Source organism: Simochromis diagramma, unplaced genomic scaffold (genome assembly GCF_900408965.1).
Source record: "Simochromis diagramma unplaced genomic scaffold, fSimDia1.1 OVJJ01000746.1, whole genome shotgun sequence".
NCBI lineage: Eukaryota > Metazoa > Chordata > Actinopteri > Cichliformes > Cichlidae > Simochromis > Simochromis diagramma.
Window position 1 is genome coordinate 676 of NW_024386757.1, and position 123,775 is coordinate 124,450.

Sequence of the window (123,775 nt, forward strand, 5' to 3'; positions counted from 1 at the left end):
ACGACTGCAGACCTGCTGATGGTTCCAACACCATCATTAAGTTTGCAGATGACACCACGGTGATTGGCCTCATCAGTGACAACGATGAGGCCGCCTACAGGGAGGAGGTGGATCGTCTGGCTGAGTGGTGCGACAGAAACAACCTGCTGCTTAACACCGAGAAGACCAAGGAGCTCATCGTGGACTACAGGAGGAATGCTGACCCACATCCACCCATCCACATTAAGGGGACGGCTGTGGAGCGTGTGAGCAGCTTCAAGTTCCTGGGAGTCCACATCTCCGAGGATCTCACCTGGACGACCAACTGCTCCAAGCTGGTCAAGAAGGCTCACCAGCGCCTCTTCTTCTTGAGGACTCTGAGGAAGAACCACCTGTCCTCAGACATCCTGGTGAACTTCTATCGTTGCACCATCGAGAGCATCCTGACCAACTGTATAACAGTCTGGTATGGGAACTGCTCTGCCTCGGACCGGAAGGCGTTGCAGAGGGTCGTGAAAACTGCCCAGCGCATCGCCGGAGCACCACTTCCTGCCATAAAAGACATCTACAGGAAGCGGTGTCTGAAAAGGGCTGGGAAAATCATCAAAGACCCCAGTCACCCATCACATGGACTCTTCACCCTCCTGCCCTCTGGGAGGCGCCACAGGAGCCTCCGGACTAAGACCACCAGGTACCGGAACAGCTTCTTCCCCACAGCTGTCAGACTCCTGAACTCTGCCTCCTGACATCTGACCCACGTTAAACTCATGGACTGAACATACACACACCCACAATGGACAACTGTACCCTCAAACACACAATAATAACATGGACTGAACCACCACTCACAACCACTAACACTTTATATAGCCTCTGTAGAAACTATCTACACCCTCACTTATCTTAACTGCACTACTGTATAGCTTTGTGTAAATAATCATTCTGTACATTCGATAATCTTTAATCCTACAACTGTTTACAACTTGCATAGTTCCCATTTCTGTATAGCTGTATATCTCAGATTCTGTAAAGTTATTTATTTCATATTCTGTATAGTTTTTCATATTTATATCCTGTTCATAGCCTGTACATAGCTTGTACTCACTACAGCCTGTACATACTTATAGTTATAGAATATTCACAACATACTTCATACCGTGTACATTATAACATACCATAATAGACCCATTTCTGTAATATACTCACATATCTATATTATTGCTAATATATATTGTAATATATCTATATCACTAAAGCACTTCTGGATGGATGCAAACTGCATTTCGTTGCCCTGTACCTGTGCATGTGCAATGACAATAAAGTTGAATTCTAATTCTATTCTATTCTAAGTTTCTGAGAGTTAACAGCTTGTGTGATAGGTGGCTCACAAAAAAAACAGCTTTAAGCACAACTTAATAGTGGTCGTAGTAAGAAAATCTCAGTTTCAACTGTGAAGAGAAGACCTCGAGCTGCAGGCAAAGTGGCTTGCCTGGACCATGAAACAACACCAATGGACTACTGAAGACTGGAAGAAGATATCATGGAGTGATGAATCAAGTTTTGAAATTTCTGGTTCATCACGCATAATCTTTGTACGCCTTCGAGCAGGTAAAAGGATGGTTCTACAGTGTGTGACATCAACTGTCAAACATGGAGGAGGAAGTGTGATGGTCTGGGGCTGTTTGCTGGATCCCGGGATGACTTTTTCCAATAATAGTGTAAAGGCTTTTTCTATATTTCTTTTTTTTTCTGTTTTCTCAAAACAAAGTACAAAAAGTATACAGTTAAAATAGACAGTGGACAATGCTGAGTCATGTGATAACTCCACCCTTAAAAAAGAGTAGGTTTTACATGTCACAGTTTCTGATACTGTGAGAAACTGCTCATCAAGGCTTATTCCCAATTACATTTCAAGAGCAAGATCTATTTTGGGGACTGTGCGTGTGTGATCTTATTAGTTGTTTTTATTTTTGCTGGAGAGTGTTGGAGAAAGTTTCTCTGAAAACATCTTTTAGGAAATAGTCAACAAATTGAGAAAGTGATAAATTGGTGGATCTCTACTATAAACCATAATGACAAGAAATAGATGTAATTTATTGTAGCAGTAATGCAAACTGGTCTTCACACAGAATTAAAGAATTTAAGAGCCAATCAATCAAAACTTGGTTTCCCAAGCATTGACCTTATCTATGTCATGTCTATCTGTCAGTGCTGCATATAATCAATTAGCCACAACAAGAAAAAACAAAAGAGGTTAATGACATTAATCGGTTCTTTGCAATACTCTGCTAGGAAAATTCGACCCAGAGAGGTCTTATTGTACAAGACACTGAATCCATGGATCTGCTAAGTGCTAAACGCCCAGGACACTATACAGTACTTTTGGACTTGAGGATCTCATAGGTGATTAGACAGCACAAGGTTTCAGTGTTGTGGCTGATTAGTGTATGTCTCTTCCTGTAAATCTACAATGGGGGAAGTAAGTTATCTGATCCAGTGCTGAATGTGGTTCAGTGCTGACTGTTTCCACAGTCTCTGTTTCCACCTCTGTGCTTCATTGTGGCGATGGAGTTCTTTGGGTCATATTAAGCATTTCTCTTCCTCTAAATACAGTGTTGATGTTCATGCCAACAGAGCTCGGCTTTAGTTTGATGTGACCACAGCACGTTCTCCCAAGCCTTCTCTTAATCATTCTAATGTTCACTGAAAAACTTAAATTTGGCCTGTTTATTTCTTGATCCAAGGTGACCTTGTGGTTCCTACAAGATGATTCAAAAGATTGTAACATGTTATCAAAGATGTTCTTGGTGACTGTGGACCCAGCTGGTTTCAGATCATTACCAAGCGTCTTTTGTGTAGTTTTGAGCTGATCCACCACATTTCTCAAGATTATTCTCACCCCATGAACAAGATGTTGCATGGAGCTCCAGACCAGTGGTGATTGATGGTTATTTCGTATGTCTTCCATTGTACCAACAGTTGTCATATTTTAACAGAGCTTGTTGCTGATGGTCTTCTAGCCCATTCCAGCCTCGTACAGCTCTACAGTCTTGCTTTGAAAATGATTGTGTGAGCAGGTGTGTTTTATACCCATATACAAGTTGCAATCAAGAGTAGCTGAAATAGATTAATTGATTATAATTTGTGTGCCACATGGAGACAGCCAACCTTTGGAGCCACAGTTTCTTGTAAAATTCAAATTCAAATTTATTTGTCACGTACACAGTCATACACAGTACGATATGTAGTGAAATGCTTGGACAACTGCTCGTGACCTAAAGAAAACAAAAAAGGAAAAGGCTATGAATAAGATAGGAAATAAATATGAAAAATTAAAAAGGGTAAATTTAACTAGGAAGGAATAAAATATAAATTAAGGTTAAAAATGAAATAACTGTACAACAAAATACACAATATAGAACTATATAAGAATGTATGAAGAAATATAAATAAATATATACACAATAACAGCAGCTGTACAAGTATTAACTGGAAATGAAGAATGTAGTGACCAGTGTTGTGCAATCCACATTATGTCTTGTGCAGTGCAAATATGCTTAAAGTGATTTAAGTGATGAAGTGAAAACAATGTCCAGAATGTCCAGTGTGTGTGTAAGAACTATATGTGTGGGTCAGTACTGTGTGGTGGTGTGATTGAGAGACCATATCGCCTGCGGGAAGAAGCTCCTCCTCAGTCTCTCTCTGTGTAGGAGATCAAATACTTATTTCACTCTACTATATGCAAACCAATACTTTTTTCTGGATTTTTAGTTGATATTCTCTCTCTCGCTGTCAAAATGAAACCACCATAAAAATGAGACACTGTTCATTTCTTAGTAAGTGAAGGAAAATACAGAGGTATGCTATTTTCCTTCTCCAGTGTTGTGTTCCTGCTTTTTCAAAACAATGCTTTTTTTTTCTGCCTGCTTCCCCCCCCCAACATAATTTCCTTATAGATTATTAAAGTGTTCTGACTCTGAGTCTGATCCCTGCATAGCTTGATTTGTTCACTCTGTCCTCTGACATCTGACTTGGATGTGGTAATAAATTTCTTCAGTGTAGCATTTGTAATGTAAATTACAGGATCTAGTGGAGTTATTATCACACAAGGGTCAAATGCTAAGGACCTAATAAAACGATTCATAGCCTGCCTGTCAGAATTTTGTGGAGTCACTTGGTTAAGTCTCCCCAACCACGCCACTTTACTCTGCACTCTTTACTTTGCTCAGGCCATATGTTTAAAAAAAAGAAAAAGGACAAAAAAAACAGATTTGGTAATACTTTTCATTTTAAACTCTGCCTGCTTTACATCGTTTTACCGGGTGACACTATGATACTATATTGCTTCCCTAACTACAAATGTAGTTATAATGGAAAAAGGATTTTTCAAATAATATTATATAATTGTACTTCTAACCTCTGTGCTCTACATCAAACTAAAATATGTCAAATTACCATCCATCCATCTTCTTCCGCTTATCTGGACCGGGTCTTGGGGCCAGCAGCCTAAGCAGAGAAACCTAGTGTCCCTCTTCCCAGCCATCTCCTCCAGCTTGTCCGGGGGAACACCAAGGCGTTCCCAGGCCAGCCGAGAGATATAATCCCTCCTGCGTGTCCTGGGTCTGCCCCGGGGCCTCCTCCCAGTGGGACATGCCTGGAATACCTCACCCAGGAGCCGCCCTGGAGGCACCCTTATCAGATCCCCAAACCCCCTCAACGATCTCCTTTCGATGTGGAGGAGCAGTGCCTCTACTCAGAGCCCCTCATGGATGGCTAAACTTCTGACCCTATCTCTAAGGGAGAGACAAGCCACCCTTCGGAGGAAGACCATTTCTGCCGCTTGTATCCACAGTCTCGTTCCTTCGTTCACTACCCACAGCTTGTAACAATAGGTGAGGGTAGGGAAGAGGATCGACCGGTAATTTGAGCGCTTTTACACTCAGCTCTCTCCTCTTCACCACGATGGACCGGTACAGCATCTGCCTTACTGCAGCCGCAGGACCAATACATCTATCAATATCCTGCTCCCTTCTCATGTCACTTGTGAAAAAGACTCTGAGATACTTAAACTCCTCCACTTGGGGCTGGAACTTGTCCCTGACCCAGAGCTTGCACTCCGCCCACTTCCGGCTGAGGACAATGGCCTCAGATTTGGAGGTGCTGATTCTCATTCCCATCGCTTCAAACTCTTCCCCGAATAGTTCCAGTGCGAGCTGGTGGCCATCACCTGATGAAGCCAAGTCCTGGTGGCACGTGCACTTATGGACACTTATGTTTGAACACGATGTTCGTTATGGACAGACTGTGGTAAATTGCTTTAGGTCATAAAGCCACAAAGCCACATAGTGTGTGACTGCCTGATGTGTTATGTGATATGTAATAACATGAAAGTTGTCAGACTTCATTTCTGAAGGTGTGATTTAAGTTTTAGATGAACAGTTTGACTGAATAATTTTGTCTGATGTTTTTTATTTTAACTTGTTTTGTGTTTGTTTTTGTTGTTGTTGTTTTTTTTGTCAAAAAGTCTTTCAAAAAATATTCAGCTAAACAGCTAAATGTTTGGATCTGACATTTGCAATTGTATACAATAAATGGATGCAGTTTTCACTTTATTATGTAGTGCTATAAATTGAATTGAACCAAACTGAATTGAAAGTAGAAATGTTAGCCACTTGCACAACCTGTGCTTCCTAACAAGACAATGATACATTTCATTGCCAACTATTGTCATGATTGACTTCTGCTCTCAGGCAATCATATACTGCAGGCTTGGTCAGAACCATTTGTTTGCTTGGGAACAGGTTGGGTATTCTAACCCAGATTTTTACCTGTTCCTCATCCTACACAATATAGCTTTGGTGCTGTAAGTAAACGTTGCAGCATGTAAGGAGGAAAGTGACAGGCCACCACGCATTCTTCGCTCATTTAAAATTTAGTATGCAGATGTCACATCTCCACCAAGTGGCATTTGTGTATCATACACACTTGGATGAAATTCTAACGGAGCAGATTGCATGGCTTTTAGGGTGTCCTATCTTCTCCAAGAGTCCATTTTATCTAGAAATTCCTTAGTTGTCGCGTATGTCACCTTCTTCTGAAGCTGAATGAGTAAACCTGCTTAAACATCATCAGCGTCAGGAATCAAAAAATAATCATTATAATAATCAATCTATGTAGACTGTGAAATGTGTGCTTCTTCTCTAACCTCTTTTTTTTTTTTTTTTTGTCCTGGTCTCTCCTCTCCCTCAGTGCTATGACTCAGCCTGGACAGCAACTCCTACCCACATAGAGGTCACTTTACCTCTCTTTCTATCTGCTTTGGTCCAGAGGATGCTGGGAATGTGTCGCGGGCGCCGGAAGTTCCTGGTGGCCTCCCTCGCCCTGCTCTTCATCCCAGCACTTACGTGGCTTTACCTGTCAGTCGGGAGCTTTCAAGGTAAGGACAATAAGTATTGGCACAGTTGTTTGCAACTTTTATGGCTTTAAATTATTTAGGTTTCTGTGGGGGTTTTTTGACCATTTTTGAAACAGTCTAACAATAATGAAATCACTAATTAGAAATGAATACATAAACACATAAAACAAGAACAAGAAGAGCCTATAGAGTTCTTCTTGGAAAAGCAAACTGTGTTTGGTACATTATCACATTCAGATCATAATTCTGATTGCAAAAGCTACCAGACAGGACAGGATTTAAAAAAAACAATTCTAAAATCAAGTGATGCAAGACTGGGAAACTTTCTCCTGTTCTAACTGTTTTAAAATTAAAAAATTCATGATAAAAGTTTTTTTTTAACATTTTATTTTTGACTTTATTCTTTTCTAAATTTAACACATCGTTAAGTTTTTAAATATTACAGATAAATATTAACTATTTTGAAATATATGGTTGAGCTGATTAAATGTTAACAAAATGCTGGACTGGTTCTCATATACTCCTTTTCTAATCTGAGCATTTAAATTGCTTTTATACGACTTGCCTCATTCGCCCATTTATACAAGCAGTGTTTCTATATTTTTTCTATCGAACAGTCACACACATTTAATGCATCAGAGGGCAACTCTAGGTTAGTGTCTTGCCCAAGGATATTTGGCATGAAGACTGGAGCAGCCAGGGATCAAACCACCAACCTGCTCTACCCCCTGAGCTACAGCCATCCATAGTAAAGATAAAAGTTTAGGTTGCTGGGATTAAAATAAGGAACAGTACTGTCATACTTTTCAGTGCATGTCATGCCTTAATATTAAAGCCCGAGGCTTGTCCCAGAAAGTGTGAAGATACAAATTTCCTGTAGACAAAGTGACCTTTCTCTCCCAACTTTCTTCCTGAGGTGGTATGTTAATGAATTACTGAGGCCTGTCTAAAGTTGATTACTTCCTCCAGACAATAATGTCCAAAAGTTCTTGGAGCCATTTTAATCACTTTGACTCACAGGATTGAAATGCTGCAGTAGTGCCATTATTAATTATGATTAAATTGGCAATTTTGACTTGGGGTCACAGTCACTGGAGAGCGTATATGTGTATACACTCCCATAATGGAATAGTCACCAAGGTCTGCAAAGTAATTATTAGATTTGGCAATAATTCCTGGGAGTGTGATAAGCTGTGACAGGGCCTGGCTGCAGGTTAAGCCTGGATGTGTGAGACAGGACCGATGTGCTACTACTGGCTCAAATTCAGTTTTACATTTTGACTCTATCACTACCTCTCAGTTCAGTTCATTTTATTTGTTTTATTGGCTTGATCATATTCATAATATTGCCAAAGCAATGCGTTTATACATTTTGAAACTATGATCCTTGGACTGATCCCATTTGAACTGGTTTGTGAACAAAGCATGAATCCAGCAGTTATGTGGCTCTTTAAAATGTCTTACATACATCATGTTTTACATACATCAATGTTTATTTGTAAAGACACTTTTATGGAGGTTGGTACAATTCTTCACAGATGACTCTTAAGCTGATAAGCAAAATGTAATAAGACAAAACAAGTAGTGGTAAGCAATTTAAAAGGAAAATGTAACACGCCATAGAAATAAAGTAAACTGTAAAGAAGCCCCCAAAAAGTTTTTAAAATAAATAGACTTCTAATCAATTTTTAAAGGTTTTTAAGCAAATCTGAGACCAGAAGTTTTGGTCTAAGCTGAAATCCTAAACTGACTAATGTTTGTAATTCAATTTTATTAGGTTTAAATTTCTTTTTTACTATAGATTTAATTTGTTGTTATTCTAAAAATCTAATCTTGTTAATCACATACTGTATATCTATTTTGTGAGATGGAATAAATATATATAATAATAATAATATATAATATAATAAATATATGTTCCAAGTAGGGGTGCAACGATACACAAAATTCACGGTTCGGTTCGGTTCGGTTCGATACTTTGGTGTCACGGTTCGATATTTTTTCGATACAAAATGTTCATGCCTTTTTAATTTGTCATTTATTAAATTTTCACGGCACATTCCGCACCACATCTCTGTGCGTTCATCATTTGTTTGAAGCCAGCTCACCTCCTGCAACTACTTTTCCGAGAATACGTGCTTCTTTTGCGGTTCGGACTCCTTCTGACATTTCTTTGGAGGTGGAGGAACATCACAGTAATTGCTTAAAGGAGCTTCTTCGACATCTTTAAGAGTTCTAAACAAATGTCTGTCCTCCTCCTGAAAATCTTATGTACGCAAACACGCGTTGCAACTTCTTATCTTGTGCGCGTTTTTTATTTTGACAGCGAATGCGCACCTGCGGACCACTTATGTGCAGCCCTGGTTATTTAGCTCATCATATTGCAGCCACAGAAATTCTTTTGTCGATGAAACCATAAAGCTGCACTTTCTTTTTGCCTTGTAGTCTGATTTGTCATAACTTCTCCGTTTTGTGGTAAGCTTTTCTTTGGCTGTCACTTCTTCACCCTGACCTGTCTTATTTGGCTCAGCAGAACTAAAATATAGATCCTGCTGCTTTTACACACGCACTCACATAACGCTCAGCGATTCTCTGCGCGATCAACCTCTCACATGTTTAAGCTTGCTGCGGGAGATTTCACTTGTCATGTTTGCATAGTAAGCTAACGATTGATAAGACGATGTCAGAGGAATTGGTGCGCAAATTATCATCACTCACCAATCAGTGCTGTCGCTCTCTATACACAGTTCGTGCGATTGCAAAGTGAAAGCAAAAAACAAGCGCAAATTCAAACGCGATTTCAATATGTCACATATTGACAGTGGCTCACCGATGCCAATGACGTAATTACCCAGCTACATTTCCGAAAGAATGCAAAAGCATTGACATATATTTTTCCTTCCTACGATAGGCTGACGGGCAGGGCAGAGATAGATTTTGGTAGCCCGACTGGAAAAATCGCTAGCCCCAGGACGTCGGGCTAGCGATTTTGCGAGCCCTGTATCTGATTGAGGAATCACTCATCTTTGGAAAAGAGAGTTTATTACAGAGAAATGGCTCTTTCCAAAATAAAAGCTATACTATACGCTTCTTCTGGGCTATATTCTCAGCAGCATATTAATAATAATAATAATAATAATAATAATAATACATTTTATTTGAGGGCGCCTTTCAGAAACCCAAGGTCACCTTACAAAAACACAATTAATAAAAGGAACAATAGTCATAAAATACATAAAATAAGTTAAAATTACAAAACAGAGCGTGACAACAGATAAAATCAGCATTAAAGCGAATAAGCCAGTTTAAACAGATGTGTTTTGAGCTGTGTCTTAAATACGGAGAGGGAGTCAATATTTCTTAGTGCAGGAGGAAGAGAGTTCCAGAGCCGAGGAGCAGAGCGACTGAAAGCTCTGTTCCCCATTAAACATATCAGGTCCCCATAAGGAGAATCATGTGCTAACGGCTGTCTAAATGACTCGGCTAAAGTTTGTAGCATGCGTGCTTGTTGTTTGTCGGCATAAATGTGCAGTCATATTCGTTGTGTTCCCACTAGTGCTGTCAGCGTAAATCTCGTTGAAATGACGTTAACGCCACAACACGGCAAATCTCCGTTAACGAGCTACCGCGGATCGCCCGTGCATGGGGCTGGACGGCCAACACGTTAACGAGCTAACTGCGCTAACACACTAGCTCCCACCCATGTAATTGAGCATTGCGTGGCACATCCAACATACTGTTTTACTTTAGTCCATGACGCGCTTACCTTCAGGGTCATACGTCACATGAAAACCAAAATAGTTCCAAACGCCAGATCTGAATGAGGGTGGGGGAGGTTCAGTTTGCCATGTTGCAAGGAGAGCTTAACTTCTGTCTGGCTAGCTTGCCCTGCACTCAGTGAATCTGCGTTCGACTACTCCGCCTAGGCTGCACTGTCGAGCGCAGATCCACTGAGCGCTCAACACAGACAGCATCGTCAGAAGGAAAGTTGATAAAATAAATTAAAAATTTTGTATTGTTCGATACATATGCGTACCGAACCGAAAGCACTGTATCGAACGGTTCAATATCGATACGAGTATCGTTGCACCCCTAGTTCCAAGTATTTCATTCCTTTACAATTCCATTCTGGGAAGTTAATCATATTAGAAGTCGAATGCCTTTTATTGTGACTATACAGATGTACAATGAGATAAAGAGGATCTCCTACTCAGTGCAGACATGTGGGGAAAGGGGAGGGGGGCAGTTTCTGCAGCACTACATATGAACAGTATTCAAAAATATAAAATGTATAAATATACAAATTGGGGGAAAAAATATTAAGACAGGGGTGTCAAAAATGCAGCCCATGGGCCACATCTGGCACGCGATACAATGTGGCCTGTGAGAACATTTCATATGTCAGTTATTAATTAATAAACTATATACAAAGTGCCCTTGACTGGCAGAGATGCAGTAATGTCTTCATGTAGCACAGAGCCATGGCTCAATGTCTGATTTCTAAATGAGTCTCACAGGTCTGAATGTGCACTTAAAACCATTTATAATTTGATCTGCTGCTCACTGGCCTCCTGAGAATGCAGACTTCAACATTGTTGAAGCAGTGTGGGATCATCTTGACAGAGAATGGAAGAAAAGACAGAAACATCCAAAGAAGAGCTTTAAAAGAAGCCTGGAGAACTATTTGTGACCGACATTGTAATTTAACCTGAAAAACTTTGTTATTTGTTGTTTCCACTGTAGAGGATGTGGAAAAGGGTGCAGCTATTGCACTATCTATTGTGCATTAGATGGAGGAGTTGTACAGGGAGATGGCCACAGCGAGGAATGATTTCCTGTGTTGTTCAGTGGTGCATTATGGGTAATCTCAGTCTCTCACTGAACATGCTCCTGTGACTGGCCACCAGGTAATGGAGTAGGTGGGAGGTATTGTCCAGCATTGTCCTTGTCTTGGACAACATCCGCCTCTCCGACACCACCTTAAGGGAGCTCCATCCCCACAGCATTACTGATCTTGAGGTTCAGTGTATTGAGTCTTTTGGCGTCTGGGAGCCTCAACCAGCTGCTCCAGCGAGCAACAGCATAGAGAATGGTACTGGCCACACAGACTCATAAAAAATCCTCAGAAATGAAAGAAAGTTTTCCAACAAAGTTCAGGTTGTGCTGAAGAATGAAGATGGTCGTACCACTCCTAAATCAAGCCTAAAACTGCACTATGCAGCACAGCACTATATGTTTCTGTTGTACCATTCCAGATTAATAAGATATGTCCATGGTGGAGCCATGGGTATGAGCCATGGATAGGAATAAATAATAGCTGTAGCTCTAGCCTTATACACTTGACGCACCTCTTTTTGGACAAGCTACTTACCTGCTTCAATTTAGATTTGTTTTTGTGCAATGACGTTTCATATCAGTGGTTTCTCTGTATAGAAAAACCCACACTGACCAGCCCCTAGTGTTCAACTTCATTATATATTGGGCACTGACACTGATGTTCTTAATCATGTTAAATCAGTTTCTCCCTGTTATAATTCCACAGTGAAGCCCCTCCCTCTTTCTCCATTGGAAGCCCTGTCATCCACCCCGGTGGGCGGAGCCGGTGAACGACAGGCCTTAGAGTTGCGGGTTCGGGTGGTGGAGGAAGAGAACCGGGCGCTGCGCCGAGAACTTAGCCGTCCACCTAGGAGCCCATCTGCACAGCTTCCGAGCAATACTCACCGTGGCAACCAAAGCCGAACACATTCAGAGGAAGGCACAGGTGACAATGAGAGCCAGAAAGCTGTTACAGTGGGTAATAGCTCAGACTGTGTCCGACACCCAGTGGTGGATAAGTGCGAGGTGAGATATGTTTAATTTTGTCCTAGCAGGTTCCACAAGCAGGTTTTCTAATACTACAGTGTTCCACCCACAATAGACCATTCAAAGTTTCTGCTCCGTAATGCAGTATGACCTTGGAAGATGTTTCCACATACCGCAGCACTATTAGCATAGTATGACTGCCTTCTACAGGATGCCTTTAGGCATATTTTAGCCTACTCTTCTAGTTAATTGCTGGCCTCCTCAACGAGATATGACTCTGTGACGTGGCTTGGTAATGTAAGTTTTAATATATCCATGTTGTGATTGACACAGTATCAGTGTCCTGCCATGAATCATAACGCACTGTGATCCACAGATTCAAGAGCCCTCAAATCAGTTATGCTGAATCACATCAATATCCTTTGTATGTGACAGAAGCCAATTGGGTGAGGGGTCTTTTGCCCGCCTATTCTGGTTTTGCCCCACTCTTAACCGCATTCTGGTCTGCAGTGTTTCAGTGGTTTTCTGGATCATTTTTCTGTAACATTGCTCCAAATCAAAACCTGGCAATATTTAGATGCTCCTCAGAGTCACATCAGCTGGCGCTCTATGTTCAGATGGCTGTGCACCTTGGGATGGAGGTGGCAAATAAACTCATCCTACTGACTTGGAAGTCAGCTACCCAACCAAGTTTTGAACACTGGCTCAACGAGATGTCTGTTCTACAACTGAAAAAGCTTCAACTAAATACAGTTGGTACTAGAGACAAATTTGGGAGGATGTGGTGGCCTTTATTGGCTGAGTGTAACATCAATCTGCGCTTATAAGAGCACTTTATGTCAACTCGTTTTATGTCAGCTTTTTCTGTAGAGCGATTTGCTAATTCATTTGTTTATCCGAGGGTTCCTACTGTGACTATAACCTCTGTTTCTGTACCTTTTCTTCTTGTTGAACTTTCTCATGGTCTGGCAGCCGACATATTTGTCTGTTTCTTGTTTGAACTGTTTTTAATTAATTTTTTTATTTATATTCTCTACTAAACTGCTAAATAAGATATTGCTAAAAATTAGGCTTCAAATCATCAAAGCTCACCTCAATGACAAGAAGAGGACTTTCAGAATGGGCAACAGAGGTGAGAATGGTTCAGGCACTACTGAAAGACAAGGTCATAGAGGGTAAGGACGACTCCAGGAGAAAGTGGAGTGGAAACTCCAGCAGAATAGCATGGGAGAGGCGTGACATGGCATGAATCACCTAATTCAGGCCATCCAACAGCAGAGGAGCTGGGGACAATGAGGACAGAGCCAACGAGCTGAATGTGTTCTTCAACAGATTCAACACTGCAGTGAATGCTCACTCCCCTACTGACTTACCTGTAGTCAGCCTGCGATCCACAGCCACGCCACTCTCTCTACACATTGCACCATAGCTTCCTGTAAAAGTCCTGACACCCCTCCCCCAGGTATTACTTTCACTCTCAGCCAGGTTCAGAGACAAATGAGAAGACTCCCCTTAGACAAGTCTGTTGGACCAGACGGGGTGAGTCCTCGTGTCCTCAAGGCCTGTGCCCCCCAGTTTTGTGGAGTCTTTCATAAATGAGTCAGAGTCGGCAGAGGGTCCCGGTGCTGTGGAAGACATCATTCCGGTACCACAGACGCCATGTCCCAGTGGCCCCCAGGGTTACAGACCTTTGGCTCTGACATCCCAAATCATGAAGACCCTGGAAAGACTCGTCTTTGACCAGCTCGACCTACTGTCAGGCCACATCAGGATCCCCTCAGTTCGCTTACCAGCTCCTCCTTGGAGCTGAGGACATCATCATCTGTTCAGTCTTGTCTACACCCACCTGGACCAGCCAGTGAGCACTGTGAAGGTCATGTTTTTCGACTTTTCCAGTCCATTCAGAACTATCAGACCAACCCTCTTGGGTGATAAGCTGATAGCGATGCAGGTGGATGCCTCTTTTGTGTCCAGGATTGTTAATTACCTAAATGAATGACCACAATATGTGCGTCTTCAACATTTGTGTATGGCAAGGTGATCAGCAACACAGGGACACCACAAAGGACCAATTGTGGATGTTAGCAGGACCAGGAAAACTGCGACTCTGTTTCAGTCCATGCAGTTGATGTGAACATTGTGTAGGACTATAAATACCTCGGTGTACAGATTGATAATAAACTGGATTGGATTAAAGAGACCACTACACTCTGCAGGAAGGGCCAGAGTCGTTTCTATTTTCTGGGGCAGCTAGTCTTTTAACATTTCTCAGACAATGCTTATTTCTCTGTACAACTCCTCCATCTAATGCACTGTACAGTTTAATAGTTACACCCTTAATATTTACTAGTGCTGTCAGCGTTGATCTCGTTAAAATGACGTTAACACAATAACTGCATTAACACGGCAACTCTCCTTTAGTGAGTTAACGCGGATCACCCTGTGCGTGGGGCTGCACGGCATCAACGCGTTAACAACGCTAACGGTAACGTCATTTTAACGAGGTTAATGCTGACAGCACAAATATTTACACATCCTCTACAGTGAAAATAAAGTTTTTAAGTTTAGAGTACAATTTAATCTCTGTAATATTCTGTATATTTATAATTGACCTATTTATATATAGACAAGATCTATTTGTTATATTTTGCAACTCTGTAATATGATGTATTATTTAATTTAGTTCAGTTACTGTCCTTATTGTCTGGGAGCAACCATAACCATACAATTTCCTTAGGGATTAATAATGTATGCTGATTCTGATTGATTCTGATTCTAATTTTACTTATATAGCACCAAATCACAGCAGCAGTTGTTTCAATGGGCTTTTTATTGCCATGTAAAGACCTTCCCAGGAGTGGCCAGCCAACCAAAATTACCCCACTCATCCAAGAGACGACTTATCCAAGAGGTCGCAAAAGAGCCAGAACAACATTGACAGAACTGCAGGCCTCAATTGCCTCAATTAAGGTCAATGTTCATGACTCCACCATAAAAAAGAGACTGGACAAAAATGGCCTGCATGGCAAAGTTCCAACATGAAACCCACTGCTGAGCAAAAGGAGCATAAAGGCTCATCTAAGTTTTGCCAGAGAACATCTTGATGAACCCCAAGATTCTTGTGAAAATATAGACTGATGAGACAAAAATTGAACTTTTTGGAAGGTGTGTCTCCCATTACATCTGGCGTAAAAGTGATACAGCATTTCAGAAAAGGAGTGTCATAGCAACAGTAAAATATGGTGGTGGTAGTGTGAAGGTCTGAGGCTGTTTTGCTTTTGCAGAGCCTGGAAGACTTGCTGTGGTAAATGGAACCATGAATTCTGCCGTCTACCAAAATATCATAAAGGAGAACTTCCAGCCATCTGTTCAACTATATGTTGTGAAGTCAACATATATTTGAGAATTATTAGAATATCTGCTCTAAATGTATAAAGATATTATCATATGCGTATATAGTATAGTATCATAAAAGTATTATCAAATCTATTTCCTCAATCTTCTCATTAAAAATTCATTAGATTTTACAAAGCTTCATCTTACAGTTGAGTTTTATACACGTCTAAGAACTTTTGTTTGACAGTTACTATAATTGCCCTTTGAATTGAGGTGGAATGAGTTAATGAATGCTCCAACACACAATCAGTGTTGTCTTTTTCTTTTACTAAGCCAATTCACAGTTATACTTTGTTCCTTGTGCTGTGCACATCTCTCCTTCTTAATTGCTTTGTCATTTTCTCCTCAGACCATCCATGTGGCCATTGTATGTGCAGGTTACAACGCAAGTCGAGATGTGGTGACGCTGGTTAAATCTGTCCTCTTCCACAGGTACAGCAAATCTTTTCTCCTTCTCTTAAAATAACAGACTTGGTGGAGTATAATTCTTTTTTTCTTTTTCTTTTTGTGTACTCATATATACACACTGATTAGTTTATAATAATGTTTTCCAACAAATTGTTGTATTCTGATAGAGTAAGAATGAATCAAATGAATTATGAAAAAAAAACATAGGAGCAGGCATCTGCAACCAGTGTGAACAAAAAAATAAGTAAAGCAAAGCTTTGGTTGTATTAAAATTTCTTGCACTGTATATCAACCAACAACAATAACCAAAATAGTGTGCGCGCACAAATACCAAAGTAAGACCCGGGCCTTTTAGTTATCAGTGTTATCCAGTTCAGGCCTGTCGGGTGATCTCAGCAGTTTATTGGTGTGAAATCAGTCTAACGATTGATGTACGGTTTGCACAGTTTGTTCTAACCCTAACCCAACTCAGGCAATCAGACTGCAAGATATGGGCTGTGGCACGACATCCATTGCAATGGAAGATCATTCTCCTTCTGTGGATTTCCAGAAGGTCTAATATTCGAAGTTCTCTGGGGACTTTGAGTCCTTTGATCTCCAAATCAAAAACTCTGACCTAAGAGCGAGGTCAGAGTTACTTCAAGTTACTTTAATGTATTGTACAAATGGCAAGTTCAAAATGTTTCTACATTTCACCAGTCATGAAACCAGAGTTAGTTTTGTTCTCCTAAAGTTATGCAAGTCACTTTGCATCGGAAATGGCTGTGACTTCACCACTTGAGAGAATAGCCCCTGGTGAGCTTTCAAAACTTTGCTCTGTTGTAAATCATCAGTAAAAGCTAAGCTCAAGCCTTGGAATAAATATTGCACAATAGATATCAGTGGGTTTCCCAAGTGGGTGTACTGCAGTCTTTCTGGTTGAAGTCTGCTTCTGACTGAATGCCTAATAGTGTCCATTTTTTTAACCTTCCACACTTTGCTGTGAATCTTTGTTGTTAATGGCCTTAGGGTCAATGGCAGAGTCTTCTCCACTTCGGAGAACGTCTCCCTAGAAAGTGGACATGTCTGCTAAGTCACTTTCATTTTCGGGAGCATCAGCAGTCAAGTGTTTTTCACTCTACAGTGGTCTCTGGATTATCATGAAACAAGTTTTTTCTGATCACTGTGTCATCAACACCTAAGCAGTCTTCAGTTAAACTTGGCTGCACTATCTCACTATCAGCTCTATCAGAGCATGATTTAGGAACCTCATATATTGTGGTGAATTGGGTGGTTTCTTTGGGAAGCCTCTCATGAAGCCAGATGGTATCCTCCTCTGTCTCAGAAGGCTCAGTCTCATTATACTATTTAGCTGATAACCGGCTTGTGTTTGAATTTTGTCGTAACAGGCTTCTCCCCAGTTGGTGTGATGAAGCCACACGGGAGTAAGAGATCTTGATGAACAGTTCGCCAAGAAGCTTCTTTGTTCTAAGTTTTTATGGTGTAAATTGGGAGATCTCTATCTTGTTTTACCGCAACATAAACATCTGACTCCCACTCAGCAAGTTTATGTTTCCCTCTCAGGCAGACAGCATGCACTAAAACAGACAATCTGGTTTGACAACCACACATTAATTCATAAGATGAGAATCCTGTTACATCATTCTTTGTACAATTGTACGGATGGACCGACAGTTTCGAATAGCTATGCCACTGTGATTTGCCTTTGTTTTCCAATGTGCCAAGCATGTTCAGCAAAGTCCTATTAAAACACTCCACAGTGTTTCCACTGGTAGGGTGGTAGCGTGTAGTATGTATTTTGTGAACACCCATGATTTTGCAAAGTTCTTTGATGATGTGTGATTCAAAGTCAGGCCCTTGGTTACTGTGCAAATGTTCAAGAATCCCATAGCGGACAATGAAATTACCCCACAGACAATTGGCTGTTTGAGCTTTCTGGTTTGGTGTTGGGATGGCAATGGCTTACTTAATAAACTGGTCTGTAAGTACAAAAATGTCTTTAATATTACTCAGGCTCACCTATCATGCTCAAAGGAGCAGCGCTTTCAGGAAGGAATTTTCTCAGAACACAGTGTTAACAGGTTTTAACCTTTTCTCTCAAAATCTTTCCCTCAACATCTGCTTGGCCAGTAAAATCTTGTTCTCACCGAGGTTGAGAGTATGTACAATACGTAAGCGGCCCATATCATCATGGAGACTCTGGAGGACTGCATCTCGAAACTGTTCCGTGTGTCAGGTTACTGAATCAACAACTTGATGTGTCTGGTACAGTATTTGATTGTGTAGCTCAAGAAGACTGAATTGTCTAATTAGCAAGGGGATATCAGGCAGTTGCTTTCTAAAGTTGGGTTAAACCTTGTTCCCAGTCTCAAGTTGAGCTATGGTTTCCCTCAAACATGGGTCAGCTTGTTGATTGGCTCTTAGCTGCTTTACTGGCATGTGGGGAATAACTAGTAAATCATCACACTGATCTTCATTTACAAACTCATCTGGTATAGCAGCTACAGACAAGGCTGAGTGTACTAGGGTGAACGCACACTCCACGTCTGTGTTTTCACTTGGATTACAGCCAAGGAGATGCTTCTCACAGATAGCTGGTACCACATCTGGGCCAAGGGTGATTCCTTGACCAGACAGATCTGTTTCAGTGAACCACTGTTCACTGAATGTACGTTCCTGCTCTTTTTTTGTGAAACAGTGTCATTGAGCAGTTTTCGATGTGGTCACATTGAAAGACCATCTGCATCAGAATTTAGCTTTCCAGCTCTGCACTGAAGCTAAAAGTTAAACATAGAAAGTGCTGCTAGCCAACGATAGCTCACTGCATATATTAAAGGACTACTGTCACTGAACTGGCTACCATAAAGGTAATCACAAAGTTTTTTCGTAACTGCCCACTTTCGGGCTAAAAACTCTAATTTGTGGGCATGGTAATGAGACTCACGCTTACACAAAACCCTGCTAGCATATGCTGTGACTCTTATCTGACCCTCCTGCTCCTGATACAAGGCAGTACCAAGTCCCATAGTGATAGGATCGGTATTGATTTAATTTCAATTCAATTTTATTTATACAGCGCCAAATCACCAACAACAGTCACCTCAAGATCCTTTGTATTTTAAGGTAGACCCTACAATAATACATACAGAGAAAAACCCAACAATCATATGACCCCCTATGAGCAAGCACTTTGGCGACAGTGGGAAGGAAAAACTCCCTTTTAACAGGAAGAAACCCCCAGCAGAACTAGGGAGGGATGGCCAGCCAGATTTTAAGTCGAGGACAGAGAACCACTGGGACTCACTCAGCGTGGAGACGGTCTCCTCCAAATTCGGGAGCGCGTAAGCATCTTTCACTGTCTGCAAATTGAGCTTCCTGTAATCAACACAGAGACACGTGTTCCCATTCTTTTTCCTCACCACCACTATGGGCGAAGAGAATGGTGACGTGGACTCCCTGATTACACCTGGCTGTTTAAGTTCTTGCAAATGCTTTTGGACAGCTTTACTGTGCTTAAATGGAATCTCATCAGACAGCTTACGCAGTGTTTTACCTAATCTCCCAAAGTCAAGTCATCTAGTACCACTAATGCAAGTGTGAGAACGTCAACCTCAGCACCCAAAAAGTCCTTGGGTAATACAACATTAATCTCAATGTAGCCTAGATAATGCATAGATTGGCCATTGGCTTCTTTAACCTCCAAAAGCTCAAGGATTGCTCTGATCTCATGTTGTGGCATGTTCTGATTGTAAAAAGACTCGGGAACTGTGGTAACCTGGGAGCCTGTATCCATTATGCAGCTATCACAATTGCCCTCCATTTGAACCTGTGCTGTAGTTTTTACCCCTATCAAACCTTTGGGTAATTTGAAATGACCTTGCTCAGCATGCAATGTTAATATCACACACTTCTTAGCGGTCACTTTAGGCTTCTTATCAGTCGTACGTGTTTGACCCGTTGCATTTCCCATCTGTCTCACGACAGAGAATGTCTTCAGTTTAATGAAGGTGTGTTCCTTTGCTGGCGTTCCCATAACTGCTGACAATTCTTAGTTCCTTCTTTTTTGCAGCTACCAAGGCATGAGTTGAATCTGACTCACACGTGGCCACAATGTGACCATCCTCCCCACAATGAAAACACTACCACAGTTTTGGCTTTAAAGTAGAGGTACTGTGTAAGAGGGCCCTGGTTTGGTCTTTGCATGGTCAGGTTTTTTTAGTTTCATCTTTCTGTATCTGTTCTTTCTTAGAAGCTGTGGTTTTCATTTGTTCCATGAGGGAAATCAATTGGCTTTTCAGGTCAGCTTTTTCAAATTTTTTTAACCTGCTGATGTCGCTTGATGCAGATTCAGCCTGTATTTCACTTGCTGAACATTCTGTCTATGGGAGACAACCTTCAGTTTTGTAGTACAGAGGTGCAGTTTTATTCAACTACTTTCTGTTTCTTGCCTATGTTCTGCAGTACGCAGCAGCCACAAAAGCTCAGCAAGTGATGGGGGTTCTTGATTCTTAAGTTCTAGCTGCAGAACAGCAAGCAAGTCATGGTCTCAACAGCCACTGTAAAACTGTTTCAGGAAGTGTTTGTTGACCTGTTGTGGCTGTATACCTCCCCTATATACAATGCGGTCAATGCCACCTGCAAGCGATGCAAGTAAGCCATAATAATCTTGCTACATGTTCATGAACCTCACCAACAGTTCCTCCCCATCCTCAGCTGTGCCAAATGCAGAGTCTAACAACTGCAGGTAGGTAGTTGGTGGCACGTTGGGTCCAAAATGTCAAACTACATCTGAAGCTGGAATAAGAAGGCTCTTGAGATTTTTATGAGTCTTCTCCAAGTCAGAAACAGAAGTGTCCATCATTAGATCAACATGACCGTTCTGCCTAATTGTGTTTTATATAAATGACTGGCTACATACTTGGTACGTCAAAGGCGGAGGAGAAGACAACTCATTGGGCTCCCCTTCACTAAAGAAGTGAAAACATGATGGATCCTCCTCCTGAGCAGACAGTTGCCTGAGCAGTCATCCTGTTGGATTGTTCTGACTGTGTAGGGAATCCTGGTGAATCAAAATGTGGAACAGCATCTAGGACACTGATCAACAGATCCACTCTGACCTTGTGACAAGCTGACCTGCAGATTTAAACAAAATGACTTAATTTTGGTATTTCTTCCCTCTATTGTCACCTTGTAATTCATTATTGAATATGCTATTAATTCCCTGTGAAACAAGCTTAAAGATGTGTGCCATTTCATTCTTTATATTTACTGTTCTGCCGCTTAATTTCTGCCGCTAGATGTTTTAGCAAATGAATTTTTTGCTACCAGTGAATCTCTTGCCTAAATGATGGAGAGCCTTGTAGAAGAGCCTGTCTGTGTGACTGATGCTGTCACTCCTGAGAGATGGCCTTTTTATGCTGCACTCTGTCACATAGTGGAGGTTCTTATCATTGTCTTCTGTTCAGCAGCAACTGTATATGTCCTGTCTTAATAATACAACCTCAGCAGAAAAATAATGTCATCAGTTTCAAAATGAGCCTATTTTGTCTTTGCTATTTTCTGACACGTAAGCTAAGATAAATTGACTGGTTGTTATATCAAGTGTGACAAGCACTCAAAGCGCTTTGTACAACATGCCTCATTCACCCACTCATAGAAGCACTTTTGTTTTTTACTACACATAAGTGCTTTCTGTCACACTCTGATGAATGCATCAGAGGAATAACCCAAGTATACTTTGGCATGCAGACTGGAGCAGCCATGGATCAAATCATCAACCTTCTGAAAAGTAGAAGGTAATCCACCCTGCATTACAATGGTGTATGCTAATATTAAGACAAATACAAAAAGTTGAGGTCAGCGTGGAGGAAATCTCTATGACCTAGCAGCTCAGGCTTCAGACTGCTCGAAGCACTCAGTTTCAGAGAGTTTTTCCTACTCTTGGCTCTGTCTGATGTCAGTGAGAGCGAATATATTTCTGTGTGGTCATCTCAGTCACACATCTGTGACTGTGAGCCACTCTTATGTTTTTTAAGGCTAAAGTGGCCTGTTCCAGACAGATAACCTCAAGGGCTGCACCAGGGAAAAAGTAAATACTGTTGCCATAGTAACATGACGTTGTTACAGGTCTACAAAAAAAAGCTTTCTAAGCAAGAGGTTTGGCTGAACAATTTTTGAAAAATGATTGTGGACAATGTATGCCCATTCAACAGTTGTTACTTTTAACTATGACTACCATACCTTCCCTACATATCTATTTTCTAATTAGTTACCATTTCCAAAAGTGTTACAAGTAATGAGGTGTGATCAAAAGATTCTGAGAACAGATCTATAAAATCAAAAGCCTTATCTGATGTAAATATGGCCACTGTGACACTGAAGGTCAAGGAAGTTATAGAAGGCCAAAGGTGATGGCTGGTTGAGTCAGTGAGTGAGCATTGTCTTGGTGCAGGTTTGAGCCTGCACAAGATGGGACTCTTTTACGCACCACGGTTCTGATGTTTCGGCTAAATTTTCTCTGTCATTGTTGAATATCTTAAAAGAGCACGATGAGGGTCTTGATCTTACTTTGGAAACTGTAGTCTCTTGCACTGAAAACTGCTCTACCACACTTGAGCTTTCATCTCCAGTGAGGGTCTCTCACAGAAAAGTTGGGGCAGTTTAAAAGAGAAGTGGATGTAAACTTAAACTTCTAAAAATGTACAGTAGACTGGCACACCACACAGCAGAAGCACTCAGTCGGGTATATTAAATAAACAGATATATTAGATATGTTAAAGCACAGTCGTATAGGACATTGTGAGGCTGACAGCCAATGGTCTGACTGTTTGGGCACCGAGAGGGGAAAAGGTGCCCCAGTTGCACACACACGCCATCTGTTGTAGTTTAGGATAATCCTTCACTCTGAGCAGATATGAGCACAGTGGATCTTAGTGTCTTTCACCAAATCCACAAGAAAACACCGTTGCATCATGTGGATGAAATTGTCATGGGTCACTACAGCCTAATAGTTTTTATAATCAGATGTACGTGACACTTTATTTTTAGCACAATTCTAATCGTCCCATCAAAACCTTGTTGCTGTTTATCCAAAGGATGTGAAGGTCTTTTCAATGTGCACTGCTGTGTTGACAGCTTTTCTGATTTTCTGGGTTCTGATACATTCTGACAGCTCCCAGCCTTCAGTGCTTATTGAGCCAGTGCAGCTGACACATTGATACACAAAGTCAATCAGCATAAGACACCCCCGGGTGCTCACATCCTCAGCTTAGTGTCACTTTCCTGTGACCTGATTCGGAAGTCCTGAACACCTATTTTATACCCCCATCCCTCACACCCCTTCCCTGAGCTGAAATGAGATGTAAGATTATCATCTCTCCATCAGTGTGCCATGTCTGTCTCTTGCAGCCTTAGGGTTTAACACATGCATTTATTAATGCTGAAGCTGAAACAACTGGACTTGTTTTCTTGTTTTGGAGTTCTCAAGCATATCACATAGTCTTATTGACCAGGAAAAGTACAGTTTATACAGGGAGTGCAGAATTATTAGGCAAATGAGTATTTTGTCCACATCATCCTCTTCATGCATGTTGTCTTACTCCAAGCTGTATAGGCGGAGGTGGAGTACTGGTTTGGGCTGGTATCATCAAAGATGAGCTTGTGGGGCCTTTTCGGGTTGAGGATGGAGTCAAGCTCAACTCCCAGTCCTACTGCCAGTTTCTGGAAGACACCTTCTTCAAGCAGTGGTACAGGAAGAAGTCTGCATCCTTCAAGAAAAACATGATTTTCATGCAGGACAATGCTCCATCACACGCGTCCAAGTACTCCACAGCGTGGCTGGCAAGAAAGGGTATAAAAGAAGAAAAACTAATGACATGGCCACCTTGTTCACCTGATCTGAACCCCATTGAGAACCTGTGGTCCATCATCAAATGTGAGATTTACAAGGAGGGAAAACAGTACACCTCTCTGAACAGTGTCTGGGAGGCTGTGGTTGCTGCTGCACGCAATGTTGATGGTGAACAGATCAAAACACTGACAGAATCCATGGATGGCAGGCTTTTGAGTGTCCTTGCAAAGAAAGGTGGCTATATTGGTCGCTGATTTGTTGTTGTTTTGTTTTTGAATGTCAGAAATGTATATTTGTGAATGTGGAGATGTTATATTGGTTTCACTGGTAAAAATAAATAATTGAAATGGGTATATATTTGTTTTTTGTTAAGTTGCCTAATAATTATGCACAGTAATAGTCACCTGCACACACAGATATCCCCCTAAAATAGCTAAAACTAAAAACAAACTAAAAACTACTTCCAAAAACATTCAGCTTTGATATTAATGAGTTTTTTGGGTTCATTGAGAACATGGTTGTTGTTCAATAATAAAATTATTCCTCAAAAATACAACTTGCCTAATAATTCTGCACTCCCTGTATTTATGTGCTAAACAAGAAAAGATTGGGTTCTAAGACAACAGGAAAGATGAGTGCATTTTGAAATGGATATGAAAACAGTTTCCATTCCTGTACCTGTACGTCTTGTGCCTTATTAAACTCAGTCTCTCACAAACATTGCTAAAATGGTTATTCTTCTAGCGGACAGCTCATGTAAATAAACGCAATGAAAAAATGTGACCATGAGCCTATTGCCCACTTGTGGCATTAATAGATCAAAAGTTTCCTAAAAATGTTGGTGGATGTAGGACACAAGAAGGAAATAATGCTGTTTTCTGCTGTTAACTTATCTGCTTTCACAAGCTGGTGACTATTCACATTTTTGTTGGCTGCTCATTTAATATGCCATCTGTGTGTTAGACATCATGATGTGTGATGAACATTTTTCAGAGAATATGAGAAACACATTTCTATATGTGGATCATTCCATGATCCACATATAGAAATGGTGACATTTTGCAGAATTTATTTCAAGTTTCTTGTAAAAATGGACAGTTTGTCCTTTCCAAACTCCCACTGTGCATGTACTGAATGTTTTGTGATATGATGCAGGAAGTAAAAGTAAAAGCCGCGAATTCATTGGAGCTTGGTATTTGTGTGTGTCTACAGGCGGAATCCCCTTCATTTCCATTTCATCACAGACTCCATTGCTCAGCAGATCCTGTCCTCCTTGTTTCATACATGGATGGTTCCTGCTGTCAAGGTGGACTTCTATGACGCAGATGAGCTGAAGGTGGGGAACACAGACTCCATCACCCTGCTTTACTGATTGGGCTGCTTAATGATCTCATGGCTACTGCTTTATTTAATGCGAAACATTATGAGCTATTTCTATTTAACAGTAAATGATCCCAACCCTTATTTCCTCTTGTGTTTCAGTCCGAAGTCTCATGGATTCCTAACAAACATTACTCTGGGATTTATGGGCTAATGAAACTGGTACTGACAAAGACCCTGCCATCAGATCTACAGAGAGTCATCGTTCTAGACACAGACATCACCTTTGCCACTGACATTGCTGAACTCTGGGCCGTCTTCCACAAGTTCAAAGGTAATGCAACTCCTTTTCTCTCAGATGGCCCCGCCCCTCCCTGTTTGGTGTTTCTCTGTATTATTGTAGAGTCTTTGAACTCTGAACTTAAAAATGCAAAGCTGAGATAATTTGGACATGCAGAGGAGTGAGAGTGGATATACTGAACAACAGATGGTTAACATGGACTGAAAGCATGAGGAAAAGAGAAAGACCTCAGAGGAGGTTAATGTATGCAGAGGCTGGAGGATACAGGGACATGGTGAGATGAAGACAGATGATCCAGCGTAGCAAGCTCAAAAGGAAGCAGCTGAAAGAAGGAGAAAAGAATAATGATAAAGAAAATAAAGTGCCTCGAGGTGACTGCTTTTGGGATTTGGTAATATATAAATAAAACTTAGCTGAACTGAACATACAACATTCCTCTGTTCCCACTTTAATGAAATGTAAAAAGCTTAGTTTTGTTATAGAAACTGTTGTCCAGACACGTTGCTATTATTGTTTCTACTCAAAATGTCAAGCTTCCTCATATCAGTGAGAGTAACAGAAAAACCTCTCTGTGTGATGCACTTCAATAGCATCGCAAACTAAAACCTCCAAAATGTTCTTATTCTTTAATCAACACTTCTCCAGTTCTACCTTCATAAAAGATGTGATATACTGGATTAGTTTCACTGACGTGCACCTATAACTTGTTCTATGAAGTATGTGCACTGGCCTGTTCTGTTCTTCTTATTCTAAATGTGGGAATTCTTCTTTGTTTGGATACCTAACCTGCTTCAGTATATTGAGGATACTACAGAGCTCTACATGCTGAGCATGTTTGTCCAGTCTAATGTAACTGCTGGGAGAATGGGCCTTCTGGAGGCATGCAGCCGCGAGTCATGAGCTCTTCAACAAGCGACCCTCCTCCCAGCTTCCATTCATAAGCGAAAGCCGGGATCACGGGGCAATATTTCACCATCATATGATCACAGTTTGATTGCGTTAGTGTAATACCATCATGGCAGGAGATGCAATTTATATTTAATTTACACATTAAGTCTCTGGCAAGCAAATTGACGGGACACAGATCAGACCACAGAGACCCGTGTCTGAATTTCTGCCCCTGCCCTTCTACACAAGACGGGGCTACGGTGAAATTTTCCCTCTGAACGGTTCCTGATGCAAATCCAGAATGAGTGAACTTCTAACTTAAGACAGCCTGTGGAGAGAGAGAATCTGAGCATAACACAGAATGAGTGGCCCCGGAATCTACAAGAAATTCCACTTCCTGACCACAAACTAACGAGGAGTGCTTTATAAGGTGCACTATCTGAATGTACATATGTACCAGCCGGCAACGCAGAAACATTACAAGTTACAAGTAACGTGTTATTGTAATCTGATTACTTTTTCAGGTAATGAGTAAAGTAAGGGATTACTATTAACCCCTTACTTCACTCATTACTTGAAAAAAGTAATTAGATGACTGTTACTTTCTCATAAGCACGCTGCGTTACTGCGTCACCAAACCAGGATTTTGTAAAGCGTAAAAAAGTAACTGACATTACTTTGAGTTTGATTCCGTAAAAAGGGACAGAAACATTATTAATGTTTCTGTCCCTTTTCTGTCTGATCAATACTTTATTGATCCTGTGGGGAAATTACTTTCTGCATTTGACCCATTCACTCAGTGAAGCAGTGGGCAGCCACTAAGCAGGCACCGGGGAGCAGCGTGTAGGGATGGTACCTTGCTCAGGGGTACCTCAGGGTAGCCGTTCAGTGGATTCGAACCCCTGACCTTCCGATCATGGTGCGACCACTCTACCTACTGAGCTATCCCTGCACCCTTAGCGTCTGCTGTGAACTGTGCTTGGGAAGAAAATCTGAGCAAACACCGAGCACACTGCCACAGGAATGTGAAGTTCACAGAGAAACCCCCAGATCCCCGCACTGACATGACCGCTGCAGCACCGGGCAAACTTCCACCCGCCCCACTCCTGCTAAACAGGTGAAAATAGATTTAAGAGCGACAGGACTCAGTGCAGCTGAATCTTTGATTTTATTTCATCTTTGCTGTGTTTTACTTGCATCTATTTGAAAGAGTGAGTGTAAACACAAAAAATTATTTTATTTTATATTTTTGAAATATGCAGAAAACAGGTTTAAATGTTAAACAAATTTCTTCAAGTCAAAGACAGCTACATATAATTTTTGCTTAATGCAATGTGCATAAAATGTAAACATTAAAACTCATAAAACTAATTTTAAAAAGAGACTTTTTTCATTTGATTAATTTTATATGATGGATTATGCAGAAAAAATTGAATTGGGTTGAAAGGTCTATTGTTTTATTACGTATTCAGGTTGTGTATCATATTTTTAACAAGTAACTGAGTACTAACGTAACTAATTACTTCTGAAAATAAGTAATCAGTAAAGTAATGGGATTACTTTCTTGGAGAAGTAATCAGTAATTAGTAACTAATTACTATCTTCTAGTAAGTTGACCAACACTGCTAATAAGTTCATTAAAAATAATATGTTGAAACATGTTACAGGAACTTAAGCTATTTGAGTTAGTAGTGTGTGTGAATGGGTGGATGACTGGTTGTGTAAAGCGCTTTGGGGTCCTTAGGGACTAGTAAAGCGCTATACAAATACAGGCCATTTACCATTTTAGTAGGAGTGTTTTTAAAAAATAAGTTTACATTAATTTATTTAAGTAGTTTGAGTGTTTGGGTTTACAGCTAGATTACACCTCTTAGGGTGAGTAATTGGGCCAAAGAGCTGCGCCCTGTCTCTGTCACTACCACTCACACTCCTGCTTAGTTCAGGTGCTGTAGGAACATTCGGACAGTGCTGTTTTTGATTTATTTCATGATGCAGTCTAACACTGAATAACTGTTCCCTGTGGGTTTTTTTCACTTGGAACTCAACTAATTTCACACAAATATTGTGGCCATCCAGTTTGATTAACCTTTATAAACTATAGCTTTTTGTATTTGAGCTCTAATTATCCTGCTCAGGCAGATCTGCGTTCTTTGTTTCGTAGCCTTTGTAAAGGAGCACCCTGCTCTCTGCTGCCTGCTCCAATAAGCTCTCATTAATCTTCCTTATAGCCTTCATTAAACCTGCCACCACTGCACCCATGCTCTTCTCTCCAGGCTCCCACTGCCTCTTTCCTCAACCTTTATCTCTGCCCAGCTTCCTTCAGTAATCTCTCACCTTAAAGCCCGCATACTCCCCTCCTCCTCTCTTCTCTTAATCTCCCAGTTATATTTAATTCCAACCATTTGCTTTTTGTTCAGTGACTCAAAAGCTTTAAATGTATGAGTGAATTCAATTCTTGCTTCTTTTCATTGCAGCGTGGTTCCATTAATGAGGCAGCAATTAAAGTTTTTGACACTTTGTTGTGGATTTAACATAAAAGCTCGTTTTATGATATGATTAGGTTTCTATTGGATCTGGATCTGGATGTTATGATATTTGACCCTAAAGTGTCTGCTACTGATGCGTCCAGCTTCCAGCTTGGTGACCTTTCTTGCAGAGAGACAATTGATAGGAGAGAACTCCACACAGGAAAGCCCCGGCCAGATAGTGGATTCAAACCCAGGACCTTCTTGCTCTGAGGCAACAGTTTTTCACTCCACTATTAAGCTCATGTTATGTCATTCTTGCAGTTTTAATCTACTGTTACTGCTATTGAAACACTTTCTCAAATGATGCAATCAACCCGCTCTAGAAACGAGAAGATTGTTTCTATAAATTCTCTTATCTAAACAATCTACATATGTCCTTTCAAAGTCTTGCTGAACTCAGAGTGCGGAGTAGAGAGACATTGGACCCAAATGCAGAGGCTTTGGACGGACTTAAACCGAAAGTGAGCCTTTATTAGCAGCGGAACAGGACACAAATGCAACGTGAAAAGAGACAACGAATAAACTACAAAGCCTAAACTGGGAAGAAACTAAAACATAGGCTCATAGCAAAATACCGATATGAGATGGGGAAAGTAGAACCATCAGGGGAGATACACAGTCCATCCAGCAGCAAACCTTAAATACACAGAGGGGTAACAAGAGGATGGGAAACAGGTGGGAACACAGCTGGAGCTAATCTAACAAAATGAGACAGAAAACATGAGACATCCACAAAGATGCAGACTTGAGGCTGAGACATGGAGACACAACTGACTAGGGAGACACAGGAAATGCAGAACATAGAGACAAGGGTGTCTCGACATGAAACAAGGAACACCGACTATACGCAGGCTAGATAAAAGGTGAGGAAGAACTAAGATCACTATGAACCTAAGAAATAAAGATAACCAAAACCATGAATAACAATAATCAAAGAATATTATATTATATAAATCAAAAAACACAAACACTGGGTCACCAGATCCAGGACTGTGGCATACAGTTATTCCTCCCAATATAATCATGATGTTTTGTCCTCATCCCTTATGAAATGCCTTTATTTTTTTCCTCAAAATACTACAAATCAGTAATTACTAATGACATTGCAGCCACTGTGCAGCAGGTTAGAGTTGAATGAATTGAAGGTTGTGGAGATAAAAAGGTGCTTGTTTGAGACAAAAAAAAACAAAAAACAAGTGAGAACAGTCATGATGTGTGTGTGTGTGTGTGTGTGTGTGTGTGTGTGTGTGTGTGTGTGTGTGTGTGTGTGTGTGTGTGTGTGTGTGTGTGGCAGGCCAGCAAGTTCTAGGTCTGGTAGAGAACCAGAGTGACTGGTATCTGGGGAACCTGTGGAAGAACCATCGACCCTGGCCAGCACTGGGCAGAGGCTTTAACACTGGTGAGTACCTTATAACCTGCTTTTAGCATGTTAGCTGTGTAAAGTAAAGTGTAGATGACAGAATTTAAGAAAGGAAACAAAATGAGAAAACGTGAATGAGAAACAACACTTCTGGCACTGCGTCTAGCTGGTCTTAAGGAAGAGCTAGCCTTCCTTAAGACCAGCTAGACGCCAATCACTCTGTTTCTTAAGCTACCATCTTTGTTTGTACCTTGTGTGTGTGTGTGTGTGTGTGTGTGTGTGTGTGTGTGCGTGTGTGCGTGTGTGTGCGTGTGTGTGTTTGAGCATGTGTGTGTCCACTTTACAGGGGTTATTTTGCTCCTCCTGGATCGTCTGCGAAAGCTCAGATGGGAGCAGATGTGGAGACTGACTGCAGAAAGGGAACTAATGAGCATGCTGTCCACTTCCTTGGCAGACCAGGTAAGACACACACACACACTGTCATAGCTCACATCACAATTGTGTCATTTAAATTGTGAAAACAGCTGTATTTGAAAGTAGTATTTTCGGACTTACATAGTTAAATAAACCTGTTGTGCTTTCATATACTGACAGCACAGCATTATGGTGCTGCACCAATATAAAAATGTCCTTTAAATTTGACAACTCTGCATTCAGTGACAGTTAAAATCTGAATAGGAATATCTCACTCTGGTACTGGATGAAATCACCAGGAAAAGGAGGTCGGGACTGGTGGGTAAACCTGCCATTATAATAAAAGTCATTAAAAAAAGATTTTCAGTTGTGTATAATTAGTATGAGTATGTTGTATCAAATGTTGCAGTCAATAAAGGTTATAGACTGTACAAGAAAATGACATGTTGGATATTGATGATTGAACTGTTCAAATGTTTCTTTAATTTGTTGAAAACAAAATGATGTGACAGCAGTTACTGGAAAACAAAATCAACTCTGGCCCCTTTTGGGGTCAGAGGTTGGGTTTCCCCCCCTTTGGAAAATGGTTCTGAAGGTCAGTGATCCACTATTGGTTTCCCCCCCCCAAAAAAACCCACCAAAAATTCACTGGCCACAGCAAAGAGCAGGGACCTGGGAGAGAAAAGTACCAGCATTTTTCTTTTTTTTTTAATTGGCTGACATCACAGTTGAAACACTGGAACATGAACACGTAATGGTAAAGGTTCCCTGCAAAAGTCTAAATCAGGCGTTAGTCTTAAGCTGGGCTCACACTGTGCAATTTTTTCAGTCGCGCTATTCAGCTCCTGCTCAAACTGTGCGATTGAGTCGCAGGGGTTAGAAGTTCGTAGGTCACGATGCAGCGTCTCACACTATACGGCCTGATCTGATGCGACCTGAGTGCTCACACTGTGCGTCCATAACATGAAGCTTATAACACAAAATCTGCCTCTCGCTCCCCCTCTCTGTCTTTCACTCACACAGACACACACACACACACACACCACCATCAACTTTGCTAAATTGCTAATGAAAAACATTGATCAGGCAGCTGTGACTGAGCAGCAATGTAGATCCAACTCTTTTCATGGTTGTTGTGGTCGTGATAATTTTGTGAGGCCACATCGAAAAGACCCACATGAGCTTGCCAAAGTTCTACAAGTTGTGCCTCCATCATACGCTGCACTGCCGTGTTGCTCCGTCTTTTCACTTTCATTTCTGTGTTTGCGCGTGCGCAGTGTGACACCCTCACGACAGGATTTCAAACATGTTTGATTTTCTTACGACCAAACGATTGATGATCGGGAGCTGGTCGTGAGGTGTTAATCGCTTCTTGTTACCCCACATATACTACACGATGCACAACACACGATTAAGGCGAAACTCGGGCCGATCCCCAAAATGGTCGCACGACTGAAAGATCGGCTCAAAATGGGCCAAAATTGCACAGTGTATGCCCAGCTTTACATTGTATCTCAAAAGATATAGTTTTAACCTTCATCCATTTTCTCACGCTTATCTGGGTCCAGCTTACAGAGGCAGCTGTCTATTTATAGACATCCTCCCTCAACTTGTCAGTGACCTGCTTCACTCTTCGCTCAGTGAATAGGACGTCAAAATAAACAGCGAATCCTCCCTTAGCTGCATGCAGCCCTTTGCCATCTGAGAACAATAGTGTCAGATTTAGAGGTGGCAATTCTCATTTCTTTTGCTTTAAAACTTGGTTGCAAATCACCCAGTGGGAGCTGGAGGTCACTGCCTATAAAGTCACTTGCCTCACCTAAAAATGTTGGTCATAAAATTTAGGAACAGAATTGATAACAAAGGGTCCGACTTACTGCTGGATCGAGAGCTTTCACTACAGTTGTACAGGGACCTAATGGCCCATACCGATGAGCTCCTGCCACATCTGAGTTTTTGCTTCAGCTACTGCCGGATCCATTCTCCTCTTGGATTGTCAGTAACTGTCAGCTGACTCCAGACACCTACAAGCTAAATAAAACTTATAAGACTCTTTCTCCTCTGAAACTTTAATGTTTGGATCTTTTGCGAAACTAAATATACTAAATAACTGGAGTCCTGCATTGTGCCTGTGCCAGGATGATAGAACTCTTCATGTATATGTTAGTGGTCTTCACAGTTTCCACAGTCCACTTGGGCATACCTATGTGCCAGTGGTCACAAAGACATGTTATCATACTCTGAGTTGTTCCACATCAACAGTCACAGGGCAAACACTGAGAGCTTTGTGAAGTTATCCTTTTTCCATTTAGTTATTCAGAGCTATCTAGATGAGAGGTATGGTTATGAGAGTTAAATTAAACCTTCATTAAGTAAAATTCCCGCAAGGTAGGCAGTTTGGAAAAGGAGCAGGCTCCTTTCAGCTTTCCATCTGTCTTCTGCTATATGACTTCCTTCCATGGACTGTCAGCCCACTTTATTGTAGTATTCATTACATGGTTAAATAGTTTTTATGTTTCCCATTAGGAAGCTAAAGCTGCCACTTAGGCTTTTGCTTTGTGAGTCTTCAAAAATCTCAAAGTTAAAGAAAAGTCTGTCAGATGTAACCAGACTTCATTTCCTCAAAGCAATTTCAAGTTTTTCGCTTTATGAGCGTGAGTGTATGTATAAATGGACTGTATAAGGATGAACATCTGGATACATACAGCACACTTAACAAGATGGTGGCTGAGTCAGAACTATGAAACTGGGCCCAGACCAGTAAGATTCCAGAATATCTTTTTCACTTGCTTTTTATTAAACATAAAACCACGAGGCAGGTAGTAATCCCTCCCAGCTCTCCGGTTGCTGATGATGATAAATGATTCATGTATGTAAAAAATCTAAATCGATCAATTAAACACAGAAAAATACTCACAAAGCAGATTCCAACTTAGGTCTTTAAGTAAGCATTTGTACCACATTTAAAACATTCAGGAAGACACATCTCTTTCAGCAGATTAAAGAATGGACAACCTAAATATGTGGGGGTTTTTTGTGTGGGGATATCATATCTTATATGATTTTGTGTCTGCAGGATATCTTTAACGCAGTGATCAAACAAAACCCGTTCCTGGTTCATCAGCTGCCTTGCTTCTGGAACGTCCAGCTGTCTGACCACACCCGTTCCGAAAAGTGCTACAAAGATGTGTCCGACCTAAAGGTGAGATCTTGATAAGCCCGTTATACATTTATCGAGACACATATGAACCTGCTCGGAGGTGTTCCCCACTTTCTATCCTTTATTTTACTTTCTATTTTTCAAATAACTAGACATTTCAAACCCTGCATAAGAGTACTATTAAAAAATGAGATCAAAACAAACTCTAATGTTAGTTGTTAGTGCAATTAACCATGCTCTTTAGATTCACTGCTCCTCTAAACTCCAAAATAACACCAGCATGCAGCTATAGATTATGTGCACTTTAGCATATGCTACTTCCGGTGGGGAAACTCCTGTAAGGCGCTTCGTTTCCGGTGTGATATTCGCACCTTGTTTACGGTCGGGTTTTCCAAAATTTACATTTCTCAAGATGTCTTGAGCATTTAATGAATATATCTGTAGATGATGTTCATCGACTTGTCGATATTTTCCCCCTCGCCTCAGGGCAAAATAGAAAAAGGATTCAAATTTTATATTTCTTAGTATTTGTATATAGTGTTCTCTCGTTTATTGCGGGTGTCTAAAAATAACCAGCAATAGGTGAAATCTGCAAAGTAGCCAACTATTTTTTTTACAATTATTTTATATGTTTTAAGGCTGTAAAACCCCTCACTACACGCTGTACACAGTTTTTTCAGACAGGCATCGACATTTTCCCACTTTTCTCTGTCATTTAAACACTTTAAGAGTTCAAACCTTTGTAAAAAAAAAAAAAAAAAAAAGTCCAGTATTATAGAATTAAACCAAAGATCAAAACCTGTTTTCAGTCTCAAACATTTATTTGAAAAGTAAACATACAGTATATTTGTTTTCCTATAAATAATAATGACGGATTTTAGAACTAATGAATTTAACTGTAAGCTTAATTGCTTCATTTAAGCTTAATGCACCTTATAACCCAATGCGCCGTATGGTCCCAGAAGTCCAACGTTTTTTGTGCCATGGTTATCTTCCTCTGCGTTTCGGGTGCTACCGCAGGTGCCTATGACGGTGCAAAACGTTTCGTCGGCATTGTTTTTGTTGAGGAGAAAACTTACAAACATACAGTACAGCACTTCAGAGTCACACTGCTAGCGATTGATGTAGCGATTCTGTACTGTACAGGAGAGACGGCACGGAGATCGACAATGGTCTGCAGTCGATGAGGACGCAGAACACACTGCGCTTTAAAAAAAAAAAAATCATGCAAAATTGCACTAAAAACATCCGCGAAACAGCGAGGCTGCGAAAGGTGAACCGCGTTATAGCGAGGGACCACTGTAATTGTGAAGATAAGTCACAACATACCCTTCGTAAATACTAATATATAGAGACCCTTACCAGCAATCATTCATGTATTTTTTATATCCTGTGGCTTTTTTTCACGGTTTGTTGACATGCTGTGTAGGTGAGCACTTGACCAGCTGATATCGACATAACGGGGAAACATCTGGCTTTGACTATTGTTCACCTGTAGTTTCAATACTGGACATTTTCCTGTTTAAATCATAAGAAATGTCACTATACAGAGATGTGCTTCTGAATATGGACGATGTGTCTTCTGATGTGATGTAAACAACCAATCGATCTACATGCTTCAAACGTCAAAATTGATCATTTTATTTTTAATGACACGGCAATGGTGAGTGTGCACACCTTTTGCTCTTTGTAACTTAATGTAATCTTTCCGTTTTCGTATTTTGGACATGATTTTGGAGTCCACCTTCGCAGTAGCGATTGACCGCAAAATAAAGCTACCAGAAATGTACAAGCCTACATCCGGTCTTAAAACAGGAACTTAGCATTTTCTCGTGCACAAGGTCTGTTACTGTTCTTATCACACTGGTGCATGTAGGTTTTTAGTCATCCAAGTAAAAGTAATAGAAAATAATTGGACGTATTTAACGTTCCACACTAGCACAGTGCTTTTGAGACCGTTAAACAAAGACATTAAGAACCTCTGCTGAATCAGTTTTAGGAAAAGCTCTTGATCTTACCAATCAAAAGTGAAGTCACGCCGTAAATAGCCTCATACATGTTTTGTATTCTTTCATGTGGTTTCTTCTATAATGTATCTTCTTGCATTGGATAATGCTACATGTGCTCCTCGCACGGTTGGCAGTTCATTCTATGTCCACAAAGTGTTCTTGGCCAAAACACTGAGTTGCTGAAAGTGACAAACGAGCATCTTGAATGGCATTGCTGAAACGTATTTATATCAATCTGCAAAAAAGTGCGGTTGGTGAAATGGCACCTTTGTCTAAAGCACTGAGTGAAGTAATTTCACATCTTAGCAAACAGTATAATGAGGCTTTTCTTCACTGCTCTCTCATGATTTTTTCCAGGTATTGAGCCAAATAACGGACAAGTGTTAACAACAAGTAGTAACTTTGTTCTGCACTCTTGGCAAAGCGCAGTGTAAATGTTTTGGTTTATTGCTCTGATTCTTTAGAACCTGATGATACCAGAAGCTTCTTCACCACTCTCCTATTTGTGGTTCTCCTCAACAGGTGATCCACTGGAACTCTCCAAAGAAGTTGCGAGTAAAGAACAAGCATGTGGAATTCTTCCGGAATCTCTATCTTACCTTTCTGGAGTACGATGGCAACCTTCTGCGACGAGAGCTTTTCGGCTGTCCCAGTGAGGCTGACCACAACAGTGAGAATGTATGTGGAACTTCTGTGCTTCTGTTTCTGTTGTCAGTGTAGTGAAGTTATTTGAGATGGTGCTTAACCACTGTGGGATTCAAACTGCCAGCATCCATTTAGTTAGAAACAAGTTACATTTGTAGCGAACAAAGAGTAAATTTCTTATAAATTGAAACATAAGTCAGGAATTCTCTTAACTCTTGACTTGGTATTGACAACATACATGAGAGTTTCTACATCTCCTGATGTAACTGCTATGCCTAGTACATTAAATTAATACCTGACATGGTAGGTTCAGGGTATGCTGGCTAGTCAGACATTAGCATTAGCATTGTGGATGCACATGGACATTTTGCATCACCTACACTCATGATGCCTTTACTGCTTCTGAGGTGTGCGCCAGGTTTTATGAATTCCTATCATTAGCTCTTTAACAGGAGAAAACATCTAGCACAGAGGTGTCGAACTCCAGGCCTCGAGGGCCGGTGTCCCGCAGGTTTTAGATATCACCCTGTTTCAACACACCTGAATCAAATTATTAGTTCATTAACAGGCTTCTGGAGAACTTCAAGACATGTTGAGGTGATAATTTAGCCATTTAAAGCAGCTGTGTTGGATCAAGGACACATCTAAAACATGCAGGACACCGGCCCTCGAGGCCTGGAGTTCGACACCTGTGATCTAGCAGAAGCAGGCTCAGGGAGGGATAGTCATCTTTTGAGGGTGAGGGAAGGAAGGAAGGAAGGAAGGAAGGAAGGAAGGAAGAAAGCTATATCCATATGTATTGTACTTCCTAAAGTTTTTATTGACATGACTCATATTACTTTTATGCTTTACGTGTTCCCAGTCAAGTTGGCTACTGACAGTATTTAAATGTTTTGTTGGGGGGGTGGTGGTCTGAATAACTTCAGACCTGCTTTGTATAATTAACATACAAACACTGAACAGAAAATCTAAAACTAAGTGATCTGATCTTTACATTTTAAGAGAGCAGGATTGTCATGAACCAGGAATTGGACTCAAACGCAAACTCACTTAAGAAAAACGTGAATTCAAAATACAGTTTTATTGCCGGGAACAGAGGGAGCGATACAAAACTAAACCGGAAAAATCTAAGAATATGAACTCATGGGGAAACACAGGGAAAGACACGCAGCCATGAGGGACGACGCGACAGAGGACTGAGGGAGATGCTGACCTAAATACACAGAGGGATAACAAGGAAGTGAGAAGACACAAGGAACACAGCTGACATGAATAACCATAACGAGACAGGGGCGACTGGACTGAACAGAATAAACATGAAAACGCAGGACCTTCACAATAAAACAGGAAACATGATGTGGGAGTAGAGGAGAGGCAGATCACAGCGAGGGAGAGCACAGACACAACACGCTGGGGAAACATGGAAAACCTAACACAATAAAACATGGAGGGAACCACGGCACAAGAACTTACACCACAATATAAACACAGACACAGAGGGAGACACAGAGGGCAGAGACACAAGGAGGGAATCCAATAAACTAAACTGAACAACCTAGGAACCATGGAATAAATAATGAACTAACAAAATACAAAAACACAAGAAAAACTAGGAACACTGGGACAAAATGACCCAGGACCATGACAATGATTCTGTGTTAAAAGACATTACCTGTGCTTGTAGCATATCTATGCAATTTTTATTTTAGCTCAAGTAAGCACAGTGTTACGTATTGGACATTGTAAACATAGCCTGGAGTAACAGAGGATAAACTTCAGTGTTCATTAATAAGTTTTTGTGCTTTTGGAGCCATTACTAATCTGTAGAATAGGAGAATGAACAGAGGTGTGTCTTGCCATAACAGTCCCACAGCAGGCACCCTGCTACCCTCTACTGTCAGCAGTGATAAACATTTACTTAAACAAAACTCCAACCAGGTGAAACTTGTATCCCCGGCACACAAACCGTGTGAAATATACTATAGAATCTCAGCATAGATAGGGCTTGTTTAATGGGTGAATGAGGCATGTTGTATAAAGTGCTCAGTGCTAAGGCAGAGCAGGAGAATATAGCATAAGCACCAGTCTATCTACCATGCCAGACACAAAAGCAGCTGTTCACATGTCAGTAATAATGTTCATGATCAAAGTCAGTGGCTCAAACTGACGCAAAAGTGCCACTGACCTTCACAGTCAGCAAACAGCAGACAACAGGTTTGTTCTTGTTAGAATCATAACGTGCAGAAACTCTTTAGCACATGTGAAGTTGCATTCGTTTAGGTTAAGGACAAAATGACTCGCAAGCAATAAAATAGCAAGAATAAATTAATTGTGCAAACCTATGATGATGCAATAGATAGATAGATAGATAGATAGCAGTGGGCACTTCAGCAGTCAACAAGACTCTCTGATTTGGAAGTATTTTTTTATTTTTGCAGGTTTATTTGCTTTATTTCATTTTTACAGGTTCTACAGTTTTTCTATGCTGACACCAGAGTTTAATATGATGTATGTCCTCGAAAAGCAATATGTAAAAATGGCCATGATCATCCAGTCAAACACACAGTTTTAGAGAGAGTGGGTTGACTGAGAGAGAAAGAATAAGAGGACTAAATGTGTCGTGCAGGTACAGGAGACATTTATCAAAAGTGGTCACCTTATTCCGTCCGACTTCCTCCGGAGAATAACGGACTGTATTCTCTGAAGGAAGTTTGTCACATCATTTCCCAGTGTCACACTTGAAGGAGCGATCAAAATTAGGATGAAGTCACTGTACAGTATCTTTGAGTTGCACACAGGAAATACTCGTTTCTGCTCGAGTTAATTGAGAACAACCTTCAGGATGCCTTATCTCAAAGAGTGTCACTGCCAGAAATTGAAAAGCTTCTGCTTGATTCAGCAGAAGTGATTATAAAGTGGAAAAGAATTAAGACCGTCACATGCAACACCATGGGACAGCAGAGGTTAAATGCTCTTGCCATGCTGTCAGTTGAAAACAAATTAATTCATGGATTGGTGGAGATCGTGAAACTTTTCTTTCCAAGGAATCCATTTGAGTTTAGAATGCTTTTATTTTCACTGGAACAGAGTTTAAACGAAATTTCAATTTCTTTTACAATTACAACTTTTACCATCACAATAGGATTGCTCCATTCACTGGTTGGGGGCTCAGTAACCCCCAAATCCAATATCAGAGCTACCTACTTCTCCAAAACTCCAATCCTGTACATTCTCTGCCATATTGGTGTACTCTCTTTCAGGCAGATGTCAGGCTCCACAAGGTTTCTCATCCCTGGTTTCTTCTTAAAAATAACTTGGCAGGAACAATGGCATGCAGCTTCTCCTGCTGAGTTACAGAGAGATGGGTGAGGTCAAGAGAGACAGAGTCAAGCCCAACAGGCATAAATTCCTCATTGATATCATCCTCCTCAGCCACAGTTTGCACGAACAACTGCTGCTGGATTGGATTATTCTGGGTTTTCCATTCCTTTAGCTCAGGGGTGGGCAACTCCAGGCCTCAAGGGCCGGTGTCCTGCAGGTTTTAGATGTTTCCTTGATCCAACACAGCTGCTTTAAATGGCTAAATTACCTCCTCAGCATGTGTTGTAGTTTTCCAGAGGCCTGCTAATGAACTAATTATTTGATTCAGGTGTGTTGACCCAGGGTGATATCTAAAACCTGCAGGACACCGGCCCTCGAGGCCTGGAGTTGCCCACCCCTGCTTTAGCTGATTGATGTGAAATTTGTTTTGGATTTCTTCTCTCTGGCATCTGGATCTCATAAGTTGTTGAACTGCTTTCTTAGCACAGCACTTTGCCATTTAGCCAACAATTTGTTTTCAGCAGTAGGAAGTAGTAAGAGTACCTGCTGTCCTTGGCTGAACAAGCTCTCCCTTGCGGCCCTGTTGTAACAGTACTCTGCATATGCCTCTTCACCAATTTGGTGTTTTGCTCCATTTTCTCCCTCATCTGAAGAACGTAGTCCAACACGATCACCCAGTATTCCTGCAGAACATCCAATGGTCCTCTCACCTGCCTGCCATACAGGAGCAGGTGAAAAGCCGGTTCATGCTTGAGGCACTTCCCTATAAGCGAACAGCCAATCAGGAAGCCACATGTCCCAATCTTTAGCATCAGCTGAGATTAAATTCTTCAACATTGCTTTCAGAGTTCGATTGTATCTCTCCACCAAGCCATCTGTTTGGGGGTCTAAATACTGCTAATACCTTAAAGCTTATACACCTGCCTCAGGGTATGCAAAAGAAACTCAAAACCATCATCCGTCAAAATCTCAGATGGAGTATCCACCTGGGAAAAAAACCTGCAAGAGAGCATAAGCTGTCTGTTTAGCTGTAATTTCCCTAAGGGGAAATGCTTCTGGATATCTGGTACTGTAGTCACAAACCACTAATATATAGCGATTACCTGCCTGGGTTCACTCTAGCGGCCACACTATATCCACTGCAATGCGACTGAATGGAACATCAATAACAGGAAAAGGCTTTAAAGGAAATTTTGGGACATTTTTATCACCAGCCAGCCAGACAGATTGAGCAAGAAAAACTCCTCAACCTCTCTGTTCATACCTGGCCAATAGAACCTGCTGGCAATTCGGTCCCTTGTCTTCTTGGTTCCCAGATGCCCCACCCACGGAATAATATGCCCCAATCTTAAAACTTGCTCCCGCTGCCGCTGTGGGAACACCAACCTTAGTCTGTCATCCCTGTTTGCTTTGTAGTACAACACTTGTCCTTTGACGAGTGTTGTACTACAAAGCTGGATGGCATTACCTTGGCCTCCAGTAACACTGAAAGGAAACTTTGTATCGTTTTTGATCAGGATATGTCCTTCAATGCACATACAAATATGTGGGACTGCTTTCCTTCATTTGTGCAAGATCTCTAAAATCATGTGACACTGACACACTAGTGTATTCATTTATTAATTTTAGACTGAATTATTGTAATTTGTTATTATAAGTTGTCTTAAAAACTCCCTTCAGTTAATCCAAAATGCTGCAGCAAGAGTACTGACGGTGAATAGACAGAGAGAGCATATTTTTCCTATACTGGCATCTCTTCATTGGCTCCCTGTCTTAAGTAATCAGGCCTCACAGTACCGTGTCACCCTCCCTGAGCCTGGTTATGCCAGGTTTTTCCTTCCCACTCTCATCATATGATTTTTGGGGTTTTCTCTTTATTATTGTAGGGTCTTTACCTTACAATTCAAAGCGCCTTGTTATTGTGACTTGGCACAGTATAAATAAAACTGAATTGAATTAACCAACACTGATAAGACTCCTCCTTCAGCTTGATTGCTCCTTTCACCTCTGTCCACCATATGGTTCAGGGATTACCACTCCCATAGATACCAACCACCTTGCAGCCACAGTCCCTTGCAAGATCTTGCCTCGTAGGGTGCGGATGGTTAAGAGTGAGGTGGTGGATGAGCCCAGAACTACACAGGAGGAGCTTGTTAATCATCTGAAGGCAGATGAATGCAGCTCACAGTCACCAAGACTACCATTGGTAACACAAAATCCCTCCTGAGATGTGTCCAAACTATGAGAATTACCAGCAAAAAGGGTTTCCCCATCAAGTACTAGACATGTTTTGGTTGGGGATCAAATACTTATTTCACTCAGTGACATGCATGTTTTGTCTAGTTTTTTTGTTGTTGTTGAGATTCTGTCTCTCTGGTCTATAATCTGTCTTATTCTTCCTATCTTTCTCTATCTGCAGCTCCAGAAGACACTGTCAGAGCTGGATGAAGATGATCCGTGCTACGAGTTTCGTCGAGAGCGATTCACTGTCCATCGAACACACCTCTACTTCCTGCACTATGAGTATAAACCCAGCTCTGACAACACAGATGTCACTCTCGTCGCCCAGCTCTCTATGGACAGGTGCTGGTTTACACCCACACTTACAGAAGCTACACAGGTGTGTTTAGTTCAAAGTGGGCAGAACAATGAAGTGGAAGGCTTCCAGAGGTTTTAGAACATTGAAAATGTTAAGAAAAAACATATTAGAGCTGCTCCTGGTTAGAAAAAACCCACAATAAACAGCTGTGTTGGCGAATCTGTTGACTGATGAAGATCGAAGGAACAAACCTCTTAGGTATGACATTGGGGGAGAAATATATTTACATATCTAGGCTAATGGTTTATATATATAGTCCTGCACTACCAAAGAATACTAGGATACTTAAAAAGCAGAAGCAAACATCCTTCCAGTAACAGCTCTTTTTCAGTTTGCAGCTTTTGTCATACTGTCAAATACCCAAACCTACCTGAAATGTTTAAAGGTTAGCCATTCGGCCTGTACTCTGCAGTTTTATGTTTTTAAAACCATAGACCAGGGAAAAGTATTTAACAGTCAGTAAAAATGACTACCCCCAGAACTTCTGAGCTTCTAGGTTAATAATTTTAGAGTCTAAATGTGTCCTTGATTAACATCAGAAAGTGAGATCAGTTCATCTCTTATTCGGCAATAATCTGGATCAAGGCGATATAATGGCATTAAAAAGGTTTATTTTCACATCTTCATGATGGGGAATGCTTGCAAAAATATTGACTGGTAGCAAAGTAGACAATACATCAACATAGTAAAACAATCAACAACTGACTGTATAACATACATGTAGTGGATGAAGCATTAAAATTCTTTACTTACTTACTAACAAAATCAAAACCAGTCTGTGAACCCCTGGCAACATCTGGTCGCTAGAGGAAAAAGAATATTTCCTGATGGCTGCTGAGTGGTTGCTGAAGGTTGCTCCCTGTGGTTTGGTGAAATTGGCTGCAAAGACGATGCTGCACTGAAAACATCCTTGTGATTGCTTTGGCCGCTAGTAAATTGCCATAGTTAGTTATAGTTTGCATGGAAAATGGCACTTTGTATTATTTTAGGGTCTTGAAGGGTATTGAAGCAACTGTTGTTTTGTTTTGGCACTTTGTTTATAAAATTGAATCGAATTGTCTGCCGACACTTAAAATAATGGATTACATTTATATAGAGCTTTTCGAGACCATCAAAGCGCTTTACAATTCCACTATTCATTCACTCTCACACACTGGTGGAGGCAAGCTACAGTTGTAGCCACAGCTGCACTGGGGCAGGCTGACAGAAGCGAGGCTGCCATATCGCGCCATCGGCCCCTCTGGCCAACACCAGTAGGCGGTAGGGGAAGTGTCTTGCCCAAGGACACAACGACCAAGACAGACAGAGCAGGGGATCGAACCGGTAACCTTCCAGTTACAAGATGAGCTTCCCAACCTCCTGAACCATGGTCGCCCCGATAAAAGCTAACCACCGAATGGTAGCGTAACTTGGAAAAGTGCAAGTCAAACCAAAAATTTGCCTTCAGTGTTAACTAACAGAAACTAACACATTTCAAAAAGTTCATCTTTTACTTTAAAGGGGAATGATCTCCATTTCTTGTGTGCAGACCAGTCAGTGTTTTCCATACTGTCTATGGGCAACCATGGAAATCTGTTTGCAACCAAAGCAAATACAAGGAGGTTTTTGGTTCAGTGCTCTATACACCTTTGCAATCAATTCCACTTTGCTACAGCAGGCAGCCTCTTGCAACTACTCACCAGCTAGTCAGGAAATACAAATTTTTTCCTAATTACCCTAATTACCACTGACAGCCTCTAGGCCTGCCTCACTTGGGCTTCACCAATCAATTTCACAGTGAGTACCTGCAACTTCCAACCACCACTCTCAACTACTCAGTCACTGCGGTTGCCAGTGACAGAAATATGTGGTTTATAAAAAAAAAGACTTCTTAATTATTTTATTGACTTTTCATGTTTTTATTCTAACATCAATTCAGAATAATCATTGTGAACAAAACAGAACAAGAACTGCCCACAGCTAGCAAGCAGACTTCCCTTTTAACATCTCAAATATTGCAATCCAGTAGTTGTATTTCATTGCAAGATCTCCTGCTGTTTTCTGTAATATGAAAGAACAGCAGATGTTTTGTCATTGGCTGACAAAACTAATACTCCAGTCGCGATGCATGTGTATATATATATATATATATCCTCTATATATAATAAGTTATTTGGTGATGTCATTTATGCCTGTGATCTGGTCTTGTAGGCTCCAGATGTTGGAGGCCATCTGTAAGCACTGGGAAGGCCCCATCAGCCTCGCCCTATACTTGTCAGATGCTGAAGCCCAGCAGTTCCTTCGCTATGCTCAGGGCTCTGAGGTGCTGATGAGTCGTGGGAATGTCGGTTACCACATTGTCTACAAGGAGGGTCAGTTCTACCCAGTCAACTTGCTACGAAATGTGGCCATGCGACACGTCAACACACCCTACATGTTCCTATCAGACATTGACTTCTTGCCTATGTACAGCCTCTATGAGTATCTCAGGTAAGATGATTAAGTAAAAACCAAAGGACAGCTCTAAATGTTGATCTCATTCCTCATTGACACTGTGAACAATCACTTACCGTCTATGTGCAGGAAGTCTGTGGTGCAGCTGGACATGGCCAACACCAAGAAAGCTCTAGTGGTTCCCGCCTTTGAGACACTTCGGTATCGACTTTCATACCCGAAATCTAAAGCCGAGCTGCTGTCTCAGCTGGACATGGGCACACTCTTCACCTTCAGGTTAGACATGTTTGTCCCTGTCTGTCGTAGAAGGTATGTGAACCAGAAAAGAATAGTAGATTCGCAGATACGTTCTGTCAGTGGACTCAGAGGACGAGAGCAGTCTGAACACCACTACTCTGAAGGGAAGGTGGACCAGGGGTGCTCAGTGCAGACATAAGACATGAGTGGCACTAACAGAAAGCTGCAATGAGGCACACATGACATCCAGTAAAACCAGCGTGAATCAAACCTTCTGCTTTACATCTGGAACAGAAGGATAAGAACCTGGTTTCACAAAATACTGATGTTAATAACTTTGACATAAATTAATGAAAATGTAATTTCATCTCACAGACATGGAGATAATTATATGCCTATGTTTAGTGTGAGTACAGATGCAACACTATACTGGTCAAAACTCTACATGGACTGCACACATGACTCCTGTGTGCAGTCTCTATGGGTGCCCAAGGCTCTTTGAGTCATATTCACTTTGCTTCAGTCTGTAATATGTCTTTTATCTTATGGTCTTATGGCACTCACATATATGGAGATAACTGTGCTGCCATCATAAATGATTTGGTCTGAATAGTGGGGTAAAAACTCTATAAAAAAGACTCAATTTTCACATCTACGCTAGAGAAAGAGCTTTTAGCATCCCTGTGTCCAAAGTACCACCTAATTCTTTACGAACTGTAGAGTGCATTTCTGCTCTGGTAAACTACTTTCCTTTTTTCTCCTTACAGATATCATGTGTGGACTAAAGGCCATGCACCAACTAACTTTGCCAAATGGCGGACAGCCACCACTCCCTACAGAGTGCAGTGGGAGGCTGACTTTGAGCCCTATGTTATGGTGAGGAGGGACAGTCCTGAGTATGACCGCCGCTTTGTGGGCTTTGGCTGGAACAAGGTGGCTCACATTATGGAGCTGGATGCACAGGTAACTCAGTGCTCCCATTGTCAACCTCAGTTACTCCCAAAATTGGGACTTTGTGTAAAATGTAAATACAAACAGAATCCAGTGATTTGAAAATCTCTTTAAGTCATATAATAACACATCGGTTATTTAAACTCACAACTGGACGAACATACAGTAGACTTATTAGCAACAGGTCAGTAACATGAGTGGATATAAAAAGAGTTTTTCTCAGAAGCAAATACAGGAAGAAAAATGTATCTACAAATTTTGCAACTAGCTTAATTCAGTTCAGTTTTATTTATGTAGCGCCAAATCACAGCAACGGTCACCTCAAGGCTCTCTATACTGTAAGATAAAGATCCTACAATAACACAGTAATGTTCCTAAACTGTGAAGACTGAACATCTCATTGTCTACAGTACATTATATCATCAACAGACTGAGAGAATGCAACACTTCACAAATCACCGTGTGTGAACACAGCTCAGAGTGCCGTCCGTACGTGCAGGTTAAAGCTCTATCATGCAGATAAGAATCATCTGTAACATTGATCCACAAACACTGCTGTCTCCGATGGACCAAAGCTCAAAGTGGAAAACTGATCTTAGGTCAGAGAAATCGGAACCAAAATGTTTTTTGGAAAACATGAACGCTGCGTCCTCTGGACTAAAGAGGACAGGGATGATCTGACTGCTTATCGGTGCTCAGTTCAAATGCCTGTATCTTTGATAGTACTGGGGGCATCAGAGCCTATGGAACTGGCAGCTGACACATCTGGAAAGGCTCCATCAGTGCTGAAAGGTATATACAGGTTTTAGAGCAACATAAAGACAGCAGGTGTCTTTATCATAGTTTAGCAGGATGATGCTAAACTGCATATTGCATCTATTCCAGCAGCACGGCTTCATAGCAGAAGAGTCCACACCATTCACCAGCTTAGAACATCTGGAGCCTCAGGACTGTTGAGCAGCTAGAATCCTCTATCAGATAAGACCAGGACAACATTCCTCTGAGAAATGTCAGCAGTTGCTCTCCTCAGCAGTTAAAATAATCGTTTAAACCACCACCACGTTCAGACTGGTGTTTTGGACCTCAAGTAAAGTTAAAAACATAGCTGATCAGCACAACTCATCACCAACTGGTGGCAAGTTAAGTCAGGTTGTAGGGGAAGACGCTGGATAGGCCTCATACTCAAGCTATTATTCTGAGGATACGCTGAACAGTCAGCTGACAGGTAACGGTAGGCCCTACGTTGCCAGAGTCACAAAGAGAGTGACTCTGGCAGTAGCTGAAGCAAAAACCTGGGTTTAGTGATGCTATGGAACAAGACTTTTAACTGATGTCAAGGCAAACTGACAAACTGTCAAGTGACTCAGAATAGAGAAGCATCTTCCAGCTCACCTGTATGTGGTGAGGATAGAGAGCTGCTGACTTCATATAAGGATATCGTTAGGTGGTGAATGTGGTGTGGCTGTGGACTGAGAGGTGGAGCTGGTTGTCTACCGTGTGGAAGGTTGGGGGTTCACTCCCTCATCCTTAACTTCCTCAAGTCTGCATATCAAAGCAAGATACTGAAGCTCACGTTGTTCCCCATCAGAGTGTGAGAGTGTGAAACAATGTTAGATTCTAAGAAATTGAAAAAAGCACTTCAAGCATTCCGAGTAGTACAAAAATGTATCAATTTATTAACTGACTTATTAGGAGGGTTTCTTTGAGCCCACTGATATCCTTTCCTTTGAGGAGGCAAATTGTGGGGAAAAGGGATGACTGGTCTATCCCTGGGCATGAGGTCAAGGAGGTAGTTAAACAAGGACATTTTTCAGTAGTTGGGGAGAGAGCGGTCTGGGCATCTTTGCTGAGACAACTGCCTCTGTAACCCAGACAAGCTGCAGTCGATGGATGGAAAACGTTTAAATTTATACAGAATATTTTCAAATGATGAAATCCTTTTCCACTATATTCCATTTGTTTCCATATGTTAGGATAACTTAACTTAAGATAATTTTGATTTCCACTGTGTAATTTAACCACATTTATTTTTGTATTTTGAGGATTTGAGGATAAAGAAAGCTCAAAAGCTCAGTCGGTCAAATGATTGGACAGGTTGTATGGCTTTACAGTGACAGGTTCTGTTCTCTTTTAGCTGAAGAAGAAATCAGCATGCGACTCATTATGACTGGGTTTTAATTTTAAGAGGTCATAGGTCAGGTTTGACTGAAGTGCTTAATAATAGTCTTAGAGGACTTTATGCAAACATCCTTTTTTGGAGCATAAAAATGCAACTTCTAAAAGTCATAGAAACTATTTTGTGTTTATAAAATTTTTATTGTCACTATATCTAATGTCTGCGTGTGTCCTGTGACAGGTGTTGCTCATTGTTGAAAATATGAGAATAGTAATTATGTTAACTGCGCACTTTGGTTCAGTTCGACTGAGAATTTTAGCTTCTTATGCACGACCAAGAGGAATGTGGCTCATGCAGTTACATGTTACCAGATCAGATGGACTCAGGTATGAACGGTGATTCCTGAGGAATTCAGACTGAAAGTTTGTTCTTTTCTCTTCACAGGAGTATGAATTTGTGGTTCTGCCCAATGCTTTCATGATCCATATGCCTCATGCACCCAGCTTTGACATCACCAAGTTCCGCTCCAATAAGCAGTACCGGGTCTGCCTGAAGACCCTGAAGGAGGAGTTCCAACAGAACATGTCGCGGCGGTACGGTTTTGCCGCCCTTAAGTACATGACGGCTGAAAACAACAGCTAGCCACCACTGCGGACCCTCATAGCCCCAACTCTGAACTACTGACATGCTCCACAGGCTGCACGAGGGGAGCATAGTGTGAACGGAAGCCTGTGTGGGTCCTGGGGATACTTTGAGACTTAAGTCCCTCAGAACATTGGACACTGAGTGTGACACTGCAGGGGCTCTTTTGTTCCAACTTTGTCATCAGTTGTGGATAAAGGAGAAAATGTGTGAAGTGTTTCCTTCTCCCAGGATGTTAAAGCTATGAATGATCGCACAAGGGACTGCTGGGGCTGGGCCCCAGGTGTGTGGGCCTCAAGCTTCAGTTATGGAATATGATAGACAGCAAACAAAAATATTGCCTTGCCATATTTCTAAGACCAATGACAGTGTTATGGCTATGTGTAACATTATGTGTGTGTGGGTGTGTGTTTGTATGTGTATGTGAAGGTAGATACAAGTGTGTGTGTGTGGGTGTGGGTGTGTGTTCTGCCAGGACAGTGCTTAGCAGGGTGTAGAGCACTGTGGACTAAGCTTTCCAAAACTATGAAGTAACAGGAAGCTGCAGTATGACTGACAGCACAGCCCCGGCTCCAATGCAACCGATCTGCAGGCAGCAGGACAAAGAGGTCAACATGTTGACAGAGAGTTAAAAAAAACCTTGTAGTGACGAGTGAGACACACTCAGATACTGAGGGTAGCAGCCATCTGACCATCTGCTGCTGCTGAATTTGTTTCATGGCTGATACAGATCAGAATAAATCTTCCTACTCGTATGACAAATAAGCTAAAAGTGTAATAATGTCTGGAGACCATCCGCTTGGTTAATTTTCAGGGGATCTCCACATCAGCCCTGTAGTGCGTCTTCGGTTTTGGTACGACTACAGAATGTGACAGCAGATGGAAGCATTGTCGCTTAGTTAACTGCCTCCCATAACAGAGTGCAGCAACAAGGCCCAACAGTCAGCATTATCTTTGAGTGGGTTAAATGGTTGATGGGTGGATGGGAAATCTGTAAAAATCTACCAGTTCCAGTAAGGTGAGTCCCAAACACTTTCTTCCTCACACTCGTTCTTTCTCCCTCTGGCCTCTAGTTTGACAGCAGTTCAATTCAGGGTTTTTTTTTATATAGCGCGAAATCACAATAATAGGTGCCTGAAGGTGCTTTAATGTAAGGTAAAGACCCTACAATGATACTATAGCAGCCAAATGAGCCAATAACACAGTGCCAGTGTGCGCTCTCTTGTTTGTGAGGTGTCACACCATCAGTTGGTGTATCGTCAACTTATTATTGGTCTGGTATGAATGTTGTGCCACTAATTTCATGTTACCTGGAGAGGCTGTGGACAGACTGGCAGCCATAGAGTCCTGATAACAAGACACTGCTGGGCATTAATGTCCTGTATGATATTATAAAGAAAAACTAAAGTTAGATACGGGTCTAAAGACATTAGGAACACAAATCACTGCAGGAATAATTTTGTAATCAATACAGTGAAAGTGAAACTGAACATCTTGACATGGATATTATGGAATACTTGAAAAAATATTGAAAAAACATGATAATATGATTATACTGGTCTTGGTCAAATAGTGCAAAAAAAATTCTCCTGTCTTTTCCAAATCACATGACTTCAGTGGAAAACATCATGAGGTCAGGTGAGGAAAGAAGTAGTGAAGCAGAATCCCGGTATTTAACCCAGATTTGTTTTGTCACCTTTAAAATGGTCCTGAAAGTTGCTGACCCACTAATCATCATGTGATTTGCCCCAGGAGTCACAGTGTGAAACGGCTGTGTAAAGGTCCGATCGCTCCTCCTGTGCACTGCACACATTGCTGTAGTCAAATTATTTAATCTTGGCAATACCTAATAAGGTAGCCACCCCAGGTATCATCCCGGGGTGGCTGTAGCTGAGGAGGAAGAGCCGGTCATCTACTGATCGCAAGGTTAATGGTTCGATCCCTGGCTCCAAGTTGCAGGGTCTCTCGAGCATCCATCAGTGTGTGAGCGTTAGCTAGGAAGCACTGAAAGGAAAGTGCTTCTGTGAATGTGGCGTGTTGTATAAAGTGCTCCAGGAGAAGTAGAAAAGTGCTATATAAGAATCAGTCCATTTACCTTTTTTATTCATTTTTATTAAGTCTGCTTTACAAAGCGTTTCACACGGGAATGAGCTTCATGCAAAGGTCATTTCAAGAAGAGTTCATTTATGGGCATAACAAATTGTTCAAAATATATATATCTTTGACTAGGATGTAGATGATGATCTGTGTTGCTTGTCAGTCCACTTATAGGACACCATCACTGCTTTCCTGTTATAGGAAATAAAGGCAGCGTTGAACCATGTTTCCTGAATTCACCCTGATATAATTATGGCTCACATTCTTCTGTGCAGTTTCACTCAGCTAGGAAAAGACAATCTGATTATCTGAGCACAGCTGCTGCCCTTGTGTTTCCTGCTGCCTGCTGTACTTCAGTCATGAGTGTGGTGGTAAAGCAACCTGTTACCTAAGCAACCAAAATGTAATAAAACTAACACATGCATTTTAATCCACGTCAGTCCTTCTTCCTGCAGGTTAGGCGTGTAAAAATTGTTAACTGAAGGTGCAGTCAGCTGCAGTTATGGATTCACTCTTCCACTTTGAGCAGCTGGAGGCACCGCGGCCTCTGTCAGGTCCCAGCCAGGATCAGAGTGAACGCGTCATTAGGCAGCAACTTGTCACTCAGTCCTAGTCTCCAAAAAAGTCCCTGGACTCACACAAACTTGATACTGATGTGAAACTAGAGGCCTCTCTCTCACACACATCACAGTGATCTCTCACCCTGTACAGGAAGCTGCACAACGTCTTGGTGCAGGTTAGTGTGTATGAGTGTGAAGAAGCTATCTAAGTGACTGTTGTATGATATTCGGTCTTCATCTGTTAGCCTTGCAGGGCTGAGCGGGGCTGCAGTGTGTAAGTAGGACAGTGCTGATTGATGCTGCTACCTGAATAAAAGCAAAGAGTCAAAGCGTGCCGTTTCATCATTCCTACTTCCGTGATCACCAGTTTGACCTCATGAACACAATAAATAAGAACACAGCTGTCACTACAGTATAGGGGAAATAGCCCATTCTGTTTTCAGTAGTCTGAGGGACGTCTTTTTGGTTTGCGAAGACATTTCAGCTCTTATCGAGGAGCCTCTTCAGTTCTAACAACTGATGGAGACTCCCATTTAACCCAGACTTGGTTTGTGACCTTGGAGATGGTCCTGAAGGTCACTAATCCAATAATCATCATGTGATTTGTCCGAAGCAGAGGTGTAAAACAGCTATGTAAGGGTCCAAGCACTCCAAAGTGTACCGCACAGCTTAGACTACATTTTCATCCATTCTTGCGCCACTGCTGCCAGGATATCTGATACATGATATGTCTTGGCTGTGTGTTGAAATCACCTCCCCAGGCACCCTTGTCGGACAAGCATTGTCCTCCACAGTAATGAGAAGAACTATTTAGCACCTTTTTATAGTGTTAACAAAATGCTTTGATCCATCCTTCCATTTTCTTCAGTTTACCCGGGTCGCGGGGGCAGCAGCCTACACAAAGAAGCCCAGACCTCCCACTCCCTAGCCAGCTTCTCCAGCTTATAATTAAAATCTCTCCAGTGTGTCCTGGGTCTGCACTGCACTACCCAGAACACCTCACCCAGGAGGCATTATTGTCAGATGCCTTTCAATGTGGAGGAGTAGCAGCTCTACTCTGAGCCCCTCCCAGATGGCCACTTCACACTGGCCTGTGAACCACTCCAGTGCGAGCTGGAGGCCACCATGCTGATAAAGCCAACAGAATCACATCATCTACGAAAAGCAGAGAGGAGATTCTGAGACACAACTTTTCGGTTTGGCTTTTAACCCAGTACAGAAATGTTCATTTTATTCAGATTTTGTTGTCTTTCTGATGTTGGTGTTCTATATTGTATTTTTATTTTTACTCTGGCAGTAGGGTGAGGCCCCCACCTCACTTTGGTTATAAGACACTTGTGGCTTAGTGAATGTAACCTTCACATACTAAAAGCAAAAATAAAATTTCTGGTTGAAATGTTGCTGCCACCAACAGAACCTTAAGTCAGCCATTCCCTCAGTTGAAACTGACACCTTTGCCAAGCCCGACCTAACGACCTAGCCAAAATGTTCAGTAAGGATCTAGCTCTCTCTCTTCCTTATGGTGCAGATGATTGTTCAACAGACAGAACATGAAGCCATGGATTGTGCATTACTGACTCATTAGTACAAGGAATTATCTGTCCTTCATTATCTCCTATGCACAGGTTTTTTCTTTGTAGAGAAGAAAGACAAGTTCCTTTGGCACTGTATCAACTTCCGTGGTTTAAGATAACGACAAAGAATAAATGCCCTCTACCCTTGCTTACCTCTATTTTTGAGTTGCTCCAGGAGTGCGACTGTTTTTACCAAGTTGAATCTCAGTAATGCTTACATTTGGTGAGAATAAAGGATTGGGGATGAGTGGAAGACAGCAATTAATACACATCTGGGTCACTTTGAGTACTTGGTAATGTCTTTTGGTTTAACAAATGCTCCTGCAGAAATTTCAGACCCTCAAACGATGTCCTGAGATTTCATTAACAACTTTGTCAATCTTGATACTCTTGATCTTGATGATACTCTCATCTTTTCCAGGACTTCTCTGGTTTCATTGTGGAAAGAGGTCCTTTAAAGTCAGACACAGTAAAGGTTCCATCAGGGTGGAGTAACGGAGGGAGCTAGCAATAACAGTCAGGCAAGCAAGCCATGTTGCTCGGCCATGCTCGCCTCTCTCGACTAACCCACAGAAGATGCCTTGCAGTGGGTGAGCGTCTTTACTGTGGCACAAAAGGTCATTTTGTTTCTACTTGTCCGGTGCGGCCAAAAGGCTGTGCCAGCCAATAAATCTAAGGATACTGGCAGTCAATATCTTCTCCCTAACAAGTAATACCTGCTAAGATATGTCATCAATACAGTTTGGTAGACTCTGAGGCCATAAAGTTTCATTAATTACTATCACCTATAGATCTGGTTATCAAAATGTCAAGATAGTTTTCAACATCTGACTGATCCCCTGACTAGAAAACTATCCTTCCATCCACCTGCATAATTGGCTCCCTGACTTGGGAGTCATTAATCCAGCATGGCCAATGAAAGCTGTATGTTTGATTTTGATTACTGTTTAAATAAAAAACAAAACTATACCATGTACGTAAGTATTCATAGCCTTTGTTGAAGCACCTTTGGCAGCTTCTCAGTTCTTCTTTGCAGAACCTCTCGAGCTCAGTCAGGTTGAATGGGGAGTGTTGGTGTACAGCATTTTTCAGATCTCTCTAGAGATGTTTAATCAGGTTCAAGTCTGGGCCACTCAAGGACATTGATTGTGTTGACCCAGAGGAGTGTTTAGCTGTGTCTCTGAGGTATTTGTATATTCAGTGCTGGTGCACTTTTTGACCTACATTGATCCATTCTTTCATTCTTACACCAAATTCCACAATCCAAATCAGAGCTCGACTGGGACAAAAAATCAGACCTGGCATTTTTGGTCTGGGTGGCCACCATGATTGGTCAAAACTGATAGCGTTTGTTATGTATGTGCACATATGCGTGAAATTCCTTAAAGCAATAATAGTCACATAATCACATTATCTGTTTAAAAGATGTATTACTGGGAAAATTTGTTGTTTTTGGTTGTTAGCGTTTTGTTTGGGGTGGTATTTTAAAAGCCTGTATTAAAGCAGAACTCAGGTGAATAACATAGTTTACTGACTAGTCTTCTGTGTCTTTGTCCACAATCTGTTCCAACTAGACAGAAAGAGAGACAGGGGTGAGATCTGTTAATGGTGGTATTCCCTAACAAATCCAAGAATAAAAGAAAATGGTTAAAAGTATTTGAGATCTATATTTATTTATTTATCATATATAACTGCTAGTCATTTTGAAGTCATACAGATCTTTTTCCCTTGGCCTCCAAGCCAGTGATGTCTTCAGCTTTCTGGACTTTAAAAAAATATTGTGGAAAAACCTGACTGGAGAAGAAATGGGAAAAAAGTAGTAGTAAATGTTTATACTTCCTTATACAGAAGTTTAAAACAAGCAACAAGTTTTGTTGTATAAAAAGCTAGAGCCTTGTGCATACTTTATGAAGTGCAAGTGAGGGTTTAACCATACTCTGTTATGGGAATGTTTTGGGGAAAAACATTGGGATCACAAGGATGGAAAGGGCTGCAGACGGAGGTGAGAGAGTCAGATGTGGACAAAATGATAAACTTGAACTTTTCTGCTTTTATAGTCATTTATTATCATCTTAACATTGAGGCAGACAGTGAGCTTGCTTTTTTTATTTTAACATAACTAATACTAACCTTTATCCAACATTCAATTGGAACCTCTCCATAATGCGCTTCTTCTATAATTATTAAATTATGTAGATGTGTGAGGTCTTGTGACGTTTGTTTTATTTATTTAGCACAGACCTTCCCAAAGTGTGGGGCCCGCCCCCTAAGGGGGGGGGGGGGGGCAGAGCCTTTGCAGGGGGGGCGCGGTATGAAAAGGGAAAAAAAAATAAAACAATGCTTGGACACTGCTAGCAGGGGGCGCCCACACAAACGCAAAGCAGGAGATGAAGCATCGCTGAATATGTTTCCAAACCAACTTCATTCTAAGCCAAAGACTAGAAAATATGGTGAAGCATATCTTCCCTTTGGCTTCACCTGCACAAGTGCCAAGGTAGGTCTCCCCTGCAGAATCGGTTTTCCCTTTGTCGGGAGCAGCGCTGGGCTCTTTTTGGAGATGTTAGCTCTTTATACAGTAAAGTTACAGTGGTTTACAAATAATATCAGGCTGATCCTGCCACAATTTGTTCCCCCTGTTCAAATCGGACAAACAGGATCCCACAGCTGTTTATGTTTTTAAACCCATTTTGCACAGAGAGGCATTTTTTGATTTGATTGCAATGTTGAATATTATTACACAGGGGGGAAAAAAACTACATGTAAAATAATTACACCGTGACGCCTCAGCCTTTCTAAATACAGGGACAGTAACTGCCTGTGTTTGTGTAAGCATGTAAAACCTGAAGATAGAGACAAAATACTGTTAATCTGACTATCTGCCATTCTGCAATTCATCTCCTGTAAACAATAACGTGGTGCACAGGGACGTGAAAAAAGGCACATACCTTTGACGTTGCGTGAAGAACTCTGTATTCCTTGTCCACACGTAAACGCAAAAAATTAGTTTTAAAAAATCTCAGTTTTCGGTGATTCGAAACACCGTTTACGCGTGGACGAAACAGCTGCATAGGTGCGGACGTATTGTAAAAGAGTTAGTAGTTCATTTTCTTAATACCTGTAATTTATTGCAGATTACTTGTATTTGCTTAATTGTTTACTATATGTTTGAGGTGTGAAATAAACCGCAATGGAGCAAAGTATGGGTGTGTGTGGTTGGAGGATGTGCTTGTGCTTGTGCGCGCGCGCGCTTGTGTGTGCGCGCGCGGGGGGGGGCATTTTTCTTGTAAAACATAGGGGGGCCTAGCAAAAAGGTTTTGGGACCACTGATTTAGCAGGTTCTGAAATACATTTTATCTAAAAGGTTTGAAATTAAATGATCTAAATCATTTGCAAAACAAATAAAACCTTTAAACTTCACCTGACTTTGTATTATTGTAGTTCTAGGTATTGTTGTCACTCAGATTCAACTCAAACACCTTGCTTCCTAAAACCCCTGTTTACTTTCTTCATTTGTAGTTATCCCTCTTTGTTTTTTGCTAACCTCTTCCTTTGAATCTTATCTTGCGATCACATAATAAAACTGGGCAACAAGCCAACTGAGACATAATAACCACAGTGAATGACACAAATGGAGGATCTGACCAGCACTGGATGGGTTGATACACAGATAAAGAGGGACTGTGGTTCATGTTGCTCTCCTAGCAGTAGAAACTGTCTCAGTAATATTTTTGATTTTTCAAAGTAAACATAACCAAAGATATTGTGGAACAGTTCTCAGGTCGAGTCTATGCAGAAACGGTTTTGCAGTTCTTCTGGGATGACAGTATCACAGACTGGTGTTATGGGCTCTTTTCAACAGGTGATGAAGACTCAAACGTCTTCTGAGCAACCGAAGAGGGTCGAGGAACTGCCACTCCTGACGATATGAAAGTTCGAGTTAGAAACCATTGTTGAGACGTTATGCAAAACAGATTAAGACCAGTAAGAGTAGAAATATATCGGCACCAATCCATTTATGATTCACCGTTCTATTTATGACATCAATACAAGTACACAAAGATTGCATGTTGAACATGGGGCTTCATTCACTCCTCATTTGGTAACTTTAGATTTTTTTTTTCAGTGTTATGATATTGGTTCTTCTTACCGGGATACACTGCCACAGTCACACCTCCAAATTTTGGAGTGCAGAGAAACTTAAAGCTTAAAGAACCTTAAAGTATGAGCCACATTAAACCATACATTCACACAGTGTTTTAAGTACTTTATCTGTGTCACATATTGTGGGATAAAGCCAGAGTACTCAGAGAAACCCACACAGGCTAACGTGTTGATGCCGCGCAGCTCCACACATGGGGCGATACGCGGTAACTCGCTAACAGAGATTTGCCGCGTTAATGCTGTTATGGCGTTAACGTAATTTTAACGAGATTAACGCTGACAGCACTAATAATTTCTTAATTTGTTCTGCGAGCATGTGAAAGAATCTGACTGAAACTTACAGGTGACAACAACATAATAATCTAATGTTGGATCAGAGCTTAAAGCGATGTAGGGAGAATGTTTGCCAACAGCTATCACACACCTGCTGATATGTTGTGCCATTGCTGTTACCTGTGATCAGTGCTAAGAAGGACAAACCCTCAGCTGTGGGGAGTGAATACGGAACGGCACTGTGGCAGAAGGCTACTGACAATCTGCAAGAAACTGACACTGTTAGATGGACGCAAACCAACTTTGAATGGTATTATTTCACATTTAACCACTTGAATAATAAAGGCTTATCAACAGGAGATTTAACACTTACCAACACATCCATGAAGAAAAAGGTCAAATTTGAATTTAATATTTCATATAAAGTAAGATTAAGGCTGTATATTTGCAGATTGTAGAGAGGCAGAACTACAAACATCTAAATACAAATGAAAATCATGGAAATTTGTCAAGTGTAAGTGACTTGAGCAGTGATCAGTAGCAAAGAATGACACATGGTATTCAATTGTATTTGCAATATACATTTACATAAAGCTGTACATTTAAAGCTTTGAAATACTCAGTATGTACACCTGCATATCAAGTGGTTAGAAAGCAAACAGGCATTGAACACATTCAGCTGTATGACATTTAACAGTCTGGGTGCCAAAACGACAGATCAATAGCTGTTTGCACAGAACACCCAGTATGATCACAGTATGAAAAGAAAGCATGAATCCCGGTGTTGTGTAGTACATTCAGCAACATGATACTGGAAAAGCAGATTAAAATGTTGGTTATAAATTCAACAAAATTATTTGTTTTTAAATGCAAGCAGTGCAGTGCCCCTGCCTCTGACCAAAGTAAAACTCATACAAAGTGATGGAAACTACAAAAGATACAAAATTAGTCTAGAACTAAATACATAATAAGTGGACTTTATTCCCTTAAGTAAATTGAATCATTCTTGGTGGGTCTATGGATGCATTTAAGAACAGTAGAAACATAGCAGCCGCTTATTTCCATGAAAGCTAAAGTGAAACTCATCTTAAAACTTTACATTTCCACAAACCCTGGTGTGAATTTTTCTGTTCCTTACACCTGCTCGTGATGGTACATTGCTAAGTATATTGATAGTAAGCCAAGGAGGTGACCTCAACAGCATGTTCCATAAAGGACAAGAGGGGCAAAAACAGAAACCACTTAACCCCGGGGATCCAGTATGGCCTTCAACAACGCCAAATCATTTCTCTCCACATGATCATATAAATTGACAGGTGCCACATGATCCCACACCAAAATCGTTACCGTTACATAATCTGTTAAATTTATGTGGCTATGCTACATGAAATGCTGTGATTATGAGCCACGGTGAACAAGTAAACTGGCATTAAAGTTTGATAAAAGTGCTTCAGGGTGTGGTAATAACTGAAGTAAAAAAAACTGTTTCCTCCCTATTGGATGATTATTTTTATACTTCGTGTTTATAGCTACCAGTTGATCAGAACACCAAAACTACTTTGCTGTGTGTTCATAAGAGGGAAAAAAAGTTACAGTTGCATTGAATAAAATAAATATGTGCATATATATATATATATAATTGCTGCCCTTTTCATAAACTCCTGTGGTGTTAAAAGGCTCTAGGTATTTCATATGACCAGCATGTGAGCATTTAAGGTAAATGTTATCCCTTTAAATATTTATCTAGACTCATTTTTTTAATGTTCAAGCTTTCCTTGAATCTTTCTTGTCTGGACATCTAAACTATGTGGCTCTCTATTATACACTGTCTGGAGAAGCCAAATGTCCAGATACAACTAATTATTCATCTCAGGCCACAAATCCACCAATGGTTAATGTAGCCATCTTACAAATTGAGCACTTTGAAGACACTTCATGGTAAGAGGGTCTCCCACAGGTTTCAGAGAGACCTCCATTTATACCACCTGTTATGACCCTAGTAGGGTCTGTAGGGATTTTGATTTCTCCTGCCTTAGGTGTTGTCCTTTCCCCAGCCAACTTTACTAAGCAATTAAGGCGGAGATTTTAAGGCTGGAGAAAGGGCGCTCTAGTGCCAGAGAGTCTTGTTGGTTTGCAGCCAGGGACCTGTGTGTGGTAGATGTTTAATCCTGTTCTGGTAGCACTTTTTGACTTACTTTTATATTTAGTCACCGACTACAGAGCTTTGTTGTGTTTCCATTCTTCTAAAGGCGATGGCGACTTGTCTCTTTAAGCTTGATTAGTTAGAACAGATTAATAAGAATATTTAATCTAACCATGTTGCCTTCACGTCTTCTTTTTTTAAACCACATTTTGTTGCTTTTCCACATCCCCTGGACCTTTTAGGAAAACATGACAACAACCAACCATTTCCACCAATTATTCATCGGATTTCTTTCAAGAGGGGTAAAAATCCCTCCAGCAAATAATCTAAGTTGGATTTCCACAACATCCAGAAAGACTAATTGACTAAATCAGGGTTCTAATAATTCACAAGTATGAATGTCTTAAATTTCCTCTGTAAAAAACTGAACAGAAAATTGAACTACTTATTGTGAAGTTCCTGAACATTTATAAAATATCAACTCCTGACAAGGATCCGTTTTGGGGGAAAAGAAAGCTCAGAACTTACTTCAAAATCAAAATTGGAGGATTTTTGAGAAACAACTGTAAAAAAAAAAAAAAAAAAAAAAAAAAAAAAAACTGGTATGAATAGGACTGGACTGGTAGTCTGGCATAATTGAAAGGCCACTGTGAGGATGAGAAAGCGAGAGGTGAAATTAACAAGGAGAGAAAATAGATGAAGAAAGTAATCAGAAAGGGAGCAAGTAAAGGATTCAAGTAAAGTGAATGGCTACTTTAGCTATTAGCAGTGGCTAATGGTCATTCATATATTCATATATATATATATATATATATATATAGTATTAGTATTCATCATGACTACAAAACAGTACAAGTATTGTTCTGCTGTGATCTTCTACACAGTTGTCTCCTGGAGCATGATTTGGCACACAGCCCTACAAACACGAGTAAGAAATCATATTTTTTGTCTGCTTTTTCCCAGCTTACAGTAGCTAAACATATTTATGTATTAAATGACTTCTGTAATGAACTAACTGAACGCTTGTGGAGAAGGAAATGCAGTATGACTGTTCTAGATCAGGACAATGTGAATGTGTTTGAAATGAAAGGACCGCAGTGGATAAGATTTGACGTTCTCTTAATTTGCTACATGTAACCAGTGTGGAAACATTACTGTTATTGTGTGCCTTAGTGAGTGACCTCTGTGCCTGAAGAACTGACCTCAGAAAGCTGTGTCTCTATTTTGTAAGCCCCGTATGCTAAACCCAGCACAGTAAACTGGCCTTACAGGGAGGCTGTCATATAGTCAATAGGCAGAAGAGACTAACAATGCGGAGGGCAGGTGTCTGTAGAAGGCCAAGCTGTGACTGTGAGTCAGTCTAACGAGCGTGTGAATACTCAGTGTGTATGCTAGTGCACGACACATTTTGTTGTACATTATGGTTAAGTAACAAAGACACGAGGACTCAGACATCCTCACTCCAAAGAAGGGAGTCTGCTGGTGCGTGTGCTGAAGGCCTGACACCCCAGGGGTGCTCCTTGGTTTATTTGGCTCTGCGCTTTGTCAATGAATGGCACTGCAACAAACTAATCGTTTATTTATTTATTTATGTTTCTGACTGTTTTTAGTATCAATTAAATCTAAAAAGCAAGTGACAGGCCACACAAAGTTGATCATTTTGGCTCCAGATTTTTTTCACGAACAGTATCCAGACCAAAAAAAAAGTATTATGACTAAAAGTAATCCAAGCTAAAGACAAATACATAAAGAACAGCATTTTAGCCTGAGGTACAGGAGGCGTAACATGTAAAAGGAAGCACATTATCTGTTTGTGTCCAGGTGAAGGCAATCTGCCAGAGCAGGCTAAACTGTAAGTACCGTGCAGCTGGTTCCTGCTGAGATATCAGGTGTAACAGAATTTTTAAGGCCCATCAAGCATCTTTCAAAATAACTGTCAGTAGACTCACATCACAAGAAGCTTCACATCAATCAAGAAGTGGCTACACAAGAGGCCAGTTTCAAAACAGATGTCAACCTTGATTAACAAGCATATTTCTTTTCACTCTTCCTTTAAGTTCACTCACTCGGTTTAGCCAGTCTCTTCTCCCAGTTCAAACCACACCATGATGCTACAGGTCATCCAGCTCCAGGATGACTCGTGCCAGGCTGAATAACATATGTCAGGTTCACTAACTTTGGTGAGGTGAGCCCTCAGCTATGCTGAAATCATTCATTCTTTTACAGATGCTACACTGTTGGCATGCCATTACAACCAAGTCTACCATGACAGGAGTGAGTCAGAGTAATGCTTAATCACTTCCTCTCAGTGTCTATGACAGCATATTACAGAAAAAGTGATTTTAGGAAAAATAAATACATGAAAGAATTCAATGATGGTTCTGGAGGATATGGTAGCTTTCCAAGAAAACAACACAGTGATCTACTAACTAATGTGTTAATAGCTAATGTGCTCTTCCCTATATATCCATGCCATACATGCAGTGTGTTCTGTGATTATGTTCATGGGTCAGTGTTACGGCTGTGGCCATAAGAACACTGTGTGGGCTGTTTTGTTCTGTGTCTCTTTACTGTGCTTAAGACTCTTTGCAGGTCCCTCCCCTAATGAAGAGTAGCGAGCAGCTGATTGGACCGTGGAACAGGTGACCACGTTCAAAAAGCCGCTCTGACAGCTCCCGCCGGAGAGAGTGGGGCGAGCGAGCAGCTTGACAGCCGACGCGGTCCTGACCCTGGTTTTCCAGCCTATACTTTTACTGTGTATTTGTGTGAGCGTGATCTGTGAGAGCCGCTCTTGGTGCATTAACTTAGTGCTTAGGCACTCTTAGGCTGAAGCGGAAGGGGTGAGCCGCCTTTTTCTTTGGAACAGTTTTCTCCTGTTTTCCGGGTTAGGGAGCGAGGGTTAGTATTGTCATTTGTTTGTTCTGTTTCTTTCTTAGGGTTTAGTTAGTTTTCTCTGGTGGGACTTAGTTGGTTTTGTTTATTATTTTGGCCTGGGTTCACCCTGGAGCTATGCTTCATTACCTTCAATAAAATCACCTTTTTTTTACTCATAACTGGTTTTGGATGTCTGGCTTGGGAACCAGGGCAGGGATTTGTCTCTCTCTCCTCCAACCTTATGTGCGTCTCTACACGCCTAGACTAGGGGCGTAACAGTCAGCGCTTCTTAAAAAGAATATGCAGAGAAAAGGATTTCCTCAAAAATCCTTTAAGGAATGAACACTGATAAACTTAAGCTAGGTTATTCATTTTTTTAGGGTAAATATCTGGTAAAGACTATAAATTGGACTTGGAATGATGGATCCTTGAAAAATCTAAAATATTTGGATGTCCAGTCTCTGCTATCAGATTTAGAGGCCTGTAGAGAGCACAGTGTTGAAGGTGGGGGCTGCTGTATTCTGTACATTTCTCGTATACAAGGCACATTGTTTAACCCTCACATACTGTTCAGGTCAAATTTGAGCAGTTTTGACATTTCACAGCAGGAAAAACATCCTTCATTTCATTCTTTTGCCACAAAATGTGATGACTTTTACTAAAATGACCGAAAATGGACAAAAAGAAACACACAGAAGTGTATCTTTCCCTTTGAATTGTTTCAGGCAAATCTGAAATTTGATGGGTTGGAGAGCCTGACGCAGCCTTGAGTAGTGAGCAGAAAAGAAAAATCAGAAATGTGTGGCGTCTTCAACTAATAAAATGAAACTTTTTCTTCCTTTTAACGAAAACTCTAATCTTTGGGGAAAAAAAACGTAACCAGAAAACTGTGTGTTGGCTACAAGAACACACGAGATGACATGGTACGGTTGGTATACTATAGTATCAACTGATCATACGGTGATCATACAGTTTAAGGTCCCTCATCCCAGCTTCCTGTTCATCTTAAAAGATTTTCTCCATCCCAAACCTTCCAAACAGCCTTCAACTGCAATTACACAGACCTTTCAAAGGCAAGCGGAGGGACAGCCGCAGCACAAAGCATCCGTGTGTGAACATGCATAGCTGAGTGTATGGCTATATATAAAAAAGAACACTGGGTGTTGCTAGAGATGAACAAAAAATACTGAGGGATGAGCTTTATCATGGCAACACCCTGGACAAAGAAGACCACAACGGGAGGAGTGTCCCAAGAATGTACACTGGCCTGCAGCGAGGGAAGGAAATGAAAACGAGCAGCTGTAGACAATTGTCCACACAACCTGTGGGCTCCACGAGAGTAACTGAGTGCCCAAACTATGCATCATTATCTGTGCCATCAGGATTTTCACCGTGGTCTAGGACAGAGGACCCACAGCAAAAACACTGCTTCCTCTGTGTCAAAATGTGTCGGTTTAGAGGATATGAGACAGACTACCAATCAATGTGAGTATTAAACTGAATACAGAGTACAGTGTTTCATGTGTCATGAGCCCCATCTAAACATGTAAAGTGTCCAGTCAATGTGTAGTCAACCTGATTCATCTAAATGCTAAAAACTTTGGAAAGTCTTCGTTAATGTCCTCCTGTGAACCAGTCAGCAGTCTCAGAATAAAAGAAGGCGGGGACGTTTGTGCTCCATATAATCCCTGAGCAAAGTCACTGAACATTCAGAACCCACTGGCCACGTTTTAGGCACAGGAAACGGGAAACCAGTCTGTCCTCCTTTCTGTGAGCCCCCTCTTAGGTGATAAAAGAGAAGCGTTATGGGGGCTGCAGTTTGTTAGAAACGGGGAGCTCAGTGCAGTAGCCTTTGACAGACTTGCAGTACAGTGTCATTCCCGTGGCCTGTAGGAGCTGTAGTATCTGGGGTAGAGGGGCGTGTAGTGTGAGGAATGGCTGTAGGAGGTGGAGGTGCCAGAGGTGAGGTAGGAGCTAGAGGGGGTGAAAGCAGAAGGGGAGCTGTAATAGGCAGATGAATAGCTGTGGGAAGAAGATGGGGAGTAAGGGAAGGAGTAAGGGGAGGATGAGGAGGGAGTGTAAAGGACGGATGAGCGTGTCATGCTGGGCAGGGGACGAGTTCGAGGTGAGGGGCTCCACGTGGACCGTCTGAGACCCAGACCAGGGGACCGATAGGGAGAGGAGGGAGCAGATCCTGGCTGGGTAGGCCTGGTAGTGGGGGAGAGAGGAGGGGTGTGAGTGTGTGGAGTGCAGTGCCTGGATAGGCCTGAGGGGCGAGCGGGAGCAGGGGAGATGTTCGCGCTGAAACTGGGGGAGTCGACCACAAACGTCCGCACCCCCACCGTCCACTGGGAGTGAGAAACCCTCAGAGGGGTTGAGGGTGGGGTCTGTGCTGAAGGAGGCGAGGGGGCCTCCAGAGAAGGGGGGCTCCCTGGCATTGGAGGGCCACTCAGCGAGGCAACCGATGGTAATGACGGACTGTGAGAAGATGCGTGCGAGGTGGGGGAGGCGCTAGCTGAGGCCAGAGCCGCAGTGGCTGGGCTAAGGTGGTCAGAGGGATCATCGCGAAGAGCTGGTGTGGGGCTGATAGAAGGGAGGCTGCCAGGGGCTGGACTGGACCCTTGAGCAGGATTGGAGGCTGTAGTCAAAGTCGAGGGACTTACTTTGGGGGTGCTGGTTTTTCGACGGGTCAACCTGCTCCCCCGGGTGCGATGGGACTGCTCCTGATCAAAGGCCAAGTCCTCCAAACGCTGGGTGAGGGCCAGTTTCTGCTGGATGGCCATCCGCAGGAGAGAGTTCAGAGTCTTCTTCTCATCCTCGGCTGCAGCCAGCTGCCTCTGCATCTCATCCAGCTGGGTCACATACTCATCACACCTGCACAAAGCAGACATTTGAGTAGTGTAGAAAATGAACTAAAATGTAAAATGTGGAAAGAAAGACAGATGATGTTTGCACTCTAATTGGATAGCTACACATTACCTGGTGGAATGTATAAGTTAGTTTGAGTATGGTGAAAAAGATACGTGATGCTAGTTAATAAGCTCCAGATAAAACCAGCTGGTTGCTGTGTGGAACATTTGTAAAGACTGAAACAAGTAAAATGAGGAAAATGTAAATGCATGAAATATCAACCTATTCTTTAAGATTACAAAGTCTGTTGACTGAGAGGAAACAAAGCTGAGTTTTTGGACCGTTTGTCTTTAGAAATAGAGCTGGGCTGTGATGTACATTACATCCTGGTTGTCTGTGTGGGTGCTCGGTCATCCAGATCATGGTAATCCTAAGGAGCTTGGAAAGAGAAATGACTGGACTTCTTATTACATCCTGGTTAAATTCTTTAGAGGCTTTCCCTGACACACTAACCCACAGGTGTCGAACTCCAGGACTCGAGGGCCGGTGTCCTGCAGGTTTTAGATCTCACCCTGGGTCAACACACCTGAATCAAATGATTAGTTCATTACCAGGCCTCTGGAGAACTTCAAGACATGTCGAGGAGGTCGTTTAGCCATTTAAATCAGCTGTGTTGGATCAAGAACACATCTAAAGCCTGCAGGACACCGGCCCTCGAGGCCTGGAGTTCGACACCCCTGCACTAACCCAACACATGGATTCTCAAAGAGTTTCTGGAAATGTTTGTGCTTCAGTATGTTCTGTTTTGTTCTCTGACCTGGTAGCAAACATGGCTCGCAGAGAGGAGAACGTGGCGGCATCTTCCTTCAGGGCCTTTAATTCGTTCCTCAGCTTTGTCATGGTGTCGGTCACCATGGACTTCTCCGCCTCATACTTACTCTTCAGGTTGGCCAGAGCCACTTCTGCTGTCTAGTTAAACACACAGACATATTAGTGACTGTATATTAAGCCCCTTTTCCATTAGTACCTACTTGGATAAACTGGTTTTGAATTACTGTGAAGTGTCTGTGAAGGTTCATCGTAGTCTAAAAAGCTTGGAAAGAAAAGCATCTGGACTTTTTTAAGTTTCTTGAAGACGTTTCACCTCTCATCCAAGAAGCTTCTTCAGTTCTAAGCGCAATTGGTGGAGAGTTCCAGATTTTTAAGCCCTATTGGGAGTGTCCCTAAGAGGTTCCTCTGTCTAGGGAGAATCAGAAGGGCAAATGGAACAATACTGTTAACCCTTATGTAGCAGGTTTGTCAGAGAAACTCAGGAGAGTCTTCTCAAAGCACGACATCCCAGTGTACTTCAGACCAGCCACACAGTCAGACAAAAACTGGTTCATCCCAAAGACAAGTTTAACAATGTAGTGTATGCTGTACAGTGTAGTGAGGAATGCTCAGACCCCTACATTGGAGAAACCAAAGAGCCACTTCATAAACACATGGCACAACATAGAAGAGCCACCTCCATAGGACAAGACTTGGCTGTCCATCTGCATCTAAAGGACAAAGGTCACTCTTTAAGGATGCCAATGCTTACAATTTGGACAGAGAGGACAGATGGTTTGAAAGAGGAGTAAAAGAAGCCATCTATGTCCACTGTGAGCGACCATCTTTGAACAGAGGAGGTGGCTTATGACACCAACTGTCTGCCACCTATGATCCAGTTTTGAGATCCTTCCCAGACGCCTTAACGCCCACTCACATCCTGGGTCATTTGACCTCAGTAACTCACATTATAGGGTGGGGCTAGGTTTCACAATGGGTTCATCCAAAACCTTAGCCGATTGTGATTCACACCTGTTTTCACACCTTGGCTCGTGTGATTAGGTAGAGGATCAATAGGGTTTCCAGGACCCTCTTATGGACACTTATCTGACGGCCAATTGACATGAAGTCACATTTTAGTACCTGCTCGAATCGCTTGGAACCCCAGCTGAGCAGGTACCTGGTATCAGGTAATATGACCTTAATCCAAGTAGGTACTCGTATAACAGGGGTTTTAGTGTATATTATGCATACTGATTCAGAATGACTTTTCTTGACTATTTGTCTAGAATATTTAGCAGTGGACAGCAGTAATCAGTTGTTTGCAAATATCATTTATATGTTTCATATGCATAACGGAGAGGAAGAAAGCAAATGTGAGATGTACATGGCCAACATGTGAGGAAGTCCAAGAACCAGTTTTTAGGAAGAAGGGAAGTTGGCATCTGTGACTGTTAGAAAGAAAGCACTTAGTGAAAAAGAAAAGAACTGTTGGCTTGAATGGACGGAGCAGTTTGGTTTTATGCCTGTCTATGAGAGAGTAGAAAAGCACTATATAAGAATCAGTCTGTTTACCATTTATTTACATGCTTATGTCACTACTTGTTGGGTTGGTGCTTAAAACTCTCTGAGGGGTTTTACTTTTTTGTTAAATACACGTAGGGAAATGTCAGCAATGGAAAATTATTGAAATATTGTTGCCTATAATAACTTAACCATCACGTTTCCATACTCACCTGTTTGTTAGCCTTGAGCACCAGTCGAAGGGTGGCTATCTGCTCTCTCTTGGTGCTGAGTAAAGATTTGAGCTTCAGGATCTCCTCCATGCAGCTTTCCTTATCCTTATCCAAGAGAGGAACCAGTTCCCGGGCTGCAGTCCTCTGTTTGGACAGCTGCAGTGACCTGTCCACTGCCCGCTGTAGGTGTTTCACCTGGGGAGGAGACAGGAGCAGATAAGAAAAAAGGAAACCACTGGAGGTGTCACATCTTATGCCGGAAGAAAAGAAGGTGGTAGAGAGGAGGAACAACGATTAACACTATATTGCCTAAAGTATTTGCTCATCTGCCTTCACACGAACATGAATTGGACCATGGACCATGTCACCACTACTCTAGAGTCCAGTGGTGGCGTGCTTTATAGCATTTGAATTGTGTTTGGTGATGTAAGGCTTGGATGTAGCTACTCGGCCATGGAAACCCATCCCATGAAGCTCTCTACACACTGTTCTTGAGCTAATCTTTACAAGTTTGGAGGTCTGCAGCGATCGACTCAGCAGAAAGTTGGAAACCACAGCCACTATGCACCTCAGCATCCGCGGAGCCCTCTCTGTGATTTTATATGGCGTACCACTTTATGACTGACTTTCTGTTGATCCCGATCGCCTCCACTTTGTTATGTACCACTAACAGCTGCCTGTGGGATATTTAATAGTGAGGACCTTTTCTTTAAAAAATGTTTGTAGAAGCAGTCTGCATGCCCAGGTGATTGATTTTATACACCCATGTTCATGGAAGTATTTGGAACACCTGAATGCTTGTAGGGATGAGAAAAGACCTTTGGCAATATAGCAGCACATCAGGAGTTACAGGCAGATGTACCTGGTCTCTAATGATGGCGCTGAGGTTGTAGATGTTCATGGGCTCCCTGCGCAGCTCACCAGCAGGCTCCATGGCTGGCGATGAAGATGACGATGATGATGAAGAGGCACTGATGCTAGGTGAGCGGGTTGGAGGTGTGCTAGGTGGCAGGCTCTGCTCAGATGGCACCTGAAGGACCTCTTTCTCCACTCTTCGGCTCCCTCCATGTAAGGGCTCTTTGGATGGAGACTCCGAGGGCGTCCGCGACTCCCCTGGAGTTGAGGTTGTTGAAGCAACAGCAGCAAGCCGTCTGGCTAGGCGTGGTGTGAGAAGAACTTTGCTGTTGTCTGTACACATGGCTTTGAGACTAGAACTAAGGCCCCTGAGGCCCCTGCCTTGTCTGGAAGAATAGAACAGATAATAGAACAGAACCTTTAGTGTCATTCTGAGCACCTCTGGCAGTTTAAATCATAGGTGCTTTAAACCTGTTCTTTCTCAACTAAGACATCAAGTACAAGAAAGCAAGCAAACAGCTCAATGCTCACCAAACCCTCACCCTTAAGCTCCCAGGCCTCTCGTAGATGATATTATTTTTTAAAGAAGTTTTTATAGAACAGACAAACACACCTATAATGTGAGTCGTTTTATTTATTATTTGAATTTCCATGGATACTCTAAGAGCAGTAAAACAGTCACACCTGTAGTAATCCAGCATGACACGGTTGGGCGTCTCATCGTTGCACAGGCAGACATGGTGGTAGAGCTGGGCGAGCTCCTCACTCAGGGTTACCAGCTCATCCTGAGCTGCGTTCAGTGCCCCTTGGCTCTCATTGGCTGCTGACTGAACAGCCTGCAATTCAAACTCCAGGCTACAAATCTGAAAAGAGAGGAGAAGGAAATGAGAAAAAATTAACATATGCACAACTGTTAAGTACCTGGGACACATAAATAAAGTGTCCCAGGTACTTAAATTTAATAATTGAAATTTTAATCATATACGTAATAATTTAAATATGAATGTTGCAAAAACTTATTTTTACTCAATGATCATCTCTCATATGGACTATTGTTTGACGTCCTGGTCACTTGCTTGTCCAACAACACTTAAAACTATTGAAAACATTTATAAAAGAAGTTTAAAACTACTTGACAAAAAAACCGACTTCCCACCACCACTGTCATGTGTTAAAAAACAAAAAAAAAAAAAAACATAAATTACTGAACTTCAATAACTTAGTGAAACTTAAAAGAGTGTGTTTAATATATAAAGTCTTACACTCCCTTGCTCCACCACCACTAAAGCAGTTCATTAGGCATAAAGAAAGCTCAGACAGGACCACTTGAGCTACAATCCGAGGAGACTTGTTTATACCCCACAGACGGACAGCATTTGGGCAGAACGTCCTCTCTGTTAAGGGAGGCCATCTGTGGAACAGTCTTCCTCAACCTATTAGAGAATGCTCTACACTCAATTTGTTTAAGGCAAAGGTTAAAAACTGGTTATGGACAAATCAAGTGTGTGATCATGTATGAGTTGTATAGTTTTAATGTTTTATTTGGGAACAGAATGGTGTGTAAGTTTGGTGATGGAGTTTTTATTATGAATGAATGATGAATTTTTATGAATTATTATGTCTATTTTTTTTATGTTTAAGGACAACAGATGGAAATTAGCCTTTGGCTATAATCTGGCATGTTTACATTCATGTAATTTTTTTTTTTTTTTACATTTATGTTCATTAACATGCACTGTCCTATATAAATAAATTTAAAAAACAAAAAACAAAACTGAAATTGTAGTCCCCCAAAAAACAAAAAGCAGAATATTGATTGATGTCCCAGAAGTTCAACACTAGCTGTTTCTCAGTGAAATTCTCTCTCTTTCTTGGCTCTTGGTGGAGGTGGACGCATCTTTTTCCCCTCTCCCTCCCTTATCTTTTCCCGCTTGGCTTTTATGTCCTTGTCAAGTCTTGTCTTGTAGTTCTCCAGAGGCCTGCTAATGTACTAATCATTTGATTCAGGTGTGTTGACACAGGGTGATATCTAAAACCTGCAGGACACCGGCCCTCGAGGCCTGGAGTTTTCTACCCCTGAGTTAAACAAACCCTTCTCATTGCTATGAGCTGAAGGATAGTTAGTATATTCCAGTCTGCTCCTACCATTACCACTGAGCCTACTCTTTACCGTTGATATCTGTGCTTCACCCACATTATTGTAAGTGCTTTTCTCCCTTTACTTTACTCAGTGTCCTCATCCTTTCCATGAACTCTTTGTTGTTTACTTAGCTGTTCGTAACCAAATGCTGTTCCTTTCAGAACAGAGATAATGAATGTGTCACCCTGTTACTCAGTATCTGAGAACTGGAATAGAGAACCATCTCTTTGCTTTCATTCAAACATACTGCATATCAGCTTCAGCTTTCATTCCCCATCTGTCCACTACCTTCATTTTCCTCCACCTATCTGTCAGCCGACTTCCTTATTCTCATGCACTATTCTTACAACTTTGCCAAATCAGTTTTCAGGTTTGCAGCCCGTTTGTTGCATGACTGCAGGCGCTGGTGTCACCAGCACTCTGTAGCTGACATCACCATCCTGCCTAAGCTGGTATAACCACTGTAAAAACCTATATAAATCTGTGAAGAGACAGCTGAACACTGTTTGAACTGAACACTCCTCTCAGAGAAAGACAACAGCAGCCACATTCATTGGAAAGCAATAAGTGATACTTTCACATCCACCTGTCCTCCTGCAGCCACCAACCTCTCTGCAGAGGGCCTCCAAACACAATCCACTAGGTTTCATTCACTCAACACACAAATTAATGAAACTGGCAAAACTAATCTTACCTTCACATCAAGTTCACAGTGTAAAGATAGAGAATGTGAAACATTCACTCTCACAGACTCACAGGAGAGGAGAGGAAACAGACTCTATGACAACAGGCAGTATGACTTTGTTACCTTATCCTGTCCCTCCCGGCAGTTCTTATCCAGAGAGGCAACCTGCTTCTCCAGCTTCTGGAGCTGACTCCTTTGCCTTGGCTTCTCCTCCACAGCTCCCTCCACACACTGAGCAAGCTTCTCATGGAGAACTTTTAACTCTGCCTTGAGCTCCACCACCTCTGTCACAGCCACACGGTACTTGAACTGCAAGATCTCCAGACTGGGAGTTTGGTATGAAAATACCAGACTTTTACTCTTCTCCTCTGCAGTTTCTCCTTCCTCATCGTCTCTATCCAGCACCAGCAGACTTTCACAGTTGAGTTGAGAGGTGGGACTGCTACAAGCCTCCTGGCTGACCCTTCGATGAAGACAGCGGAGAGCAGAGACTTTCTGGCTCAGGCGGAGGGTCTTCTCGTGCTGCTCGGTTAGGGCCCCCTGGGTGTGCTGCAGCTGAGTCTGGGACTCCTGCAGGCTCGTCATCAGTGCTGCTTTCTCATGTTCAACCTGAAGAAGACAAGTGCATGATTAAGGAAAGCCGTATCCCGCGTGACTTAATAAACTGCAGTTTCTGAGGTTACAGTGATGTCAACATAATTGTTGTAAGAAAGTAAAAAGATAAGAAGAGGTGCAACCACAATCCCATTTCTGAAAAAACTGAGAGGCTGTTTAAATGAAAATAAAAACACAACATTTAAATGGGAAGCAATTCAGTGACAGTAGCACAGATATCACAATCTGACCATCTTCTGGAAAAAATCTTTTTAATATCTAAACATATTAAAAGGGGAAAACCAAAGATTACGCTGCTACTGATGTGAAGATGTGAATTAGAACCCGTTCAGGAAGAAACTGTTCTGAGCCTGTACTTGCCGCCAAGGCCGTGTATACTTATGTCCATGTTTGACACCATCATCATCTAAGCGACACCTAGAAATGTTTCCTTGTCTGCCACCAGAATGAGATTGTCCAGCACTAATTCAAACTAAAGTTCATCAGCAACTGTGCAAACAAACCCAGAAGCAGCAAGCTGCAACCTGGAAGCCACTGGCTGTTGGTGGCTAAAGTGTAGGTGGACGTTAGCTGTTAGCCTAGCCCTTATCTCACTGATATATTTCACATACATTCTTACTAACTGGGCTTCCTGGGGACCACAAGAACAATTTACTTTGAGAAGCACACAGATGCACTGATTTCCAGTTTTCAGCCAGGAACAGTTATCCCAAAAGACCAATTATGAACCGGTGTGTTTCATGCACATTTTGTGCACAGCGACGAGCCACATGCTACACTGTTGGCATGTAAGTGAGTGAAGACATCAGTGCATCTCTAGTCATAACAGCAAAACAGGAATAATAGACAGATATATTTCTTCTTAAAGCATTATTAGTTATGTCATCCAAAGAAAAGCTGATTTTTTTGTTGTTGGTTTTTTGTACTTTTATTCAAAGTACATGCTACATTATTCCTTAAAAGCTTATTTATCATCCTCACAGTTTTTAGTCATATTAAACAAACACTTTTTGTGCTCTGTTTAATCCCCCCAGGGTCAGTAAATCTCTCCAGCATGCTCTGGGTCTGCCACTTTTCTAGCCTAGAACGCCTCACCCACGAGATGCTCAGGAGGCATCCTGGTTCTCTCTATGAGGGGAAGTAGCAGCTCTACTCTAAGCTCCACACCCTACTTCACAGGAAGCAAATTTCTGCTTATATCTATGATCTCATTCTTTCTATCTCCTGCTTCATTCACCCTTCACTCACGAACATCCTTAAATTCGTGCATTTTTGTGCTTTCCCGGTCTTGAACCACAGGCTCAAACTGGGAGGTGCTGATTCTCTTCACACCTGCTTCATACTCAGCTGCACAGCACTCCAGTGCAAGCTGGGGGCAGATGAACCCAACAGAACCATCATCTCCAAATAGCAGAGACGAGATCCTGAGACCACCAAACAGTCCATGCCTTGGCTGCTCCTAAAAAGCCTGTTCCTAAATGCCTTGAACAGAACTGGTGACGAAGCAGTCTGACTCACTGCTGGTAATGTGAAGCAGACTGGGTGTGGTTGTAGAAGTAAATTAATTTACTTTGACATAAACTATTACATTTATTAAGCTGACTGTCTTCCTTAGTCTACATGTCAGGATGATATCATTGGAACTTACCGCTATCAGCTGCTGCTTGAGCTTCTGAATCTCTGTCAGGTTCATCTCAGTAAGTAGGTCTGATGTGGCGGCCCCCTCAGTTTTCAGACACTGCCTTCTGCACTCTCCATTAGCCCTGAGCGCTGAGCCCACAGCCGTCACTGGTCCTGAGCCACTCTGAAGGTGACCGTTACATCTGGCAGATTAGAGCAGAAAGTGTCTTGTCACAAGCTATAGTGTCAATAACAGTAAGAAGAAAAGTTTTAAAGCAACTTCATGTAAGCAACGACCTTTGAACACAAGCAGCTGTGGCCAGTGACCAATTAGTAACTGCTGCACCCCCCCTTACTCTCCCATTTCTGCAGATTACAGTCTGAATGCACTGGGTCAAGGAGACAGGTCTGTGTGCCTGTGTTTGTAGGTGTGATATCCACCTTGTTGGCTCCTCTGTGTTTGGGGAGAGCAGAGTAGTTGGGGTAGCAGTGCCACTGGGCGGTGCTGAGGAGAATATTAGATTTGCACTCCCAGTGTAGGCCACATCACACATGCTGAGGTGGTGAACAAGTTCTCTTCGCAGGTGGTTCTTCTGCTCGCGCTCACTCTTCAGAGACTCCAGCGCCTCCTCCAGCTGGGCGTCTGAGATGTCCTTCAAACGCAGTGCATCCTGTAACTGGCTGTTCAGCAGCTCTGTCTCCTCCTCCAGAACTTTGATCTCATGTTTCAGGCCTTCATACTCCACCTGAACAAGAGTGGACATTCACATTCAAATGTATGAACCTTTATTTTGAGTTACTGCTACATTGTTTAGGTGATTAATATATCGTTAGCTTCATAGCATAAGTGCCTAAGTCATTTTTTTGTGTTTTCGGCAGGCAGACGGACAGGATGATGCAGCAGTGGTAGGGGAGCGAAGTTAGGCAAAAATCTCAATTTGACCAAAAAATGACTTAGGCACTTATGCTATGAAGCTAACGATATATTAAAATCAAAATTGCTTTGAAATGTTTGTAAACACAATATTTATTCTAAACTTTTTGCATATATTTTGTGCAATTGCAAACCTAAATACTTCAGCTTTACATACTTAAGCTTAGATAGGCATGTTGATGCCCAGAGTGACAAGTAGGTCCAACTTTGTAAAAAACACATTCCTCCTGCTGCTGGTATCACTCACCAGGCTAAGCAGGTTTTGTTACTGTGGTCACATGCCACAGTAGATTGAGGGCTGCTGATGCTAACAGACTCAATAAACTGATCTGCAAGGCCAGCAATGTTGTGGGGATGGAGCTGGACTCTCTTAAGGTGGTGTCGGAGAGGCGAATGTTGTCCAAGATAAAGCCAATGTTGGATAATTCCTCCCACCCACTCCATGACATGCTGGCTAGCCACAGGAGCACGTTCAGTGAGAGACTGAGATTACCAAAAAGCACCACTGAACAACACAGGAAGTCATTCCTGCCTGTGGCCATCTCCCTGTACAACTCATCCACCTAACACACTGTATACTGCAATAGCTACACCCTTTTTGCACATGCTCTTCTTTCTTATTTAGATATTAATCAGTAAGTGACTTATATGTATGTATATATTGTGCTATTTCTTACTTCCTGTATTGTCTGTTATTCCCACTGTTTGGACTGGAGCACTATAACCAACATAAATCCCCTAGGGATCAATAAAGTATTCTGAACATCTTCTCCTTGACAGTTCACAAATAAAGCCAAACCCCCACCTTTTGTTTTGCCAGTAGCTATCTCCCCATATGTGGGTGAAACCAGGCAGATCCACATTGGTCTCAGATGTAGATTCAACCATGTTTCAGAAAAACATGAGTGAGCACTGACGGTATATGTGGTCGGGCGTGGCCTGCGGTGCCATGCAGGGAGGGTGGACGCACCTGCACGGCATCCTTAATCAAGCCCGCCGAGTTAAAACACAGGGACTCAGGGGTTGGTGGGAGTTGTGGTGTGATGTGATTTAAATAAAATGGCTCAAAACTATGATCCCTGGACCCGCCGTGTCTCATTTACACCACAGTATACTTTCTGAGTTTTCACCAATATCTCTAGCTTATCACTTTTGTTGGGCAGAGCGGACATTTCTCATTATGACTGCTGCCAGAAAGGGGCTCTATCTCTGATTCCAATCCTTCACCTTTGCACCAGCACAGCAAACACAAAAACACCTATTGTTACAGGCCCTGGCCTTGGAAGAAGGGAACCAACCTCCTGTCAAGCAAATTCAAGCATGGTAACCCACACAGATGGTTTGCTGTTGGAACCTGTGGTTACTTCTGCGGGAAGTCTATTGAACCAGCTGAGGGACGCCGGACCAGTCAGCGACTGATTGGGCACAGGATGGTATCTTCTAGATTTGCTCCGTTTCAATGAAAAAAAAATAAATCATTGAATTGAATTTCATCAGCATAACAGTGATGGGAAATGTCCTCGAAGGGGCTCAATATATGTTGGAGGGGAAGAAGATATATTAAAAACAATAAAGGCCCCAAAACCGAACCTTGAGGGACACCGTAAGTAAGGGAGGTAGAGGATGACCTGAAATCAGAGACTGCCACAGAAAAAAAATCGGTGATGTAAATATGAGGAGAACCACTCCTATGCATTTAACACTGAACAGGTAGAAAAACCAACCGTAGTGACTGACTGATTGAAGATTCTCCATAATACAATGTAGTGAATCCACAGACATTGGCCTGACAGTGGATGAATACTGAAATGCTGCACATGCTCAGCGTCTGACTAATCTTAATGCCTTACCTGTTAAACTGGAAGTTCCACAGGAAAGTGAAATGAATCGGAGATTATGAAGAAATCTCACCTTCACCCATATTCTAAATCACTTTGTGTGCTTCATTTCTTTTATATCCATATCTTTGGATTGTGAGAAAATACTAGATGACAAGGAGAAAATCTACAGACGCAGAAAGGCCCCGGAAGTTTTGGACCCAGGACCACCTGTTTGCTCTAACCTCACCACATATTGTCATCTGCGTGGGCATACCTGGTATATAGCTTTGACAGGCTTCTGACTCCCCTGCAATTGTTGCTGGTTAAGTGGGTAAGAACACTGACTAATGGATGGATTCTCAGAGTTCACTCAGAAAAGAAGTATACAGAAAGACAGAGGGCTGTCAGCAGCAGCTAGGGACATAGAAGGGTAATCTTTTCTTTGTGCTAGATGAATTGTGCTTCTTTAACTTTTGGACCTCTTAGTAGATAAGTACACCTTTGATTGACATCTGAGCCAGCAGGGAATATACATAACTGTCTGGTAACTGTAGCTAATAAGTCAAAGACAGCGCTAAAGTCTAATGACCTTCAGCATCATACATACACTTTGAAACAGTTTCACGGCGTTACTTGAGCACTGTCTGTACCTGACTCTGTTTAAGGGTTGACACCAGTTTCTGCAGAGAGATGTTCTCCTCCTCCAGCTCGGTGTAGTCCTGGAGAAGCCGTGACTCTCTGAATTTGTATTCTCTGATCTCTTCTCGCATTCGGGTCCGCTGTAGCTCCAACATCTCATTGCTCTGCTAAGACAGCACAAAATGAGAGCTGGAGCTGCTTATGACACAGTTCTCACAAAGGAAGGTAATGTAACCAGTATTTAGAGTTTGCAGGATGAAATTTTTAAAAGAGGGAAGGTGAAGGATGGATTACAGTATATCTCCATACAAAACCATGAAAAACTGACATAAAAAAAAATGGAGAATGAAGCTCATATACAGTCGTGGTCAAAAGTTTTGAGTATTTGCAATGTTGTCCCTTCTTTTTCAAGACCTCTGCAATTGGCCCTGGCATGCTGTCAATCAGCTTCTGGGCGAAATCCTGACTGATGGCAACCCATTCTTTCATATTCAACACTTGGAGTTTGTCACAATTAGTGGGTTTTGGTTTGTCCACCTGCCTCTTGAGGATTGATCGCAAGTTCTCAATTGGATTAAGGTCTGGGGAGTTTCCTGGCCCTGGACCCAAGATTTCAGTGCGTTGTTCCCCAATCCACTTAAGTTATCACTTTGGCCTTATGGCACGGTGCTCCGTCATGCTGGAAAAGGCGTTGTTCTTCACCAAACTGTTGGGTGGTTGGAAGAAGTTGCTGTTGGAGGATGTTTTGGTCCCATTCTTTATTCATGGCTGTGTTCTTTGGCAAAATACTAAGAGAGCCCAAACCCTTGGATGAGAAGCAGCACCCCACATGAAAGGTCTCAGGATGCTTTACTGTTGGCACGAGACAGGACTGATGGTAGCGCCTACCTTTTCAGATGCCCCAAATAATTGGAAAAGTGCTTCATCAGAGAAAATGTCTTCACCCCAGTCCTCAGCAGCCTACTCAGTGTACCTTTTGCAGAATATCAGTCTGTCCCTGATGGTTTTTTTGGGGAGAGTGGCTTCTTTGCTGCCCTTCTTGAACCCAGGGCATCTTCCAAAAGTCTTCGCCTCCCTGTGCGTGCAGTTGCACTCACACCTGCCTGCTGCAATTCCTGAGCTCACAGCTGAATCATCTTTAGGAGACAGTCCTGGTCGTTGCTGGACTTTCTTGAGCGTCCTAAAGCCTTCTTCACAACAACTGAACCTCTTTCCTTGAAGTTCTTAAAGAGCCAATAAATGGTTGATTTACCTGCAATCTTAGTAGCAACAACATCCTTGCCTGTGAAGCCCTTTTTATGCAGCACAATGACGTGTTTTCTTGTAGGTAACCATGGTTAACAGGAAGAACAATGATTTCAAGCCTCACACTCATTTTAACAATTCCGGTCTGCTTTTCTAATTCAGTCAGCATGACATAATAATCTTCAGCCTTGTGCTCGTCAACATTTTCACCTGTGTTAACAAGAAGATTATTGAAAGGATCTCAGCAGATCCTTTTATGGCAGCGATGAAATGCAGTGAAGGCTTTTTTTGGGATCAAGTTCATTTTCATGGCAAAGAAAGACTTTGCAGTTCGTCAGATCGCTCTTCATAACATTCTGGAGTAATGAAATCATAGCAAATTGCCATCATAAAAACTGAAGCAGGAAACTTTCTGAAAACCAATGTTTGAGTCATTCTCAAAACTTTTGGTCATGACTGTATGTAAAGGGTTTTAAAGCTGTTTTTAAAGTCTGGTTGTTCTGAAGTCTCTGACAAAACAGCCCTTCCAGCCCCTTGTCCATGAACTCGGTAGTCACTTTCCTGATGAGAATGTGATCGAATTTCAAGTCTTATTAAACATGCCATGATCATGATTTTGATGACACTTTAAAAACACTCTATCAAGTTATCCATAAACGTCCAGAGTAAGTGTCTCTATTAAATATGAGAACCTTATAATTGTACCGTACCTCCCTGAGCTCCTGCAGCAGGCTGCTCAGGTGCTCGCTGTCAGCCTGCGCACTGGAGGCAGCCACTCGACTGTGATTCAGTTCCAACTGGAGCTCCAGGAGACGACCCCTAAAGTAGGCCTCCTTGGTGGCAGACTCCTGCAGCAGTGTCTCCTCATTGTTCTCCCCGTCCTCTGCGACCTTACGCTGGGTGGAGTATGCCTGGCCGAATGCCTGGAACAGGACAGGAGGGGAAAGGATTATTTCTCTTGACTTTACCTGGGGAGAAATGTACAAAAATGAAAGTCCCTTTCACCTTGTATAAATGATACATGAGTGATTAACAAGATTTTTTTTATCCTTTATTTTTATATTGTTTCATGTACTTTAACGCAATTAGTAGAGACCAAGGTAATGCATGCCAGATAGAATAGAAAAGTGCTACATGAGAACCGGTCCATTTACCTATCTATTTATTATTTACCATCCAGAGTAAGTATCTGATTAGTGGCCATATTTCTAAGATTTTTAGGGCCTAGTACACAAACCTCTGTTTTATCTAAATTTAGAAGCAGAAAATAAAAGGTCACACAGCTCTTTTTTGTCTCTAGGACATTACTTCAGTTTGACTAATTGGTATTTGATATCTGGCTTCATGGGCAGATAAAGTTAGGTATCATCAGTATATGCTATGTCTTCTAAAGGAAACGTATGTAATATAAACAGAACTGGTCCTAGCACTGAACCCTGTGGAACTCCATAATCAACCTTAGTGTATAAAGAGGATTCTGTATTTACATGAACAAATTGGAGTCCGTTAGATCAATATGATAAAAACCACTGCAGCACAGTACCTGTAATACCTACGGCATGCTCTAATCACTTTAATAAAATATTATGGTCAACAGTATCTGACGCTGAACTGAGTTCTGGCAATGGTTTAACTACTGCCGTGAGCCTTCAGCAAGTGACCTAATTTAAACATTGTATCAGACTAAGTTAACAGTTCCTCTGTATGTTTTAATGCAGCCTTACTTCTGTACATTTACTGTATGAAACAAATGGCAGTGGATGGAGCAGCTATGAAGTTCACTTTTCTTCACATTCCAATTTGTTGCAAAAGTGATTTTTTTTTATAATAAAGCTATTCAAATTATTCAAATCTTTGCAGCCCTAGATCAATCCATCTCTGTTAAGAATTGTTAAAATGAGTGTGATGCTATTACTAAAATAACTGATAGCTACAGCTCTAGATTGATGATATTTAAGATTGAAGCATTAATTAATGGTAGGACTTTGATGAGCAGTCTTGTGGGAATGGGGTCTAAATGACACGTATTGCTTTTTGAGATTAAATAGAACAGGATACGAAGCATTAAAACATGTTAAAAACACAAAAGCCTTATTAAACGCAGTGTTGGGCCCAGAAGTCTTATTAAGTCCTGTTAAATAAAACCTTAAAGTGAACGAGGGCTTACTTTCTTCTTCACATGACTCTACCTCACCTTCTTTGCCTCCATCATAATTACTTTGACTTCAGAATGCAAAAATAAGTCGTTTTTAAGCATTTGCTGTGACCAAATCTCTTGAGGTTGCTTAACAAGATAACATCATTATGTGTTACAGTAAGCTGTCACCGGGTTGACTCATCATAGGCCCGTACTTAATGAATAATTCATCACATCCTCTCCATTTTTGTGCGGATGCTTTGAAACCCTGTCCAGGCATGCATCATTTAGACCTCCAGGCTGTTTTTAAGAGCAACTCAGTTTTGGTTGTTCCTTCCACAACTGACAGAGATCAGAAATAGAGGCCAAAAACAAGTCACCGCAGCGTCTCGATCTATCACTGAAATGAATCATATCTCAGCAATTTTCAAGCAAAGCTCCTCCTGGATGAGAATTACTTTCTACTAACTGATTTTTGCCAGCATAAAGACTTTTCTTCCAAAGCACCTGCAGAGTGAAAGGATCCATCCCACAACATTAGGTGAGTAAGGATGGCAGTGTCTGATGACTATAAAGGGAGGAGTGCCATTGGCTGCATGACATCACAGAGGATAACTGCACTCGGTCCCCTTCTGTTTTTAGCCTCATCAGCTACACTAATGGACTCACTGCATTTTCCCCTCTGCTTCACTTGTCACATATCCCATTCACTCAGGCTGACTATTAAAAGATATGCGGTGTTTGTTTCTAACCTCTTAGCATTAGAGTACTTTTTTTGCCTAAAACCTTAACACTACTGTGCAAACCTGTTAACCAGCACCTTATCAACAACATTGCCAGTGCAATAAAAACATTCATAGAAGAAAAGGGACATAGAAGAACACCATCAGTCATGAAATGCCCTGCCCAGAACCCAGACCTCAACATTGTTAAAGCAGCGTGGCATCATTTTGACAGAGAATGAAGGAAAAAGACAGAAACATCAAAGAGATCTGAATGAACCCTGGACACCTATTCCTGAAGTATTATTTACAGAAATCACAGAAAGCTGCCTGACAGTGTTCAGGTTGTGCTGAAGAATAAATAAGAAGACTTTTGCAAGTATACACTGTCCATATTCTTACAGATATCCTGTTTGTATTATGTGAGTATAAAAAAATGATAGTGATGACATCCAAATACCAATGATTAAAATGTCCTGCATAGGGAGCAGATTTAACAGAAACAGTAAAACCCCCGAAATGGAACCTTATGGCACACCGTAGGAAAACGATAGGAAGAGTATGGAATTACATTTCTATCAAAAGTCAAGTGTGACAAAAAATACAATTCAGGCAACTAATTTAATTTCACGGGTGCAGGTAGATGGATAGGAACTCAGCAGCCACGCACACAAAGAAGTCATCCCAACATGGGCGTGCTGCTTTCTTGCATTTGAGCAATATCTTTGAAATTAGAAATATCCGCTTTCATCATTCGTTGAAAACTGGTTCATGCATTTATTACTTCTAGGCTGGACTACTGTAATTCATTATTAATGGGCTGCCCTACAACTTGTTGAAAAACCTTCAGTTGATCCAAAACACTGATATAGACTAGAAAGAGAGAGCATATTTCCCCCAAATTGGCTTCTCTTCATTGACTCCCTGTTAAATCTCAAATCTCCTCACAGATCTCATAGTACCATATTACCCTGGTCTAAGACTGCTGGCTGACTTGTGGTTCCTTGAACATTTAACAGTGAAATGGGAGGCAGAGCCTTCAGCTTTCTGGCCCCTCTTCTGTGGAACCAGCTCCCAGTTTGGATTTGGGAGCTGGTTCCACACTCTCTGCTTTTTAGTCAGGGTCACTAGTTAGTGACCCTGACTCATCCCTTAGTTACACTAAAATAAGCTGGTTTAGGTCATCTTATTAGGTCTAACTGTCAGACTATGCTAGTGACGTGGATCCTGGTTTCCTCCAGGGACATGACAATGCATACCCTCATGTGATGAGACTAGGGCTGCAGCTATCAATTATTTTAGTAACCAAATAATCTATCAATTATTCCATCAATGAATCGAATAATCAGATAAGAAATACGTTTGTTTTATTGATGAGCAATAATGAATGTCTTGATGCATGCTCAATCATCCAGGTAAGTAAATCTCCAAAAGTTGATTCTGTTCATCTGGACGTAGTGTTTTCAGTGGGAGAAACGTTTCGTCACTCATCCAAGTGACTTCTTCAGTCTCCAGAAGTCTCCTGAAGAAGTCACTTGGATGAGTGACGAAACGTTTCCCCCAATGAAAACACTACGTCCAGATGAACAGAATCAACCTTTGATGGGTAATAGCAAATATTCAAAAGGGAAAAAAATTCAGAATGAACTGCTAATTGGGTTCCATTTTAGAAGTTGCAATGTTTTAAAGTTTACCAGCATAAGACATCTGTTAAGAAAAAAAAACAATAAAAAAACTTAAATGCTAAGTTTTATATTTATATATATACTATTTACTCGATGAATAGTTGCAGCCCTGGATGAGAGCATGCAGGCAGTCCTGGAGGATGAATGAATTTATGACAATGACTGCCCCCCATGCTTGCCTGACCTAAATCTGCTAAAGTTGATTCTGTTCTGTCTGCATCTGAGGCTGAATCTCATGTGGTTCCTGTAATCACCATCTTACGTGCTGTTTGCTCATACTGACGTACACATTTAGGCTGTCCTTGCCAAAGTGGGTTAGAATTTCTTGATGCATGCTAGATGATTGAGCATGCATCAAGACAAACTGTAAAAAACACAAAAATGAATCATGGATTCAGTCCTGCTCCTGTAGGTCATCTCTGTCCTGAATGTATTTTTAAAAAGAAGACAGAAGAGAAACAGAGGCAGTAGAGATGTAGCCTGGTCACTTGAATTTAAGAAATTCCATATAGAAACCTAAATATTCTCTAAATTAATGGAGTCGCATGGACACATACACATTCTCACAAACTGGCGGATTGGTGTTAGCATACAGTAGCTCTCCAATAAATGTAAGTCAGAAAAATTACACAATCCCAAAATTATCCCTGAGACTGACTATGAGACTCACTGGAGGTGAATCATTATCACCATTAAGCTCCATTGTGGATAAAAACCCCATGCAGAATTACATAATTCTATAAAATATATTGAGTAGTAAAGCTGAGTACTTAAAAGTCTTGAAAGACAAACAACCTACACGTGGTGAAATGCCCCAATAACACGAGAGGCGGTGTACACCCTGGACAGGCCACTAGCTTGATGCAGGGTTAGCACAGAGAGACAGAAACCAGTCGATTATGAGTGAACACCTAATCACCAGTTAACCTAACCCAGTTAATTACGTGTCTTTGGACAAACACATGGAAATTCCACCACACCACACTCCGCAAAGATTCCGCAAAGTCAAATTGGGGTTGTTCTTGCCAGGAGGCAACAGTGCTAACCACTGCACCACCTGCCAACTAACATGAAGGAAACCAAAGTCCGTGGGGAGTATGGTTGCAAAGCTGAAACTTAAAAAGAAGGGGACAACCAGAAGTGTAGCCTGCACCATTTTTTAACTCTAAATTTAACTCTAACTTCGCCCGGCCTGGACACTGCTACTATATCTGGTATGTTGACTGAGATTTATAAAAAGCTCTTCTAGTCTTACTGACCACTCCAAGTGCTTTTCTACAAAAAGCCACATTCACACATTGATATAGCCCTTTATTCTTTGCCATAAATGCTTCATCTTTGCCACTCAGACAGTGACGGATTGGAAATTTGGGGATTTGGTATCCTGCCCAAGGACACTTTAATATGTAGACCTCTCTGATTTACCCTGAGATTGAAGGAGAGTGAATACTAATCTCATGTTCATTATGTGGACACAAACACAAACAGGTTTATGAGGTTTCAGCATTGTTGTATTGTATTTAGTGGCTTTCTGTGCTGCCCTCAGTTATGCAAAAGATTTTTGGTAATGTTGATGTCCGGGTTCTGGGCTGGCCTGTCCATGACTGATTGTATTCTACGGTGCGCTTTTCTATCCATGTATACTTTTAGTGCAGTGGCAGTGCATTTGGGATCATTGCGATACTGAAAAATTATTGTTTTTGATGGATTTTTTCCTATTTCTTAAAGACATTTTCCATAGATGCAAACAAAGAAATGGGCAGGTGTGGCTCAGGTGGTGGAGCAGGTCAGTGGATTGACTCCTGACTCCTCCAGTCCTACTTGTGCCCACAATTAGCTCTGGGCAATGTACTGAACCCTGAGCTGCTCCTGATGCATCTATTGGAATTTGAGTGTGAGTGAATGTTAAAAAATGCTTGGGCATAGATTAAAGCACTGAATGCGTATGTATGGGACTGAGTAAGTGAGACTTGCAGCAGGAAGTCCTGTGAGTGCTCAACAGCAGCACCATAAAAGTACCAGCCCATGTAATAATAATGTGTTTTGTTTCCAGCAGCCTGCAATACAAATTCCTAAAGATACAATTTAAACTGGTTCTTTGAAAAGTTGCCTGTTATGTGTAGTCATAGGGTGTCTTTTCGTGTTCGAATGATCCATAAGTCAGTGTTAAATGGATTTAAAAACAAAATCCATTCCTCTGAAAATCGTCAGGTACAAGGACTGGACTGAAAATTAGTGGAAAAAGCTGCCATTGTCCAAAAAAGCCCATGAGAAAGCTAAGAACTACTGAAACCAGTTAAAAATGACAAGAAAACCAGACTCCTTGGGAGCATGATATAAAGAAATGGTGGGTGTATGAGGGGAATTTAGTATTTTGCTCAGAAAGTTTGTAGTGTGTGAAATATAATGACTTGGTTTAAAAACAGATTAAATAAAGAGCATAAAGCAACTAGCCTGTATTACAGTACCGTCTTTAATCTTTGACAAGCTAACTGAAGCCATATTGGCTAAAGAGCTGGCATGTCCAGCAGGTGTGACTACAGGTGAAGTGTGCACAGACAGGCTTTTTAATGAACCACCCTGTGAGCTCATAACATCCTCCAGCGGGTGCAGGTGAGAAGGTGCTGTCAGAAACGCCTCACGCTAATCAGACCAGTGCATGGATTTCGAGTAAGGAGTCATACCCCTGCTGACCCCACCTCCTGCAGCTGCTCCAGCTCCACCCTTAGCGCCTCCTGCTCGGCCTCCAGGTCGGCGTACTGCTGCTTCAGGCTCTGGTTCTCCTCCAGAACCGCCAGTCCGCACTCCGCCGCCCGTATCTTCTCGCGGTTGGCCTCCGCCAGCTCCCGGGTCAGGCGCTCCACCTCGGCCCGATATTCCTCTACCGTATCCCCGCATCCTGCTCCTCCGGCAGCCATCGTTCCTCTGTCCCTCCCTCTGCCCTCTCTTCCCTGCGGCGGACGAACAGAGAGCCCTGCCAGAGGGAGAAAACAAGCCCCACCGCCTCCTCTGGGGGAGTCCCAACGTCCTGCAACTCAAACAGCACCAGCGAGCATCCACGGCTTTCACAGCGCTGCTGCCATCGCAGCGGGAGTATCCTCTGCCGTGCGATGCTCGGAAAGATGCGTCCTCTCTCTCCTCCCTCTGATTCGTTTTTCTGCTTATTCACCGGCAGCAGGACGCCATCTCTGCCCGCAGCCGTGAAGCAAGGCACCTTCCTCTCTCCCTGTCATCCTGCTGCACACTGAGCGTTTACAGTAATACATCCCATGCACTCAGCGCCCTCTGGAGGTAAGAGTATAAATACATTCTTTCTGTTTTATGGAGGCGAACGAAACAAAGAGTTTTAATAGTTTCATTCCTGGTGTGAGATCTGCCGGTACCTCAACACTAAAAACTAGAAAGCATTCGCATACAGCTGCACGTCTTTTACAGCCTTGGAGCCTTCACGGGCTCTTGAAGTGCGCTCACCCAAGTAACACTGACACTACGTGCTGTGATAATATTACATAAGTAATACAAATAAACAATCAATCTCTGTTTGAAATATTAGTATATGTCCTGTTTACAAAGTAGCTTTGATGCCTTCCATGTCACAACGTTTAACTGTGTCTTTTACACGATGAAAAGTCTGAGTTAAAGTCTGAAAACGAAACGAGCTGACAGGTAGCTCATGAAGAATAGTGGTGGGTAGATCAACCCAGGTATTGATAATAACGATAGATATTTATAGAACATTTCAACTATAGAAGCGCCATTTAATAATTATACATCTAATAAATAATGACACACTGCTCTCCCCCACATAAGCCTCCTTTATGGGTGAAAGGTATTGGTATGGACATTACTGTCCCTTTTTACTTGATAACGGATCGATATCAACATTTCTCTCAGCACTGCTGAAGAAGCCTTTATTCAGTATTTGTTCAATCAAAATTTAAAAAGTATTAATGTCCGTTAGAAGCGATGACACTTTTACTATGAAAGGCATCGGAAGTGTTCTCATCATGATTAGCGGAACTGGCGTAACACACCGGCAACATCGTCGTCTCAATGGTTGTTTGGCCGTGTCGCACGTTGCTAGTTAGTTGCAATGTTGTAGCTATTAGCACGGTAGCCGTTCCTTCGCTGGAAGGTAGAGCTGTACGACAGACCTACAGTTTATTTTTTCTGATTCACAGTGTGAGCAGCAGCAGCTAACTGCTATCCAACGGAACATAACCTACAAAGCTAGCTTGTTATCTTGTTTTCCTTCTACTCCGCTAGTTTTCCTAGCTAGCCGCTAGCATCCAACCGTCTCCTCTATCAGTGCAAACCGTCTCCCGGCCGGCCGGAGGACCATGGCGATGAGACAGACTCCCCTCACCTGCTCCGGTCACACCCGGCCTGTGGTGGACCTGGCCTTCAGTGGAATTACTCCTTATGGATACTTCCTCATCAGCGCCTGCAAGGGTGAGAGGTGTTGGCAGGACTATAAACATAAAGTAGCCTGTGAGAATCTGGTGTTACTTCTGGACGTGGTCTGTTGCGGGTTGGGCTTTAAAATGAGCCCTTTATAAAACATGATGTTCTTCCATTGATTGACTTTGTGTCTTTGTATTGTTTTCTGGTTTAAGTGCGTCTGTGTGCGCGCGGGGGCGCGTGTGTGTGAGCCTGAGAGAGAGAGAGAGAGAGAGGCACATGCGGCTAGCTTAACTACTGATGGTTTTACCTTCCTCCTAAAGTTTGATCTCGAATTGTACAACTTTGTTGAAAAAGTATAGAAAAGATTACATCCTGTTTATCATTATCTGATCATGTCCTAAAGTCCATGATCAGATAATGATAGTCTCTGGGCTGTCAGATGGTATTCCTGTCACTGAGTTGCTACAGATCTGCAACTAAACAGCCCTGAGAAAGATGGCGTTTGAGAGCAAACAGTGTTCCTGTTCCTAGATTTCCTAGGTTAAGTTCATTTTTTTTCTTTTTCTTTCTTTTAGGAAGAGTCATTTATTAATAGCTTGCATGGAGGATGCTGACTCACCAACTAATCAGTATTGAAGTGAGCAGTAGTGAAGCTGTTACAACTGAAGGCAAACATTTTCTGAACAGTGAAGGTGTGCCTTCAGTGTCAAGGTTGTGCCTAACCGTTCCAGGGTTAAACCAACACATTGCAAAAGATGCAGCTTTTGCTTTTTGTTTGCACTGCACTCTTAACTTTCACTACCACTTAGCAACTAATTGGCAAGAGCTTGCAGACAAGTCTGCATGTTCCATACAAATTGTGACGTGGCAGTCTGCTAGCAAAAAAAGCAACCGCAAGGAGGTTTTCAATGCAGTACCAACTCTTTACAACCAATTTTACCTAGCAACAACCAAATGTCACCCTAGAAGTCAGTGACCCCCTGCTTGTCGCACGGTCAGCAGGACCTAGCAGACACCTGTGGATTATCCTTACTGCCCCATGCTTTTTATTTGTTTTTGTTTCTAATGTCTCTGTAAAGCACTTTGAATCACCTTGTTGTTGAATTGTGCTATACAAATAAATTTGCCTTGCCTTGCCCTGCCGTTACACTGTGATGCTCACATGCTCTCTGCTTCTCTCCATCAGATGGCAAGCCCATGTTGCGCCAGGGAGACACAGGGGACTGGATAGGAACGTTTCTGGGTCACAAGGGCGCTGTCTGGGGAGCCACTCTAAACACAGACGCCACCAAAGCAGCGACTGCTGCTGCCGACTTCACAGCGTGAGTTCACACACTCAGACTAAACTAGCCTGAAAGAGGCAGTGATCCTCAGTGCTCCTCTCTGTGGATCATCTGTCATGCACCCATTGGCAGTGTTGTATTGTTGTATGCACTCTGAAACCTCAGTTCATGTGTGATCTGGTCTCATTTCATTTCAAGATAACCTTAAACAGCTGTTTTGCTTCATGATATGGTATTGATAATCGATCACTTAGATGTGAGCGCTAGTACAGGCTTCAGGGACCTTTCTAGCTTGGCTATAGCAGTGACACGTAGCCCACATGCCTTTGTGATAGACATGGTCACCATGGTGACCCTTGCTTTCCCAGCATCCTTCTAAGAAAAAGCTTTACACTGAATCAAGTAAAGCCATTTTTATTAGTGTGATCATGAGCTGAACTCTGTGGACAATAGAATATCCTGCTGCGCCTATTATTTCATTCTTGTCTATCCCTTTGTTCCAGCAAAGCAAGGACAATTCTGCTATTCAACATTAAGACTTTTAGCTAGTGCCAACATTCAGTGACACAACAGCTAAATCTTTAGTCCTGCTAAATGTTGTCTTATTTTCCAAGAGTCTGTTATAAGCCAATATATTGATGTGACGAGGCTCTGACTTGTTCTATCACATGTATGTCACAGAGGAAACAGTTTTGCACACTGAGCTTTGAATGAGTTTTCTGCATATATGTGTCTTCTGACTTTGTCTCTTATATAAAGCAGCCTCTGCATTCACACATATTACACTGACACACACACACACACTCAAACACAGTGTGAGGTCACTGTTAACAGCTCCCTTGTGGACTTTTGCAGAAAGGTGTGGGATGCAGTGAGTGGAGATGAGGTTCTGTCTCTGGCACACAAACACATTGTGAAAACTGTCAGCTTTACTCAGGTCAGTGCACTTCATCATGCGCTCCTTAAAAGACTGATGTATTGTATGTGTTTCTCTACTTGTGGGTTTAAATTGATGCACACCTTTCACCAAGAACAGAATATAGTTGATAAGGTAAAATTTTAGTCCAGTCAGTGCTGTGAAACAAGTTCTTTGTCAATGTTGATCACTAACCAGAAGTTAACAGGCCCTGGCCTGCTCAAGTTCAAATCACCATTTAGTAAAAGATTTAAGTGATCAGATGTAAACATTAGAGCCTGCATGTCCGTAGTGATTCTAGGGCCAAAGCTTTAGCGGTGCTCAGCTCCAGTTACAATGTTGTAATAAATATTAGTTAAATATGCTGTTTGCAAAGATTCACTGGATACATGTTACAGTGTTGCCTTCAAAAGCAAACAGATTAGCTGGATGACCTATTGTAGTGCGTGAGGTGTTTTCTCACCTATAGTTGGTTTCCTCTGGTCTGAATTGTTTGAGTTTGCAAACTTGTAGCTTTTCGCTGTGATTTGATTTGTTTTCACAACAAGTGAAAAAGTGAACCTCAAGCGAGCCAAAATGCAGCACTACAAACCGCGTGAGAATGTTCAGTCTGCTCATTGGCTAGATGTGTCTGGGATGGAAGAAAGTGCTGTGTTGTGTATTATTGGAAAACTTGGAGAATTTACATTCATTTCGCAGGTAGCTTCTAGCCCGTACAGACCTTTGCACATCTGTAGTACCTTGTTCCATCCCAGAATACAAAGCATTATGTTCATCAGTCTGAAAAAACGTTTCTCCCACTGAAAATGTTTGTGGGATTTTCTTATATGGAAGATTGAGCAATCATCAGGAGATGGCTACACAACCTTTTTTTAGCTCAAGCTTGTAATGTACAGGTTTGGGTAGTTGGTTCTGATCGGGGTTGAATCACGTTGATTTAAATGAACTAAGCGCACAGCTGTGAAAACACCTTAAGAATCACTTAGTTCTCCCACTCCTGGTGAGCTCTGGAATAGTGTACGCAGATGGACACATTTGGGGCACCATGAATTTTGAATAAAGCACCACACTTAAAGAACTCAGAGCAAGTGTTTACCCACAAAAACTTCACTTTCAAAGTGAAAAAATAAATATTATACAAATACACACAAACAAGGTAGAGAACCCACAGAAAATGAGAGGGATTCAATGATGAAGTTTGGATACTGGTTGACAAAGTGGGAGATATGGAGGGCACATGAAGAGGCAAGCTCCCGTGTCTGAGTCTCGGTGGGATCTCAGCAGTTTCACAATCACAGCAGCAGCTCCAAAGACTGCGAGAGGAGGAGGAGAAAAGTGCCTCTGCAGACCACGCCCTGGCCTTTACGGCCATAACTGCACTATAGCGCTCACAGCTCTGTGGAACAAACTCACTGTGGACTCTCAGACTCCTCACAGAGTCCTGGAAACACACTCACACATTCCTCACACTTTACAACAAACCATCCAAATCTTATCCAGACTGTTCAAAGACAACATGAAAACGTAAAGCTTTGCAGACTCCGGTATCCTCTTCCATGTCAGTCACTCAAAAATGTCAGGAATTCATTTTTGGGCAGCTTGCCTGCCTGTAGCTCCAGTGAAACGATGAAATGTGTCACTGTCTGTGCTTTTCATGCTTTGTTTTTTGAGCTTGTTTTTCGCGTTTTGCCTCGTCCTCAGTGAACTCTGCTATAGCTTCCTGCTCTATTCCGGCTGACTTATGAACCAATCAACATTCGGTAGCATGTCTCACATGGGTGACAAGCCCCCACGCCCTCACTCCTCTTACAACTGAAAACTTTGCAAAATGACACATGTGCAGGATTATAAATCCAGCTTTACTCTCTGTGCTTGTTGGGTGGGAGTGAAGAGCCTCCCATGAATACGTGCTTCTTTTTGACAGGACAGCAACTGCCTGCTAACTGGAGGTAACGACAAACTGCTGCGTATCTATGACCTGAGCAGCCCTGAAGCAGGTAAGTGGACATGCTCGCTCACACACATGTATGTGTGGACCATATGACCAGTACATGCTCCCACATATCCATATGTACTGTCGCTAGACCATTACTAGCCACTTGCTGCATGTACTGCAGAGCTGTGTGGGTGGTTATACAGCAGCCGGCAGCATTGGTTTGTGCTGGAACACACAGTAAGACTTGGTAAAATCACAAAATGATCTGCATGATCACTCTTTTGAGATGAAGCTGACAAATTCATCAAGTGTAAATAATTATATACAATGTAACAGTTTATTGTGAAAACTTCCACAGCAGCAGGTGTTACTATGGTAACTCATGGAGAAGGTGCCTGGTGGAGGAAGTTGCCTTTATCGATCACTTGTTTACAGTGAGCAGATGGTTACTGTCAGCACAGCTTGGAGCAGTTCACAGCTCACTGTGACCTCACAGAAAGATCCTGGACACGTCAAAACCTAAATATGCCCCAAAGAAGCAAATGCAGTTATGAAATTTTATGCCCTGAAGGAAGGTCAAAGGTTGAGCCTACACCAGGTGTAGAGGTAGCCTGCAATGTGATGTTTGCTGAGGCACTAAACCAGGAGGAAGTGATTCTGGGTGTGGTATAATGTGTCTGGCTGTTGCTTCTGTGTCCCTGTCAGCTCCACAGGAGATTTCGGGCCACACGTCGGCCATAAAAAAGGCTCTATGGTGCAACAACGATCAGCAGATCCTCTCTGCTGCTGACGACAAAACCATCCGGTCAGTGCACTGTGACACACGCCCTCACCCGTCTTACCTCTCACTTCTGACAGTAGACATAGCAACCACTCTGTTCATGTGTGTGTAGGCTGTGGGACAGGAGCTCCATGGAGGAGGTGAAAACACTGACCTTTGACACGTCCGTGAGCAGCATGGAGTACGTAGCTGATGGACAGATTCTTGTGATCACGTATGGAAAGACCATCGCTTTCTACAACGCTCTGAGGTCAGCCTGCAGCCACACCCGTTCATTGTCAATGAGTGATGTGTATAAAACAGGGGGCATCCACCACCTCTATTAATGCTGATTTATTACTGACTTTGTTATTGATTAAACATTCATCATTTATAATTTAAATTTGTTTCTATTTTTATTAATATTATCAAGCTTGGAATTGATCAAGACTGTGGAGGCCCCAGCTCCTATCAACTCAGCCTCCCTGCATCCAGAGAAGGACTTCTTTGTTGCCGGTGGTGACGACTTCAAGCTCTACAAGTTTGACTACAGCACTAAGGAAGAGCTGGGTGAGCAGCAGAGTGCTCCATTGTATCATGAAGAGGAGCAGTCTGACTCCTTTAATGAAATTAGAAACAGAACCTGTCAATACAGAATAAATGCAAGTCATAAACTCGTATTTTATTCACAACAGAACCTAGGAAACATATTGAATAATCACACTGAGCAAACCGTTCATTTTGAATTTGATGGCAGCCACACAACTGTGGAAGAGAGGACAGGGCTGTGTTTCCCCCTGTGCACCATCCTCGCTTCTTTTAACTGCTGAGGGGAGCAGCTGCTGACTTTTCTCACTTTTCCGCTGAGCCCTGAATGTCTCAGCTATCCAATACTTATGTCTGGCCTTGTCCCTTGCACACAGAGACGTCACCAGATTGTCGTAGTCTGTACATGATGCAGTTTTTACTGAATGTGAACCTCTGGCTCTCTAACGGAAATGATCTTTTCATTCCCACTCGTGTTCCTGACCAGGACATTCCACGAGCTGATTCTTTTTTTTTTTTTTTTTTTTTTTTTTTTTTTCTCCTTCCCCCAGTCTTTTGCTGCCAATGTGTTGCTGAGATCAAATTCAAAATGAGCGTAATGAAAAACATGTGTTGCCAGCGTGCTAGAGCAGGGTTCACGAGGTTCTGTTTTCATTTCAGTTTCACATATCCCAACGTTTCTGTTCTGCTGTCACTAGAGAGAGAGAGGGGTTTTTTGTTTTTTTGTTTTTTTTTGTTTGTTTTTTTTTAAACTCGCTGTTTGACCAGCTCAGCTCAGTTCATGACAGGATCTACTTACTTATCTGTAAATGTAAAAAAAAGTTTAAACCCTGATTCTTTGGTCCATGAAAACATAAAGGAGTAACTGACCAATCGGAAACTGATGGTGCTGCTGCTCATGTGTCTACAGAATCCTACAAGGGGCACTTTGGTCCGGTGCATTGTGTTCGCTTCAGTCCTGACGGGGAGCTGTACGCGAGCGGCTCGGAGGACGGCACGCTCCGACTGTGGCAGACAGCGGTGGGAAAAACCTACGGCCTGTGGAAGTGTGTCCTTCCTGGTAAGTCTGAACTCTGAACTGATGACACGTGTTCATGCTTTCATCTGGATTCAGTTACACTGTTGCACTGTTACTGTAATGACAGTAATGCTGAACGAATGAATGAAAAAGTTTTTATAAAGATTAGAGCAATACAAAGCAGTCTTTGGCAACACTGTGTTTCAGTTGTGTGGTGTTGTGCACTGTATATGCACAAGAGACAAAGGTTGTGAGGCAGTGCTGCTGCTGACCAGTCATCTGTTCTGACCTCAGAGCTCTGTGAACTATCCATATGATGTTATACCACAGCGTAGCACATTTTTCAAACCATGTCATGACCACGTGGAAAATACTAGAGTTTAAACTGTGGCAGCATGTAAGATGTTTGTGTGTGTATATTTACAGAACATAGTATGATTATGTATGTATGTATGTATGTATGTATGTATGTATGTATGTATGTATCAATGAATCAAATTGTTCTTCACTTCCTTCTCAGAGGACCTGGGGAGTGAGAACCCTGAGCAGCTGTACACCTCCACCCCTGAGATCAAAGCCTGAGGAGAGGGCGTTGCCTTCTGGAGCCTCAACGAGATCCACAAAAGGAGCCAAGTCCAGAGCATTTTCATCCATCAGAACTGATGTGGATACTAAGACTGGCCTGTCTGTCACAGCATCAATCCACACACCCACTCACCTGCACACCGACAGTCCATGGGCTGCAGAGTGAAGCAGTAGAGCTGTGAGTGTGAGCTCGTTGCTGCCTGCTTTCTCTCTGATCAGCCCACTTCTGTCTGTCCTCTAACTTCTATTAATGTAGAGCCGGCAACCCCAAACTGCACGACGTCGTCATCATCATCATCGGTTTTGGTTTCAGTGTTGAGGTGTTTGATGAGCTGGACCAAGGCTTGTTTTCTGTTCATGGTTACAGGAATAAATGAGTTAGTGCTCAAGTTCTGAGGCTTTCATTTCTTAAAGAAGCATTGCTTTGAGTATTTTACAGTGTTCTGCTTGAGTATCTAAAGTTGTTCTAAAGTGTCCAAATCAAAGCTAATATTGTTTTGTGACAAAGGAGAGGAGATTATTTCTTGTTTGGTTTCTGTCTTCATTTGTGCACAGTGATGAAATAAACTGAGCATTACACTTTTATTTGAAAGTAATGCACAAAGAAAAAGGGACTTTGAGCTTTTATTTCTTGACCATCGCGCCTGCCAAATGTGCAGGCTTCCTGTAAATACACACTCCAGATGCTGAAAAGAACATAACCATAACGTTTGCTGGTGAGGAAGGTCTGGGAGTTTCTCTGCTAACTACACTTTTTGTATTGAGTAAACAATAGTTCATCAGTTTCAGAGAATTAAATCTATAAAATAATGTAGCACTGGCTGACTTCTGCAACAGAGCTGATCATCAGGTGTGAACTAGAAAGCACAAAAATATCCATAACTGTGACATCTGAGCAAATTTTCAGTGACAGAACCCAAAAGGATCTTCGTGTCTAACATGATCATATTACATCTAATGGTGTTCCTGTATCCAGTTCCTCAGTGAGCAGTCTGTGAATGAAGAGCTGGATTTCACTGGGCATGAGTTCTGCGCAGTGACTGAGCCTCTGGCTCTGATCAGTCCCAGCTTGTAGCGGAAGGAGGTGGGCTTTACCAACTGCCACTTCCGGTCAGGACCGTGCAGCATTCTTCATTACTTCCCACTTTAATTCCTTCCTTCTCCCGAGAGGAGGGAGCGAGAGGATAGACAGCAGCTCATATCCACGTGCTTCTTTGAAGCACACACTACTCTGCCAGTTCGGTCCAGTGGGCGGCGCTGGTTGCCCGATCCGCCATCAGCGGCTCCGCTGTTTTCTGCTAGCTGTTACTTGCTGACCCGTTGTCCGGTCGTCTTCTCGCCGACATGCCGGAGTACCTGGGCGACCCCACTGTGCTCACCAAGGAGAAGCTAAAGAGCGAGCTGCTGGCCCACAACGTGGAGCTCCCGAGCGGCAACCCCACGAAGGACGTGTACGTGCAGCTGTATCTTACGAAGCTGGCCGGCCAAAGCACACGCCCCGCGGCTGCAGCTGCGGACTCGTTCTCCAGCGACGAGGAGCTGCCTCTGCCCGCGCTGCCTGACACCAGCCGCTCCTCCAGTAGAGTAAGTGCTCTCCCACTCCCGTCTCATTTGCACACTTCCACACCCACCAGGATTACTCAGCCACCAAAATCCACGTTCTGAACTCGTCGTCTGTTAACTACTGTGAATGTTCGCAGCATAGTTTCGGATGTTCAGAACACATCAGCTTGAAATGTCGCTTCATCGGACACGGCTCACATTGAAACGTGCGCTCTCCTCACAGACATAACTGGAAACGTCATTCCGATTGAAAGTATAAGGCAGTCTCGTGAATGAATCGCAGAGTAAATCCAGATCACTTCCCACAAATCAGTCTCACCTCCCCACATAGTTTCCTTCTTTGCTTCAGTTCCAGCCCCATCCTTACTAATCCCCCAGCAGCAGCAGCTGGGGATTCTCCATCGTGACGCAGAAGAAAGTTTTAGCGCAGATACAGACACACACAGAAAAGATGTAGACAGAGACACAGACACAGGTCTGTGAATGAAGGTTTCTGCCGACTACATTGAACTGGAACGAGAGCCTTTTGATAGTTTTCAGCTCTGCATCAGCGCGCTCATGTGCACAACGGTTACTCGTTTTTGTAGGTGGGATAAAGAGTTTGAGGTTAGAGGCCATGCACTCAGTCAGGAAGAGATTTGTTCTGATGCTGAGGAGGAAATGGGACAAACTGGCAGGTGTTCGAACTGATGTCTGTTCAGGTCTGACAGAGCAAAGTGTCTGAAAACAGGAGTGACACTACTATTTTGCATTTTATTATAGACCAGGAGGCGGTGTTGAAGTCTGCAGGGTATCCTTCCTGAAGCAGCCCTCCCGCTTTGTCCCTTGAGGAGGCTGGCACTCCAGCCTGTTTTTAGCGGGTTTCTCATGAAATCGCTGAATTTGGCTGTGACGCAGATTGATGATCAGTTCAGGTTGTAACAGAAACAGTGCATCTTACACGTTTCCACTTTTAAAGTGAGTGGGATGTGTGCCCACTTTAAAACTACAGGCAGTACTAGATGATACTAGTATGCAGTTTTATAAAAAGTACACATTTCCATGTTGTCCAAAGGCCTGATGTTTCAATAAGAGTATAATGATTGCAGCGGTGATGTGTGAGAGTGAATGAATAGTGGCATTGTAAAGCGCTTTGGGTGCCTTGAAAAGCGCTATATAAATCTAATCCATTATTATAACTGAGCCACCATGTGCTGTGGCTCTTGCAGTGAGTGTTTAGTGCAGTTTCATGGTTTAGGTGGTGGAGCAGACAGATGTTTTCCTGCAGCTGCTTGCATTATCATTGTGAACATTGAGGAAATGCTTTTGCTAGGAAGAACTCATGCTCAGACTCAGCATAGTTGGTGTCTTGGCACTAGAGTGTTGATGCTGTTTATCTTGTGAAAGCTGCTGCTCACATACCTGAGGGATTACAGGCTGCAAAGGGAGGTGCCCAAAAATGAATTCCTGACATTTTTCAGTGACTGACATGAAAGAGGATACTCGCTGTGACTCTTCGAGTCTGCAAAGCTTCATGTTTTCAGATTAGATGTTGGTCTGAATGAGATTTGGATGGATTGTTGTAAAGTGTGAGGAATGTGTGAGCGTCTGTCCAGGACTCTGTGAAGAGTCTGAGAGTCCACAGTGAGTTTGTTCCACAGAGCTGTGAGCTCTTTAGTTCAGTTATGGCTGTAAAGGCCAGGGTGTGGTCTGCAGAGGCACTTTTCTCCTCCTCCTCCTCCTCCTCCCACTCTTGCAGTCTTTGGAGCTGCTGCTGTGATTGTGAAACAGCTGGGTTCACATCCAGCTGTTTCACAATTGTCATTGTTTCTAATACACAGTTTCACTTCAGCTCTTTGTATGTTAGAGCTTTGCTCTCCCTCTGCAGACAGACGGCAGTTCGTGGAGTACAGTGGACAGCGAATGTGGTCGCTCTGCTTGACCATAAATTCTACTTCAGTAACCAGGAGTCACATTTTTATAGCTGTGCATTCAACACACACATGTACGCTCCTTTGGAGCCATGTAGCGCCTAACTTGTCACAGGTGCTTAACCCAGAGCTAAGAAGAAAGCTGAGGGTTCCTGTCCACCAACAAGCTATCGACAGCTGTCCTGTTGAGTCTTCAGAAGCATGATGCCGCTGTTGCATTCAGCAACATATTTACTGTACGCTTATTTGATTTGCTCCAAGGCAGAGCTGCCTTTAGTTTTGTTAATTAGGAGACACAGCATCATGCCTCTATGCTGGCCTCACAAGTAATTTCCTGTCGGCCGCTAAGTAAAACTTCAGACTATGATGAAGTGCCTCCAGCATCTTCAGACGGTCTCGTTCTCCTCCCTAAATATTTCCCCTGTGGCAGCTTCCTTTCAGGAAATTAAAGAACGTGTTTGTGTACATGAGTAAGTTTTCACATCTGCTCAACGGTGGTTTAGGAATGAAGTATTCATAAAATAACGAATCTTCCTGCATACTACATCTGGATTTTTGAAAAAGGCTTTGCTTATGTGCAGTGACAGCAGTGTTATCCAGAACGTAACAGGTGGTAACCACCTTTCTGCTCTGGAAAATTTCTGCAGTTTGACTTCTGTCGTTCACATGAGTTCCCATGTTATGAGCAGAGTCCTTCTGCTACACTATTCCGGGTGACAGAGGGGGGAGAGGGCTTTTCACCCATCTGAGACGCACTCCTGTGCACTCTTCCAAGATCCTGACTACACGTCACCTGAACCAGATGACATAATTGTCTCAAAATGTTGGACCAGAATAGAGAAGGAGCGATAGTAGGGTTCAGCACGAGGGAGAGAACTGCAACAAAAAGAAAGAAATCCAGCACTAAAAGCACAGGCAGTGACTGCAGCGATATGTTTCCTTGTTTCTAACACAGAGTTTCACTTCAGCACTGTCAGGTTTAGAACTTCACTTACCAACAACACAAGCAGAGTGGCCCACAGACTGTACACTGCCTCCATCTGACCACAGAGCTGTCTGCAGACAGAGAGGAGGCGCTACCTTTGACCATAAAACCAACTTCAGGGAGAGAAAGAAGCATATATAACAATAGCTGTACAAAGATATTTTAAGTGACCAACAACAGATTGGTTGGATTAGGGATCATGTTGGTACAATAACACAGAGTCATAAAGGTACCTGCAAAACGGGTAACTTCTTTATTGTATGTATTAGGGCTGCACGATTAATCGTTAGAAAATCGCGATCTCGATTCATACTTATGTGCGATCTCATTTCCAAATGACAACGATTTAAAAAAAAAAAAAAAAAAAAAAAAAAAAAAAAGACGACGACGATTGTACCGCATTTTGATCCGGGACGTAATCTGCATGAAAACAAGCGCTCACTCTTCCTGCTCAACAAATGACAAGGGCGGAGCCTTATACCACGTGATACAGAAGCTGTGCCGTGTGATGCTAAAATTAGCAGGGAAAAAACAACGGAGAGCACGTCAGGGATGACGAGAAAGTGACAGGAGAAAATCCGTCCCGGTCAACCACCCAAACATCAATAACGAGAACCTTATACAGCGTCGAACTCCCGCAGGCACAAAGAAATTACGGAGGCTATTACTTATCACCTGACCAAAGATATGGCTCCCATCAACACTGTGCAAAACGAGGGATTTAGGAAAATGATCAACACCCTAGACAAACGCTACACAGTGCTGTCCCGCAACTATTTTTCTATTGTTGCACTACCTGCTCTATACACGCAGTGTCGAGCAACGGTGGAGACGGAGTTTCAAGCAGTACAACATTTTGCGGCAACAGCAAAACGTGAGACATTTGTTGTTTTTATGTTTATTTATTGTTTTTATGTTTAGTCTCAACTGTTACGAAGTTGATGTGCAGTTAATAAGTGCAATAAATATTTATACTGGAAAAGAAAATCGTGAGAGAATCGTGATCTCAATTCTAAGCCAAAAAATCGTGATTCTCATTTTATGCAAAATCGTGCAGCCCTAGTATGTATAATCCCTTTGTAAATCCTGTTCACTGAAGTCTGTTAACCAATACAAATACATAAAAACACATGGAAACATCGGAATTGTCAATGGTTAGTGTTAATGTTTATGGTAACAATTTAATATTTGAGTGTTGTTGAATCAGCAGCTTTACTGACCTCTGACAGTCCTAAAGTTTAACATGATGCACGCTAACTACTCCAGCTGTAGGTGTGTGTGTCTGTGTGAGGCTGGCACTGCAACTGAGTATATAATTCAGTATTCATTTTTAATGTTGCTTAACGTCTAAGTATTTTTTAATTTTTTTTTATTTATTTATTTTTGATGGCTTGGTGAACTTAGCAGTGTGTGTGCTGGTTCTTTGAAAATGAAACTGTGTTAGGTGACTCTTGTCAGTCATTACTTTGTGATTATTTGCCTTCAGGCTAAAAAAAATCTATCGCTGGCTCTGATCGTTTGTTTTGTGTGCTGCCCTGCTGTTTTCCACAGAAAGCCACCAGGAAAACAGACAAGGTTCGACCGACTGAGCTTGATGTGACTGCGCTGAGTGACAAGAGCCTGAGGGATGAACTGCTCGAGCGTGGACTAGACGTGGGGCCAATTGTGGGTGAGTGTAATCCTGCTCACCATTGCAGACACCGTAGTGGGCACAGAGACTGCACTCACTCACTCAAATTGGTTGCAAAGAGGGTGTTGCACCAAAAATGTTGTTGCTTTGGTCGTCAGCAAGGTTGCTGAGATTGCTTATAGTTTGCTTGACTGTCTGCAAACAGCATTTATTCTATGAGCTGTAGTGAAACTTGAAAAAATTAGGAAGGGGACAGATACTTTTCCCATTACTGGATTAACCAGGTTGGTTTCACTGCTACAACATCACCCTTGTCTTGTCCTCCCAGCCTCCACCCGGAAGCTGTATGAGAAGAAGCTACAAAAGTTGCTGGATGAAGGGCCTCCACAGCCTCCGCCACCACAGCTGATGCTCGTAGGCTCAGAGTCTGACCTCTACAGTGACAGGGAGGACGGTAGGAAGGACCCACGGTGCAGCTCATTCAGCGCTGCTGCACTTTAATGAGTGCTTGGATTTGAAATGTTCCCTCATCACCTATATGAGAAATGTGATATCGTGTGTTGATGAAGGGGATGTTGTGTGTAGAACAGATGTCAAACGTATGTCCTGATACAATTCTATCCGGCCTGCAAGATAATTTCATATGTCATTTATTGATGGCCTGTTAGTACGTGGGGGCTGAAACCATGGAGACAGAGGTGGGGGCTTTATTTTGAGGGGCACAATCATATCACAATCAAATAAAGACTGGGATCGTACCATTACGTGAAAGGAGGAGGGGGGGCAGACGTTCCAAGACAGCAGGTGCAATTTAGTTTTATTTATATAGCACCAAATCACAACAACAGTTACCTCAAGGGGGCTTTATGTTGTGTAACACATGATCTGCTGAGGCACGTATTCAGACATCTTTCTGTAGCATGGGGTCAGTGCAGCTCCAGCTCCTGACCTTTGTCTGCCACTATCTTGGAGGTTTTGAGGAAAAGGTTGCAGTGCTGGAGGTCCATCATCTCTCCTTTAAGACGGTCCTCCATCACATCGACCAGAGCCAGCTCATCACACGGGAGAAAATTCACTACTGTATTTCTACATATCCACATAGCCATATTAAAGGAGCTCCAAATTGCCTGCAAATTCCAGACTCTGGAGCTTCCCAAGACTCCAAAGATAAAGAAAAAAATTTGTTGTCAATTTGTTAATTCAATTCAGTTTTATTTCAGTTTTAACCACAACAACAGTTACCTCAAGGCTGCAGCATTGCAAGGTAAAGAGACTTCAGTAATACAGAGAAAATGAGAGCAATCATATGACCCACTGTGAGCACGCGCTTTGGCGAGAATGAAAAGGCCACACCGCCTTTTAACAGGAAGAACTCTCCAGCAGAACCAGGCTCAGGGAGGAGCAGCAATCTTCTGCGTCCAGTTGGGGTTAGGGGAGGAAGACAGGACAAAGAGACGCTGTATAAGAGAGCCAGAGGTTAATAATAACTAATGATTCATCGTAGAAAGGTGTATGAACACATAATGAAAAATGTGACTGAAGAAGAAACACTCAGTGCATCATGGGAATCCCCCAGCAGCCTAGACCTAGGGTCACCTGATCCAGCTCTAACTATATGATTTATAGCATATAGTTACTACCTGAACTATATGCCCTAACAATGGGCGCAGAGCCATTGCAGGGGGGAGGGGGTAAAGAATTCTTGGACACTGCTAGCATAATGGACAGGTTTTTGACAATGTAACAAAATCTAACCAGTTAATGTAAAAAACAGTTAACCTGGAACACCAGGGCTGAGCGCTCGGTACACTCTGTCAGCTGTTAGCAGAGCTAGCGACATCTCTACCACCAGTTCAAAGCAATCAGATTATCTAGGATTGACCTGTCTTGTTAACCCCGCCCCCTGACTTTGATGGGTGAGGCTGACCAATAAAATTAATTCATGAACACAGCAGCAGGGCCAGGAGTGCCAAAATGAATTAAAGAGATACATCATTAAATAATGAATTAAATGTGTCAATAATTAATAAAAATTGGAAATAAATAAATAAATAAGGTATTAAATGTTTTAAATAGTGTTTTGTGTGACTGTCCGTTTTGCCAGAGGTGATTGCAGCTGGTGGTCCAGAGCCTGTGGAGGAACCAGAACCAGCTCCTGTGGTTGAGAGAACAGTGAGGAGCAGAGAGAAGACGGTCATGTCCACTCGCAGCCACAGCAGCCAGCACGCTGCGGTAAGACGGGTGTTCACCGCACCTACAGAGAACAGACCTGTCACTCTTTCCGCTCAATGTCCGTCACTGGCAGCAGAACAAAGGGATGTCTGGTGCTCTGTGTCAGTGCCCGGCTGCTGTGTTAGTAGAGCTACGTGTCGCTTACTCACCAGGACCCCCTGTGATGGCTTCCACTCGTCTGTGACGGCAGCAGCTTGACACGGACCGTTCAGAATTCCACTGCTGGTCACTCTTTAAAGCTGCAACTCTGTTTATGTCACGCCTAGAAACGGGCTAAGCGGTGAGGGAAGTCCCAAAGAGGCTCTTAGGTGTCCGTTACTTGATAGCATCCAACGGTAATCTGCTCTTACCCATGTTTACTTTGTATGCCGTCAATGCACTGTAGCGGAAAGTGCGTTCAGAGAGGCTCTCATGTTTTTAATGGTTCTGCTCTTCTTGACTATTAGGCTTCTAGCCGAGAGCAAGGCCACGGGTATTGTGTGTGGAGTTCGGAGGGACCACATCATGCGTCCTTTAAAAGGCCTGTAATGAACCAGGCTCTGTATCTCTTACTCTGTGCTACATATGAGAAACTGCTGAAAATTTACCTGCTAAATTCTCATAGAGCTCTTATTCATGTATGAAAAGACTTACGTGAATATGAAATGAAATTTATACTGCACCAGAAAAACTAAAGTACAAGTGTGGAAGTGACCCACAAGTCTTTGCTTCAGGAACAGGACTCCCTGCTCCTCTATCAGTGAAAGTGGAATGGTTCCAATGACCGGACTTTTTGGATTTTGTGACAAGGTGATCAAAGCTGTATGTGGCAGCAAGAAGCAGATCATTGTGACGTATCATGCAGATGTAGTAAGTGTAATATAGTGGGACCCCTGCAGCTGCCTTTAATCACAGTTTCCTCTGACACGGCATGGTATCTTCTTCATCCTCGAAGCTCAAGTGCACTCACTCAAGCTCAGTGTGAGACTGCTTCAGTGGATCAGCTTGCTTCTAGTCACACTCAAACCACATGATGTGGATTAAACACCTGCTTTTCTCCACAGTGCCTGTGATATCTGTCTGTTTGTGTCCTTGTTTACTGGAGCCACCTGAAGCAGTCCACTTTTAGCCCTCTCCCCACTCTGTCTGTACAGTCAAAGCTGCTTAAAGAGCAACATAGCCAGACTCATTTGAAGAAATAACAGCAGTGTGACGTTATGTAATGTGAGTGCTGTGATCTGATACTGTGCTGCTGGTTGTAGCAACAGAATCATTTGAGTATCTAAACCAAACTGACTTTCTGAGATTTATTTAAAAGAAAGTTAAAACCTTTGCAAAGGCATGAACGGGGTTTATAAAGGTAAATTAATAACAGCTCCTTTATACCCATCGTGTAGATACAATGTTGTCTGTTCAGCTGTAGGCCTGGGACTCTCCAGCAGCCTCTTTGATGAGAACTTAAACTTCTTCACAGATCTAAAGAGGTGACGTTGTCTTCTTTCTCAAGCCCTCTGAAAGGAACCGGCTTGAAGTGGGAGACACGGAAAGTGTTGTGGATCGTCACATTTCTGGATAACTCAAGACAGTTGAGAGATTAAGAATTGATTTAACCACAAAAGGACAAATAAAGCAAGGCTCAGTTTATCTGGGAAGACGAGCACACTCGCTGGCCTGTTTTGGACTTGGGACCAGAGTCCCGTGGTACTCAGCCAGATGTTTGTTTTACTGAAAGGTCCCGAGTAAGGCAATGCGGGTGGTGCTCCGTATGCGACAGCAGCATCAGATATGGTGTTGCTTTTTCCTTCGTTGGCACAAAATGAGGAGATCGATGTCCAAGAGAGGCATCGAGGGGGGAGAAGTGAGTGGCAGAGGAGGACACGATGGGCTGTGCATCTACACTGTCCAACACTGTGTTCATTTCCCAGCTTAACCTTGATTTCTCTTGTCTGTGTAGGTGGAGAAAATCGCAGCCAGTGATCAAACCCTAAAAGTAGACGAGAAAGACGTTCTGAAGGAGCTCTTTCTTAATGACCGGAGCGGTCCAACGGGAATCACGTAAGTGCAGTCGGCTGTTCTTTTCTTATCGGAAATGAAGTTCGATGTGTTTAGCCAGCAGTAAAATAAATATTCAGAGATCTTCTAAAGTCGGCACCACAGAAAGCAGGACATGAACCCCAGAGCGAAAGTAAAAGATATTAAAATTACTACTTTAACAAGTGTGAAGGGGCCAAATACTAGTCCATGGCATTGTAAGTGGAGCAGAAGTCTCTACAGTGTCTTTTAACTTGGCATGGCCAGGGTCAGTAAGTGCTGTCATAACAAGGATTTTTTTGACAGCAGTTACTGGATTGACCGAGACTCAGAACAGTGGAAAGTCCAGTACATTATCTGCTCTACATGGCGAGCTGAGGTCTCTGTGAATATTAAATCTTAAATGTTTCTCTTGTAGTGCCACCTGTCGCCGGCCCATCCGAGGAGCAGCAGGGCGCCCTGTGACATCCAGTGACCTGTGGAGTGATGACAGCCTGTTCTCTCCAAAAGCCACCAAGACCAGCATCTCCTCCTACACTCAGAGCTACTCAGTAAACAGAGTATCCAGCCTGCCACCCAAAACCACCTCCTCCAGCCTCCCGCCTGCAGGGCAGACCCAAGCAGCACAGCGCAGCATGTCTCTGTGGATAAAGCTCTTCCTGTTGGCCATCGTGGCCACTTTCCTCTTCCTCGTTTACCAGGCCATGGAGACCACCTCCATAAACCCATTTCAGACCTCAGACATGGAGGTGGCTGCTGGTAGCACAGCATAGAGAGCACAGCTGGAGACTGAGAGGTGAAGAAGACCTAGTCTGCTTTAACTCGTTCATGTTTCATTAATGTTTAAGTGTGTTAAGTGTTCTTTACATTTTGCTGTGATCACAGATTTTGTACTATTCTACTTTTTTGCCCTCATTTCTGAATAAGCTTTTATGGAGAAGAGAAGTACATTTCAATGACTCTCATTGTGAAAGCACCCAGCAGCCCTGTCTGCGGTTCATCCTTAAGCTAGGACCTCAGGTGATGACGAAGCCAGTCACTAATCAACACACACAGGAGCCTCGTCGTTTTGTTTTTAGTCGTACTTGCATGGTGTGAATGTGTGTGTGATTGTAACTTTTCAAAATATGCCTTAGTATCTCTGTTCTTAACAGTCTTTAAGAGTCTGAAGCTGCTATTCTGGTTTGTACCTTGGACCATCTTTGTTATTGAGACACGGAGGCTTCTTGTTATAGTTCAAATGCTTTTTAAAGCCTGCCCCACTATTTTCCTAATCTTCTCTTGTAATAAAATTTTATACCCAAATACATTTTCTCAAACAATGTATTACATTTTCTCTTACGTTTAATGAAATTCTGATCAATACTGTAGAACAGGGGTGTCGAACTCGCGGCCCGGGGGGCCACTCGCGGCCCACGCCACTCCTACTTCTGGCCCGTATACTGACATGAAGAACTATAATGCTAATGAAGTGACTTTTTTTGTTAGGCAGGATTTGTGTGCAATGTTACAATGATTTAATATGAAGGCAATATGAGCAGAGAGTACAGACATGCTGAGGCTGTGTAGTTCAGTGAGAGAGTCAAAAACTAATATGTACACTTATGTCTGCACTTTTATTTTGTTAAATACAAACAAATGATAGCAGAAGTGCTGCCACGTGTCCGGCCAGAAAGAGAGGACCAATGTGTTTATTTGGCAGTTCAATGAAAGGCTTCAGTTATTCAGTAACTACTGACAATTATTGCACTGTCAGCAGTTACTGGAAGGTCAGGAGAAAACCAGTCTTACTCCTTAACACTTACAGTGCCTTCCACTATAACTATGCAGTCTAATGGCTGAATTATGCTTCAGTGGGAAATCTATAGTGTACCTAACATACATAACTGGAAACTCTTTTTAACCGCTGTAATGTTAAGAGGCGTTTCTGGTCATGACAGACTGTCTAATAACCCTGGCCTTGGTATCTGTTGTGCTGGTCACACAGTGGATATTTTCAGGAATTTGAACCAGAGATGACGATAACTGAACAGAGAATGGGGAAATGAATACAGACTGAATTTAAACCAGGGAGAGAACTCAAAGTTGCATAACTAAACTAACCGTCAAAATAAAGCGGGACTGAAAGAAGGACCAGGAAAAAGCTCACACCCAGAAAAGGGTGTAGAGCCTGCTTCAGGTCAGTGATGAGTTACTACCCCAGGTGGAGGAGTTCAAAGATCTATGGGTCTTGTTTGTGATTGAGTGAAGAGTGAAACGGGAGATCGACAAACTGATCATTGTAGCATCCTCCAGAGCAGGGGTCTGGAAGTCCAGTCCTTGAGGGCCGGTGTCCTGAAACTTTTCCATGTGTCCCTGTTGCAACACACCTGAATAAAATGAGTAGGTCGTACCAGGAGGAGGCTCAGTGGCACACCCAGGACATGCTGGAGATAACTCTCGGCTGGCTTGGAAAAGACTCGGTGCCCCCTAGAAATATAAACTGCCCTGAGGCAATTGGTGTTGTGAAATGCGTGAGTGATCCTGGCCGTGCAGTCATTACTATTTAGGTTGGCGTAACCTCTCTGGAGCATGTAGATGAATGTATCATCCACTTCCAGATTTGGTTGATCTGGGAACTGCCCAGGTGAGCCAGGGCCAGTCTTTCCGTGACCCATGTGGACATGGGCTGTGAATGAAGAAACTGTTCAGCTCATTTCCTATCTCTGGGCTGCCCACCGGTTGTCACTTTAAACCCAGTGATTTTCTTCATTCCACTCCACACATCCCCTGTGGTGTTCTGCTGAAGGTTGAACTCCAGCTTCCTCCTGAAGGACTTCTTGTATTTTTCTGAGCTCTTAGGCTTTGCTGGACTCTCCTCGGAGAATAAACAAATCGTTTTATCTCTCTCTCTCTAGATATATATATATATATATATATATATATATATATATTAATTATACAGGACTTCATGAGTATTGTGCAACTGATACATAATTACGTGAACATATCCACTGTGTTTGTAGCCCATATGTATTATCACAGCAGGGCTGCTGTACATCGAATGACCAGCAGATGTCAGTACTTCCAAAAGGGCTTCATCACACCTTCAGAGCAAAGCTTTACCCAGCCGGAACTTTGAGAACTAATTAGAACTATGAGAGGTGTTCCTCTCACAGTTCTAATTAGAAGTCACTCTATAGAACACAAACACCTGAATGTTGAATATAATATGACAGTCCAGTGTGTTTCAACTACCCAATCTTACCTGTCGACAAGGACCGCCTTGATGACGACTGAAGACTTACTTGTTGTGCCCCACCTCCCACTATTGGTGACGTCACGAAAGGACAAATCATTTTAGCGCGAGGTCATTCGGCCTCTTCGAGCAGCCGGTTACAGCGAAGCGGAGGCGCCATCTTAGGACACTGAAAGTGAGTCGTGCTTTTCTTCTTCAGAGAGAACAGAGGAAAGAATTAATGGCGATTAGTTTGTTATGGACGTGTAACTGCCAAACCGCGATTCATGTTGAAAGGCGGGTTTATTTTATTTCTGTCTCTAATGTGAAGCGCAGACACTCCTCCTTTAGGTCGCGTTAGCTTGATGTAGCATAGCATTTTACCGTGTCGTTAAAGCCAGTGTAATGCTAGCCTGCCGTGCATTTTGAGCTCATGTACAGCTGGTTAGTAACCTTTCGGCGACTTTTATTAACGTTAGATAACTGTTGTAGTTTAGGTATTTGCGTTGAGGTCATTAAGCCAAGATTTTCCTGATGACAGTCAAACTAAGCTGAGCAGCACGTGACCCACTCTCGCGAGTGGGTTGGTTGTGTTAGCAGTTAGCTCAGCTCACGCTAACCTTGTCTCTCATTGCACTGCAGCTCCGCCGGCAGGACGCCACCATGTATCCCACTACACTGACGCAGATCGCCCGGGCCAACCCGTTCAGCGCCCCCCTCTTCACCCTGCAGAAAGTGGAAGAACCCCTCCAGAGCCATAAGGGCCAGAGGAGCCGACGATTGGCAGCAGCTGCCACCGTAGACGGTAAAGCCGGCCGAGACTCCGAAAGGTCGCTGCAAGGCTAGCGTTAGCTTAGCTGAGCAGATGTACCCGGTTGCGGCTAACTACTTTCGCACATTATATGTAGTCGGACTTACTATTTGAGCAGGCACGTGTACTCGATTTGTTTTATGTACGGGTTAGGTGGTCCTGAGGACTGCTGGATGAGGATGTTGGAGCAGTCGGGCCTGCCCTGCATACAGGCCGCCCGTGGAGGACACGGAAGGACACAGCAGCGCTCAGCCTTTGCACAGCAATGCGCTGTTTGACACACTTTAAGGATTTTCTGAACGCTAATTATAACAAAAATGAATGTGACTCTGAGCTGCTCAGGGGTCACCTTTGAAGGCAGATGGCGCAATGGCTGTGGTACACAGTACAACAGTGTTCTTATCTGGGGCCTTGCAGTCTGCAAACAGGTTTTCAGAGAACCAAGTCTCAGCACAAGATTTGAACTTCCTTCCCTGCTCAAGTCTAGACCCAGCCATTTGACATCAAGCTTGGATCATTTGTTTTTGAAACAGAAACTGCAGTTTAAGTTTATTAGTGTTTGTTTAGGTTTGGAAGACAAAATATCCAATTTCCTAGTTAAATGATACGGGCAGTAAAAAGCTCTTTGGGTAAGAGGAAAAGTGGATGACAATTTTTCCATAAGCTCACTGCTCCAGACTCAGTCATACTGAGCTCATATTGCCCTGTTCTTAAAGTCTGTCCTGTGTTTCTTCAGAGGGAGACAGTTGTGAGTTCGGCTCACAGAAGTATTTCATCCTGTGTGGCTTTGGTGGGATTCTGAGCTGTGGCACCACACACACAGCTGTCGTTCCCCTCGATCTGGTCAAATGCCGAATGCAGGTCTGTCGCTGCGGCTTGCTGCCATCGTCTTTGGCCCACTTACCCATAATTCTGTTTGTCCTTTTAAAAAAAAAAAAAAAAAAATTAATGCACCTTTCCATGGGAGAAATGTCACCAGCATAGTTGTGGTGAATCTGTTTTTGCCATTAGTTCCCATTAATCTGACATGTTGGAGTGATCATAACATACCTGCATGATTTTTCACGGTATTGTTAAATGAATGCCACCCACAGAAGAGGACCAGTGTCTGAAGGTCAGAAGGACCAACCTGAGGGAGAACAGTTTCTCTTTTGACAGTTTTATTACACACAGCTGAGTTTGGCTTAGGCAACACACTGACTGTTCATTAACAGGACTGCAAAGACAGCCGTACGTTTGATACGACAGTTTCTCTGCTGTGTGTAATCATTCCAATGAAATGAATATTGTTTTATTTCAGTTTAATCAGACCATGTTTTTAATCAGTTGGGGATCCTGCTAATGTTTTGCATTTGTTTTTAGACTTACTGACATATTGACGATCTGTTGGAAGCTTGAAGTGTGTTAAGAAAAGCAGGAGCTGGTAAACGAGGAGAGAGAACTGCCTAACTGCAAAACATTACTGTGGTCCCTGACCGCTCATACTGAATTTGTACAGTGATTTGATCATACTGTCCTAATGATTGGTGGCATGTTGGTGACAGAGGCATCCATAATGGAAGGGTGTTGGCACTGAATTGAAACAGTTGCGACCTGGAGCAAAACACACTTACTTGGTGTTTCAGTGGTGACTCCTTCCATTACTTGGCCCTGTGTTTGTTGATTTTTGTCCTGTTGCATGTGACCTTGCATGCTGCATGTCTTTGTCCCCTCCCTTCTACCACAGAGGAAGTCAGCTGCGAGTTTGGCTCCTCAAAGTACTATGCTCTGTGTGGCTTTGGGGGTATCCTGAGTTGCGGCCTAACACACACAGCAGTGGTGCCCCTCGACCTTGTCAAGTGCCGTCTGCAGGTTTGTATGGAAGCTGAACCTCCCAGTAGGCAGCATCTACGCCAGCCTCTCAAACCTTCAACTAATGAGTATGTTAGCAAAGAGCCTATGAATTATTGTATATTTTAAAATAAATATCAGTTATTGAGTTGAAGTGACTTTGAACAAACAAAGACAACTGTTTGCTTCTTGAGAATGTGGATCCTGAGTGTACAAGAGCTTGTTAAACCAAGCAAAGCAGAAATGGACAAGTTTAATTAACAGTAAATGACTCTATTTGCCCTCACACAGTATTATTATAAGTGTTATTAACAGTAACTCGACATGAAAACAGACGTCTCCAGTCAAAGTATGTTCTTAGCGTCAGCCTTTTGGTGCTGGTTACCTGCAGACAACACTACCCCTAAAACCCCTGTGTTCAGAGCTGATATGGTGATCACACCAGTGTTTCTGTTCCTTAGGTGAATCCTGATAAATACAAGAGCATTGGCAATGGATTTGCAGTAACTGTGAGAGAAGATGGTGTCAGAGGTCTGGCAAAGGGCTGGGCTCCTACCTTCATTGGCTACTCCATGCAGGGACTCTGCAAGTTTGGTTTCTATGAAGTGTTCAAGATCCTCTACAGTGACCTGCTAGGAGAGGTGAGTGGAACGTTTTGACACTTGACTGGGAACGCCTGCCAAAGCAGGGTGGGCACGAGTCATGCTTCTGGTCTACAGAAGAAAGATGGGATGAGTTTAAAGGAGTCCTTTGAGCGTTTATTGACCATGAAGCTGCTCTGAGTTGTCACATTATTTTGGAGAAATCTGAACTGCCTTTTTCATGTGTGTAAATGGAGTGTAGGCTATGTGTGACTTGCTTGGAACTACTCTTATTTTCTCCCACTGTGTGACCAACAGGAGAATACGTACCTGTGGAGAACCTCCCTGTACCTGGCTGCCTCAGCTAGCGCAGAGTTCTTCGCTGACATCGCTCTGGCTCCAATGGAGGCTGCCAAAGTCCGTATCCAGACCCAGCCAGGCTATGCTAACACCCTCAGAGAGTGTGCCCCCAAGATGTATGCAGAGGAGGGCCTCTGGGCGTAAGTTTGTTCCATAACGTGTGGTAGCACTGGATTGAATAATTAAACGGAGAACAAGTTTGTGATGCTAACACGCTCCTTAGATCCACCTCTGGAGGGGGCTGTTCTCTGAGCAGAGCTCCTCAGCAGCTTTCTGGCTGTACAGTTGGAGGTGCTTGAGTCATTGGCGTGTGAGAACAGTCTACCTGTCCCCCAGCCCATCTGCTGCACTGGCAACCCTGTCACTGTGCAGGGATCTCCCAGTGCAGCGAGCCTGGGGGACGGACACATTCGACATAGTCTCTGCATAGAGCTGGAAGACAGTTTGGAGTGATTTTTTTTTTTTTTTTTTTTTTTTTTTTTTTTTTTTTTTTTTTTTTTACATTTAACCAGCAAAATGTGTAAGCTACACAGGTACCTGAGCCTAAAACTTACTTTAAAATTAGGGGATATTTATCTCTATATGAAGTTCTAGTGCCAAGTGTCTCTGAGCTCATTCCTTGTTTTTGCCTGTAATCCCAGTTTCTATAAAGGAGTGGCTCCCTTGTGGATGAGGCAGATCCCCTACACCATGATGAAGTTTGCCTGCTTTGAGCGAACTGTGGAGATTCTCTACAAGTATGTTGTTCCTAAGCCCCGCAGTGAGTGCACCAAACCTGAGCAGCTGGTCGTGACCTTTACGGCTGGTTACATTGGTGAGTTTGGGGATGTTTCCCTGCTGATGTTGATTAAATGCTGCCATGTATTTTGAGTAACTACTAGACCTTTAGTTGTAGCATGCAAAGTAAACTCCAATCATTTTTGCTGTTTAAGGCTAGAAAATCAAGGTTGAGGTTTCTAATGTCTCTTTGCTTTGTGTGCAGCTGGTGTGTTCTGTGCCATCGTGTCCCACCCTGCTGACTCGGTCGTGTCTGTGCTGAACAAAGAGAAGGGCAGCACTGCTATGCAGGTCCTCAAGAGGCTGGGACCCAAAGGTTTGTATCAACATTATTTCAGTTGTTTCATCAGCAGTAGTATGAAATGAGGTTTAAGACCATCCACTGCTGGAGGAGCAGAGCTTCTCAGCAGCTCCTATGTTGTGGGAGGAGTTTGAGTCATGGCATACCTGCAATCAGGCCTCGGTTGTGTCTCAGGGGTTCAGGAGTGCAACTTTGTGAACAATTCACTTTTACACTGCTCACCTCCTGTACTTGGTTTACATTCAAGTAGGGTTGAATGATGACTTGGTGTGTAGCACATTTTTGTGTTCAGTGGATAGCAAAGTAGCTTTTGTGTCTACTGAAGTAGGACTTGATTGACCTGAACCACTGTTTTGTGAGGAATAACGGACTGCTGTCTCTTTCAGGTGTGTGGAAGGGTCTTGTTGCCCGTATCATCATGATTGGTACTCTGACAGCCCTGCAGTGGTTCATCTACGATTCTGTGAAGGTGTACTTCCGCCTGCCACGCCCCCCTCCACCTGAGATGCCCGAGTCCCTGAAGAAGAAGCTCGGTCTTACAGAGTAACACATCTTGTCACTGAGCTGCATTCTCCAGAAGCAACACATTTAAACCCCCAAATCCCTACAGCACACAGCAGCCACTGTATTTATGTCCTCAGCTCCTGCTGCTCTTCAGGGCCCAGGGGTGCTACTTCTCATGTATATTTAAAAGCAAAACGGGCGAGAAGATGGGAGCCGTCACTCTTGGCTGATCAAGGGTCTGACATAATTTTTCTCTGTAGAAACATCAGTCTGGTTTTATCAGTTCCTGTCCTTAGAATATTTGGAAATTCTAATTAAATATTTCCTGGAAAACACTTGTCTGTTTCTGCTTTGAATTCAAGCGTTTGTTTTTAAGGTTATACAACATCTATCACAGTGCATCTGCTCTGTGCAAGAATATCAATTTTAAAGGAGCGCTACTGCTATAACTGGGAAGGTTCTGTATATTACACTGAAATTTGCAGTGGTTTAAGGTGGTGTAGTTGTGATGCATCGTATGCTGCTAGTTTCAGTTGCCTGAGGTCATCAGCATGGAGAACCAGATTTCTGTCAACTGTTTGCGTAGTGTACTCACTGGAAGATCAGTACATTTTAATTAGAGATGACTGACTAGTCTTTGTTCACTGTTCAAAGTGTTCTTGGTGGGCCTGTGTTTTAGAGTACCACCAGAGGGAGGTCTTACTCCACCTTCAGGCTGAAGAAGTTGAGAGGGATGTTTCTCCCACCGAAAATGCTATGGAATTATATTTGGGTACGAAGGGAGGAAAAGATATCATCTGAGCAAATAACTTCATTTGATGGCCACATTTGTTGTCACTCATGCAATCAACAACCTACCCATGCAGAACTCTGCAGCAATGCACACAAACCATTCAATATGCTGTGCAAGCACTGCTGCAGTTTGATGCACTCACTCTCTGAATCAAGTGATTGGAGGGCAGAGCCCAAAGGAAGAGAACTCACAATGCAATTGGCCACACATAAGCAGTGTTCAGAATGAAGTTTCCCAATTATCAACAGTTGCTGTGCAGTAGTAGAAAGACTGACCATTGTCACTTTAATGCTGAAGAACAGACCTTTTCTGATTTATTTTTTTTTCCTTCAAAAAATTATAGTGAGCATCAGGAAAGATCCTTATTTAGCAAATATAAACCTGGCCATTTCATTACCATACCCCACAACCTTAAATTTGAAACTATTGACAATTTAAGTGTAAAGTTAAATGATTACTAGCATCTTAGCTGCCTTTTCTTTTAAAAGCCACACTATTAGCCATAGTTGATGGTCACGTAGGCATTCATTTTACTCTTTTACCACGTTAATTTTACCTTAATCACTCAGCTGTTGGGACTGCGGTCCTCTACTTCTAGTTGGCTAGAAGTAGGCCCATAGGCTGTGCCTATGAGACCTGCTTACTATTTGTTGTTGGTATTTATACACCTCTGCATTTAATTATTAGTTATTATAATATCTGGAGTCCAGAGGAGGTCTTCGTCCAGTCTTCCTCCCCTCACGCCACCCAGTCGCTACCCCTCCCTAAGCAAGTCAAGTCAAGTGGCTTCATTGTCATTCCAACCATGTGCAGTGGTACAGTACACAGTGAAACGAGACCATGGTGCTACATATGACATATAACAGACAATCAACACAGGACTTTACAAAGTTCAATGTGCAAAAATTGCAAATAAACAAAACAAAGAGTGCAACACCAGACAGAGCAGAACGATATAGACACAACAGTGGAAACTGAGCATTGTACAAAAAGTAACTTGGTGTATGAAGGTGTGTGCGTGTGTCAGTGCAGTTACTCAGTGTTCAGGAGTCTGACGGCCTGGGGGAAGAAACTGTTCGGCAGTCTGGCAGTGACGGCCCGGATGCTCTGGTACCTCTTGCCAGAAGGCAGCAGGGTGAAGAGTGTATGTGAGGGGTGCGTGGGGTCCTCCACAATGCTGGTGGCTTTGCGGATGCAGTGGGTGTGATAGGTGTCTATGATGGAGGGAAGAGAAGTTCTCCGCCAGGTGGACACCAAGGAATTTGGTGCTCTTGACAGCCTCCACAGATGCTCCATCAATGTTAAGTGGACAGTGATCTCTCTGTGCTCTCCTGAAATCTTTTGTTTTGTCCACATTCAGACACAGGTTGTTGACTCTACACCAGTCCATTAGCTGTTGCACCTCCTCTCTGCATGCTGGTGTGAGATTATAGCATAACATATGATCAATTATTCCATTGTCCTCATCTCAGACTGTGGTTGATGGTTAATGTAGAAGTCAAAAGCTGGAATTGTGCAATAGATATTGTTCATTACTGATAGATCCTATTTTCTAGTATAAATGGCACAGTTTTGTGTGTGAGAGAGAGAAAAACAATTTAGAATTTTATTTTTATATTTTTTGCTCTATAAAAGTGATTGATTCTACTATTAAATATCCAAGGAACCAAAAGTAAGCTGTCTGACAGCATAGTGCTGTACTCGGGTGATATGGTACTGTGAGGTCTGAGGAATATAAGATGGGGCCTGATTATTCAAGACCTTCTATGTGAGGAAAAGGGTTTTTAATTTGCTTCTGGATTACCAGGGAGCCACTGCTTCCTGTTAAATTTTGCAGATACATTTGCATGCATCCACTATCATACGCTCACGTTGTGCCTCATGATCCTAATAGTGCATTTGCTAAAATGATGTAGTAGAGCTGTGGAACATAAAAATCAGACACTGCATTTCAAACTGAGTTAAAAGGAACTACTGTGTCACAAATGAAATGATAGCGCCTAGCAGATTTACCTGATGCTCATCTAATGGGCCTGAGCCTGGCCTGGGTCACAGAAACTCCCCCTTACACACACACACACACACACACACACACACACACACACACACACAGTGTGCTGTTGTACTGATGGTGTCATTACAATCCATTTGTTGCCCACAAAATGGGCAGCTTCTACACTGGCAGCAATAGTGTTGTCTTCTATTGGAATAAGGTTGCATCTCAGTGGGTACAACAGGGCTGCCTGGCAGGATAAGGTTGCCGGGGGTCATGGGAAATGGAGTCTATTTATGTGTTCCCTGTTTGTGAGGCAACACTGTCATCTGTGAATGATTGAATAAAACATCAACACTATGGGGGATAAAAAGGTTTGTCAGACGCTCAGTTTACTCATCTCCTCTTTTTGGGTGGATCGCTCCAGTAATTTCCACGTTTAGGTAGAATACGAAGAATCCATTGATTTGATAAGCTAACAGGGTTATTGCACATGCTGCTTGAACAGTATGTGTGGCCTATTTTAGTACTCCATCTCCAGCACGTCCCACTGTTGATGGAAATAGCAGTGGGCTCCATCAGGGACAGTCAGGGTTTAGCCTTCATTATCAGGTCCACTTTCAACTATGTTTCCATTGCACTGCGCCAAGTCCACACAGACAGGCAGATCATGCACCGAGGACCCCGTAAACTTGCTTTTTTCCTTTCTTTCTCTCTTTCTGTTTTGAGTTTTAAAAAAGTGTTTGTGCACTTTAGTGTCCAAAAGATTTCAGTTTTTAAAATATTTTTACTGAACACTGTAATGTGTCCTATGAAAAAAACATATTAGATAACCTGCAAATGACTAAAAAACAAATGTATATGGATTGTTACAAACTTTATCATTTAGTGTTATTTTACATTAACAGTATTTTTGCCAACGTGAATGGTTGAACGAGGGCACTGGGTATTTCTGTCGCACCCTGTCCAAAGATTAAACCAAAGTTGAACTCTGTAGCATTAACTTGACTCACCTTGTCTGAAGGAAGAGAAAACCTTCTAATTAGCAGATGATCTGCTCTACCTCCTTAGCTACAGGCACCTCATGACAACAAAGGAGTTGGAACCATTCTGACTGCCCTCGAGTTGCTCAACCTGGGGTCCAGACTTAAAGCTGATTACTCCAGAGCAGGGATGTCAAACTCATTTTGCATGATGGGCCACCTATCACTCTTAAGAAATATCTTTAGCAGTGCATATTCAGGCCTGTGAGACTCATTTAGACACTCAGACACTGAGCCATAGCTGTGTGCTACATGCAGACATTTCTGCATCTATGCCATTCAAAGACACTTTGTATATACTTTAAGTAATATTCACTGTCACTTTAGTCTTTTTCAAGGAAGCTAATTTTTAATTCTGTATTGTCAGAACCCCCCCAACTATTTTTATGGATTTGCTACTACTAGGGAGACACACACGAGGTTTAAGGCCTGGACAAATTTGAATCCTGCACAATGGAAAATAGCTGAAAAGAAAAACGGGTATGACTTTATCCAGGTCCTAGTCTTATAAAGTCTGCACTCAGCTTTGCGGTTTACAATAACAATATTACTGAAATTTAGCCAGATGCTGCTCATTTTATGTTTTCTTTCGTTTCTTTACTCTTTCCCGAGATGCTTGCATTTAAATCCGGTGTTGTGCCAAAAATGATCGCCTGCCAAAAACCGATTTCCGGTATTTGCCAAAAACTGATTGCTCCTATTTAAACTGCTATAAATAACTTGTTGGTCTATAATACGTGAAACATATGTCAAATGTATCCCTCATCATCTTAAGCCACAAATAACAATCCTGTAACAAGGTAGAAGCCACAATCAGTATTTGGCAGTGACTTTTATATATCCTTTATTTATCTTGACATTAAAAATGTCTTTTTTTTTTAAAGTCCAAGTTGACAGCGGAAATTGCAACAAATATAAAAAATAGTTCTGTAAACATATTTTAAGTGGACAAAAAGGACCGGATTGGCTATAATCTAAGTACAATAAGACAGAGCTATAAAGATACTTGAAAAACAGGTCATTTTTAAATTTTATATGTAACCCCTTTGTAAACCCTGTTCACCGAAGTCTATTTACCAACATACGTAAGGATATTACACATAAAAAAAACATACGGAAACATTGGAAAACAGTTTTGGGCGCAACACTGGCTCCCGGCTGTCCCCTATCTTCTTTTACATAGTGATATGTTCCCAGTCTGTCTTTGCATGTGATTGGCCGCATGATATGCCCATCAAAATAAAGTCCCGCCCCTGCTAGCATGGATCAGCAGGGCTCCAGGACTGAAGATTCGACTATTAATAACGGACATATGAAATTATATAATTGTTAAGCTGTGTCCCAAAACCTAGGCCGCATCTTTCGAGGACCCGGCCTTCGCGGTCTGCGTGGACCGGGTCCTAGTTTAATTATCACATGGAGAGGAATAACATTCCAAGTGGAGTTGAGATATTTTTGTACATTTTTTACCCAATTAATGATAAATGTGTTGTTTAAAGTGCTAAAATACAGAAAGTTTAGACCACCTTTATCATATGTGTTCAAGAGAACAAGTTTCCTTAAATACTGAGTCTTATTTCTCCACACAAAGCTAAAGAGCATCTTGTCAGTGTCATTTAGAATAGAATAGAATAGAATAATCCTTTAATTGGCCCCTAAGGGGAAATTTGTGTGTAACAGCAGCAAGAAAGACATATACAAACAAACAGTACACAAGACACAAAACAGAAACATACAGTTTTTACATATTTACATCAAGGACAATGGTTCTGTTAGAGTGAATTCTTAAATGTTGTCATTTTTATGCTTGCCAACTCTGATGAAAGGAATTCCACTGTCCTTCCCCCCAGATTCTCGAGGTTCTGGGTGGGGGGCTGTAGTGTTTTATTACAGAAACATCCTTGTGCTTTTTGATGTAAGCTTCCTGTGTTTACGACCCTTTGGTCAGCAGGAGGTCACACACACATTCTTAGACACACACATGCACACACACACACATTCTTACAGAAGTTCACACATATACATACAATGCCTGGTCTTAGGACCATGTGGGCGTTGCTTTGCTGTGATGTGTTTTGTGTGAACTGTCTCTCAATAAAAGGCAGCGGGAGGAAGCCAGATTTGGGGTCATTTTCGTGGTGGACACAGACGAGGCCTCCCTTGCGCAAGTAATCGATCGATCGACTGTCTTGTTTTCTTCATGATGAATAAGTCTCTAGAATTAGCGGGGCTTGTGGAAACACAGACCCAACAGTTACCAAAAGCAGAGTAGTGTATCATTATTGAATTAAATTAAATTAAATACAGATAAGAGGCAAAACCTGGTTATGGTGTGAATTGGTTGATAAAATAGTGCAAGTTACAGTGCTGATGTAAACATCTATGTTTGTTGGGAGCAGTTCTGATTGTACAGTCTGACAGCTGCAGGGAGGAAGGACCTGCGAAACGCTCCTTCATGCATCGAGAATGCAGCAGTCTGTCACTGAAGGAGCTCTGCAGTTCAGCAACATTTAAGAGTTTTTTTCTCCTCATGGATAGACAGAGCTGCATATATTAATCGTAAAATTCGCTCTGCTTTGGTGATCAAAACTCTTCCTCTTAAGAAGAGATCTCTAGGGGCCACTGGTTTAGTCTACTTTGAGTTTTCTGGAAGACAGATTTCACATTTAAGGATGTTCCTCTTTGTTGATCCTTAGTAATTATTATTCCCAAGTATCTCACTTCATTTTTAACTTGTATAGTACAAATAGATGTACTGAAATATTCCTTAAGTTCACACTTGTTAATATTCAGATCTACACCAGAAGCTCTAGAGAACGCTTTTACTGCTTCCAGAGCTGCAGACATGTGATTTTGGTTCATCAGAAAAACAGCAGTATCATCAGCCATTTGACTGATTATCAGATTTCTGTCCAGCAGTGAGATACATGTGAGATCTAAAGATCTTGTAAAAAGAGGTACAGAGATGCAGGGCATCCTTGTCTAATGCCTCTTGACAGATCAACTTTAGGACAGGTTCCACTAATTAGTTTCACTGAGCCATTGCCGTTTCTATATAGAGTCTCTATGGATTAACAACAGTAACTTTCAAAACTAAATTTATGTAAGGACTGTACAATGGACTGGTGTTCCACAGTGTCAAAGGATTTATAAAAATCTAAAAAATAACATGAATCAGAATCAGAATAATCAGGTAAATGGTCTTCGTGAGTTTGGGAATCAGTGTGGTCAGTCACTGAGTCATAGTGGTGGAAGACTTTCTTCATTGAGACGTTCCTTCACACAAAAACGAGCTAGCTCAGTAGCAAAAACCTCATGAAATTCTGCAGCTAGACTGTCTGTTCCTGGTGATTTGTTATTTTTGAGAAGATTAATAGTGCTCTACACCACTTACTGTGACTGCATATCATTTAAGGTCCTAGTAGAAATGGAATTCAGCAAGGAGTCTGCTGAGGCCTGTGGGAAATTGGATCTTTAAAGTTGTTTATAGAAGATAAAGATCTCTCCTGGTCAAAAAAAACACAGCATCATGGTCAGTAAAGCCCTACAGCGACTCTACTTCCTCCACAAACTGAGGAGAGCAAGAACTTCGACCCCCATTATGAGCACCTTCTAGTGAAGCATTGTTGAGAGTATCCTTGCCAGCTGTATCACTGTGTGGTACGGCTCCTGCACTGGGTCCTGTTGGAAAAAGCTACAAAGAGTAGTGAGAGCAGTGGAGAGGATTGTGGGTACTTCTTTTTCCTCCCTCCAGGACATCTGCTGCACCTGCCTCACCTTAAAAGCCTTCTGCATTACAGGTGACTCCACTCGTCCGTCCAACAGTCTTTTCAGTTTGCTGCCATCGGGATGGCAAACTGTTGTGTATATAAGATTGTATTGTTCTCAGGGCTGGACTGGGACAAAAAATCAGCCCGGGCATTTTGACTAGTGACCGGCCCACCATGGTATTACAGGGAAATCCATAAAGCCTTTATAATAAACTTAAACCTACACCAGCCTCCCTATTCTGGTGTTCTAAATAGTACTTAGCAAAAATATAAAACAACTTAATTTATAATTACATATACCTAACTAATAGGGTTGCCAACTCCCAGCAAAAAAAGAAAAAAAAAGGGAACCACTCCCGTACCCTCTGCCTCAAGATGCTTAATTGACAAAACTGATTTTAATTTAATGCACGTATAAAACAAATGCACAGAAATCTATTATTTTTCTCCAGTAATTAAATAGATTCAACATCTTTCTTCAACAGAATTGCAGACTGCACAGATGGTACCTTCCCAAAGGAAAGAATACTATAACTTACAAGGGTATATACTAGACTTAATATTTACTGAATACTATAATGGATTTCTGTACATTTTACATCAGATGAAAACTTTGGTTGTAAGATTCAGATAATTATTTATTAAAAGCTAGACATTTTAAATAAGAATAAGAAAGAAAAGTATTTCTTAGTGCCCCCCTTTCCCTGTTAATGCCCTACCTGCCCCCCTGGCAAAACTTTGCTAGACCCGCCCCTGCACACATAGCTGTCAGCTACTTAGAAAAGAATCCTGGTGTTATTTGTCTCTCAGAAACACTTCATAACTTCCCTTCACCTCATTCATGTCACCTAAAAGGTAAACCTGTTTCCCCGTCACCTGTTCAGCTCTGATGATTCAGTAAGGACATCTCCTGGTTTCATCTTCATGTTTCCTTCTCACCAGATATCCAAACCGACATCATGACCAGCAGCTTTTACAGCTGTGGCTCCAGCAAACATCAGCTGATACTAGAAATTAATATTAAATAAATTCTAACAACAGCTGATCAAGCTTAAACGTGCTGCTGTTGTTTAGCGCGACCTCCGCTGGTTTCCTCTTTCAGTCATGAAACTTCATTAATCAGTTTCATGACTGAATTAGCAACTTTCTAGCTGAAGTAGTACGGGACAAATCGCGTTCCTTTTCACCTCAACTTTAAAGTTCGACCTCCTTCTGTAATTGGTCCAGCCCAGAGTTGATCATGACCAACTGGCCAATCCACCACCATTCATTTATACCGTTAAAAAAAGAAGAAGAAAAGAAATAAAACCCCGTCGGCCGATAAAAACGAAAAATCACGAGCGGCCCACCGGGCAAATGCCCGGTATGCCCGATGGCCATTCCAGCCCTCATTGTACTGTATTGCACATATGATTTTTATCTTTTTATCTTTTATATTGTTTAAGTGTAACACCGAGGGCCTTTGGAGCAATGCAATTTCAAATTCCCCTGTTTGATCTGCACATACAATTTTTGACAATAAAGCTGAATTTGACTTTGACCTAAATGTAGCGTACTGCTGAAAATGCAATGTCCAGATGAACAGAATCAACTTTCTGAGATTTTCTTACCCAGGTGATTGAGCATGCATCAAGATATTTAATTTTGTTTGTTTCAAACTAGGACCTGAATATTTGATTACTGTTTTTTGGGATTGTTTTTTTTGCATATTTCTTCCTCATGGAGACAAACTGATGACTGTTTATAATGATGGCTGGGAGAAATATTGGAAGCCGTTGAAGTGTTAGAGATAAAGAGAATGAGGAATACTGATAAGGCAAGAAAGCAGCTACTATGATGGGGGTGGGGTGTTTTGTGACAGACTATTCCCTTTCTTACTTCCCTTTCTGTTCACATACTGATTTTCAGTGTGTCTGACTGGGTGCCTTAAGGTATGAATGTGTTGCTGGATGAAGAGGGCAAGGCTGCAACATCCTATTGTTTTCGAGTTCCTCTCTCAGTCTTTTGTATTTCTTCAGCTTTTCATGTTCCTGATGTTGCTATTATTTGGCATAGCTACAGCTATCACTGTCCGGTTGGTTAGCCATCACCAGTTTATCTGTTTGTATCGGGAAGTTCCAGAGGATCTTAGCTCAGTCATTCTCAGTCACCCTTGGGGGTGTGTCCTATTTTGACCTTGGGACTTCCAGGCCATATTCGGCACAGATGTAAACTATGCCAGCCACTTCGTTATGGAGTTACATGTATGCACTGCCTGCTAGCATCTTGCACCCTGCTGGTATGTGCTGGATTGTCTCAGGGGCATCTTTGCACAGCCTGCACCTGGGGTCTTCCTGTTTTATCATAGAGAGTCATTTGATTGTTGGGGTTTTCTCTGTTTTCTTAGTATTATTCACACCTTAAAGCTCCTTCAGGCAACTGTTGTTATGATTTGGCATTATATAAAGGGAAATGACTTAAATTTAAATTGAACTTTGTGCACTCGTCCAAACTACTGGTAACAGTCCTGAACACATCCCAGTTGGCACAGACCAAGTAGCCTGAAAATATTATTTTACCTCACTGGACCACTTTTTGGATTTCCTCAGGACAGGTTCAGAGATTTTTAGTTTCTGCCTGTATGCAGGAATAAACTGAGTCATGACATGGCCAGAATGAGGAAGTGAAGGTGGAAATTGTAGATACATTGCTAACTGTAGTGTAATGATTTTCCAGAGTCGTTTACTCTTTCGGTCAGGCATTAATTAATAGTCTGCATTGGGGGAACTAGTGCTTGATAGTTTATTTGTTACAATCACCAAGGAACAATACAAAGAGAGTCTAGGTTGGTATGGTCCATAGTGGGAAAACAAAGATGCCAGTTTAAATATTGCATTTGCCTTATGCATTGTTGTATTTACCAACAATGAGCAGTTTCCATAATCATTTTTATTAAAAGTAGTCCACATGTAGTTTACAAGTCTTTAATGGCAGCAAGCGGAGAACGAAACTTGGAACCAAGGGAACATAATTTCACAGCACACTGATGTGGAAATTAAAAGTCTTGCACTTTAGATATCGTTTGACGTT

The 123,775-nt window shown here is 42.2% G+C and overlaps 5 protein-coding genes and 1 non-coding gene across 11 annotated transcripts; 5 read left to right on the top strand and 1 right to left on the bottom strand.

Moving 5' to 3' along the window:
• The first annotated feature begins 5,505 nt into the window (after positions 1–5,505).
• On the top strand, positions 5,506–51,762 carry large1 (LARGE xylosyl- and glucuronyltransferase 1). Its single transcript, XM_040026356.1, has 14 exons — positions 5,506–6,415; positions 11,937–12,235; positions 15,942–16,024; positions 25,062–25,185; positions 25,332–25,503; positions 30,181–30,285; positions 30,593–30,705; positions 33,737–33,862; positions 36,352–36,507; positions 42,215–42,378; positions 44,585–44,863; positions 44,957–45,103; positions 45,832–46,027; positions 48,576–51,762. The coding sequence occupies exons 1-14, from the start codon at positions 6,310–6,312 to the stop codon at positions 48,771–48,773; spliced, it is 2,268 nt and encodes a 755-aa protein (XP_039882290.1). The 5' UTR covers positions 5,506–6,309; the 3' UTR covers positions 48,774–51,762.
• Positions 51,763–57,988: 6,226 nt separating this feature from the next.
• LOC120730171 (protein bicaudal D homolog 1-like) lies at positions 57,989–85,892 on the bottom strand. Of its 4 annotated transcripts, none has more exons than XM_040026396.1 (11): positions 85,648–85,892; positions 79,115–79,327; positions 77,171–77,323; positions 74,208–74,512; positions 73,795–73,969; positions 71,655–72,140; positions 69,391–69,569; positions 68,714–69,092; positions 67,852–68,046; positions 66,123–66,274; positions 57,989–65,329 (listed from the first exon to the last, which is right to left on the bottom strand). In XM_040026396.1, the coding sequence occupies exons 1-11, from the start codon at positions 85,864–85,866 to the stop codon at positions 64,330–64,332; spliced, it is 3,456 nt and encodes a 1,151-aa protein (XP_039882330.1). In that variant the 5' UTR covers positions 85,867–85,892; the 3' UTR covers positions 57,989–64,329. The 4 variants fall into 4 exon arrangements, with proteins under 4 accessions (XP_039882330.1, XP_039882322.1, XP_039882313.1 ...); XM_040026388.1 differs by having other exon boundaries at positions 77,171–77,326; XM_040026379.1 differs by having other exon boundaries at positions 85,633–85,892.
• Positions 85,893–86,120: 228 nt separating this feature from the next.
• On the top strand, positions 86,121–94,897 carry LOC120730283 (serine/threonine kinase receptor associated protein). Its single transcript, XM_040026574.1, has 10 exons — positions 86,121–86,239; positions 87,215–87,400; positions 88,539–88,674; positions 89,491–89,572; positions 91,476–91,548; positions 92,193–92,292; positions 92,381–92,518; positions 92,681–92,817; positions 93,704–93,853; positions 94,332–94,897. The coding sequence occupies exons 2-10, from the start codon at positions 87,289–87,291 to the stop codon at positions 94,391–94,393; spliced, it is 990 nt and encodes a 329-aa protein (XP_039882508.1). The 5' UTR covers positions 86,121–86,239; positions 87,215–87,288; the 3' UTR covers positions 94,394–94,897.
• Positions 94,898–95,119: 222 nt separating this feature from the next.
• Positions 95,120–106,045, top strand: tmpoa (thymopoietin a). The gene is made up of 6 exons (XM_040026550.1): positions 95,120–95,980; positions 100,406–100,523; positions 100,813–100,938; positions 102,589–102,716; positions 104,650–104,750; positions 105,145–106,045. The coding sequence occupies exons 1-6, from the start codon at positions 95,741–95,743 to the stop codon at positions 105,497–105,499; spliced, it is 1,068 nt and encodes a 355-aa protein (XP_039882484.1). The 5' UTR covers positions 95,120–95,740; the 3' UTR covers positions 105,500–106,045.
• A 1,960-nt stretch (positions 106,046–108,005) lies between these two features.
• On the top strand, positions 108,006–113,442 carry slc25a3a (solute carrier family 25 member 3a). Of its 3 annotated transcripts, none has more exons than XM_040026528.1 (8): positions 108,006–108,139; positions 108,586–108,748; positions 109,491–109,615; positions 111,046–111,225; positions 111,484–111,665; positions 112,167–112,339; positions 112,508–112,618; positions 112,990–113,442. In XM_040026528.1, the coding sequence occupies exons 2-8, from the start codon at positions 108,607–108,609 to the stop codon at positions 113,148–113,150; spliced, it is 1,074 nt and encodes a 357-aa protein (XP_039882462.1). In that variant the 5' UTR covers positions 108,006–108,139; positions 108,586–108,606; the 3' UTR covers positions 113,151–113,442. The 3 variants fall into 3 exon arrangements, with proteins under 3 accessions (XP_039882462.1, XP_039882454.1, XP_039882471.1); XM_040026520.1 differs by lacking the exon at positions 109,491–109,615 and adding an exon at positions 110,481–110,605 and having other exon boundaries at positions 108,007–108,139; XM_040026537.1 differs by lacking the exons at positions 108,006–108,139; positions 108,586–108,748 and adding an exon at positions 110,481–110,605.
• LOC120731659 lies at positions 111,735–111,934 on the top strand. The gene has a single exon (XR_005695399.1). It is a non-coding gene; the product is annotated as a small nucleolar RNA SNORA53 (small nucleolar RNA).
• Positions 113,443–123,775: the final 10,333 nt, after the last annotated feature.

Excerpts from the sequence above, each read along its gene's own strand:
- large1 (XM_040026356.1), top strand. The coding sequence starts at position 6,310 with ATGCTGGGAATGTGTCGCGGGCGCCGGAAGTTCCTGGTGGCCTCCCTC. Across the intron at positions 16,025-25,061 it reads AAATCTGTCCTCTTCCACAG|GCGGAATCCCCTTCATTTCC; the intron begins GTACAGCAAATC and ends GTGTGTCTACAG. Across the intron at positions 30,706-33,736 it reads CCACTTCCTTGGCAGACCAG|GATATCTTTAACGCAGTGAT; the intron begins GTAAGACACACA and ends TTGTGTCTGCAG.
- LOC120730171 (XM_040026370.1), bottom strand. The coding sequence starts at position 85,866 with ATGGCTGCCGGAGGAGCAGGATGCGGGGATACGGTAGAGGAATATCGG. Across the intron at positions 79,328-85,632 it reads AGGAGGTGGGGTCAGCAGGG|GCATTCGGCCAGGCATACTC; the intron begins GTATGACTCCTT and ends GTCCTGTTCCAG. Across the intron at positions 66,275-67,851 it reads TGCTCAAGGCTAACAAACAG|ACAGCAGAAGTGGCTCTGGC; the intron begins GTGAGTATGGAA and ends GTGTTTAACTAG.
- LOC120730283 (XM_040026574.1), top strand. The coding sequence starts at position 87,289 with ATGGCGATGAGACAGACTCCCCTCACCTGCTCCGGTCACACCCGGCCT. Across the intron at positions 87,401-88,538 it reads CCTCATCAGCGCCTGCAAGG|ATGGCAAGCCCATGTTGCGC; the intron begins GTGAGAGGTGTT and ends TCTCTCCATCAG. Across the intron at positions 93,854-94,331 it reads GTGGAAGTGTGTCCTTCCTG|AGGACCTGGGGAGTGAGAAC; the intron begins GTAAGTCTGAAC and ends CTTCCTTCTCAG.
- tmpoa (XM_040026550.1), top strand. The coding sequence starts at position 95,741 with ATGCCGGAGTACCTGGGCGACCCCACTGTGCTCACCAAGGAGAAGCTA. Across the intron at positions 100,524-100,812 it reads AGACGTGGGGCCAATTGTGG|CCTCCACCCGGAAGCTGTAT; the intron begins GTGAGTGTAATC and ends TTGTCCTCCCAG. Across the intron at positions 102,717-104,649 it reads ACAGCAGCCAGCACGCTGCG|GTGGAGAAAATCGCAGCCAG; the intron begins GTAAGACGGGTG and ends TTGTCTGTGTAG.
- slc25a3a (XM_040026528.1), top strand. The coding sequence starts at position 108,607 with ATGTATCCCACTACACTGACGCAGATCGCCCGGGCCAACCCGTTCAGC. Across the intron at positions 109,616-111,045 it reads TGGTCAAATGCCGAATGCAG|GTGAATCCTGATAAATACAA; the intron begins GTCTGTCGCTGC and ends TCTGTTCCTTAG. Across the intron at positions 112,619-112,989 it reads CAAGAGGCTGGGACCCAAAG|GTGTGTGGAAGGGTCTTGTT; the intron begins GTTTGTATCAAC and ends TGTCTCTTTCAG.